Raw genomic sequence first — 108,430 nt, forward strand, 5'->3', positions numbered from 1 at the left:
TGGCTGCGTGTAAGCGTTTGATGGGTCTTTTCCTTCAAATGCACTTTATGTACAGCGAATTTCGACGCATGTACAACTACACACGCGCGCCTGTAACCATGTGTAGCTGCGGTGCACTCGTATCGCGCGATAACGCGGCTGGAATGTGGCAGTCCTGTATAAGCGACCAAAGTTAACACATGATATAGAAGTGATGACACGACAACAGCCCAGTAGCGCTGTGATTAAATGAAGTGATAAGGTTTCGAGGGCCCGGTTTCGCCTCACCATTGCGCTCACTTCGCGCTGCACAACGTTTACAGCGTCATGTGAGCCTCTGACGATGTGTCAGCATAACCGCATAACAATGGCAAGTGAGAAGATCACATGAGAAACAGCCTTTCGTGTGAAGCAATCACACAAGTAATGTGCACAGGGCGTCGCAGAAAACAAATAAAATGGTCGCTCTAAAACCACAGAAAAAAATTCACGCCGGAACTACTCTGGAAGTTGTTTAAGTATGCGTAAGCATTGTGCCACTTGCTCATCTCTACGCCGCCCGGTGTCATTATCAATGTCGTGGGACTTGATTCGGCCAGTACAAACGACAGCGCTGCGCGGACACGAACTGGTGCGGACGGTGGCGCAAAGTGCATTGATGACGCAAGTAAAGTACTGCAGGTGGCCGCGACAGGTGCGCTGATGATGTTCCGATCATTATAAGCCGTTATCGCTCATTAGCGCCTTATCCATCCGCGTCGAACCATTATAAACCGTGACCAAACGTACTTCGGCGGGCACTGCATATGGCACGGCTGCGCGGACCGTATCTCGAAAGCGATCTGCGATGCCGACAGAGAGTGCGGACTGCTGATAGCTTCGCGCGCCGTATTTTCGCCGCTTATGTAGCATTGAAAAGAGACGCGCGGGCCCGTATCTTGAAAGCGATGCGCGAAAGGCGCAGTGTGCGGAGAGCTCCGTGAGCGCTGTGTTCTCGCCGCTTCGTTGGCGCTGAAGCGAAAGGCAGCACGAAGGTGAATTTGCTCGCTGCTGCGGGTGCACCGTCTTGAAAGCGATCATCTTACGGTATGGATGGTCTTTCTAGTGGGGTAAGCACAGCAATGCTTACGCATTTAAAAACGTCGATAAATGCCTCACGTTTCTGTATTCGTCGCTTTGTGCTGACCGGTTTGCATTTGAGGAAGCTCCTTTATTTGTGCAGCTTTGGCGGGAACGTTGGTATACCGGGCTGATCCCGGAGTTGGTCATGAAAAATGGGCCGATGGAAACACTGTAATGCGCGGTAGTGTGGTTCATTAAGGTCACGTGAAGGGGACAAGTGGGACGAGGCTTTCTCATCTTGTTGATTTGCTGGACAGGCACGTAATCACTATGCTGACCAAACGCGTTACAGGAGGTGCACAGTTTCGTAGCATCTAAACAGCCGCTTCACAAAAACTTCGTTTCACATAGGTTTCGAAAATGTGCGTTGGATATGCAAAATTCCTAAAGCAAACAGCTTTCTTCTTCGCCCATTTTCGTTGTTGGCGATCGGTAGTCGTGGGAATTTATGTTCGGTGGTCACACTTTCACCATCGATACAAAGCCGCCGATGCAAAGGGCGCGTGCTCTTGCGCAACTGAGTTGAAGTGGCATTGATTCAGGCTAGTTGGTATGTCACACTGGAAACCTCAATAGGGACAAAAAGGCAGGGAACGACATTGAAACGAGAACACACGAGCGTCGTGTGTTGTTTTCATGCGCGTCCTTCCCTTTTTAAGAGCAAGCTTTAGCTAGGGTGCTTCTATCTAAATACATGTAACAGGGGAATATAATTTTTCTCGGTAACTACAGCACCAATATTGGCGACTCTTGTTGCGTTTAAAAGAAAACATTAAAATCTAGTGTCTGTTGGTTTCGAATGTTCGATTTAGGTCCATTTTTATTAAAAAGTGGCAAAAATCTAAAATTTTTGGAAAACGAAACTATCAAGTTTACAACTCTGTAACTCAGTAATGAGTAATGATATCCCCATTATGTGAATTGCATCTAATAGTAGATCTAAAGCGGACAAAATTTATATGCTACACATGAGTCTCAAAAAATTTAGTAACGTCGAAATATAGCTTTTGAAGAACCCTTGTACACAACGTAACAAATTCACGCAAGATATAAACTGGCATCAAATTGGTGCGCATCTAGTGGATGCCGTTTACAGAACCGCGATATCTGTTTTTGATGCAGAGCTATTAATTTGTAGACTTCGTGCTTCTATATTTTCAAACAGTCAAATATTTGAAAATCTTCTTAACAAAATTTAGGCCCTAAATCCAAATTCCGTTTCCAACAGTGACCATAATTTAACTTTCTCTCTCAAGTGCACGAAATTTCATTAAAATCGGTCCACACGTTATCTCAGAAAAACGTTTTTGCGTTTTACATGTATTTGAATAGGCCGCGTCGGCGTTTGTCCCTAGCTAAAAATTCCTCTTAACAGCGGAGCTGTTCTAAGTCGCGCCTTCGCCATCCGGTGTCACGCAGGGGGGCAGGGAGCAGAGCGCGCGCCGGGAGAGGGTCAGTAGAGGGGTATAGGAGCAGGAGTTTCGCCGGCGCGCACCCTTTCGCCCCATGGATTCCGTTCGGCACGAACAGCAGCGAGAGCTCGCACGACAGCGGCAGCGCCGACGTCGCGCAAATCCCGAGCTTCGAGAGCGAGAAGCGGAGGCAAAGCGCCAGCGGAGGGAAGCCGCTACCGCCGAGGATCGAGAACGGGAAGCGCAAGCCAGGCGTCGGTGGAGGCAAGCCAACCCCCCCCCCCTCCTCCCTTTTCAAGAGATGGCAACCCAAACCAAGCGCCAGCACAGGCAACCCCCAATTTCGAGAGTAGGAGGCCGAACAGAAACATCGACAGGTTCCTCCCACGGAGGGCGCCGATGAACTGTGGGCCTGCAGATTTGTCAAGTTGTCGAAGTTACAGCTTTTTCCGCACGCCCCCTCGGATCATTACACTGTACTGGTGCGAAAATAAGCGTCATTGTCATTAGAAAGATTTCGAATAGAGGTCCCAATAGTTTGGGGCCCCAAAGAGGTTTTCGGATGTTAACGTTGGGGCAATCAGGAGCACGGTGTAAGAAGTAGCCGTACCCAGAAGTGAAGAGCTTTAGAATAGGGCTTTGCGTTTGCGGATAGCGTCTTGCGCTGACAGCGCCACTACGGCGTCAAAGAAATGCTATTAGAAATAATTAAATGTCCCATTTTAGGATAGAATAGTAATTTCCACTTCTGTATTTTCGCGTTTAATTACAATATAGAGGCTATTCTGTAAGCAGCGAACAATTACTTGTGCTTAGTTTTGAGTAATTAACTTTACGTGCCTTCACCAGCCAAGCTAAGCCGTGTTAGGCCTACGAGCCATAATATCCACAATCGAATTCGGAATCAGCGGCGTCTAATGAATCAATCTTCATAACACACGCTAACTGAGAGAAAGCGATAACCGCAGTCACTTCTCCTAGCTTGCGAACTTCACGCGTTGCCACGAATCGAACCCAGTTTGGTGCTAGGTTAGAGCCGTCGCTTCGATGGGTGCCGCCACGTTTGTTTACGCAAATCTTTTGGGACAGCTTTTGTAATCACCGAAATTGCGTGCCCGACGCAAAACCCAAACGCAGTTTGCGTCTCGCGCATGCGCAGTGGCTTCGACGCTATTTCTTTGTGGCCCCAAAATGTTTGGGGCCCTATTCTAAAACTTTCTATTGTCGTTGTCAAGAGAGAATTCCTCGACCGTGAGTGAGGCCACAGCTGCAAGGTGTGTGATAGACTGTGGTCTCATCACAACCTCATGCAAACTAACAGTGTGCAAAATCCGGAACCGAAGCTCGAATCTAGCAAAACGACGACGAGACAACGAGATGAAAATCGCGCTAAACAGGAGTTCCAACTTGCGAAAACAACCACCAGCTTCGCTGTTTTGACAGCTTTCACTGCGTGCAACTGAATTTACTATTTTTATCCATGTTAATGTTACCAGTATCAGTTACAGGGCGCGCTTGTCTTTGAACGCCAATAACAGACGTACATGCCGGCGGGGCGGTAGCTTCGTGTTGTGTGAAACTGTGAATGTTTAGATACTGTAGTTAAGCGCTCGGGGGAAGGACAGAGGCACTATGTGTCTATACAACAGACGTTGACCCGTCGCTCAATGCGCAGTCAAAACCAACTGTGATAAAACTCGTTTGCGCTGATCACAGTTGCATTCACCTTATACAAAAACAAAAGACGGACGAAGGGTCGGACGGATGGAAGTTGAGGGTGGAAAAGTTGCCACACGTTTGATTTGTCGGCGAGAAGCATCGCACTGCGTTAAATCCCCGAGAACATGGGTGGTTCGCGTAAAATCTGAGAAAGACAAATGCTGCTGTATATATAAATTTGGAAAGATGTCGTATGCAGTTGCAAGGGACGCGAGGGTCCGCGCTTATGTAGGCAATATTTTCGTCCAAGCGACGGTGCCATGACTACTGCTTATGCCAGTTAAACAAGCAGCAGCGTCTACTTAACTTCCGCACATTATTTGTTATCGATGTTACTAGCTCCACTGCAAAAATGAAATAAAATAAACTCTGTTCTTTTGCTTGGAATTTGAAGTTACACCTTGAATTTGACTGGATGGAGTTATGTCTGTAAGAGAGACACGTACATCACCATAATGTCTTACAACAATTTAAAATTATGGTCATTAATAAACGTATTGTGTCCCTTTGTTCTTTTTATTTTCAGTAAATGTCACTAAAAGTTCTGTTAAATTTGTTTTTGTAGTACTCTTATTTTTACGGGCCTATTACCTTTACGAAAGATGGTTGGCAGCAGATGGCCACCGTCAATATTCCAATAAAAGCAGCCGATACATTTTTCTTGTGCTCGCGTTTTTTTTTTTTTTTTTTTTTGAGATCGCATTAAAACGCTCCGAGAAGTTTTATAAAATCTCACCCTAATTTTCTTCGCAAGATGAGTTGTCATGGCCTCAGTCAAGTACTATCGATGCTCCGTGATATTAAAAACTCGTAACGGAAACTCTCATGTATGCATCATATGAATATAAATTATCATCGTAAGATTATTTTTATGTCCACAGCACGACGAAGGCCTCTCCCAGCGATTTACAATTACCCCTGCCTTGCTCTAGCTCAATCCTAATTGTGCCTGCACGTTTTCTGATTTCCTCCCAGCACCTAATTATCGGCTGTCCTCGATTGCGCTTCCTTTCCCTAGGCACCCATTCTGTAACTAATAATATCTGCCCTGCGCAATACATGGACTGGCCAGCTCCATTTCTTTTTCTTCTAATGTCAACTAGAACATGGCGTATACACTGCTACCTTCCTGTTATATCGTTAGGTCAAACGTTTTTTTCCAACGCTCTTGCACGGTCCTTAAGTCCTTGTCAAGCTTCTTTCTCAACCTGCAAGTTTCTGTCCCATATGCTAGTACCGGTACAATAAAATCGTTGTACATTTCCTTTTCAACGATAGGGGCAAGCTATCGTTGACGGCTATCGGTCATTATGTGACAATACCTTCCGCATGCACTCGAACCCATTTTTATTCTGCAGACATTCTTACGATCAGGATCCCCTATGTGTAATTGACCTAGATAAACGTGTTCTTGCACAAATTTTAGAGGCTGACTGCTAATCACGAATTCTTGTTCTGTGGCCAGGCTATTGAATAGCTTTGTCTTCTGTATATCAATCTTTAGTCCTACTGTTACACTTTCTCAGATAAGCAACTGTGCACGTAAGACAAAGCATCCTAAAATTTCCAGTGGTTATTATAAGCGCTTGTTCAGTCACTTTTTTTTTTCATTAAATTTGCTTAAAGAAGCAAAATCGAGAAACTGTCTACCTAAGGTTACCACCAGGGTCATCTGTCGGAAGTGAAAATAACCAACCCAGTGCAGGCATAGCTTCCGAGATTGACAGCGCAGTGCTGTGTCGAGAATCTTCGAGGGCACATCATTCGTTAGAGGGTTTGGTGCGGAGGCCGCGTTCCATTACCGCATGCCGCCACCGCTCCTCCGCTGCATATTGATCGGAAAGAGAGATTCATTTGCTTCATCGTGTGTGAATTATTACGGCTATTTTAATTGTAATGCTCACGCAATCGGTCGTAAAACCGCGTACGGTTCTTCGCAGGCAGGTCCGTGCGGTCAGAGAAATCTGGGGACCTTTTCTTGAGGTGTCTCGTTTCTAAATGCAACTTTTCCTGACCTATGGGGACTTTGTCCTGGGGAATCTTGCTCCTAAATGGCTCTTTGGCTAAATACTACGGAAAATGACGTGCTTTGCTCCATTTAACTACCACTTACACTTCCGCCAAAACGGAATCATCGCGGTTGTTACAGAGTTCGTAATGGCGAAGCGTAAATTTTTTGCCGTCCGCGGCCGGCCCACGTCCCTGGGGCGCTCGTAAAGTAAGGTGTGCTGCTTCGCAATGCCAGGGCCGTCAGCCACGGGAGGAGTATACGTGTATGGATGGATAGGGAGCACGTGTCACAAGGCACGCTTTGTGTATGAGCCGCCCTGCCATGAACAAGAACTGCAGTAGAACCTGAAAAGGAATATGTTACACTAAAACGAATTCGTTCTATCAATGTGTCAGTATTCATTGGTCTGCGGCCGCTAGAGCGGCATCTACCTAAGCCCCTACCCCCGTTCAGAATTCGTACAGAAAGTTCAGAATTATGTACCAACTAGGCCCAAATGAAGTTTTACTGAAATTCCCTACCTCCGTGCTTCGCGCCGGGTTGCTTCGCTCCCCTTCGCAGCAACCCTCCGTGTGTCAGGCCTGGTGGTGAAGCATAGGTAAAGAATTACTGCAGAAGTGTATATATATATATATATATATATATATATATATATATATATATATATATATATATATATATATATATATATATATATATATATATACAAGAAAAAAACTGTTCAACACGCGATTTGAACTAAGGGCCTCCCAATTACGATGCGCAGTAATATGACTGCTTCGCCATAGTGTACTTTTCCTTATTACAAGGAGAAGATAAGACGTAGAGGCAAGAGAAGAGAGAGCTTATCCCGTAGTATTTATCCGCGGTCGTGTACTTCAGCTTGGCTAGGGACAAACGGGGCGGGCACTGCGCCTCCTCGTCCATATTACTGTATTACCTACGCAAAAGCATTAGAAGCAAGATTCTCCGGCAGAAAAGTCCCCCAATTTCTCTGATCGTACGGACGTCCCTGCAAAGAACCAATCCGCTTAAGACCAGGGGACTGGGCGATAAAGCATGCACATAACGGCTCAAACTACGTCGACTGCGCTGTATCGTAAAGTTGCAGATATATTCAAAAGCACAAAGTGAAATGCAAACAAGCAAGACAAGTTACTTATTGCACAATCACTGGAAAAAGAAATATCAGAGGGCGCATGGTGGCCAACAAGACGCTCTTCTGGTCAACATCCGTACGTTCTTTTGTTGCCTCTCGTTCTTTTTTTCGTTTGTTTTTTTCACATTCAGCTACCTGTTTCTCTGTGCAGGTCACATTTAGGATCTCACCAGCGGCTTTATCTGTAGGAAAGCGTGTGGGAGGCAAGAGTATAACCATTTTGTCGCGCGGTATACCGATTTTAGTAATTATCTGTATGCAGGTGACGGTCAAACGGCATTAAACCATCTGAAGGTAGCGCTACTTGTTATCGGCTCTTCTTCTTCACTTTGTTTCATCTGCGGTCACTACAATAGCATAATGAACGATACCTTGGCAGGCTTTCCAGCTATGCGAGTGTGTATTTAAAAAAAGTAGATATGAGCATGCCCGGCCTTCCCACCAGGCGTCATAGAGCGTGGGATGACCGACAGGCGCATATGATGTACCAAAATCATCCTGATAGCAACTGATTCTCTAAAACATTGAGTACAGCTTTGCCGGAATCGTACTGGAATGCAATGCATTGAAACTGGATTTGAAGAATGGTATAGTGCACACATTCGTTAACGAGTAATGGAATTAATCGTTCACTTGTTGAATACTTGCCTTCGTGCCTTGCGTTTGTATGTCAAACTCGTGTTGCGTAGCCCTGTCCAGCAAGTTTCTAACGCAACTCCAGCGACGTAACGAGAGAAGACGAGCACTTGTTTGATTTAACACAACTGAAGAATGAATCACGACACCATCAATAGCAAAATGTCTTTCTTTTTAGCAAACATTCCTGTATACGGTTCCAACCGATATGTCTCGCTTTGTGACCCAGAACGTTGCAATTAAGGCACATGAAAATGCTTAAGGCTATTTTGTACCTATGGTACTCTAAGCTAAGTGAGGCACATTACTACAGATGCATACCGCTCTGGCACAGGCAGGGACAGTGCATACAAATGCCACGCGCGTAATTACAATTACCGTCGAAATACTCTAACTCAAATCGCTGCATTGGCAGAAATGAATGAAGGCAACTGATATGATGGACTTAAACAGTCTCTGGTTTCACGCGCTCTACTGCGCGCACAAACTACTGGTTGAGGGAAGAGAAGTCCGTAGTCTGTGTTCGCTGTGCACGATATGTGTAAACATGTCACACAATATATAATAGCCTGCCAGCAGACTCTTGTGGTGGTTTCAGTGGTATCTTCAGTGTGCACATACGACGTACACATATAACTTATTTGGCTTACCTCACACGCGAAGTGTGACATCAAGCAGACAGCCTTAAAGCAACACTCGCAGAAAAGACATGTTGGGCTCGTAGCACCACAGAATACCGGGTGTTCTCCGACTTGCAAGTAGCACGAGCGGCGTTAGCTACTTATATCACAAGGCACAACACAAGACTGTGCAGACAAGGCACGCGAGCACACGATACCGCCCTAACGGTGTTTCCTCTCATGGTGGCAAGGCCGGCATTTCTCTGCACAATTGAATGACCAGTCAACAGCTTTTGTCGAGAAGGCCCCGCTGGATTGGGCTCTAGAATAATTTGTCATGGATGCTCAAAAGCAAGCCACGAGTAAATGGCACATAAGTTACAAGCAGGCGCAGTGCGCAGCCCAGAAACGGATCTGAGACGTTTCTGCTGAACCAAACAGCCTCGAGGCTGTACGGAGCCGCACGCTGGACACAACACACAAGGCCAATGCTCGCTGCCACCGTTGGCCTGGGCAGTTCGTCCGAGTAGAGCTCCACTGGTCCCATTCACTGGCAAATGTGTGCGCGTCCCGACATCACCGAATACATCCTTGATTATGGCACGAGATAGTTATTTAGCACACCGACGTTTGCTCTTTTGATTCCTGCTTACAGCCCCCGCACGATGTCTGACGGTCTTCCGCACTCAGGAGGTCTTCGTCCTCCTTTTCTCCACTCCCTGCTTCCGCTTCTTCACCTTTCGTTCCACTCTTTGTCTTCTGCAACTCGACTAGAGCCGCACCCTCGGAACCGTCCACGACCACTGCGGGAATTTTATCTCGCCGCGAAGCCGGAACAGCCGCGTCCGAGTAGAAGCCGGACATGCGGCCGCTGTGGTACACGAGGCCCACCTCGAAGACGACAGCAACGAGCAATATGGCGACTGACAAGAAGTGGTAGGCGTAGCGCAGCCGGTCCGTGTCGTAGAGCCAGCAGACACCCGGCGCGCCGCACTTGTCCTCCCACACGAGGCAGGCAGAGTCGAAGACAGCCCCGTAGAGTATCGGGTACGGAATATAAGCTGCAAGGAGGTTACGGGAAAGTGGCGTTGGCGTTGCAGGAAAGCCAAGACATGCCGGTAACGCCGCGCATTTCACCACCTTAATAAGCCCACCTAATCGCTTCCACTAGGATTCTTTCTGTTAAAGCTAAACCAGCTACTATTTATCTTTACTTCGTTTTTAAGAGCAAGACACTGTCCACGAGGTTGGCTCGCATGATTTTGACTTATAGAACAATCACGAGTGTTAAATGGTAAATCGTTTTCCGTCTTTACAAAAAAAATATCGAAATCATTGCTTTTATTCTAAAGGCAGCATGTCACGCGATTACCCTCTTTCTTTAAAACTCGAAACATTTCTATTCGTAGGACGTAAAACGGCACCTGTGTGCGTAGCACGCCTACCGCATTGCCCTTGGTCATGATGCACGGTTGAGCGCGCGCAGCGGGTCACGAAAGATGTGTGTCACCGACCAAGCTTCATGCATAATTCATGCTTTGTCAAACGTTTAAGAACTATTAGCTACCACTGTCGCGCTGCTATTAACTGTCTTTAAAGTTACAGGGATCTCGTCAAGCTCACTCGTTTCTCATGTACGAAATACAGATATAAAAATTAATTGAAATGAAAAAGAAAATTATTCTTATGTACACTGCAGTGAAATTATTCTGAGACTGTCAACTAACAACGCAATGTGAAGCCTATTTCAATTATTTGTAACTGTCTGCTAACACTAAAAAGCTACTGGCAAGAAAATGGAGCTGTTCTCATTGCAGGACATTCAGCTTTACGTGGGGCGTTTGTGTCACTGACTCGAAGTGAATCAGGACAAAACAAGGAATTGCCTCTCTTGATCTATAAATTAAGCATCACCACTGCGCCAGGAACAGAATTCTCGAGCACAGATAACGGGCGTGACACTTACTAAAGATGCTGCTCAAGCCTTCTTGGACGCCCAGCGCCATGGCCTTCTCCTCGCGAGAAATACACCTGCAACGGTAATACATGTGCATCGATCCTATAGGTAGGCACGTCGAAAGCAGCGACGCCAACAACATTCTCGCCAGGTCACAGCCCAAAACAGTCCATTTGCTTCATTATGTAAGGGTGAAAACGATCAATTGCTCGGGTTTTGTCGTTTTTTTACGTTTTGGTTATTCCTAAACGTCGTCCTCATTATTTTTTAACTATAGCTTTCATCTACCACCTGCGATGATGAGTCAACGGTCAGAATGAGAAAAGGGAAAACAACGTTCTGACACAGTACCAAAATTCAACATTGTGCATTGCCTAGAATACAACCTTGATGGACCCAGATGGCTCGTTGATAAGCTCTTCGGTATGTCTTTAAATAAGTAGCGGCAAATGATCGCCCTTGTAGTAAAACGTGTGCGAGGCATTAGACTTGGCGAAAATCATTTCAGTAAGTTTACCAGGATAATTTGCTGGTCATATTGGGTATCTACGTCACTGAAACGACATTAATATGTAGTTCACGCTCCAATAGGGCAAACTTTTCTTTAAATTCCCTAAAATCTCGCAATATTTACAGACTTTCCCACTAGGCTACAAACATCGCTCTCTGCTGCCAGTCGTCCCGTTTGTCCGACCGTGAGGTTTTCGCCTGGTCTGTCCGTCCAACCCGACGACACTCGCTTGTCGTCTAAAGACAGAATTGCTACGTAGACATGTTCCTTGTCTCCCTTAAGCCTAAAGATGCAGAGCGGCAGATGCACAACGTTGTGTTCAACATACACAGTGTGTTGGGGTTATTAGCAAAAAATGCGTTAGGCGCAGACGGCATGCACTGACAGACTTCCCAGCCACGGCAGTTCGAAAGGCATGCTGCCCAAAGTACGAGCAGAGTCAAATTTTGCCGCGAGACTTTCTTCGCTGACACAGAATCGCTATGTGGAGGTAAGAACGAAGCCGCGGTCTCTCAACTTTGCTGGACGAACCATGCACGCGAAGACGCAAAGTGTTCTCTCGAACGGCGAGGACAAAGACATGCGATCTAGCAGCAAAATTCGAGCGATAAAGAAGCGTACAGTAAGCGTGAATTCTGCTTTTCCTGGTAATGTCATCTTAAAAAGTGCAGGTTAGAGAATAACGTACACGCTACATGTCTCGTGTACCCGCTTACCTGAGCCCGACAATCGTGTGTCCCACGGTTGTAGTGCGGACGATGAAGCCGACAACAGACGACAACGCAATGAACGTCAGCACATTGCCGCACGTGTCACCGGTGCACAATCCCAAGTACGGCGTCCAATGGTCTGCTTCCTGGTGTTCCTGCTGTAAAGGTGGCCTTGGAAAGCACGAGCATTCGTTGAGGGTCACCTCACCTGGCTCCTGTGGAAAAAGAGCGATAAGGAGTCACTGGAAAACTGCAGTCTCGATCAGCCTGTTCTGCTTTCTCAATGCAACACCTGTTCAACAATTGAAACTTGGAAGGAACTGTTGCTGTTGCGTAGGCGTAAAGTATGGGATGTTGAGCCAATACGTCTATCCTAAAATTATTATCTAGCAGAAAGTAGAAGGGAAAAAATTAAACAAGTCATAAACAGTAGAAAAAAAGATGATAAAACACCACTAAGTCTGCCGACTAACACAGAGCCTGACAAAAAGAAATTAACAGTAGCGTGTGTAGGCGTACAAATGGAAAACACATTACCCGTGCTTTGCCCAAATGATTAAAAGAGCGCAACAATTCTTAGATTTCAGTAACTCGCTAATTCCCTCAGTTCAAGTTTTGCGAACAGCAGTAATGAGCACCCGACTCCTGGATGCTTTTGGAGACTCCCACGTGATATTGAAAAGGACCCCACCGCTCTTTCTGGTACTACTAGAAAACATCAACAGAACTGTAGCGGCCCCCGAAAAAATTGTGCAAGCCCTTTGACAACCTTTAAATGCTGTACACCCCGTACGGCTTATTTTATCCCAAAATAACGCATATGCCACACAATGTTCAGACAGGAACTACACGACAATTCTCAAACTAAAGCTTACAGCTTCGTACCAGTTTATAACGAAACTTAAGCCGCCGGGCAAAAGCCACCTGTAACCGAAGGCTGGGCAACACATACGAATCAGTTCGCTGATTACAGCTTCCACTGCTTGAAACGCAGCACGCGGGAGGAGTACACAGATTCGACACTCACTGCTGCATATATCTTGGTGCAGCCTGCGTGGCAAGGCGAGAAGAAAACCTTTTGATTGACAGGGTCGCATACAGGCTGGAAGTGCCTGGTGACGCAACTGCAGTTCTGGCTACAAGCCGTCTGTATCGACGACCTGAAAGAAGGAAAAACAAAGACAGGCATCTTAACAGCCAGCGCTACAGTGAGTGAATGAACGGGTGCATTGGCGCTGGCACCGCAAAAAATATTCGCGCGACGATTACGCATGTGTAACGCAAATGTTTAAGCGTTAGCTGTGATGTGGGCACGGTGTAGGTGTGGGCTAAGCGTTTTCCCTTCCGATCTCGAACTCGGCAAATCGCTTGGGGGTCTGAAGGCCCTGCTTCCTCCATGGCAATCAGTCGTAAAGAATGTTTCATAGGGTTCTGGTTTTAATTATACGTTCCTCTCCAATGCTCGAGTGCTCACTGGCTTTCTAATTATTTATTACTTGATTATTTCTAATAATTATTTTTAAAGCGTCTTTTCTCAGCTCGTTCTTCAGTTTCGGGCCGTCCATTGCCGTCCGCAGTGCAGGCTTTGGCAGCGTGCCAGACGGTGTTTCCTTTGGTGGAAGCGCACGCGGCTGAAGAACGCTTAGGAACGGCACTTTAAAAAAATAAATATTTTCGCTGATGCATGACAATCTGAGAACTGATACATCAAAGAGCGAAGCTGTATTTGTGAGTTCTGACAGCCTTCGGAAGTACTATACTAGAGTACAATTTTCTGCGGCAATGAAGAAAATTAGCTACGGGGGCTAAATGCGTACAGGTGATCGCGCTCTTAAAAAAACGTCCCATGTTACCATCCATATAAGCTTAAGATGGAGAAGAGAAAGCGTTACCATTTCATTTACAAAAGCAATAGAAGACAATATCCATTACTGAGTGTTAAATGTGACTTATTTCCTGTTTTTCTCTTCCGGCGTTTGGGTAAACGCGAAGCCGACGCACGTAGAAGCTACGCCGATTTCAATATTTCCTCCTGGAAACAAAAAGCATTGTTAGACGACTCCGGACTACTTGGAACAGTAACACATGTAAGGAAACTCCACCCCTCTAGCTTTCCGTGAGTACAGGGGGTCACTGTTCTTATTCATTCAGGCCACACCGCACACGCTAGCTGAGTTAATTGTTCTCACAATACGCCGTCTTCCGTCACCGCTGCAGCCATACACACTGCTGGGTGACCTCCAATGTGGAACCGGTGAAACGCGACATGAGAAGCAAATATTAAAGACTGATGTTTTAGAAAACTGCCCAAAGAAGTTGTTTTCTGTCGCGTGCGATGAGGCGCAAGTTAACATTTATAAGTATTCATTGTTATGTTTCAAGACAAAGAAGCGCTTGTTTTTGTCTTCCCTTCATGTGTGCGTTGCCTTTTTGTTGCGCTAGTCTTCCTCATCAGGAAAGCAACACTTTGGGACTCCGACGCAGGTTGCGTTGCTGGCTGTTTGATACCTAGCCCGCCGCCGCACCCTGGCCTTCAACGCCACACAAAATCTGGGGCACTTCCCCTTAACAACTTCGCTCTAAATATCTCCTCTTCCTGCACTACATCCTACTCTTGCTGGAGACAAATTAGGCATACCTTAAGCGACGGATATACCTGCGAAAACAGTGCTCTTCTATTTTACGCGTTACAGCCCACTTCCTAGATGCGTCAGAGAACCCAGTAAAACACACTTTCTAAAGTGACGAACTAATGTTCCAGAGGTGTGGCATAGTCATCCGCTTCCACTGCAGCAGCCTGCCAGGCCGTCTCCATCGAGTCACGTACGGTGTTTAATGTATTACATTCAGCTCAGGGAGTAGTGGAATTATCATAGCCACTATCCCATACTAGTATAACTCATCTGGATGCCGCAAACGAACACAACCCGTTTGCAATTTGCACTACTGTCCTGCTGCACCACCAATTCGTCGAACTGTCTAAAGGAAGTATACGTAAGCGTACATATACTTGAATTAACTCAAGGCGTTCTAGGCGAGGACAAACTGTTTTGAAGTAGATGGTTTCCAACTGTGTGGGCATCTATAGACGAAGTTACCAGGGCGACGATAAGTTCTGCTTCTCGAAAAAAAATGTGGCTTCGCTGACATTTCTGTCCACGTGGTTTGGTAAGTGTGTAGCTTAGCGAAGGCGTAGTCGGCGTTGTGAATGACCTCGGTCGACGCCGATCCGCGTCCTTTGAAACATGCTGAACATCTAGGAATGACAGGTCCAACCCAGTAGCGCGAACAACATTAATTTCATCTCAATTCGGTCCTCTCGGGCGCCTGTCATTGTTCCGTGCGGAATAGCGCTGTTTACCGTTTTTCATTACCCGTGGCCGGAGACGGTGCTGACGGTGCCAGCAAGCCGGATGGCTTCGCAGCCTATGAAGGCGCAGGCTACGAGACAGGCCAGCTTGACCACGTCGCAGAGCGTCGTGTACAGCGTCACAAGACGAGGCCTGGGCCTGAAGGCGTGCAGCGCCAAGCCGCCCATGCCCAGTCCCAGCACGTTGGTTACCATAAGTACGGGACCTGCACAACACCCCGGAAAGCTGCGATAAGGGACAGTGGAAGAACACTGCGAGCACGATGGTTGCAGCCAATGATATGACCGATACTCACGTATATGAAGCACTATACTTGCTGTACTCTATCGCTGATATACCCAGCCAAGCGGTGTCGCCCCGTAGGGACACTACTGCCTGTCCAGTGTTAGCAAAGGTTCCTGAAGGCAACTGGTTCTAACACTATCTGGCAGCAATGTGCGTAAATACTGAGCGCTTCAACATTATTTCATTTTTTACCAGCGCGTGCTTTCCACAGTAGAATTTTACTGATATCACAACCCATCGTCTATTTGTGCCATCTAGCACAGAAATATAAGCGTAATTCACTACTATGTTGGAAGCTTCAATCTCCCAGGTTTTCAAGATGTTCCCTTACTTTTTATGAAAATTGCCCCGCACTCTTCAAGACCACCCTAGACCGACTGCACTACAGCAGAATATTTTCTGAAACAAACTTTCTTGGGCCTTGGCCACATCCGTCGATGACGCAGAAAGCTCTACAGGCGGTACTGCTGTTCTTGAGGAACACCGGCCTCAATGACCGATTGTAGTATGCTACTGTGTGTCCTGCTGTGTGCGCGCAGTGCTCAGTCTCTCTTCCTCTTTTCCTCTTTCTATTCTGCATTTCCCTTAACCCCAGGGCATCATAGAAAACCGCATGCTCGTCTTGTTGACCTATCTGCCTTGCCTCTCTGTTTTTTATTTCTCTCTCTCCCTCACAGTCCACGACATTCAACGTTCGGGCGCCAGGAAAAAAATTGTGGCTTATAGCTTGCCAAGTTACTGTGCCATGATAATTTCAACAGCTTCTATTAGTAAACTATAAGTCAGCCGAAATGCACTGTCATATTTTATTGAATCATGTTTGTCATGATGTTCCAACCACCCAGCCAGGCTCATACACCTGAAACCAGTAAACTACATCATTATTGGCAGATTGTGAAGGTTCAGTTGAAAACATCGCTTCCTTCTGGCATACAACTAGCTTCTCCAGAAACACTGTAAGTGCCAATTTCCTTGATTCAAAGCAACTGGAGTGAAAATCCTTTTTTTCTCCTGAATTTTCTAGAACAGACATATTCCCTGAAAATTAGTTTCCCCTGACGTTAGACACCCTGTTATTTCCACAAGCCAACCAACCAATACGACTCCGGACGTAGCGGTCAGGTGTGTACGAGCGCTTGGGCAGGTAACACTGGTATGCAGGCGGACATACATACGATGTAGCACGGCGACTTGTGCCTATCTTAAGTAGCGCGTGTAGTATGTATGACAGATGTGCCACATATAAAGAAGCAGAAGTGACTTTTGAAACTAAATGTTAAAAAGGGCTGGTTTTCCGCCCGCGTGTTCACCTTTCGTCTGGGCTTCTGTGCAACGCATCTTATCCAACAGGAAGCCTGCATGCTTTGAGCAGCGACTGAGGTAGCAAGCCTGACAGCACGAAGTACATTTCATTGAATCGACTTTCTAAAGTTTGTTTATCAAGTGGGAGCTCCACCTCACTAAACTACAATATTTACAAAGCGTAGACGTCACCTTATCCAAGGGATATTAGCATAACCCTCACAGGTAAGACTGCTTAGGTGGTACTACAACACAACGTCAAGCTTCGAACAAGAACAGGTAACTCACTTCCACTATAATGCCTTGCATATTCACAGTGCAAGCAGGTAATATTTCCGTCCACTTCCTTTTCGTTCCAACCTCTGTCAAAACGCACCTCCGTATGAGGATAGGAAGAAAAATGCTCGCCGAAGTTAGCTATATCGTCTAAAACTAATCTTTTCCCAGTCAGTCAAAAGTAAAATCTACGCGCAGCCTTCAGATATGGTATAAGTTTAAAGCCAAACGCTGTGCACACCTCTGCGGCCGGAGCATCAGTTCAGTGGGTGATCAGCTTACCGATGAGAAAGCTTGCCTGGGAGGCGGACGTCCTGAATTGGACCTCGACGTACTTGGAGCTCATCATGGAGTGGCCCAGGGTCGCGTTGCTCGCCAGTAGCCAGTACACGAGCCGGAACACGTAGGCCGGGTTCCTGAACAACGACCTCAGCGACCGCCAGAAGCTACTCGCTCCTACGGAATCCGCACGTATGAGCACAGGCACAGGTGATTCATTCAAACGATGTTCTACACGAACAGTATGCAGGTCGGCAGCTGCTACAAGCCGATTGATTGATTGATTGATTGATTGATTGATTGATTGATTGATTGATTGATTGATTGATTGATTGATTGATTGATTGATTGATTGATTGATTGATTGATTGATTGATTGATTGATTGATTGATCCCTTCCTTAGTTCATTCTTACGAATTCATTTACTCATGCACTCATTCACTGAAGGATTGATCTTAACGACCCAAAAGTACAATTGATATTATAGCGACGATGTGTACAAGGCTCGCAATTAATTTTAGCCCGATGAGGTTCTCTAATTCGGGAAGCTATCTTCTCAGCTGTGCATGTATCCCGGTGCGGTATACACAATCACCGTCGCCTTAACGTCATAGTGGCAGTTACGACAATGTCAGTGTAGCACAGACTGAGCCTGTCTTTATGTGCCCTTTTCATTAGAAGAAACGCTTGTCCTGTGTTGATGTCCCTCCCCTCTGGCTAAATTCAATATCATCAGACTGGTATAGCTCGTCGTACAGCGACTGACCATTGGCCTTTTTTGTGGGTTCTTCTCTTGTAGCAGTAGCCGTAGGTGAAGCCGGCGGCGACAAGTAGCGGGGGAAGAAGAGCGCGGGGAGGGCGGTGGCCGCCAGACAAACACCCAGCACCACGTATCCCATCCACCAGGCACCAACCCAGCGGGGATCGGTCCGCTCTAGCACCGGGTCCACTGCGAAAGCGCATGCAAGGCACAACGATGAGGCTCCGCTGCATGTGCGTACGTACGTACACCTTAACAGATTCACTACGACACAAAAAGTGAGATCGGTAAACGGTGAGTGCCACTAAGAACTTCTTTCCTATTTTTTATTACGATAGCAATTATATGGACACTCCAGGCACATTTCTGCCGTCACCGTCGCCGTCGCCGTGAGGTTCCGTATGAGTGAAAGCATGTGAGGGTGAGCCGGCGAACGCGGTTCAATCTCGCGTGCGCGAGCGAGGAACGCTGCACACATGCGTGCCCTCTCCTGTGGCGCGCGAGGCAGGGGGCTCAGGCGAGGGAGGAGGACAGTTTCCGCTGTCATCGAGCGAGATGTGTTCATGTTTACCGGCGCGCGAGACACCATGCTGGTTAATTTAGTTAAAACACGCTGACGGGCTAGTTGGTTTGAATCCATGATGGAATGCGTAAGTGCGACTGAACAAGGGCGTAGAAAGAAACAGACACACAAAGACAGCGCTGTCTCCGTGTGCCTGCTTCTTTCTACGTCTTCGTTGAGTCACACTTTCATATTCCATCATTGTTAATTTAGTTAGTAATCGAGTGTTTACAAGTTTACACGGCCGATAAAGCTGCTGTCCTTACTTCGTGCAGCTATCTACTAATTTGCTTTCGTAATCGGTGCTCCGCCTTTCCGGCGGAACTAGGAATTTTTTTCTTTCTTTTTTTTCCTTTTTTTTAAAGTCTAACCGGAGATAATGGGAGGCTATTTTGAGTGGTCTGACCAAGATTTTTCTGAATGTTTCCATCGTAATTGCGGGAATGCGTCAAAGATCATGTTCCTTTTTTATGTTATGCAACTTATTTTAAAGGCTGCCCTATTCGGCATCTGTATACGTATGGTTCCCGCGCACGTTATGCGTGTTATGCACCCTAATGATTTATGAATCGGGGCATCACTCCTGGGCATGAGGGAGCGCTGTGACAGCACTCACCACACAGATATACGTCAACAGTTTTAATGCGAGGAACTGGTTTAACAAAGAACCGTTTGCAGTAGAGGGCGAGAAACACAGCGCCGTTCGCAAGACGTCTTTCTATATTTCGAACGCTGTTTACAGCTCGCAGTTCGAGTCATCTGTGTTGGTCTCCCCTCCGTGTTCTCCAACTGACCGAAACCCCTCGCACATATAGTCGAGGAGCAGAGAAGGGTGAGCTGCGAAATGCAGCGTTGAAACCCGATCCCTCGGACGTCTGGCGCGTCACGGTGGCGCCAGGCGGGTCTGAGTGCTTGGCCCTGCAGACGGCGAGGTCCGTTGCTTGTTAGCGAGACGTGCGAGCGCCTTCGTTTCAGCGGTGTAGGGAGCGATGCACGGCAATACATCCTAAATGCTGCTGACCGCTGTTTCTGCTGCGTTCGAAATGCGCACGTTTCTGCCACTTTGAAACAATGGCCGTGCAGCGCGGAAAACACAGTTCGGCAGATATAAAGCAAACGGGAACATCATACGTGCTGTCGCTCTCAGCTGGAGCTACAACACGACAGCGCATGGCAAAGCCGTCGCGCGAGGTAGCTTATGCCGAGCGCGATAGCTCACCGTCCGTCGGTGCAGCCCTTCAAAGTATAATGCAATATACATCCAACCACGCACCGCACTCGCCGCTGCGGCTGCAGTGAAGACGTGAGCGCAGTTACAGTTATTCAAAAGCATGAAAGTATCCGAAATCCTCGTTCGTTCTGAGGTCCGCAGTTTTCCATATCAAAGTGAAAAATAGTTGTGCCCATATTACGTAATGTCTTTCGACACTGCAACATGGCCAGTGTAGCTCCACACAGACAGTGACTATACAGGGTGTTTTTTCTTTCTTTATCTCATTGCTTTTTTTTTTTTTTTGCTGGACCAAACTTTAAAAATTGCTTGTGGCAGATAGCATAATTCTAACCCTTGATTTAAAGTACTCGACGAGGCGGCGCCTTTACTTTTACGAAAAGACCAAAACGCTTATTTGAATAACTAAGAAAACTACGCTAATTAGGGTTTTTAATTAATTAATTTACTGCACGTATTGAAATCTACGAATGTAGCTATAGTGAGCATGGAAGGCATATGGACTTTGAACAGGTTCTCAAGACAACGTCAGTTTCGAGTAATTCATTTTCAAAGTGTACACCCAATTGCATTGTCGTCCCATTTATTATTGTGCTTCAATGTACGCAACAGCGTTTTCTTTAAAAAGAAGTAAGTGGGACAAATGTGCATTTCGACTGCAAGTTTGACGGTGCACATCTCGAAACCGGTGCCATGTCTCGAGAATTCTTTCTAAGCCGATATGCCTTGCATGCTCAGCAGCTACAATTCGTAGATTTAGATGTACCGTAATGAACTTAAAGAACGGTAATCAACGCAATTATGTTAAATTATTGAATTCGGAATCTTTGTTTCTCGTAGGACTAACGGCCGCCTCACTAAGTAATTTAGTTAAAGGCTTATAATTGTTATATCCCCCACAGGCAATTCTTTTAAACATTGGTGCAGCTAAAAAGACAATAAAAAACGCCTAGTATATACGAGCTACAAGCATTCGTGTTGCGAGGATGACCGGATGCCTGGCTGTGTTATGACGCCCAAACAAAAAAACATCCGTCATTTCATCAGTAACGGCAAGACTGTTTACGTGCGCGTGTTGTCCGTTATGATATTATATTCGTCGCGCAAAGCGATAGTCGGCGGAAGACCCAGTGACTCGGCGCCAGGATGTTGACAATAACATCACGCTGTGGTATATTTCCCGCTTCCTGTGATATTAGCCGTCGCTCCGCCGTATACAGGAGTGAAGGAAGGGCGTTCGACGCGTTGATCTGGGGTCCTATAAGAGAAAACTATTCCAATATGTTTTTATTCCAATCTCCTCACGTCAAACTTGCGCAACCACCGACGCAAGCATCGGCCGCTTAACCGCAGGGTTGTCTGAAGAGACCAATCAAACGCTGTCCTAATTTATAGGAGGTCACTTTTGTTTGCTTCAAAAACGAATAACATTGCCTACACTGAGCGGCTTGTCTTATCTAACTGGCTGACAAAAAGCGACGAGCATGCTCGAGTGGACAGGGTTTCGATGGGGCCGAACCAGTGCAATAAAAATCGATAACCGAATGAAGAGGGTGGTGCCAGCGTCTGCGATTGGTCCGCTTTCCCTTACTGAGCTTGCGGTGGCTGGTCGAAAATCGCGGCGGCATGCAACGCAAGGTTCAGAATGGTGCTAAAACGGATCCTCAGCAAAGAAGAGTTGGCAGAGCGAGGTCGTAAACGTGCCGAAAGTACTCGAAAACGTTACGCGGCCACGCAAAAAGTTTTATTGTGTGCAAATAAACCCATGCTCTCAGGTAAGTGCGAGTATAGCCAGTGCCTGAGCGATCGGCAGCGACCATCTTTTATTCCTTTCGGAACGAGGCAGCCTGCGACTATTCAGAAAAAAATTCAGTTGTGTTCGGCATATTAATGCTTCTTTAACACGTAAGTGTCACTTTGACGCGGCGAGTTTTCACGGTTTTGTGACGTCGCGTGACAGGCAAGTGAAGTGTGTGCGGCCCTAAATCTTTTGACCAATAGCCGAGGTCTAATGGCGGAAGGCGTCGAATTAGAAAGAACTATTTCACTTTTGTTCGGTCCAACCATGCATAATCGGTGTATACACGTCATATCAGATGGGGCGCTACCGCGGTTTTGGTGACGTCGGGTCACAGAGAGGCGACGTGCGGGTGGTCCAAAAAAGAAAAGTTTTTGACCAATCGCGGAGGGCTTATTGCAGAATTGGAATAGAAAAGTTCGCAATAGCTTTACGTTATAGCGCCCCTGTTTCTGTCAGCGAAGTACAGAGCGGAAAGCTTAGCTGCTTTCCGATTTGCATCTTGTATACTTTCCGGAACTCAAAGTTAAAAATAGTTTTTTTTTTTTTTTCGCTCAGTGTTTAGACTGTTATGGAGGCTGCTTTGCAAGGGAAGAGTCTAGAGCGAAGGCAACAAGTGCTCGTAGATATGTGACGCTGCATCGCGAAGACACGCACCGCTTCATAGCGCCCACTTATAGTCGTCATGAGGCAATTTTTCGTTTTATGCAACTGTGCATAGCCGCAGGCTGCCCCGTTCCGAAAGGAATAAAAGATGGCTGCCGCCGAACGCTCAGACGTGGCTACTCGCACCTGCCGGTAAGCATGAGTGTATTTGCGTATAATAAACCTTCTTGCGTGGCCGTGTAACGTTTTCGTGCACTTTCGGCACGTTTACCCCCTCATTCTGCCAACTCTTCTTTGCTGAGGGTCCGTTTTAGCGTCATTCTTGAGCTTCCGTTGCATACCACCGCGATTTTCGACCAGCGACCGCAAGCTAAGGAAGGGAAAGCCGACCAATCGTAGACGCCGGCACCACCCTCTTCATCCGGTTATCGACTTTCAGTGCAGTGGCTCGGCCCCATAGAATCCCTCTCCACTTGAGCGTTCTCCTCGCCTCTTGTCAGCCGATTAGATACGACAAGCCGCTCAGTGTAGGCAATGTTATTCGTTTTTCAAGCAAACAAAAGTGACCTCCTATGAACGAGGAGAGCGTTTCGTTGGTCTGTTCAGACAACCCTGCGGGTGACCGCCCGGTGCTTGCGTTGGTGATTACGCAAATTTGACGTCAGGAGATTGGAATAGAAACATATTGGAATAGTTTTACGTTATAGGGCCCCAGTTTTCACGGTTTTCTTAAAATAACTGCGTAACTGACGAAGCGTATATTTTACTCAAATGTGGCGAATAATATGGAAAATATACAGGCAAAAATGAAAGTTGCTAAACCCGCGTATTCTGGCCGTTTAGAGGCGTTATATGAAACACTTTAAAAGTTTTTCCGCTTGCCTCACAGGACCAAAAACGGCAGATAATTCACATTTTCAGGAAATCAGGGCCACTCTATGGTTGACGTGTATACCGAAAGCTTGAAGTGTGTAGGTTGATTATGTGCTTCGGAAACAAGTACTGAATGCTCCTCCTCGCCCAAATTTTATGCATTGTGCAAGGCATATAGTTGCTTTTTATTATCTTTTCTGTCTGCTCTACTAACTATGCAAGGCACGATGTTCACATTTCGTTGAAATAGGAGGCACATTATGAGTGACGAACGATGAATGTTTCATCTGTGTAGGCTATTTGTAGCCTTTCTAGAAAGTTACTGACTCAGGCATTCCGCAGTGTCACACTGACGTTATCCGCGATGTTTTTCCGGGGCCATAACATAATTGCACAAGACACCAACTTCAGATTGATTCACTATAGGGGGGATGTTATGTGGGACGAATTTTCATGTTTCTTGCTCGAACAGGAACTTGGGCAATACTTACAGAACCCAACTTCTTTCTCTATTTCCACCGTGATCCGAGGATTGTACTTGGTGTTTCCGGTGTTTTCGATGAACGATGCAAGCCCCCTTGTTTATATTTGGTTAAATTAGTGGGCTGACTATAGCGGCTCGAAGTCCTTGGACTCGGGCTGCATCTTCGGCTTGCGGACGGCCCAGAGCGGGTGTGCCAACCAGGCACGTACCCAGGATTCTTTTTCGGGGGGGGCCCACCACCTCCATCATCATCATCACCATCAGCCTGTTTTATGTCCACTGCAGGATGAAGGCCTCTCCCTGCGATCTCCAATTACCCCTGTCCTGCGCCAACCGATTCCAACTAGCGCCCGCGAATTTCCTAATTTCATCGCTCCACCTAGTGTTTTGTGGTCCTCGATTGCGTTTCCCTTCTCTTGGTACCCATTCTGTAACCCTACTGGTCCAACGGTTATCTAACCGGCGCATTACATGACCTGCCCAGCTACATTTTTTCCTCTTGATGTCAATTAGAATATCGTCTATACCCGTTCGCTCTCTGATCCAAACCGCTCTCTTTCTCTCTCAACGTTATGCCTAGCAATCTTCGTTCGATCGCTCTTTGCGCGGTCCTTAACTTGCTCTGAAGTCTCTGCCCCATATGTCAGCACTGGCAAAATGCACTGATTGCACACCTTACTTTTCAATAATAATGGTAAGCTTCCAGTCAGGAGCTGGTAATGTCTGCCGTATGCGATCCAACCTCTCTCTAGTCTTCTGTGAATTTCCTTCTCATGATCAGGGTTCCCTGTGATTAATTGACCTAGGTAAACGTACTCCTTCACAGTCTCTAGTGGCCGACTGGCGATCCTGATCTCTTGTTCTATGCCCGGCTATTTATCATTATCTTAATCTTCTGCATATTAATATTCAACCCCATTCTTACACTCTCTTTGTTAAGGTCGCCAATCATTTGTTGTAACTCGTCTGCATTGTTGTTGAATAGAACAATGTCATCGGCAAACCGAAGGTTGCTGAGATATTTGCCGTCGATCTTTACTCCTAAGCCTTCCCAGTTTAATAGCTTGAATTCTAAGCACGCAGTGAATAGCTTTGGAGAAATTGTGTCTCCCTGTCTGACCCCTTTCTCTATAGGTATCTCCCTGCTTTTCTTGTGTAGAATTAAGGTAGCTGTAGAACCTCTGTAGATATTCTTACGCGAAGGACGAGTCAGTAAGACGAGAAACTATTTACAGGTTAAATTTACAACAACGGTTGCAGCGCTGACCGGTTAGATTCACAGCGCGGGCCCAGTTCGTTCTTCCTCCTCTTTTCTGGAGTGATGGCGCCTACGTGCCTCGTTCAAACAAACAAATACCACACGCATGTAGCAATGTTTTCCAAGCTTTTTACGTAAGCGTTCTGTACTCCTTGATTACGTAGTGCCTCTACGATTGCTGGTATCTCTACTGAATCAAATGCCTTTTCGTAATCTATATAAGCCACATAGAGAGGCTTATTGTACTCTGCAGATTTCGCGATAACCTGATTGATGACATGGATGTGATCTATTGTAAAGTATCTCTTCCTGAAGCCAGCCTGTTCCCTTGGTTCACAAAATCCAGTGTTGCCCTTATTCTATTGGAGATTATTTTGGTAAATATTTTATATAATACTGGGAGCAAGCTAATGGTCCCATAATTTTTCAATTCTTTAACGTCTCCTTTTTTGTAGATTAATAGAATGTCTGCATTCTTCCAGTTTTCTGGGACCCTTGCAGTCGATAGACACTTCGTATAAAGAGTCGCCAGTTTTCCAAGCATTATGTCTCCTCCATCTTTGATTAAATCGACTGTTATTCCGCCTTCTCCTCCCGCTCTTCATCGTTTCATGTCTTGCAGGGCCCTTCTGACCTCATCGCTAGTTATAGGAAAGTTTCTGTATCCTGTTCATTACTGTGTCTAAGTGAGGTATCGTGACTCCTCTGGGTACTGTATACAGGTCAGCTTAGAATTTTTCCGCTGCTTTTACTATATCTTCGAGATTGCTGATGATACTATCCTTCTGATCTTTCAGTGCATATATCATGGTTTGTCCTATGCCAGGTTTCTTTTTTTACTGATTTCAGGCTGCGTTCATTTTTTACGGCTTCTTCAGTCTTTCTCATGTTATAGTTTCGAATATGAGTTATTTTCGCCTTGTTGATCAGTTTTGACAGTTCCGCGAATTGCGTAACGCTGTGCGGCCGCCAGTCCCATACAACCGCGTAGAGCGCAGGACTCTGCGATTCTAGACGTACTGCGCTCACCGCGAAAGGTTAGAAAAACACCCACATAAGCACAGCAGAGAAGCGGCTACGTGAGGCGGTTCGACCGATAACTGTAGAAGCGTCATTCAAAACAAATAATTGTTCTCCACTTCCGGCGGCGTTTTCTCTATTTCCTTTTTAAATAAAAAGATGTTGATCCATAAATATTCTCATAAACAACGGTTAACTTTTTTATTATTCGCTTTTGCTCGCAGTTTAGTTGTTGCCTTGGCTCTCTCCCTCAGTAGATCGCTTAATTTCTCAACTCCTTGCGATTTTTGTTTCCAGTTGCCAATTTTGCACGAAAAGTGCTATACAATTAGGGAAAAACAGACGAGGTAACGGGCGACAGTCATCTTGCTTATGGGTTTAAGGGTTATTGCAGGGTTTCATGATGGACGCTCTTTCACATTATTTTATTTCCCACCTTATCTAACCCATATCACGTGTATATGGTTCCGGGCAGCGCTTGCGGTGCATCTGCCAGCGTCGCGGCGAGCCGTAACTCAAGGAAATAATGAAGCAAAGGGATAAGTTAAACGCAACTGGCGTTTTCTCCGGCCGCAACTCGTTCCATGAGAGTACAGACCAGCTGAGTAACAGCCGCATCCCGCTCCTGGTCCCAGGATCAGCCTAAACAAAGAAGGTTGAACTAACAAAAGCAACAGCTATGCGCGTGACGGTTGAATAGATGGTGACAACTGAACGCATATCGAGTTATTTGCGCGGGTGCGGAATCTATCAGAAAACCGTCCTTCACATTACAAGAGATGCCGATAACTACCGCCATCTAAAAGGAGTGAAAAAGGCAGCATAATGCTGACAAGTCTCAACATTGATCTGGCGGCGCTTTAGGAATGTGTGAGGAGTGGTGGCGTGGGTGGGGGGGGGGGGGGGGGGTACGTCACTTAATTTCGGGGGGGGGGGGGGGGGGGCCCGGGCCCCCCCGGGGCCCCCCCTTGGGTACGTGCCTGGTGCCAACTCTGAACTTTTGAGAGCCACCTCCCAGTGGCGGTGGCGCCGATGTAGAAGGTCCCCGGCGCCTCTCGCAACCGGGGCGGCATCGGGAAGAAGCGAGCTCGAGGCGGCCGCGATTATGGACGCGTCGCGAAAGGAGTGCAGTTGTTGCCTGCACATTCCCAGAGCATGTGTCTCAGCGTTGCTCTCAGTCCGCAAGCTTTAAACGCATCTGTTGCATATAAATCCGGGTAGGTGTGATGTAAGACGGCGGGGTTAGGGCAGGTGTGTGTTTGGAGCAAGCGTAAAGTTGCGGCCTCGTTCCTGTTTAATTTATCGTGCGGTGGCGGGAATGTGCGTATTTCGAGCCTGTATTGGGCGGGGTCTCTGAACGTGGTTAGGCGATCGCCCCACGCCCACTGTGACTCTTGTTGCTGCATTTCTGTCGTAGTGTCCCGATCCGGCAGATCCGATGTACCGCTCTCGGGGGCGGAGGCGGCGGCTCATAATTTGCCGCGGCTCGGCGTGTGAGACCTCGAGCCGTAGCGTGGGCCGCCTCGTTGGCCACGAGCGGGACATCGGTGTGCGCCGGGGCCCAGAGGAGGAAGACCGTAGAATTTTGGGGTTGCCAGGGCGATCACGAGACACCGTCGTCACAAGTTTGGAGTATGCGGGCCGCTTCCTGCGAGACGCGACCGCGCGCGAAGCCGCGGATTGCCGCCCGCGAGTCGCTGATCACGATCGCAGCGTTCGGCACCGCGACCACGTGACCGCGGCGAGTGCTAGGGATGTCGCGGCTTCTTCAGCTGCCTCCGTGTGTCCCGCGCTCACTGTGGCGCTCGCGAGGCACTTACCCTAAAGCCCCTACTTTAACTTACCCGTGCGGTCTACAACCGCGATCGCGTGTGCGCTTCTCCCACCTGCATACCGCGACGCGTTTGCGTACACCGCCTCGTTGCTGTTGCCAAAACTTCTTCTGAAGGTCGCTTGCTAATTTGTCGCGTCTACCGGCGTGGTGCGTCGGGTGCATGTTCTTGGGAAGCGGCGGGATGATCAGGCAGTCGCGGACCGAGGCCGGAACCGCCGTGTTTTCTCCACGCTGAGTGTGGTACGTGATGCCGAGCGACTCGAAGATGCATCGACCTGTCTTTGACTTCGGTAATCGTTCGTATTGCGTAACGTCGCGCACCTCGATTAACTCGTCAAGCGAGTTGTGGAGTCCGAGCTCTAGAATCTTGTCGGTGCTCGCGTTGAGTGGAACGCCGACCGCCCTCGTGAAAGCCTTTCATATCATGCATTCGACCTTGTTTTTTTTTTTTCGGACCCTATCCACTTCAGGTAGTTGGCAACATAACGTTATGCGGCTTATCGCATACGCCTGCACGAGACGGATCGAGCAGTGTTCGCGCATACAATTGCGTCTATTCGTGATGCGACGCACGAGCAGGATCCTGTCGTCTACCGAACGACGAAGTCTTCGCACCGTCTTTCCGTTATGGCCCCTTGCCTGCAGGTGTAACCCCAGGATTCTAATTTTGTCTACGTGCGGTACGGGAGTACCATCTGCCAATATAATGCGTATTTTTTGGAGTATCCCCGTTCCTCGTCGAGCAGGGTTTTACGACTTCCGCTCGTGGGTTTGTAGATTAAGAGTTCGGACTTGGTAGCCTACTTTAACTTTTTTTACCAGAAAGTCCATGGCCAAATTGGACGATGCAGATTCACTGCGGGCGCAAGACCTGTCACATGGCTCAGTTTATTCACCAGATTCAACTGATCACGGCTGTACGAAAGGACAAGCGTATTGGTGCAGTGACTCTCAGCAAACCACTCCGGAAGCAGGGCGGCGCAAGGTCCACGTCAATATGTAGGTTTTTATCGGGGAAGCGTTTCCTGTTTATAAGTACCAGCAAGTACATGACCCTTCTCAGAGAACGCGTGGCTTCCTCTATCTGCCCATAATTCCGTCTGTTCGTAATACCAGCTGAGTCGCATCGAGCGTCCGCACATGCGCGTGCCAGTGTACACACCAGTATTGCACAGACAGTGCTCACGCTGTCATGACTTCAGGATCTCAAAACGTGGAGCACCTCCACCGAGAAATACAGAGACGAAAGGCGTTGACCAGACGCTAAGGGCATATGCGAAAACGAAGTCATTAGCAAAGTGTAGAAGTGGTACAAGCGAAGACAAAATGAAGTAATGCTTTCTAGCATTCGGACCGTCTTATCTCAAGTACCCATCGGCGATTTTTGTTGCCATTCGCCGGTAGATGAGACGCATTCAAGGATGATGAATTGCTTCAAAGGAGGCAGTCACCGGGGTCGCCTTGGAGGGGTGTCTTTTGTCGTCCGAGGGCTCCCCTTTCGGAAGTTTTCCTTCCATCTTATAGCAGGCGAATGCTACAGGTTGCTGTGGCCACACCATATATACCAGGGGGGGGGGGGGGGATATTCTATAAGAGTCCAGCTAGTGGATTGTCGATTTCGGCCGCTGCTTATTGGCTAGGGCCGCTCGTCTTCTCCGCTCTCGTAGAGCTGCATCCAATCAGCAGTGGCCGAAATGGACAGTCCACTAGGTGGACTCTTACAGAATACCCCCCGCTCCCCGGGTCCCTGGACTGTGCCCCCAATTATAGGCAAAACATATAAAGTGCCACACCGCAAACCAGAAAATACAAGTTTTTTTTTCAAGTAGATGCTAAATTATAATAGACAAATAGTGATATACCTTGCGGACACAACAACCAACTTCCTCTTTATTAGATGATGGATCACAACAGTGCCTCTTTGCCAACAAACTGTCGCTCCGCATCGTAACGCCTATGCCTGTTCACCGGTCACACGTGCACCTAAAGCACGGAACACAACGGAATGCGACCGCAGCGGTCACGAATCGAGCCGGCGACCTCTTACTTAGCAAGAGAACGCCGCGGCTACTGAATCAACACAGGTGGTAGTAACCAGTCACAGGCGACTACAAGTGGTATAGCTTGCGTTTACGGTTTTCTAACCGCAAGGCAGCGGTGGCTGAAGTACTTGGCGATTATAACGAACAAATTCCACGTACATCGACTCACATCGAGGGTCCTCGTAGTAGCGCAAGCACAGGGAGCCCAGTGCGTAGCCAAGCGTCGGTCCGGCCAGCTTCAGTATGGCAACAGTGGCTGCGAGAATGAAACGGCAAATTAATGTTCTCAAGTGAGGAGGGAATAATTCTACAAATGCACAATATTCCAAAAGAATTGTCCCGATTGAAGAGCTATGCTTCCAGTAACAGGACGAGGCATCCACCAAGTGTTACGAAATAAATGCCGGGCATGCGCTGTACCATGCAGCACACACTCGTTTCAATATTATCACATTTATCATATAGTATACATGTGAAACGTGAATATATAAGTATGCTATCTATGTATGCTATATCATATTTAGAGATTTAGCTGTGCTATGTTCTGGCATACATTTTTTTTTCTAGCACTCTATCTATACTTCCTTAGTAGCTAGAAAAAAAAAGAAGAAACATCAGCGCAGTGCCAGAATGTATAGTATATGTTCCACAAAACAAAGTGCAAACGAAAATATTTCTGCGCCGTGCCAACGACATGTGGCGAGGTAAAAATTAATCACGCTGTTTTCGCCGTTAGCTATGACTGCCAAAGTTCGTCAGCATTGCATTGACTAAATTAGCAATAATACCACTCATCGGGGTTCACGTACGTATTTTTTAGAACGGAGAATAATAAACAGTTTATAGGCCCCAGTGGGATGGAGCTCTGACTGTCATGCCGCATGCGACATATATATAGATATAGATTTATGACGCATCTGCTCGCTTGTTCAGTCCAGTGCCTTCAGTCCAGTCTCTTTAGTTTTTTTTAAGAAAGCAAAGTCCACTCGTCGAAGAGGCACTGCCAGAAACTCTAGTCTGTCAGCGCAACGTTCCAAATAGCCTGCAACGTTATTTAGCCGACTGCAGAACGGGAAGCGCCGCCGGAAAGAGCTTGCGCAGAACAGCGTCGCCTTGCTCCCTTCGATGTAATCAGACGCTCGACGGAAGGAAGCCCTCGATCGCACGCCCGGCCACGCGACGCACGAGGGCGTCAGTCAGCTCGCCAATCATGCGCAATAGAGGTTGAGCTGCTTACTCACAAATTGTTTTGAGAGCGATGCATAACAGTGCCTGGTTATTTCAGAGGACGCGAATAATAAGCTCTAGTGTGCCGGTGAAGTTAGACACCCACAAGAGCAGCCAAGCGAGTGAGAAAAATATTACGTGGTGATGTAGGGGTAAATGCGGCAGAAATGTGGGAATCAACGATTTAAACAGCGTTCACCACATTTCAAATTGTTGTTCAGGGGCTTACTAGACACACGTCCTCGGCCTCTTTGAGGAGTAATGTGCAACTGACAGTAGTCCGGAGCAGCCCACCACCACTCGCACTATATATATATATATATATATATACTTCACACACATAGACCTTTTCCCACTTAGACACACCTAATGCCAAGGCATTTTAAAACAAAGCAAGAAGGAGGGGAAGTGGTGTATAGTGAATGGGCATGCTGCATTAATACAAAGAAATGCAAGAAAACAGAAGAAGCGGACAGATAAATTGACGTAAGGTGACCCAACAGCCAAGTGACCCTGCTATCAAGGCACTTCACATACCCGTAAAAGCCCGACTGCGAAGTGCAGTTATCTCCACAGCTGTCTCTTGTGACATAACTGTTTGCCCTCTTCGCGCACGCAGCCCGCACGAAGTATTTGTTCCGCGAACGCGATGGCTACCTCGGAGCTCAACGCAACAGGCGCCCTCTTCCTTCTGTACTTGACACATATTGCCCGCTAACTACCAACTGGAAAGAGCAGAGAGACATTGAAATATGGCAATAGAATAGTAAGAGTTACCAACCTTGCTGATGTATCTGCGCTTACGGAAAATGAGTTTTCACCTATGCAGTCCAATAAAAGCATTTGGGCTTTGATGGTAGACAAAGCATCGGTGGTAGTAGGGTAGTATGTTATATTTCTAATAGTGCGTATAAATGGGGCCAGTGGAAAAAGTTTATAACATAGTTGAATCGAATAAGGAAAAGCGCCGTTTTCCTATGAATGGCGACGACTTGACAAACCGCGGCAAGTTTTTGGCAAGCATCTGGCATGTCATGGCAACACTTCGACAACCACTGGCAGTATTTGTCAGGTATCTGGCACGTAATTGAAAACGAGACAACAGAACTTCTTACACGCACCCCATCGGCAACCAAAGTTTCTTTAATCCGAAAACGACTTGCAAGTTATCGAATTGCTGCCTCAAACGTTAGTAGACAGCTCGCGAGTTTCGCCGCTAATCATGCAACACGTTTTGCATCTACTTCCCGTTGTCACAGTTTATAGTAATACCGTATCCATCGCCATGCAATTCGTTTGCATCATTGCTTCGTTGTCCCTCTCCTCTTAACATCGTAAAAGTAAATAGTGGTCGTTAGGGCAAATACGGAGGTTGCGGATGAGAGCCTTCTCTTTTCTCTACAGTCTCCGACGCCGAGATTACGACGATTTGTAATAGCTGGCTACGCTAACAAAACGAAACAAACAAGGCGGCGCGAATATCGATCCTCGGCTGAAAGCGCTATACCGTGGGGTATCGCAACAGCCACGTTGGAAAGCCAGAAGACGGACTAGAGATAAGAAAATAATCGGTTTGTATTTTTCCAGCTCTTCCACGCCAGCCTGAAAAAAAGCAACCGGACATTCATCGCTAAAGCTTAAGCAGTGACCCCGACAGGTAACAGATTTTTGAGTCTCCTCTGATCGTTTTCGGGTCGGCGTGTCTTGTCAACTTGAGCTGTAAGTCACACGCAGCCGTGATACTGTTGTCAGTGGTTGGTTACGTAAAGTGGCCGACCTAAAGCGACCCTCCATCACTTTGTCCTATACATTTCTTGCACAGTTTCTCTTCTTTCCCGCTTTTGCCTAATTTTATGTGAGCCTTCGAAAACGCACCAACTATTCCAATTGTCTTCGTCGACTGACCATGGTTGGCTCAGCGAATTTCCGCATGCTTTGCTTATGCGCACCCAAGGAACAAACAGAGCTGAAGCGCTGAAACCGACTCCATCAGTTTCAGTCATTCCCGTTCGCACCTTAGGATGTTTGCAGAACGACGGTAACTTGCCAAAGATTGTACCTGTCCGTAATACAAAGCTCAGAGAGCGTCACGGAGGCAAGTTTTTCGTGGCGTCTGTTCAGACAATGGCACCCTTCTACAGCGCTAATAAGTGGCGGTCGCTCCGCCGTATTTATCCCTCCTTCGCAATTCAGGTAATTTTACGCAGATATTCCAGCCTACGAAATTGCCTCGCTAGAGATGTCGTTCTTTATTACCAGAAATATTCCCAAGCACCTGAGTTGCTCAGTGATAAGCACTAACTTAGCGATATGAAGTGGCCAGGAAATTAAGAGTAACGATAATTTTCTTCATTCTTTACTTCGCCATCTGCGAAATGAAGATAAGCTTGCGCTCCTGAAACGATATATTCCCTCGCGGCAAAACAACATGATCGATATTTGTATGGCCTGTGCGCACAGTCATCGAATTTTATATGCCCAGCCATACGGTTTCAATGTATTTTTTGCATCATAGCCTTCTAAAATGGCTTCCAACATACTTATCTTGCGCTAGAGTGGCAAAAGCTTTCAATACACATCCATGAGTTCTCAGTGAATAGTCGGACGTGAATGTAAATGCAGGAGGTTTGACTCGAAAACAAAATAAGACAGAAATATACTTACGAGAATCTCCGAGACACACCTAGTGCCTCATCTATGGACAGTCCTCAACGACGCTGACACTAGCCTTGACTTCTAGCCGTAGCAAACATCAGAGAGATAGCAGCGATTGAGGGAAATAATGCCCACACGGTCTGGCCTGTGAGCCGTAAATGCTGGAGCTACGCCGAAATTACAGGGTCATGAGTGCACGCGTACGTGCGTGTGCGTGTGTAAACGTTTTGACAACCATGATTCTTCGTTTTCGGTAATGCAGTCGAAGTACAATTAGTGGCTTTGTTAACTAAGTTAATAGGCAGTTTTAGTTAACGTAAGCGCAATAGCGGGGCTAAGGGAAATAACGTTAGCGTTCCTTAAACGAACTTTGCAGAAACCGAGCTTTAGTATAGCGTGACAGCGTAGTTTACGACGCTATTCGATTACACTTTAAGTTTCGCATGCACATTAAGTGATTCGATCGGTTCGCCAAGCATTGCGTGAGCGTCCGAAAAATACGAGAGGCAGCGCAATGGAAGCCGAGAGCACATTGTATATGTGCTTTCCATGTTTGTCGATCAGCGGCGAAATCAGCACAAGCAGTAAAAGCTGTTGACCATAGACTCCAAGATCATCCGATCTCAGAGGCCATATGCCGTCGTGCATATGCCCCGACTTTGTCGCTGCCATCTCGGAAATTTGTTAGGCTTCGACGCGTTGGAAACGAGAAGCGATCTAGAAAACTCCACAAATTATCCATAATACACTGCCGTCGAAATGGCCTGATACTAAGCGAAAGCCGTTTGCAGAGTCATTTTTTACGAACGGAGCTCAACAAAAGCAACGCCACATTAAGTTCGAAGCGAGCGGCCGGGACCGCCGCCACGTTTTATGTAAACTACGTAAACCACGCAAACACAGTGACACTAAATCTGAGAAATACTGGGCGTACCTAAACATGATGGGTCGCCTAGCGTTCTGCGCATGTGCATTTCGATCCCGCTAAAGCCCGCTGTTACACTAAACACGCTAAACTCAAACTGTCTAATAAAGCTCCTGATGACGCAACTTTGAACTGAAGGACAGCCGCCTCCCAATTCCTGCAGATGTATGCATGTGGCTTTCTTGTGGGAACCGCGTTCCTATGTGTGTTTCTCGTAGAAGCCCAACTGCGGCTAATCTCCAGCTGGATCTGGGAGGAACAGTTATCAGCCACGCGAGCTTCCCAGCGGCAGCACCAGTGCTATAGCACTGTTGCAACATGGCCTAGCGACATCCTGTCACCCGCAAAGCAGCTTCGCAACAACCTGGTGAGGACAGCGTTTTTCGCAACACTGCGCGCACGTGGGCACTCGGAGCGCTCGGAAGGCGCCACGCGGCTCGAGTGACAAAACGAGTCTGACGCAAACCTTCACCGTTTTTGGCAGCCACAGCATATATTGCACGCAACCCCTCCGTACAAGCATAGCAGTCAGGAAAAAAAAAATTAATGAGGAAAGCTGCTTGATGAATCGCAGCCGGAACTGCAGATAAAAAGATCTTGCCAGGAAAATGTAACAGTAAAGGAATAAACTTACTTTCTTCCCCTAAATACATTTTCTGCATTTCATATACTGTGATTGTCGTCCAATGTCAAATACATGCCCGTTTGGTTATACTTCACACGGCAGTGTAAGCACGAACTGTAAAGCTTAGACGGCTGGACACAGTAAGCGCTATATAACGGCAAGACTGTTGTCGCAGCATTAAGAATGCACTACTGATGAGCAAATTAAGCAGCCGTGAGAACCCAGTGAAATGAGCAGCTGTAGGTTATATGGAACGTGCGTGCAAAACATCGCTGAAAATCTTCGATTGTTACCACTCTTGAACTTTGTTTGTGCCTTGTTTTCCTTTATGTTAGTATTAATTTCCTATTGTCGTCTAATAGCGTTGTGTGTGCAATGTGCCATTTGGAATATCCAGATGCAGCCCCGCTGTTTCGAGCTTCGCTTCAAAAGTGACGCGGCATCTGGAATCCATTTCCCTGGGTTCTCAGCTCTCACACGATATAAGAGTTCGCAAGTGCTTGGTCAAACGATATGTACCGAGATAGCGTGAAGTGCCCATTTGCACGCTGTTGACGCAATTCGATGCACAGCTTGAAATGCCGGTGTTGTTAAGAAGGAGCGTGACTCTGCTACACTATTGAGAGTGAGATAGGTGATACGCTAAAATACTTACTCGCCGCAATGGCCGGGTGCAGACGGGTGAGAAGTCGTAGCTCAACAGTCTACGGAGAGGTTCTTGCATTGCGAATAAAATGGTCGGCCTGTTGGCGCACCGAGACTATTGATCCGCGGACACCATTTCTGCACTACTTATGTTTCTTTGTATAACGACTCTCCTCATACTTTGCCACGCAGCCTACGAACTGCGATACGCGTACGAGCGTCAGCCTGTCGGTGCGTGTATAGATAGGATGCCGCTGCGCGATACCGGCCGATATGGGACACGTAGTACGGCTCAGCCCAGCCACCCCAATAATAGCCTGACCCGTGCAACTAAGCAGCTAAAGCTGCCGCTCATTCCTAGACCATCAGCATCCCGTTAGCAAACGCTAACCATCGAAGGCTATCAGTAGCGGAAGCCCATATTCCCATGCACTCTCCGTGTCGTACTTTGAGGAGACGGGCGTCGTACGCGAATTGCGTTGTCCTTACCAACAACACCCTCACACCTAGTCAATGACTCATTATGATAGTCAAGCTAGCGGCGATTAATAAAATGAATAAAACCACTTAAGCTACACCTTATTTCGGCTCTAGAAATAGAGGAGTTTTTATTACTTTATAATATAAAAGGGGAAAAGAAAGTATTTCCAGTGAGATAGTGTTGAAATTTCTCCTAAAACAACAGTACCCGCGAAAACGTTCTTGTTCGATTTCTCATTTCCTTGAGCCTGATCTGAACAACTTAGAATAAAGTATTACCGCTCTTCATACTTTTAACCTTTCGGCCTATTCCACGCAGCATCAGCGCAAACGCGGCGCGGATTAGCGTAGCCCCAGCGAAGCTTATTGAAAACAAATCGTCCAATGATAACCGCCGAGCTGCCGAGCGATAACGCCGCGCCAAAGCGCCCTCAGTCCACCGGCCTAATTAAGCCCACTGATGGACAAAGCCGCGGGAAAACTCGGCACTTATCGAATTCCAGCACACACCTATCCATTAATTATCCGTCGGAGCCTACTACTCCTCACTCTGTGCGATTATCCGCGGCATTCAATTGCACTTCCCTACCCTTGGTGATCAACCTGCCGCGCTGGGCAGACAGTTATAGCCTTGACAATAATTGTTTTGTTCCAACGAACAGCGCGTTCTGGCTATGCCCCAGATGGCCTCTTCATTTCCGGTTAGATTTCTTCATTTTTCCTCGAGCCCCTTCTGTTTGACCTTTCAAGCCTCTCGAACGCTGCTTCTGATACTTGAACAAACTGACTGACACTGATAACGAAAGGCTCAAACACAGCGGGCTCGCGTTCTGTGCCATATCTCGGAGGCAAAAGGTTTAGAGTTCTCGTACACTAAGCAGGCCTTTATCTCTAAACGCGACGTTTTGGACGACAGCCAGCGCACCTGTATCCATTGTGGAGCGCTCTGACCTCCGCGCGCGTTATCGGCGTGAGTGCACTTGGCTAAGCACTCGCTCTGCAGGAGAAGCAAAGCTGACATGCAACTGCCTTCTTGTCTTTGGTAGGAAACTTGATAGCCAAGTAAAACAAGACAGCCAAAGCCACTCAGTGTGAAGAAAATCTAGAGTAAATCCAATGCCTCTTAGTACACCTCTCGATTCCCTTAAGATACCCGTACATGCGTTACAGGATTTGGAGCCAAAAACTAGAAGGCCCTTTTTTTTTTTTTTTTTTTTTTTTTTAATGCACGCCCAGATGAGAGCATGCATTACTGCACCTCGTCCTACTTATGTTGCAGGCTGACCACAATGGCCACAATTGCTTCAGAATACCTACCGTAGATTGTTCTTTAACAATGGTTGTACCAAAAGGATTTCAGAATCTGAGTTCTTGTACTAGCTACCAAGTTTACTGCACTATATTAGAACGGCAAAAGCCACCAATTTTGTGTATACGAACCATCGCTGCGAATGCAGCCGCGCTGTCGCCGCTGCATCCCAAGCTAAACCCGCGTGCAGCAACCGCAGAGAAGCAGACAACATACACACAATATCCCAACAGTACTTCACCCAGGGCTAATCTTAAGAAAAGGGATTTACGCAACTACGTTCTTTCTACATAATGCCAACTACATATATTGTATTCGATGTATTGTACCACTTTTATTCTGTAAGCACTAAATGCTTAGCATGTACATGCGTCATATTGCACTGTTTGTTTTCACTTTCCGATAATTTTTATGTATGAAGCCTTGTCTATTGCGACATCAATTATATGGACATTCCAGGTGCATTTCCCCCGCGGTCATCGCTGTCAGCGCCACCGTGATGTTCCGTATAATGTCCAAGCGCGATAACATCGTGGCCGCACGCCGTACGCTGCATGTGCGAGTGAAAGCGTGTGAAGGTGAGCCGGCGATGGTGGCTCGACCTAGCGCGCGCAAAGCACCAGGGACGACGAGGGGGGCGTTCTACTATGGTGGCGGATGCGTATGGCGCGGCCGCGCAGGCCCTCTCTTGAATGCGATCTCCGATGGAGACAGAGTGCGCCGAGTGCCGATAGCTGCGTGTGCGCTGTGATCTCGACGCTTAGTTCGCGTTGAAGCGAGAGGCAGTCCGAAGGCCAATTCGCTCGCTGCTGCTGCGTTGGAGATGTGAACACATCTCAATCGCATCGATTGAGATGTGACCATGTTTGCTCGTGCGCGCGTGGCACCACGCTTCTCAATTCAGTGAGTAAGCGAGTATTTAAATTTATACAGCCGATAAAACTACTATCCTTAATTCGTACAGCTGACTAATAGTTTGCTATCGCAATCGATGCTGCACCTTTCGGGCGACATTGCGACTTTTTTCTTTTTTCTTTCAAGATGCATATTATGTTACGATGTACATTATATATATATATATATATATATATATTGAAAGGGGGTTTATTGCAGCTCGTACGAGGGATCGCAAGTAGCTCTTGATCACGAGTCCTAGCCGTTCGCATCAGCAGCCCGAGCTCGGGTCTCGCGCCGCAGCGGTGGCAGTCCGCACAGCGCCACATGCATGTTACCCACTACAATATATATATATATATATATATGCATGTATGTTTGTGAATGCCACTAACATGTAAAGGTCTCGGCTTTCCTCAACCTGATGCAACAGCATTTTGCACAGATGTATCTCCGGTTAATTGTTCTGGTAAATAAAATTGATTGATTGATTGATTGATTGATTGATTGATTGATTCGTAATAACCGCAGTCATTGAACTAGCCTCAGCGGTATGCACTTGCAATGACTCTGAAACGGGGCTCTCACAGTGCTTCTGCATTAATCCTGACTACTTTGCAGGTACAAAACAGCATTCTTTATAAAAAGCGAATAAAGTTTTTTTTTTCAAGAGAAGTCTTGGATATCTATCAGCTCACGTTGCTCGTGCAAGGAGAAAGTTGAAAGCCGAAGTGACGTATGTCCTATTATGACTGCTTGAACACTACGTTTCTCTGTGTGCTTACAGGCATTTCTGGAGGAACCACTATTGACTACTAATCAACTTTCTCCTTTGCCGTTTTGAGTTTCATAACAGAAGAGCAGCTGGCACTCAGATTACCTTTTTTTTCTTACTTTTTTTTAATACTCGCTCAACTCGCTATTTCACAAGACCGTTGTGTGTTCTAACGATCGTATTTCTGAGATTTAAAAGCTTTTCCTTTGCTATAAGAAGGCGCAAATCAACTGCACAGCCAGAACGATTTCTGATGTGTTACAATTTTTCACTGAACTGTCATAACTATACATCGCGCTCTGAATCGCCTCGCGTTTGTGCAGATATACAATACGCGTCTCAGCGTGTTGGCAAGCTGTCGCCGAGCCCCTTGAGATGTTGGCAGGTACTAATAATAAAAGAAAGGAAGAAGTAGAGTACTTTTTCTCAGTAGCCGTACCGGCGGCGTGCGGAATCGTCGTGTGGGAGCAGTGCTGATTTGGTGTGCATACTACACGATTTTTAGAGCAAATCTGTTTCGAGTACACAAAAAACAGTGTACCCCAAGTCCGCGCATTTTTTTTTAATTGAACAATGAGGAAGCGAAGGGCAGCTTTCGTGTCACACGCAAGCTTAGGCAAAGTCACCGTCAATGACACCTAGTGAACGCGAAAAACCTCGGACAAGGCAGCTGATAAGCTGCAGAGATAAGGCGGTCAGTGACCGTGAAACAGCGAGAAGGTCACTAGTCAACGTGTTCGTCTATCTGCATAAGCACGCGCCCCAGATGGACGATGGAAGCACAAACCCCGCAAAGTGCTCTTGCTCCGTTTCTTTTCGTTTTGTTGACGGTTGGTGCGCCGCTTACTAAATAATAATGTCATAGCAATCCTTCCAAGCTGCTACTTCTCCAAGGGACTATTATATTATGAAGTTTAACGTCCCTAAACTGCCCAGTAAGTTATGACAGGTGTTGTAGTGCAAGGCTTTGATGAAATTTCGAGCACCTGAGGTTGTTTGACTTGTATCCAAAGTACCGGTACACGAGCATTCATGCACTCCGCCGCGAACGTGCGGAATGCGGCCACTAGGATCGGGTATCGAATCCGCGACCTCGTCCTACTGAGTGCAAGAGATCGTATCCACAAAGCTTTTCGTTCGTATAAGGACTCCTTGTGATCGGCTGGCCGCTTTCTCTAATGAGACACACAGCTTCAGCATTGGCTGGCATTCACTCTTACGAACAATTTTAGCGTAAGAAGTGTATCTGAATACGGGCCTACACCTTTTGGATAGGGTTCCAAGAAACTGCCGAAAGTGCGATCGTGAAGCACCTAATCTCCGTAATTGAATTTAGCGAAGGCGTCTCGTTCAGGCTGAGTTCTGGTAATGGTGATTCGTGTTGTGAAGGCACCTGGGACTTTCTAGGACAATGAGCAGAGTTTGTAACAGTTCCTTGCAAGGACAAGCGGTGGCGCTCTCTTGTTACAGAAAGTCACCTGAGGCTTCTAGTGCTGAGATGCGGTCTCTGGCATAGCATTCAGACGTCGTCGCTTGGAGATCTTGTATTTTGAACCAAATAAGGTTTTTATTATTATTATTATTATTATTATTATTATTATTATTATTATTATTATTTAAGAAATGCATGGCGAGCATGTTTCCGTGAACACAATATTTCGCCAGGGCAGGACCGCATACGACAACTGTTTATTCAGGTCCCTATAAATTCTGATAGCAAAACCAAGAATATACCTTAATATAGTAACATTTTAGATATATCTCTCTGCCTATAGAAACCGCAGATATATTGCCGTCATCATAGGGTGGTATGTAAGATTTTGTGCAATGTTCTCGGAGGGCATCGCAAACCTAACTTGTCCAGAACACATCGAGTTTTGACCTCCTCAACAACCATCTCATACAACGATTCAGGTACTACTTGTGTCGGCCGGCTTCCCTGTAACTCCGTCCACCGTCTGGAGTGAATTATAGTGGCGGCGTTTTATTCTTCTTCGACTTCACACATTTACTAACAAAGCGTAGGTCTCCGTATGCGCCGTTTTGAAAAGTTCACTGAACAAGTAACCTCAAGGAGAGTGGCATAAGAATATGTATACAAGAAAGACGCGCGTGAAGACGACGCCCAACGCACTGCCCAGACCAAGAGGCCCCAGTAACCAGTGTCTCACCTGTAATAAGCGTCTTTTTATAGACTGCCCAGCGTTTAAGAAAAAATGAATGAATGAATGAATGAATGAATGAATGAATGAATGAATGAATGAATGAATGAATGAATGGTGTTTTGGCGGATGCTAAATATGTTCTAGGCGGTAGATTTTAGGTCTCGTAATAGAGGCAAAGGGCAGGGGCAAGAAAATGTTGATCCCTAAGACCTCACTCAGAAGGGCGCACCACATCCGCTAAGGTCCACGACTTGGTATGTTGCTGATCTCGCTTTATTCATTTTCGACATTTCACATGCGCAGAACAGCAACACACAAAAGCTGTTGACATGGATTTAGCCATTTTTATTAATTGCATGGGATACGTAGGACCGCTGTAAATAAAAGTAGGATAACTGCAAACACGTATGGTAGCTGTAAACACGAGCTACGTCATTTACAGAGGTACGAGCATGCGCGTCACGTGACTAGCGGTTATAAAGAGAAAGTTGTTTCTGTGGTGCCTTCACGATGCAATAGTTGTACTTCGGCTATCTAACACTGGTGGACGCACAGTTCAGCTCCAATAGCTTCGTGCTTTCTTGTGGCAAGGCAGGACTGTTCATAGGGAGACTCTGTCAGACTGTGCCCACAGCCCATGCGAAAGCTGCACAACGGGCAAACGCATATCGCATGCCTGTTGCCGTCTGCAAAAAAATTTATGCATGAAATATCTGGCAATAAAAGCACGTATGACAATTCCATTCGAACCTGGGAGATCTTATTGCTACCCCTCGAGACGCACCCCTCAGACAGGGGCTTTGCGCAAATACTTGTGCAACTTAAGCCTCTCAAATTGTGCACGTCTTCTATGGTTTACTGATATAATTATATGTAGAAGCGCTCAGGACCATAAGCGATAGAGCTACAAGTTGTACCACGGTATTTGCTTTTCTTCTCAGCCCAATTTAGCTGCGTGCATTCGACGAAAAGGTAAGCAATCTGCATAGACATGTGGGACTCAGTACTTTATCTCACATATTACATTCATCCTAATGACTAGATTGACAGACTGTCTCCGGTGAACGACATGAAACGTCGATAGTCGGCAAAATGGTTACGCCTGCTTACGTATATGGGGCACATTTTTTTTCTTGCATTACGTTCATCATAAAAAATGCGGCTGCCTCGGTCGGGAATAAAGCCAGCAAACCTGTGCTCCGTCCCGCTGCGCCTGGTCGCTTAATTAAACATGCACGCCCAGAAACATTTCACAAGCAGCTACACGGCCCATTTCCTTTAGGCAGTGACTCTTCTCCCGGCAGCCGGGACAATGTTTGAAACGAATGTCTCCCAGCACTCACCTCCTATTGGCTCTTGGAAGGGTAGGTTAGGTTAGATTAGGCTGGTTAGGTTGGGGCCCACCTGCAAGCTCTCGGTCACGCCTGCAGACAGTTTTTCCCGGCAGTTTGTCACGTGACTTCCGAGGGCCTATAGAAGGTGAGCGAAACTCGTTTCGGAAATTCTCCCGTCTGCCGGGAGAATAGACACTGCCTTCCTTTTACACAGAAACTCTTGCATAGACAAACTTAGCACCTTGCTTCGGTCTCTGAAAACTATCAGCACGTGTATACATCTAGATACCGCGCCCGCTTCTTATTGTTGTTGTGCAGCGACTGCAAGCATTCTCACCGAAATGCAAAGGAGAGTTTTTCTTCTTCACGCTGTCATCCACGTACGTGCTCCCAGAGATGAACAGCACGCTGTACGCGGAGCCGTAGAAGCAGTTGGCCGCGAACAGCACGGCCGTCACGACGACGGACTCCGGCATGCCGCGGCCCTCGCAACCGGGCTGCGGGAGCGGCTGCACGGCGTCTGCCGCCTGGCAGGTGTCCAGGGCGTCTCGAGAGGCAGCGTCGACGACACCCAAGGCGAGCCCAGGCCCGTACAGGAAGAATGGCAGAGCACTAACCGCGCAACTGACAACGAGGGCCACGATGGCACCGAAGATTAGCAGCGGCTTGGACACGGTCCGCGAGTAGTGTCCCACCAAGAAGCTCACAAAGAAAGGGCTCGCGCTGTCGGCAAAGAGGATCACCGTGATCGACCAGCTGGAGAGGCCGTACCGTCGCTGCAGCGTCGACATGATGGCGAAGAAGTAGTAGAAGTGCGCACTTTGCAGGATGCTGACGGCACTGTACAACAACGTGAACAGCTGCGGACGCGCGAACACCTGAAGCGCCCGCGGCCTGAAACGGCCCACGCCGCACAGCCGGCTGGCGTCGTCGGCGTCGACGGCACCAGCGTCACGTACTTGTGCGGTGCACATGGTTCTTCTTGCTGGTGCTCGCGCGCGGAGCGCTGCCTCCGCGAACCCGCGCGATAAACGGAGAACACGCGGACGGCAGAATCACACTGTTGCTGCTACGGTGGTGGCTGCGGCGCTGCGCTACATGGAAAACAGCAGCAGAAGGAGCAGCAAGCACGACGTCACTTAAGAGAGACCGACTGTATGCTCTCTGGCGAAAGAGCAGGATCGCCGCGCACTTCTCCGCATGCCGTTCAACGCCGACGCACTCACTCCGACTTACGGGCTCTCCAGGCGCGGAATTGGATGGCTGCCCGCGCGCGCTTGTCCTGCTGGGCTGCTTTCTCTCTTACTCTTTTGCTTTCAGCGGCGATAGCGGAACCGCAGCGACAATCAGCGGGACGAAAGCCCCATTTGCGGCACTCCTCGCCGCACTGTTATCAAACTTTTGTAACGGTGGCGTTGTCCGTATGATGGTAGACACGAGGCGTGTCAGCGAAGGACGGCGTCGTCTGCTGCGACCGCGTTCTCCAGCGCGCGAACGCCTCTCCAGTCTCGTGATCACGTGTCAGGCAGCGTTGCTGGATGGGAGCGGCGCAGCCGCGCGGCTGCGGCGCAACAACAGTTTCCCAACTAGCGCGCTCGCCCTTTCTTTATTGCTTCTGTTTCGTTTTTAGTTTTTTTCGGCGCCGCGCCGCCAACGAGTGCTCCGTTTGCGTTTGTTTCGGTGATTCAGCGCCGGCTGCGTTTCGAAGGCGACCTCAGCGTCCGCTCAATACGTCCGCTAGGGGCTTTACGTCCGCTAGCGCTCGCGCGCCACCCTGCGCGGTGGCGCAAACGAGCGCAACGGCCGCGCAACCTCCGTTCTGGCTTAGTCATATACCCGACGGCGTTTCGTCGGGTATACATACGGCCGGAAAGCATTGTTTTGGTTCTCCCGTTGAGGAAGGAAGGTTCAGTCGCGTGACGGTTACGTGTGGCCGGCAGCCGTCGGTCGATCAGGAAATGTCGCTATGGGAAGCTTCACTTGTTCGTACGGAGCAGGAAGGGGATGATCTGCCTGCCATTTGCACGTGACACGCGTATTTAATCTTGTTTGACTGGAACATTCGTAGCATATTAGGCCACCGCGTGAATCGTAAAATTGTTTCGTTCTGTGAGCGGGCGTGAAGGGTTCTGGCGACTGTGTTCACCGCGTCTCGATGATTAAGAAAGACCGTCTACCTCGATACCACGTAAGCTGTGTTCTAGGGAAGTCCCATTTAATTCTATTGCTTATATACCTATCTGAAGTGTAGTCCAAGAAAAAGGAAGTTAGCGCGCACACATAAATGCGCGTCACACCGCTATAGCACGACGGTGCGTTGTCAAACAAATTAAATGAGTGCCCATATGCGCGCTGCCTGACCAAGAGGGAGAACATGAACTCTGAACAGCTCTTTTTAAAGTTGGCAAAGTATCCCGTGTCACTCAACAAAGAAGACGCAGTAAATGAAGAAAGAGCACCGATATTGCAGATTCCTTCAATAACCTGCAGGGCGTCTCAGCGAACACTCAAAAATTTTTGAAACTTGCCTGTGGCAGATAGCACAATTCTAGTCCATAAGCTGCTCGACTAATTACCAAAACATCACTAATTATTTTTTTACTAATTACCTTATGGCAAATTTCGCAACTTTCAAATTCTAGCGGGTGAGACTGCAAGGCACGTCCACTTGAAAATAATTGTGTGGATGACACCATCTACGAGACATGGGCCGTCAGACTTGCGGTAAAAATGCGCTGTCGCTCCACTGACTCTTAACGAAACGTCGTTTTATGCATTGGAGCACAAAAGTACCTGGAACGCTAATGCATTTCTCCACAAAGTTCGGGAATAAATATCTCGAAACTGGTGTCATCCTGAGAATTCGTTCGAAGTGAATCCGCCTCGCGAACTACTCGGCTAGAATTTGTAAATTGCAATATGTACCATAAGGTAATTAGTTAAGAACGTAATTATGAAATTTATGTTAATTAGTCGATTATCCATTTAAATTATTTGTGCAAGTAATGTCCGTCTCTTCGAGTAGACCAGCTCATGGACTAGAATTGTGCTTTCTGCTACAGGCAATCTTGAAACATTCTTGAAAATGTTTGCGGAAACACCCGGTATTCATCTAGAACACGTGCACAAGCATCTTACGTTCTGTGCATTGAGCAGTTATGGTAGCTGCTCATATTGAAGTTGACGTGTTGTTGTGTACGTTTTTTTTTTTAAACAAACGGGATACAAAAAGGACATACGTTAGTACAAATGATAATCATGCTTCATGGAACGCGCGTGTAAAAAGGACCTTTATGAGACTGGGCCAAGAGGACATCACGGAAGGAACAATAGCACCAAGAATGCACATTGTGTTGGACAAGGAAACGCATTTTCGAAGCACTCTCGTGACAGCCTTCCTCTAGAGGGTCTTGGCCGTACCTCTTGCTATCGTTTGTACTTACTAGAGCGCCTTGCATATGCTATACTTTTCTGTCATCGTCGCCTGTGCAATTTTAGAAAACAACTCACGTACAGCAACATGATCGCTTTGCTTAGGCTGCTTTCTGAAAACACACAGTACCCAGGGGCGTACCAACTATTCTGTTTTTCGAGTGGGGCTGGGCAAACCACCTCTCTCCTTCTCTCTCTCTCTCTCTCTCTCTCTCTCTCTCTCTCTCTATATATATATATATATATATATATATATATATATATATATATATATATATATATATATATATATATATATCTCAAAGTGATCTTCGCAGTACGTGCCACCTGGGATCGCTCTGCCACCGCTACTCTGTGCGCACTGACGCCCCACGCCAACAATGGCAGCTGCATTACCCTGCATATAATTTCCGGTTTGACTTCTGCAGTGCGTGTCCGTTTTTCGTATGCTTTACCACAAAGACCGACACAACAGAGGGTTCCTTCCAAGGGGAGCGGTGGTTAGGTTACGTTAACCTAAGCTCCCTCCCACCCGGCTCTTTTCGGGTGGAAAGGAGGTTGCTTTAGCGGCCACAGACCAATAAACGATGACACGTTCTTTTATATAACGTGTTAATCACATGCTGATTTGTTGGAACATATTCATTCGAGATTATACAAACGTTCACGTTCACGACTGGGCGGAGAACGCATACTCAGAGAGGGCCTAGGTGACACGTATACTGTAAAGTTCGCCTCCCTTGAGATTACCCGATTGGCATTGCAATAAAAAAGGCTGAAAATGCGTCTTCGTCATCGACAGATCAAGCTTTCAATCGTACATTATGAACCATTACAGTCTAGTGTTGACAACATTTTAGGAAGCGTGTCACTGAAGTGAGACAAAAAAAGGCGCTAAAACTCTATCTATAACTGTGGATTTTAAAGATATAGGCAATTTGAAACACTCTAATTTAAGCTGTCGTGAAGTAAATAATTTACCCAAAGTTGTCATGTTGGTCTGATGTTTGTGCAGCAGAAGGAAAACAGCGAATTTACCAACAGAGAATAGAGAGCTTTAGATTTAGTAATGTATTTACACATTTACATCATTTAGTATTAGTAAATACATTACTTAAGCTAAAGCCCTCTATAGGCGGACAGGCGAATATTGAAGTTTAGAATATGAATAGTTGGTGTGTAACATTTTATTCGCTTTCGAAAATCTATTCGGCATTTTCGAATATCAAAACTACCCAAAGATTTCGAAACAAGCGACTGTTCAAATCGGGCTACTTTTCTCCACCTGCTGAACAAAGTATCATAAACTATAATTATCAGAAGTAAAACAGCGACAAGGTTTTTCACGTAATGCATGAACCTGATCGGTATTACAAGCTTTGTTTCCGGTTTTGCGAGACCCGCCGCGGTTACGTAGCTTGTATGGTAGTGGGCTGCTAAGCACGAGGTCGCGGGATCGACTCCCAGCCACGGTGGCCGCATTTCGATGGGGGCGAAAACACCCGTGTACTTAGATTTAGGTGCTCGTTAAACAACCCGAGGTGGTACAGATTTTTTGAGCCCCGCACACTACGGTGTGCCTCCTAATCAGACCTTGGTTTTGGCACGTAAAACCCAATAATCTAATTTCTTTTTTCTTGCGGTGGAAGTTTTGCGCTGGTTAACACTCCTTGGGTTAGATCTTGTATACTTCGTAAATACCCAAGACTGCATGTGCCCTCGGGGCCTAGTTTCTCTGGACCAAAATAAAGTTCTTGCCATGCCATGCCATGCATGGACATGGGAACTGCCGTCGTCGCCTTAGCACACCTTGTGGTGCAATTACTGAAGGATTATTGCCCAACAGAAAGGACACGGACGTAAGAGAAGCACACAAAGTTTGCGTTTCGTGTGTTCTTCTCTTACTTCGGTGTCTTTTCTGTTGCGCAATGATACTTCAGTAATGGGTTACCAACTCGTCCGGAACACTGCACTCGTTGTAGTGCAACAGGCGCCTAATGCAGAGGTTATGGATTCGGCTATCACCGTCAGCAAGCTGAGTTTTCCTCCATTCCCATTAGCCTCTCATTTTTGCACTTCAATTAGAAATTACAAATAATTTATCCTATGCCTTCCGTTTTTTTATTATCTCTTGTTTTAATATTGTTCTGACTGAGAAATATGTGCGAGCGTTCTTACAGCACCGGGCCCCTCGGTTCCCCTTCTTCTCGTCCAATACTTTACGATCGGCTATGCTGTGCTTATGGCCCACCAATTAGTCATTCTTGCACCCTAGCCATGTAGGAGTTTTATCTCTTACGTTACAGCCAGTGATGTTTCTTTCTTGTAAAAGGCTCTGCATTATTTCTAGAGCACACAAATAGCTCCTTAGCGTTTTATTTTCCTTTTTCATAACTTCTTATATTTTTTGAACACCTATTTTTACGTGTTTTGAAAAGTTGGTCAGTTTCAAATGCATGACGTTCTTGGAAAGCTTGTTTGCCACCAGGCTTAAAGGTGTCAGCCGGCTATTCGTGTAGTTCTTTTCGTGACTGTTACGATATTAACGATATTAATTGTGCGTGATAGTTGACTGTCTGTGCTGTGCAAGCGTGTTCCTAATTATACTGAAACAAATATTCCTGCTGTAAATGTGTGCGTCTGCGTTTGTCTATTAGATATTCGCTACTTACTATTCGTATTCGATTCGTATTTGAAAAAGTTGATATTCGATTGTGTACCTCTAATGTTTACATACTGGATTATGACATCTTACATTTTTTATTATCTTTAAATTGGAAAGGCTACAAATACAGCACTATTCAAAAGAATACAAGAAACCTAGTTTTCCTAGCAGGAAAATGACCCACTTTGCTCCCGCCCCCCCAGTCCTGAAATGGAGGCAAGTGCCCCCCCTTGCCTCCCCCCTCCCCCGGTATATACGCCTATGACAGTATCTGTATCAGCCACCACCATTACTTTCTAGCTTGGCAATTGTTACGATAAAGTCTACATAGTCTACAACAACATGGTAAACCGTCGGGCAACTTGATAATCGACACGAATTTAGGAGCTCTGTCATATATATATATAGTCTCAAAAAAGTACGGCGAAAGCTTAGATATAAAAAAATAGTACTAAAAAGGTAAGGCTAACAAAGGCTTACGATGCCAATAGTGTATTTCTTAGATAGTATAAGAGCAATATGTCTAGACAAAATTGTTGTAGACGGCAGTAATATCTACCCAGCGTATTGCTTTAAAGCACTATATTATACTTTCGGCTTTTGCTTGCCAGCGCCCCGAGTTGGTAGACGCACTACTTATACCCCGGCAGACAAAAATCCCCCGTACCGAAATACCGCACACAGTGAACGGTCTTTTCCACAAGGCAATTTTATCTTATCCGACCTAGGAATACGAGCAGCGCGCTAGCTTCGCTAAGGAACGGTAATAATAACTTCTAGATGAACTGTTCTATCACGAGGGAATCGACGATGTGAGATCGTGTCGTAATCCCGCTCTAAAATTTACTGTGAATGAATCATACCAGTGCTAGCACGCAGGTGGCTAATGTAGAAAAAAAAAAAAAAACGCCATTACTGAGTCGTTTTCGCTCGCTCGCGTTTCCACGCGGCGTGATATAGCTGGTTCAACGGCCGCTGCGCGCCTTTCGCAAGTGTTGTTTGCGTCTCGCGTCTACGTCTTTGAAGCCGGAAACCCACGGCCGTGACTTGGGTATTTTGGCGTCGAGGCCGCCACGTTTTCACGGCGCACTCGAAGGGCAAGACTGTGACTGCTGCGTTGTAGCTAATCGTTTAATAGCACGCAGATAAGCTTTTATACTTCAGTCATCGACAAAAAAAAAAAAAAACGTGTCGCCAACGAATAACGTGTGCGAACACCCCGGAGCAAGAAATGTCATGGCGCTCACACATTTTAAACAAGCACATAGTAAAGCTGAAGTTAGATTGGCATCCAAAAATTTCAAGTATGAGTTTCATGAACAAATTTTTTTTTATACAACTTGGAGACGACGGGGTGCTGCCTGAACCCCATCTTGCTGTTTATTGCAGAAAGTCCGCCGCAATACTTACCCCGCGGATAAATTAAATCTATAAGCTAATCGCAGTTCCAGTTTATCGTCGCACGTACATTCGTCTCTGGTAACATTAACGGGCCTGTTGGAAAAATAGCAATCACTTCTAAGCCGATTTGTAGTTGCACATCAGTTCGTTCACCAAGTCTGTCCTGTAACGACGGCTGTCCGCAACTTCTTCCTGCCAGAGGATGTCCGTCGGGGAAAGTGGCCACATTGTTGGAGTCAATTCTGCGTACAAAATAACAAAATGTACACCTTCTACAAGGTCCCCAAACATTAAAGCAATTACCTACATGGCCCCGCTAAAAGAAAAGAAAAGCTGCGGGAAAGTAAGCTAGCGAGAAGCAGTTTATCTGAAGTCTCTCGAAACTTTTCTCAACAGCTTCTAGTAGTCACCTATGCCATGAAGTAATTAATCATTTACTGAAAAGTCCTAGATTATTTGTTGCACGCGCAGAATGAAATAAAAATATTGACTAATTCAGTCGGTGGCAGTCTAAGTATTACAAACATACTCGTCCCACAAAAATGCAATATACCTGCAACTCGAGTTTACTGCCAGTTTAAGAACATTGCTCTGATAACGTAAATGCTAACTTATTCAAAAATAAAAGTGTTTTGTCCGCGATCGCGTTGGCTGGCACATATATTCAAATTATGTCTGAGTTTGACAGCGTATATATAACCTATTTATTCTTAGAGAAAACACCAGGAAGGCGGGAGGTGGAAGTTCAAGGCGATGAGCAAACCGAGAACAAGGTGAAAGCAGGAGCCAACGTTTCGACAAGGGGACTTGTCGAAACGTTGGCTCCTGCTTTCACCTTGTTCTCGTTTTGCTCATCGTCTATTTATTCTTAGGTTGTCACCGACTAAAGTCGGTACAAACTGGCAGCAACAGACAGTTCGATTCGAGGAGCGACTTCCTCCGTTTCCCGTTTTTCTTTCTGTCTTATCGTTCTGCTCTCGAATTCAGTAATGGCCGTTAATCAACGCTTGCACTGGAGTTTCTTCATATTATGCACATTCACTTTTGTCGAGCAATGAACGGGGCTCCTTGGCGGACGTTCGTGATTGTATTGCACTTGGTGTCACCCTGACGGAAGAAATAATGGACGAACATAAAGGGAACAATTAAAACGCGGACGTACGTGGCGCAATTACGGTACGCACGTCCACGTCTTTTCTTTTTTTTCTTTATGAACAGTCACGAATAATACAATCACGAACCACCATCGCTGCTTGCACTAAACGACTTAAATTTTGAACCGCGCGCTCACGTTGACGACGGCGTTCACGGGGTGCTTGAGTGTGTCCTTGAGCTTGAGCGGTGCCTTCTTAACGGGGTTGTTGCTTGGCGTGTGCAGTGCGAAGCAGCGGATCGCGAGCAGCGTCAGCCACGACGATCCCAGGATGACGAAGGCCGCCTTGAACGGGTGATGCTGCAAAACCACGCGCGCGCTCTTCCGTTCGCAAAAGAGGTACAGCGCGTACCACTTCTACAGCGACAATAAAAGCGCGCATTTTTGACATGTAAAGGTAGAAGCCAAGTTGCCCCCTTAAGTAGCCGTAACAGCCGCCAATAGTTTTGACCTATTGGTTGTTTCCAATCGGGTCTATAAGGGGAATGTCTCGGAGAATAGCATTTACAGGAGCAATTATTAGGCAAAAAAAGGGCGTCAAGGACATTCCACGTTGCCGAAAGACGTGAGTAATCAAATTTACCAAAAACGAGTAGCCAAGCCGCTTTGCATGGAGTGAGATGAAGTTGTGGGCGCGTTCTTCAGGCGCCTGCTAACACACCACCGACCTGCCTTGCCATATCCACACAAAAAAAAAGAAAGGACGCAGATTAAAAAAAAACTGTTAAAGCTGTTTTTGAGTGGCCGACGTGCTGATTCTGAGTCGCCGGGACGCAGTAGTCATTAATATCTACTTCGCTATCACGACATTGCTGATCGCCTGTCGCTGCAGGAAAGTGTCAGAGCTGCTTCGTGAATTCTGCGCCGTCTCTTTCTTTATGTGTCCATTAGATGGCCCAGATCAGTAATCCTCTGTAGTCCTTTGCAATCTTCTGTGTCTTTGCTTCAAAGTCATACATTTAATTATTTGTTTAAATTCTGGAGTTTCACATGCCGAAACCACGATGCCGTAGTGAGTGAATCGCGAATTATTTTTTTACCACTGGGGGTTCTTCACGGTGCACCTAAATCAAAAAGCACAGGCAGCGTTCTTTTTCTGACGCCGAATCGAAGTGCGGCTGCATCGGCCGGGAAGCGAGCCCGCATGTCAGTCATTAATTTCGTAACAAATTTGTAATTGATTGAATAATCAACTACTATCACCTTTGACACCCTCTTCTCACACCTAGTCCCTTCAGTCACGACTTAGAAAGTATTGCACAATAAATGTGTGAAAGAAAAATGATTTTATTCCAACGCGCTGAATACTCTCCAATGCCAGAAAGTCAAGGGAGTGTAGGATTATGCTTTGAGCATTTTACGAGTTCTCGTGATTTCCGAGTAAATAAATGTCTATCTATTGTGCCGTCAGCGCCATCTTGCATTTTCCCCCCTTAAGAACACTTTACTTTCCCGTTCGAAGCACATGCACAGCTTAATTATTGGCTGTAACTACTACAAGAAAAAAAAGAAAACCTATTCCTTCAATGTACTGCTGACGAGAATCCGCACGTCGTAAACCTCGTCAGACATGCTAGCGCCTTCAACAAACTGGTCGTCCGTAGCAATACGCAGCACACAGAAGTTGAATTCTACGCACGATTCGCCTGAAGCTCAACGTCCGTAGGCTTTTCTTTTTTTCTTTAACATCGCACGGAAAAAACCGTTAACACAGGTGGCGCATAGACAAATGCCTGCGCTGTGACTGAAGAAGCTAAGCTGTGAGAGATCGCATTTGAGCGCTACCATTTCAACGACCACGGAGCTTTTCTTTTTTTTTTTTTGGTCGCGCACAAACACGTGAGTGCGCGGCCACTATAGAGCTTCCCTCTCAGCCCTCTATGGTCTCCCAAGTCTATCCGATATATACAGCATGCAATGCAGGGCACTTGTAAGTTTAACAAAGTTGGTTTCTTTTTTCTTTTTTAGAAATTGCCTGCGCAGCGACGTTGTGCAAACAGGCGAGAATGACCTTAGCGAAAAATTTCATTGATCAATGAACTAACAATAAATCAAAAATAAAGTCCTTATTAATTAATTTTAAAGCGTATACATTTAAGTGCTCAAGCCCGTCATTATCCATGCCGCTCCGACTGGTAAATTTCTTTTCCCTTTAGTTGCGATGACTAGCAAAAAATATATTTCGCCAAAAATAAAATGCTCCCCGTCAGCACCACCCGTCCGCAAGAGCAAAATTGCTAGTTCAATTATAGTCGACTATCTCAATACCTGTTTAGGCTAAAAAAAAAAAAAAGGTGACCAAGCGTATCAGACGACCAAGTGGCGTGTCACTGGGCCATACAGAGCCCAGTGACACGCTACTGCAGAACAGGTTCCTGTGGCAGCATATATCTTACCGCGATGAACTCGTACAGAACGGCAAAGGGTTCGCCGCCGAAGAGGAAGCCGCTCAGGCTCGTTATGAAGCCGCTCGGGTTGATGGGACGGCACTTGTGGAACACATCGCAGTAGCCGCGCAGCCCGTTGCAAGGGGAACCCGGCTGAAGCTTGACGCCGCAGTGGCTCGCCATCGCTGGAAATGCGCAGGCCAGTTTGCAGCTCCGCGAGCCTGCAACGACAGACACTTCGTGTGCTCATCTTCATTGTTTGCAATGGAATAAATATGAGAAGAATAATACAAAAAAAAAAGGGGGGGGGGAAGAAACGCATTTCTTGTAGCAGCGTCTGCTTCACACACACTTTGATATTAAGAGATCGAGATCGCACGTTCAGGAAGGAGACGCAGGAGGTAGAGTAATGAGAGGAGAATATACTGACGAAAAAGCTTCAGTAAAAAATTGCAACAAATAACAAAACAAAAAAAGACTGCGCACTACGTAGTGAGCTTCGTTTATGTTCTGAATCATCACTTACCACTAGGCCAACAACAAGTTCTCCAGAAGACTTCGAAAACAGACAACGCTTTAAAGAGGCCCTAAAAAGAAACAAGCTATATCGACTGACTATTTTTGACGCATTTAAGTATAGGTCCGTCTAACGGTCAGTGGAGGCTTGCGAATACAAGGCGATAGGCAAAAGTGAAAAGTGTATGACAATGCCGCAGTGAAATTCTCACACACACACACACACACATATATATATATATATATATATACCCTTTTGTCACTTATCTTGGCAGCGTCTGCTCAGCTCTAGTTAATCTATTGTAAATATAAAAACGCATTCCATCGCATTAGCAAATTAGTAATGACTCAATCAGGCAACGTTTGTGGGAGTTTACAGGACGAAAAATGTTGCAATAGAAGAGAACACCATAAAAGCTGCGCCGTAAGACTGACTCGCCGGTGAACGGATACATGTAAGGGGCACTAAAGAGAAAAAAACTATGCGGATCCCACGCACGGTGGGAATCGATCTAAGCAAAGCTTTGCATGCTGTTTACATTCATTGACGATAATCAGCGGTGATGTTGGCGGCGAATGTGTGATATCGCCAGCGTTTAGTCCAATACGAGAGTGGTGAATTCGACTTAAACGTCACCTTCCGTGCACCACTGCTGCTTGTCTGCGTATTCCACATAGCACACAGGTAGACGTGTCTACTTGAGGCGTTATTGCGTGTCATCGTTCGTAATCTGAGAGGAATGAGCATTATCATTGCCTCACATGGTACATCGCATCGTGGCAGAAGTGTTCAACTTCAACTGGATTATGGAACTGTACATACTTCAATGAGTCATTTGAGCGAAGCTGTTTATGGCTAGGATTCGTGAAATTTTCATGTGTGCGAGCAAAAACTATCATCATCAGCAATGGCTTGTGTCACCGCTCGCAGGTTAGTCGTCTTCCACAGCTGGCTCGTTGGCCCCCTCGGCGTAACCGCACGTACGCGCTCGTGTCACAACTCGCGCCTTCGCCATCGTCTTCAACAGCTAGCTCCGTTGCCACTCATCAGTCCAGCGTTCCCATACTGCCCCTCCCTCTGCAAAGGCGCCGACGGTACTGGCCCACTGTCACTCAATGCGCTGATATCTGTCTCAAATTCTTTGACTCAATATAGCACGAAATGAAAACACGAATGTATATAACGAATGTGCATAACGAACGTGCATAACCAATGTATAACACGAATGAACGCGAAAGTATAAAAATAAATGTGTGCGTACTTTTCGTCACGATGTCCTCCACATAGTGGAATCGCTCATGATTAGAGTTCTTTTTCTTTAGAATTATGTATACATTTATATATACAAGGTGTCCCAGTTAAGTTGGACCAAGATTTTAAAAAATACCCTAGAGCTCTAGAGAAATCGTACCGACTGCATAGTAGCCATCGTCGTATGTACTTATGGCCAGTATTTTTTTCAACACGAATTATTAATTAATTACTTTCAATTGGTGAACTTCTTAATTATTGCTTGAATCGCGAACATATCAATTACAAAGTTGGAGGGCACCTTAAATAACCTCCGAATCAAGCATTCCGTGCTGAAGTGGTCCTGGTTGTTTTTTCCTAGAAAAAACAAAAGCCCGCGAAGTACGTGATATACGAAATAGATGCGAACTCGCACGCCGCTACTCAAGCGCCTACAAGCAACCATCGAAGATATACGGCTGCATTCTCTTATCGCCACATCGCACAAGGCTCCGCTGCGCTTATCAATGCGTCAGCGGCGTGTTCTCTTGATGCCGCGACCGTCACATATCGTGAAGCCCTGTATCGAGCTGCCGCCGCTAGTAAAGCCGTGTATCCGTGGCTATTCGCTTGGGAGCGCTCGAGTAGCGGCGCGCGAGCGCGTATCTGTTTCGTATTTTGGATGTTTCGCGTGCTTTTGTTTTTTCTCGGAAATACCAACGAGACAAAGCTGAGCACTAAACAAATGCTTGATTCGGAGGTTATTTGAGGTGCCCTACAACTTTGTAATTAATATGTTTGCGACTCAAGCAATAATTAAAAAGTTCACTAATTAAAAGGTATTAGTTAAATAATACTTCGTGAGGGAAAAAAAATCTGGCCGTAAGTACATATGACTACGGCTACTATGCAGTCAGTACGATTTCTCTAGAGCTCTTGGGTATTTTAATATCTTGGTTAAAGTTAACTGGGACACCCTGTATATTCGAGGGCTGCACTACATCTCGCTGCGTAGCGAAGACGCTCCTGTTCCGCGCGACGCTTTTTTCGGGCGTGGGAGCCCTCGACGCTGAGTGCACGCTTTGGAGCCATTGTGCTGGCGCGTGTTACGTGCTTCTTCTGCATACGTAACGAGCACGCCGTTGAGAGGCCAGCTCCAAGCGTTCTCTTCAGACTAAGGACGATTGTAATGTTTACACTATCATAGCCCAACACGCGGCCACCACAACCCAGAGCCTGCATTTTTGTCGCATAGGAAAGCAAGCGCAGCACGTGCAATACGCACAAATTGTGAAACGCTCCCGCGGCGGCGCCGGCCGGGATGCGTAAACACCATGAATAAAACTAAAGGTAACGACCTTCCTCATCACCCAGCCTCTCCTTCTCCTGGCCTCCTCGCGGCTCGCTCTTTCTCTCGCCGCTCGCCCTCGCAGTTTGGTCGTTCGCTCCGGGGCCGCCCATGGCTCCGGGCCGAGCAAGGCCGGGGCCAAGGCTTGCTTACTGTGTGCTGTACTAGGAGCGATGAAGGAATGCTATGAAACTGGCAGAAGCAGATGCTTTTTGTGCCTTTTTGGCACAGTAACTGCACACTTATTTTGCCGCTTTGGGTTGGCTGCCTGCTTCCAGTTAGAAGTCCTTTGAGGCTAGTTTCGTGGACAAATTCCTTCTAGTGTCGAGTTCTAGCACAAAAATCAGAGCTCTTTGTCTCACCAATAATGTATGAGTAATGCACGCGATGTTTATATACATGCCAGAGCTTTGAATGTTATGTCATCCACGGCCATGCATTGTAGTCGCAGGCAAAAACACTGTCGCGGCTTGAACAGATCAAGCCGCTTCGCAATTTATTTGTATTGCATCGATCAGAATCTTTATTTGGCTTTCTTAAGACACTTTCCCGACGTGGAAGGGCTGCGATGAAGTCAATTATGGTTTCGCTGGTACACGCGAAAGGTAACGACCTCAATCCTCAACGTTTGCGTGTGAGCAGCACTAGGTAGCATCTACTGATTCAACAACTCGTATGTGTTTGTGCTGTTCGAAGTGCGTACGTGTGTACTTGCGTGTACCCAAGTGACAGCCGGGTGTCGAGTTTGTGCAGTTTCATAATTTAATCACCTTAGCACCACTATGACCGAACGTAAGGCGCGCGACATGCTCGCCTGAATAACGCGAGCGTCACGTAGAAACGTGCACGATCAACGCTGAGCACCTCAACTATTCTCGTCATTTTGTCAAGGCGTTGGCACCTCAGTGAAAACAGTTTTACGCCTTTATGACAAACTGGTGCCACTCGCTCTCAAGCGCAAACAACAAACATCACAGTGGAACCTGTACTTCGTTTGCAAGCAAAGCGTATGCAAGGACGAAAGTTACGCATAGAATTGGTTCCTATCAATAAGCACCTTCCCCCTTTTCTTTGCGCAGTTTCCCAGTCAATATGAGCCAACAAACTCGTGCAACCACTTTATTCTGCCGAGATGGCGAAGGGAAGAAAGCCTACTCACAATAGTTAAAATCATCTACACTTGGTAATGAGCAGTTTGTCCTCGCAAAATATATTTGCAGCGCCTAACAAAGGCATGGAAGGACAAAGCGACGCATTCTCAGTAGCACAACAATAACGCGTGTTACATTTTCAGCACGACATATTACAGCACACAGCCTACGCACTCCATAGCTTCGTACACTTGATGATAGCGCAATCAGGCAAAAAATATCTAAAGCGAGCACCGGGAATAGCACTCGTGCATAAGCTTGCCCTGAACTCCGTAACCTGCCACGAAAGAAAAATTCTCAGTTCGTACACTTTTTCTCCTTCAGTACCCTTAAATTCAATCCTTAACGTAAAACAAAGCAAAAACAGAGTACTTCAATGACACGGGTAGCCACGAAACTTAGCCAGAACATGCGAAATCCTTTGTCAATGCCGCGCAGCGGCAACTCGACGGCCAACTGTCATGGTGGCGAGTGCACCGATAAGCAGAAACGAAGAAAAAGAGAAAAGGTACGAAAAATACCACGTGACGGCGTTCAACCAATTGGGAGCCGCTGACTTTCTCTCCTGCCTCCTCTCGTGCTCCTCGCCGCAGCTGCGGCGGCAAGATAGAACTATATCGCTACCTGTCGCTTTGGTCAAGGGGTTTAGGGATGATTAAAGCCCCTTGATAACTGGAAAGTACCGCCACTCTTTGATCACTGCCGCCGCCGCGCAACCTCCTCGCCCCTTGAGCGCCCCCCCCCCCCCCGTGGGAATCAGTTTTGCTCCCGTTTTTTTTTTTTTTTTTGCACAACTATTGGTCTCATTGCCGTTGCCCTTGGAAACGCGTGGATCTTGCGTTTTGGTTTCGTTTTTCATTATCGTTGGCGCCATTTTTCTCCTTAGCTCGGCTGGCTCGGCGGAGTGAACGTTGCACGCCGTGTTTCCTGCAGTGTTGTGCAAGCGCTATGCTATGCTGTAGCGCATATAACTGCAGCAAGAAGCCTGAAGATGGTTATGCAGTTTTTATGGTACCGCAAGGAAAGCGCGACGGCTTGCGCAAGAAGCAGTGGCTGCCCAACATTGGCCAAAATAACTTTGTTGCAACAAAGAATAATGTTCTTCGCGAGGTAAGGCGTCTTTCTTATTGCTCGTACCAAAGCATCCCCTAATGCTTCTTTTTATTATTCTTCCGGCCTGCTCATCGGCGTTTTACTGCGCAAATGTGTACGTTACATAAAAATGGGGATGTCCTTAGATGCTGAATATTCTGCTGGGACTCATCACCTCGTACGTGGTCAACTGTTATTCAGTCGAAAATGCAGCCCTATAGGTTCTGCTTTCCGGTCTGAACGATTATGTGCCAGGATACGTCCTCTCGATCGCACTTTTCGTGGTTGTTAGGATCCGTTCCCTGTCTGACTGAAAATCGAAATATCGGCTTGTAGAGGAGTTTTTTTCCCTAGCTTACTTCGATGTGTGCGTCAGTCACTTAGATACAATGAATGCAGGCCACGAAAAAGAATAATGCCGAGCATACCCGTAACATTGTGGGTGATGAACGCCAGCTAGTCTACATTGCGGTTTTAATGCGGAAGTTTTCTTTGGCGAGCACACCGGCCGCAGCACGCGAAAAGCGGAATGCCTTGTATCTGCACAAAATTGCGTAATTTGCACAGTTAAGGCATTTAATCGTTTTGATAATGCAAATATATATGATTGGTAGCTTCATCAGCGATAAGGAACAATTTACAACCCCCCCCCCCCCCCCCCAAAGGAAAGAAAGATACAAAGGGACGCATATAAATACATAGGCCTCCTTGGAAAATGAATGGGGAAGCTTATAGTAAGGGTGCGTCAACTTGAAATTTGTAGCTGCGTCAACTTGAAATCTGGAGCTGGGCCATCTGAAATTTGTGGGTCGGCCAAATAGAAATTTGGACGGGGTTCAACTTAAATTTGGGCGTGGGCGAACTCAAAATTTAGGGTGGGCCAATCGAAGCTCGAGGTTGGGCCAACTTGAAATTTCAGTGTTGGCCAGCTTAAGCTATGGGTTAAGCCAAGTTGAAATCTGGGGGTGGGCCAGCTTAAATGTGGAGGGGGCCCAACTTAAATTTGGGGTTGGTCAACTTGAAATTTGGAAGTGGGCCAAATGAAATTTGTAGTCGGGCAAACTTGAAATTTCGGGGTGGGCCAGTTTATATTTAGGAATAAGCTATGTTGAAATGCGGACGTGGGCTAACTTGAAATTTGTACGCAGTCCAGCTTAAATTTGGGGGTGGGCTAACTGAAATTCGGGGGTATTCGTTCACGTACTCAGACAACTCCAGTACAGTTTCTGCATTATTTTGCAGTTCTTGAATTTGCTTTGAGTTGGGCTGCCAAGCGCGCATGAGTGGGTTACGATAATTGCTTGGTTTGCTCACAGAAACAGGCAATGTGCAGGGGGTATACACATGATCGCGCACGCTTTCTCGAATGAAATTGCGCAACCGTCCTATTTAGTTTAGAGACCACAGTGCAAAAGCTACTTTCACACTGAGATGACAAACACATGGACGGACGATGCACTAGCGACTAATTCATAAAGAAGCACCTGCAGGGCACATTCACGCACATACAAGAAAAAACAAGTCAAACGCAGAAGGATGTGCCACAAGCAATCCTACATCAGATGCACAAGGTAATGCATCTTATCCTGTGTCAGAAAAAATGTCTGGAATATAGAACTTGTCTCAAACCTCCGTTTACATCAGTATGCCCGTTTCATACGGCTTTAAGAAGAAACCTACCTCCTCATAAAAGTTACCTTTAGCATTCTCGATGCTGTAATCACCATATTTAAAATTTTTCTACGCGAATGGGGTGCGCAACTAGCCCAACACCATGTTCCTCCATCGAATATAGCAGCCAGTCCGCGAGAACCAAGCAGAAAGAGCGTGCCATGAGCAGCGCGCGCAGCTGGCGCTCGAGGAGAATCGACGAGGAAAGCGCCGAAGGGAGGAGAGTGTCGCTACTTTCGGATAATCAAGGGGTTTTAGGCATGCGTAAAGCTCCTTAAACTTCGTAAAGTAGCGACACTCTCCTCGTCTGCTTTCACTCCTCCTCGTTTCTCCTCTCTTTCACGCTCCCTCCTCGACCGTGGTGCCGCCTACATTGCTCGAGCGTAGCAACGGCGCCAACATGCACTCCTCGCCACTCCGTAGACGCTTCTCGAGCAAAAGTGGTGCTGATGAACGGCGCGAAGGCACACGTGATGCTATTAGGCCAATAGCGACGCGGCGCCGGCCTCTGCCAGAGCGTGCGAGGAGGAGGCGGCATTCTTCAAAGCGTCCCGCTACTTTGCGAAGTTTAAGGGGCTTTAGGGATGCGTGGAGGGCAGTGCCATCTGGTAGGGTTGCGAGAAACCCAGCAGCGCGCATGGATTCATGGATATTATGAGCGTCCCCTTTGGAATGGGCTGGTGGGTTGTGCCATTAAGCTCTTGTTATTATACCGCCCAATAGCCCACCTATGATAAAGAAGAAAAGAAAAATCACGATGAATTCCCATAACCAAACTTTCTGAACCCTATTGTGACCTTTGTTTTTGTATACGCCTCCGTTGTTTGTCGTTTCCCTACATTCCTTCCACCAATATTCCAATCACCACTTACTAATCTCTACTGCGGACATATTTACTCTGCTCTTGCTGAACCCAAGGGGTTCAAGGAGGCCAGTGAATCCTAGATGGACCGTTGGACAGATATCTTCGCATCCTAATGCAACATGCTCCACCGTTTCCCTAGCATTACTGCAGGAAGCACATGCTTATTCCTTATTATATCTCGCTTTATAAGTGCGTGTTCCAAGGCATCCTGATCTCCTTCGAAACGTAATGAGCTTCCCTTTGAGTTATCATAAATTGTTTCTTTCCTGATTTCATTTTTTCCTCTTAATTAGATACGCATGGCAGGTTTCTTTTCCATTGCGGCCACCCATGAGGTTATCTCAGCCTCACTGACTTTCCGCTTGACGTTCTTTGTTGCTGTGCAGCTCACCATACAGGACGCATACTTGCTGGTAAGCTTCCTAGTTCTTTTTCTCCACTATGAATCAATGTTATTCCTGTACAAATACCTGAACACTCTCCCAGCCCATTTAGTTCCTTGCATGCTCCTCAGTCTTTCAGTTTTTTCAGTCTCATTTTTTTTTACTGTAAGCCCGTACCTCGTTCCTGGCACGTTAGCAAACACTGCTCGTCGACGCTGAGCCCAGCCCCGCTGCGGTAGCACTCGACCAGGCCGTACTTCTCGCAGATGGAACCCGAGCATTCGCCGGCGATGCACACCTGCGTGTTCTTGTTGCAGGCAGTCATGTTGGCCTTGGCCGCTGCCTTGGGACACGCCGCGTTCCGCCCGGTGCCCGCACGGTTAGAAGTCAAGGGGTCATCGCGAAGACATACAGAAAGACATTCAGCAGGAGTGGACACTCCCGTTATATAGCCCAGCGGGTCCAGCTGCCGAAACGACTGTAGCGCACTAAGCTGCCGGCATTAATACCTGAACCACACCTCCGATTTCAGTTTCGGGCGCGCGCGTTTTGAACGCGAGCTGGTACGCGTCACGACGGCTGCATTGCTCGGCGCGGCATTTTTCTTATCCGCTTCTGCTGCTCAACCGCGCGCTGTCTGTGCGGAATCGTTTCATTATTTAGTAAAAATGATTGCGAACGATCTTTACAAGCCTCCGTCGAATCTGTGTAACGTGCAATTTCATGAATTGGGCGCAAGACGCCTTTTGAAATTAGGAAATGTTATTTTCTGTATGTAAATGCTCGTTCCGGGCTTTTGGTGCACTCATCCACTGTTGTAGCACCAGGAGAGCAGCAGCAGTTGCCGTACGAAGTTCCACCGGATGGCATCAGCTGAAAAAAGTGACTTACAAACATGTCACTTTGGTATTAAGACCGTATAGGAAGACTACGTGTAAAGGCGAAACGTTCGAAAGTGGTGATCAGGCGGCATTAAAAAAAGCAATTCCCTTTTACATACATGCTTTAATATACTTACTTAATATATTTTACTTTAATATATGAAGAAAACATCTGATTTCCATGCATTCTCCCGATCTCGGGCATTATTTCCTGCACTTTATATAAGAGCACAAATATGCGGGCTACTGCGGCTTTCCGACACACCTTGGTCTCCGCTGACGCGATGGTACACTACGTACACAGAATTCCTCACTATAAATGCGTGGGTTGTTATGTTCGATCTGCGGGGGCTGGCGATCTTCGGGGAAGCGACCATCGAAACCTGCCCGGCCAGCTGCGGCGACTCGCTTTGTAACGACGACAATGCGCCGCGTCCCCAACCGAACGGCGCCGGGATGTCTAGACCAGTCGGCGGACAAAGTATTGTTAGTGGATTCGCCGTCATTGTCACGGTTTGTTTGGAGGGGGGGAACTCCTGGAAGGAGATGTTTTGCGGCGCCGTCTCACGGGCCTTAGAAGTCGTCATTCAATGGACAGACGCGGCGGCCACTGTCTGCGGGGTCAACTCTGGGATCTCCTTCATGATTTGGGAGATGGAAAGTACGCTCAATTCTGCAGCCCATATGGGAGCACGGCGCAGCGTAATGGGGATGGCGGCGGGGGATAAAAGATGAGGGGATAGAGGGGGAAAGGGAGAGTAGGTTTCAGGCAGCATACGTGAGCATCATCCAGGGGCGATGGCCGGCGCGAGAGGCAGAGGCCCATGGGAGGCCGAAGTCTAGTGGCGACCTAGGAGCCCGTTTGAGTACACATATTCAAGCAGGCTTGCCAGTGCTGGAAGGTGATAGAGGGCCGGGAAGAGTAGGCGTGTTTCTGAGGTAGCCGGGAGTCCATACCGCCGGTAGGTGGCAGTGACTGGAGCACGCTCCTGCGCTATTGCAGGACAGGTGCAGAGTAGGTGCTCGAGGGTCTCGGCGTCACCGCACCTTCTGCAGGCCGGCGAGGCGATGCGTCCCTTGGCATGAATCCTAGCTGCCGTCCACACGGAGCCCGTGCGCAGACGAAGGAATGTGGAACGGTCCCGTCGCGAGAGACCGTTCTCAGGGAGGAGTTTTGGGGCTAGGTTGGCAGCTACCCTGTTATCCGGATGGCTGGAAGTGAGCAGCTGTTTTAGTCGCTGCCTGGAGATGTCAGATGCTGCGACTGCTCTGGTGAGTGGAACGGTTGGGTGGTCGGCGGCCTTAGCAAGGACATCCGCCTCCTCGTTTCCGGCGATCCCTACGTGGGAAGGCAGCCAGTGGAAGAAGATGGCTACCCCCACTGCAGAGAGGGCCGAGATTTTTGCTCTCAATTCTCTGGGATCAAGAGGCGCCTGCTCAGGGCAAGACCCGTGTCTGCAAAAACCCTCTCACTTCGGTGTGGTCAGTGAAACCTGTGCGAAAGTGAGTGTGTAAACCCTTCCTCTCAAAGGCGGATCGGCTACGATGTCTTTGGACGCTCCGTTTGGTCGAACGGCCGTTTTCCCCTCACCTAGGGATCTAGGGAAGACAGTGTTTATAAGGAGCCCTTTGTCGGCTCTTCAGTGTGAATTTTCTTTCAGTCATGCTAAACTGATGAACTGTAACGTTCTCATGTAGATACTGTATACTTCATATTTTTGTAACAAAAACTATGTTTTTGCTCCACAATTGTTATTTGTACCACCCCCCTCACGCAATACTCCTTCTGGAGCCTGTGATGTATATGAAATAAATAAACATAAATAAATAAAGAAATCTCATATTCCTCGTTTTCGATGACAAGTCTCTCCCTTCAACAACGTCCTCAGTGTGGATGAGTTGAACGACAGCATGGACCAGCTACCATATATTTCATGCCCGACCCCAATCCTTACAGGGTGCAAAGCCTGTCTTCAGTCATTCAGAAGACAAAATATCTGAGTTAAAAGTCCCTGGCGTTTAGGTCCGTGGCGTTATCTTTTGCACGTTCTTCCGGCGCAAGCAACACACTCCCGTGTTATCTCTCTTGGCAATTGCGCGTCGCGTTTTGGACAAGCGTGAGTACCGAAAGAAGGCTTAAATTGTTGCGGGGCCATAAAAATTATCACAAGCTTGTAGCAGTAAGATTCAGTACGCGCCAAACTATGTCATCATGGCCGAGCTGCTTTTCGCTGCGTCACGACAAGCGCGGCGAGCGTGCCTCATAATTAACAAAAAAAGTACCGAAAATAATTTTCGACAACGTTGGGTGTCAGAAAAAGCGCCACGAACTTGTCAGTGCATTAAAGCGCGAAATTTAACTGCGCACCACGGCCGAGATGTTTTTCGCTAAGCGCGTCACAGCGCCAGGCGCCCACTGCGCTTGAAAAGTACCCCAAAAAGTAACTAAATTAGTTACAATAATGTTGGGGGTCAGAGAGAGCGCCAAAACTTGTCGCAGTAAGACGCTGTACACGCGAACCTACGTCACAGCGACCTGTGCGATTAGAGTGCTCAAAAACTACCTAAATAAGTTAAAATAAGATTGGGGCTTATAGAAAGCGTCGCAAACATCTCCCAGTACGATTCATTAATTTAAATTAATGGCGCCACGACGGCCGCGCTGTTTTTCGTTAACTGCATCACAAGTCTAGCCTATGTAGGTGCCGTGCCGTAAGCATATAATTGTTTGAAATGCGTCGCAGACTGTCGAACAATATTTCTCACCTTGCCGTAGTCCAATAGTGCAGTGGTGCCACGTCGAAGGTCAGAAGGAACGCAAGAATTCGCCAAGAGCCCACCAAACCAGGCGAAATCCAAAAATAGCAAAACAGGCTGACGGGTCGCCGAACAGGCCAACGCTCAGATGCGCAGCCGGTCTCGCCATAGAGAAAGGAATACAATTCTATCCCTTTCTCTATGGTCTCGCTCGCTTCGGCGGCGTGTCTGACGAATGACGCATGTATCTGGCTCGTCCTTCGCCGATTCGCCTGTCGCTATGCAACGGAAATAAGCCGTAAAGTTTAATTTATACGCAGATATACTTCTGCCGGGAAAAAATAAAAAAATGAAACAATTTCTGTTGACCACATTTCACATTCTCTTCTTTTTTTCGATGATCGTTTCAGCAAACGGTCAGCGTTAATACTAGCGTGACGTATTTCCTGTTGCCAGTTTTTGCCCCGAGTGTCTCCTCTTGTTTAATTTCTTTCTCTATGATTTCGTGCTTAAAACTCCAGCAGATCGACAGACAGCGCGTCAAGGTGCCATCACGCAGCGAGCCAGCGCGCAGCCGTGACAGTGGAGCCCCCCGCTCACGCCGCACGCGAGAAGGCGCCACTCAAACACTTCGGGACCAATAGTAGCATTACAGCTCGAAACACATAGCGATGCATCAAAGGATATTCGCAGTATGAGGCTTCCGTGCATTCGGTTTCATCGCTGCACACTTTTCCCTCGGCGGCCATTTTGCAGTCAACGGAACAGCAAACACCTGCAGAAGGACTGTGAAATAATTTTTTAATGGACTTGTTTGTTTTTGTTTTGTTACCTTTTGCATTAATATCGAAGAGCCTATTTCAACTTTCTAAACAGAGGCCTTATAAAGCTTCCCGAGCTGGTAAATTTTGTCCTTAAACAAAAGTTTCAATAAAATTCGTCAAGGACTTGAAAACACAACGTCTTAAAAGCGCAAACTTAACTCACTGCTTATCTTTTTTTTTTTCCTCGTTTCGTAAATTTCATTTTATAGCAAATGAATATAAATATAAAATTTTATTCCACTAATAGCAGAGAGGTCGGCCTAATTTTTTGTGTTCTGGGGATTGCAGCTCTGCATGGGTGAAAAAGGGACGTGATATTAAGAATAGGTGACATGAAATCAACAGGGTGTTTTCAGAGTTCCTTAATTGTTTTAACATTGTTCATTGATCTGAATATTGATAAGATCGAACACGTACAGTACAGACAGGGAAAAATTTTGTAAATCGTTCATTACTTCAATATCGAAACCAAGGGCCCAAGGAAACACTAAAGAAGCTTTTAAAAGATACGAAATAATACGAGTCACCAGTAAAGAAAACATACAGATAATAGGAACGGCGCAAGAAATATTGTGAGTGATTTCATCTCTACCGAACTAAAATACTAACAGAAAAACAAGAAAAATGTGACGGAAGAATAACAGCGGCCTCCACTTATGATCACCTTGTGAAATCGCCAAACTTTACTCAGATTTAGAGGACAGCTTAAATCATTCCATGATACAGCCTTGCTCTCGCATGCACTAATTCCAAAAACAGAGAACGAAGAGGGGAAAGAAAGCAAGAGCAATACAATATTTAATTTTGCAAAAATGTACGGTAACGTATTTAAAGCTTAACACGCGAACAACACTAAATTTAAATGAATCACCGAAGCCTTATTTCCGTTTTACTCCCAGAAGGACAACACTCCTTATAATTGAGTAGCGCGACATTCACACGATTTTTTTTTTTTCTGGTTTCTGACGGTGCAATAGCTGATGCGCTATCTGACAATCTAGTGTTCGCCTCTGGTTTCATTACTGTGCTGGTCAGACTTCGCGTACTGGCTCGCAATCAGTTATCGCTGCCGGGATAACGCTTTTATTATTCACACACAAGTGCTTCTAACACTGCGACTATCCACTGCAAGCAATGAGTGAAGAAGGCTTGGCCCCCACGACATCTTCTTGGGGACAAGACAGCTTGGATGCACATAATTTATCAAGCAACATATACGCACGGCCTCACGCGTACACAAGTACACACGCTAAAATGGTCTCTCAAAAGCGTGCATAAGAGCCAGGTACAACGTTAAACGCATTAAAGAATGAACACCTAAAAAAAGAACTAATTCCATGTTTAGTACAATAGCCAGGAGTAATCCGGCACAACCTAGTGACGCGCCTACTCTAAATGCGAGTGTGCTTTTATAGCTGGGACAACATGAAATACATCCTTTAAGCGCAATAATATTTACAAAGCTTCAGATATTTAGGTCTCATAGGTAATCAGCGGTCTTAAGCTTAAACAACCGTGACGCACAACTGAGTCTGGGTCATACATATCGATAGTTTCTGACACACTGAAAGGTGACTTCACTCGGAGCAATATTTACACACAAAAAGAAATAAGTATACCGCGGCGCCACGCATCGCACTAGATATTCTGAAACATGACATATGGCGATGCATTTAGGTGCATGCAGTACGTGCAAGCTTTAATAGTATCTACCTTCCGACCTCAGAACGAAAAATCGAAAAATTCGCCGTTAAGAGTGGAACGCGACAGCATTCAAAGATCCCCGACTGCTTCTCACGCTTCCGGGCAACTCCAGCGCATGTAACAATATTGTTTACCGGGAAACGCTCGCGGCGAACGCTATGCAGGAAGGTAGGCGTTCTGGTAGAAACGCGGCCTCTTGCGTGGGCCGCGATATGGCGGATGAGAGCGCCATCTGAAAGGGTTTCATGGAAGCGGATGCGCCGCTCCGTGGACTCCGAAATATTCACCCGCCGGCGCGCGCAAATGGCGGACGCCGGCGCCGGTCTATGAATGATAGAAACGATGGAAAGGGGATTTGTTTGAGCTTTCGCGTATCATAATTATGCTATCTCGTATATTCAAATTACAGTGCGAGAGCTATCATGTCTGTAGGTTGTGTGTAAGTCCTACCTTACGATTTTTCTACGTATTTCAGCTTGAGAAATGCAATTAGTTCAGTAACTTCCTTGCGTCACATGGAGGGCCTGGGCATGCGTGGCTCGAAAATCCTTGCCGAAACGGCGTCCGACCCCGGACGCCGACGCAAGAGTGTTTGCGGAGCGAACAGCACACTTACTTTCTTAGGTTCGCTCGGTCACGTGCGGCGAACTGTGCGAGAAGCAGGTCTACGCGGTCCCGCAGGCTCCGGGCTGAAAAATGCTTTACAAGCACCAGCAGGAGGTTATTTGCGATTACCGCCCACCGCGACACATCCTCGAATGGGTTGATCGCCCTGACTTCACGCAGAACTTGGACGTCCACGTCGGCCGTGAAGTACACACGCGCACTCGGCCTCGCCGGTGCAGTTGGCGCAGCCATTATCTCCGTCTGTCTGGTGAGATGCACATGGAGCGCGGCTCGACTCGGCAGGTCTCGCTTCTCGTAAGTTCTCGTACACCGCGAGAGTCACGTGTGTAACGTGACCTCTTAGGGGCAGCGATGTTTTCGGCCGCTCCCACAACCCAAGGACGCAAGTAGACGTTGCGGTCTGCGCATGCGCAGTAACGTCGCCCCTAGCTCTTGCGTACGCAAGCCGCTTGCGTCCCCAACACTAAAACTCCCTATTGGGCCCTTAACGCTGTCGCGTTAAAACACCCAATACACCGCCGCCCTTTAAGAACGTTCGTTATTCATAAGGTGTAAAAACTGTGTACCTTTACAAACGTTAACGTTTTGAGAGTGTAAGAGGTGGGCACTCACCTGCACGCCGCTGGTCCCTTGAGCCGGCAGCCAAGCGTGCCGTCTTCTCCGTGCCGTGGGTGGCAGCAATTGTCGGTGCACTCGCTCTCGTCCATGCCACAGTCGCACTCCTCGGTGCCCTCCACGATGTTGTTGCCACAGATGGGGCCTCTGTGTCCTTGTGTGTGTCCATTCATCCGACATGGGAGATAACACAAGGAGAGGCTCTTTGTATAGTCAGCGACGACTAGACCACTGAGAAGGATCTCATTAAAATAGAATATGATGCTGTCTCATAAGATTATCTTCCATGCATTATCTTCAAGAGAATTGGCTCTTCGTCGTAGATACAAGATTTGTTATGAAAGCGTTAGAACTTTAGTTTGCTGGGTTAATATGGTTGTAAACATGAAGAGCGCCACGAAGGTTAATAAAAGAGACATTGAGGGAGAACACTACTCCGTTATTCTTCTCGTTATACACTATTCACTCACAGTTTTACAGCGAAGCTGTATGCCTCCTCTACCGTCCAAGGAAATTTTCGTGTCGTAAAGAAAAAACCCCACACGTGGGCCGATCCCGGATAGTGCAATACCGGCCCGACCGGTATTGTATGTATGTATGTATGTATGTATGTATGTATGTATGTATGTATGTATGTATGTATGTATGTATGTATGTATGTATGTAACCGTTTTCCCGCCTTCTTGAGTCACTGCGCAGTCCATGCATGGTTAGCGCATCGAGCTTCTGTGCTAAGGGAACTGGGTTCGAAACCAACAGTCGGACCAACTTGGGTCATTGAGTATGTGGCAGTGTGTACATATGTGTCGCTCTTCACGCACCTCTTTCATGCGGACGTGGGTCATTGTAGATGAGGCACTAGGTAGGTACCGGTGTTAATGAAACTCTGACGCAGACCTGAAGCACTGGGTATGTGCCACTCGGTTTTTACGGATCTTCAAGGAACCTCTATGATACCAATTTAGGTCACTGGGTGTGTGCTAGTAGGTGTGTGCCGCTCTTCAATGAACGCATTTGACGCCAACCTGGTTAACTAAGGTATGTGCCACTAAGAAGGTGAAGCTCTAAAACGTCGAAAAAAGATCCCTTAAATTTATCCGCTGCTGAGCGGACTCAAACGCACGTCACAAGGGTTCCTCAAGGACTTTAACCCAACGCATTAGCAGGCTGCAACACAAATGCGCTGTGTATGTTCCGCTCGAATGGACGTCTTTCACGTCAACGCTTCAGTGGGATGCGCCACCAATGCACTGGGCATGTGCCGATCTTCAATGAACGTCTCGCCAACTTGGGTCACTGAGTGAAGCCAGTGAACCAGTGAACAATTCTCAGGGTTCGCAGGCACCTGCGCGCCACGCTTCTCATATTGGAGGCTACGCGCGAACTTCTCGGCAGGCAGCGCCACTAGACCACGCAGCGGGTCAAGTAAAAAGCGCGAGAGGAGCCCGGTTGCCGCATGAGGCGCTTCTCGGCGTTCGCACGCACCGGCGTGTCATGAATATGGGAGGCCACGCGCAAGCTTCGCGGCGCCACCGCTAGATGGCATCGAATGTTCTTGGTGAGCACCGTAGAGGAGTAGCGCTGCAGTGCGCGCCTCATGCATAACTCGTTTCGGTGGTGACAACACGTTGTGTCACCGTATTGATTCAATGCTAAACGCATTATCGTTGACAGTCATCGTGAAATAGTGATGCGGATATTTTTGCATATATCCTTTTCACACCCTAACCGATGCAGCTGAGCGTCGCCGTAGAATGAAAATATGTTAACGTTGTTCGTCTGTATACACTCACTATGTGGCCCATGTATCGGTCCCTCGCGGAAGGCAACCGTAACAAGAAAGTTGCCCACAGGAGCATGACAGCTTGCAATGCATAACCGTGGTAGAAAGAGGAATGTTGCTGGAGAAAACGTGTGGACAATTAGGGCACTGACGAAGGGAGGTCCCTTTGTGGAAACGTTGGCTTCGGTGCCCTTCCTTGTTCTAACACTGTTAAGCACTTCAAGGAAGGCAAAGCACTTACTCTGGAAGCAGTTTTCGCGGTTCGACTTGCCCACGATGACAGGCACCAGGATGGCGCTGATGTTGTGAATGCTACACGACGAGAATTTGTCGTTGTTTCGCGCAGTTCCCTTGGTTGCAGACTCGTACATGAGGTACTTGCCGTCAGGACCCGACGGGTCGCACACGCTGCCATGATCGTGCTGTTAAAAGTTAAAAAAAGAACACACACGCACACACACCGTATATACCGTTTGATCGGCGAGGAGGAACGCACCCTTGAGCAAGCGCGCCGCACTGCTCTCCTCCTCGTACTTGTACGCGCATACGCGTATAGACCGTTTTTTCGTAGGCGCTGCCATATTGTGAACGCAGTGGCGCCGCCTATGAGCAGCGCCATACTGGCTTGGGTGAAAGCGGTCTTTTGCATGGCAGGTATACACTCGGCGGCTGGTTCTGGCGCTTGTTCTCGCGGTCGTGCGGTTTGTTTAGTATGGCGCGCGTATTCTACGTGGTAAACGGTTCTGTGAGACGTGCTGAAGTGGTTTAAGGCGTCATGGCCGGAATTTCTGCTGGCGTTGAGGTGGACGGAACACGCAGCGCGATGGTGTGCGCGCATATTTGAGCCTACAATCAGCCTCGGAGATCAATTGTGTATTTCTGAATGTTCCAATCATTAATGTGACCTTATTGCAGTATTATCCTCTATTTATAAGCTGCGGTTTAGGAGCCATTAAACATACGCGACGATCGTAACAGCGTGGGTACCGTTCTGCTACGATAGGAGCTGTGATGTTATACTTTGACAAGCGTTCAAACTGTTCGCTGCAGGTTACATTGCGTGGCTACTTGGTTCGATAGATGAGGTTTCCGCCCCTGAATAAAATAGTTTTGGCAAGTAATAGCAGCATACCTTACAGTCTGAATTAAGCTTGTCCAGCAAATGGACTGTTTACGAACTGCGCGAGCGTCCTAAGCAGTGGTAGGTGCTGGATTACATATATATCTTTGTTCTATATACCGCATGGTCCAAGCATACGGCATCAGCAGTTATATATCTATAAACGTTGTGCGGCGTGACTATGCGAGGTCCTATTGCGGCGTTAGCCGGTGTTCTCTTGCTTTTTCGAGAAAGATGATGATAACGTAATTTTTTTTTTCGGTTGTGTTCGTTCCGTTCTCTACGACGAACTCACACGTATTACGGAAATTTTGTCCTCAAAAATAGGCATCGCATTCTTTTCATGCGATCCCTCTCATATGTTATAGCTGTATGCAGGCCAAAAAGGCAATGCCGAAGCGCCCAGCTTACATATGTATCGTGCTGGTTCACCAACCGCAGTGATCGCTGTGTTGAGCAGCGCCATCGGCCTCATGCAGCAAGGCTAGCGTAGACATATGGTAATTTGAAGACTACTAGACTTGAAATGCGCGAGAACGATGCCGGTGCATCACAAATATTTGATAGCGCCGGCCGCTTTGATGTTTCGTGGTTGCCTTAGGTTGGCCGTGCACGAGCATGCGCACTTATGCTTTATGTTTTACTCCCTACGCCAAGCGATTCGATAGTGAGCATATTTACGATTTCATGCTGTTAATACAGAGACACCGGTTTTCTTTGTTGAATTAAAACCGATATAAACAAAATAGTTCACAACACATACACACACCGCGACTGATAATGTGCGTACACCGCGGCTGGTAAAACGCGTCACATTTTTGCGCCCCCAAGAGATATTTCCGCCTACTGTAGTTACCGACGCACCAAAAGGCTTCCCTGACGACCTTATATGAACGGACATGGCGTAAATTTCACAAAGTACGATCTAAAACATTCCGAAATCGTTCCGCATCACGCGACAGCAATACTTTCAAGCAGCGCCGCGCCGGATCGCCCAAGCCAGAGAGGAGGAAAGGCTCTCCGCGCGCCCTTATGTGCGGATCGCCGTTTCCCTCAGCGGCAGCTTGGGACGATAGCGATGTCATTGCGAGTTAGTGCGATTCGAATGTGTTCCGTCTGTGATGGCTGCGATGTCCGATGACTCAAGCTCAACGGGCTTCGACAGTGCTGTATTAGACTGCAAGAAATTACTTTTGGAAGCGAGCGTTCAGTGCACCTTCAGCCGCGGTGATTCCGGGGACTCCGCCGCTGCGATTGCAGACAAGCTTTGGATTTGGATTGGAAGCACAAACAGAAGGCAGTTGACGCCGTGAGCTTCGTTGCGTGTATGTTCAGAAGATTTTGTTTCCAGCGAGCGCACGGCGACGAACTTGGTACACGCGATCAAAGTGGGATGTGAATGAAAGGTGGAGTATTCGATACGGTGAACTAGTGTTAAATTGGCGAATTTAAATAGGTCTTCGCGCACGCTGATTAAAGTTATTCTGTTCAAATGCGTTCTGAGATTATCATGATTGGCTTTCTTCGTTCTGTAACCAAAGCAATGTATACCGTGTGCCCCCCCCCCCCCCTTTGTTCTTATGCTCGCCCGTGCTTCCGAATCTCGCCGGCAGGCTGTACAGCCGACGCCGAGCGTCGCGCGCTGTATTATTGCAGAAAATATAGTTGAGATTGCAGATAACAGTTGTTCGTTTCCTTAGCTCCCTCGAGCCGGCGAGGCACCCTTGCACAAGCACCACTCGAAATCTGAGAGTGCCATATTCTTTCAACGCATCGCGTGCGCCTCGTTGATCGCGGCATATTCGCGGCCACTGTATAACCGCGTCGTTTAATCGAGGGCTCTGCACAATGTCCTACCGGTAGAGTTATATCACAGCCTCTCTATTTTGTAAAGCTTGATGACAGGGTGCCAGCTAAACAAACACGAAAATTTTAGGAGCAGGAAGTCTAGCAAAACATGTTTCCTCGGAGCGCGCATCCCAATCCAGGTAACGATAGTTACATCGACTGAGATGCAGGCTCGTGCGGCAACCGCTTGGCACACGGAGACACCTCTGATTGTTATTATTTAAGTGATACCTTAATGGAGTTTCATGTTAGACATACAATAATAATACGTTTCACGTATGTTACGTATCGACCATACTTAGACTTGACTCGCCTCCTACTTCAATCGCAGGCAGACCTGTGGCAACGCGTGTAGGCCCGTTGTCATACGGTTTTGAGGCCATGTCGAAGTTTAAGGTTTAGTAAACACATGCTAAGAAGTTTACCAATAGCAAAAAATTGTTGAGACCTCTTAATAAAACGCGAAAACTTATCACTTGTCGTCAACAGCACATTCGACGTGCTGTTGACGATCCCACATACCACCATGGCGCCGAACTACACACCGCGCTGTGATCATAAAATGGCGGCGCCCTCAACAAAACGGTCTATAGCTGCCTCGCATATAACGAGGGCAGTTGTGTCTACAGGTATGTGAAAAGGTCACGGGCAGAAATGTTTTACATTTACAACAAGCGAACCTACACCGGCCGCAAGTAGGAAAGCAAGCGCTGACAACTAGTGAATTGTAAAGTCAGCAAACCGGATTTTAGGCAAGGTAGTGGATTGTACTCGTCAAGTCGTGCATAACACATGCCTCATTGGCTTCATTGTCTGTTGGCTTTATATGGTCATGATTAACAAAAATCGAGCCTCTCGGTTTATCTTTTTCTCTCGTTCATTCATAGCGAGGGTATCGAACCTGCAGCATTGGTGTCATTAGGTAGCATGTATACCGTGGTATTTTAGCCATGTGACTGCTCTACTAAATTCACGTGTTGCGTGATGCCATCGGGCGAAAAAAAAAGGATGTTTCGCATTCGCCCGCCACGGCCCTAAGTGACACTGGCTAATACTACCAAGGCTACATCTAGCAAACATGAACACCCAAGATAGCGGCCGGATTTATAGCCGTCGCCGTAGCACAATTGGTAATGCAATGCACACATAACACGCAGGTTGTGGGATCAGCTCCCACTGGCGGCAAACTAAAGCTATCTTTTCGGCGACTTTCATTTTCCTTTTCTTCATTGTGTTCTACATTTTAGTTAGAAACACAGCTGATTCTTCCTATGCTTGCCTTGACTTCATTGTTGAATGGATTTATGTGGTTATTATTAACAGAAATCGAGCCCCTCTATTTTTGTTACACATATATGCCCGCTCCTCTGGAACATGTGGCAACCTTCACTGCACGGCTGCTTTCTGTAGCTGCCATCAAGCGGCGACACAAGTTAAATCTAGCGGTGTCTTATATATATATATATATATATATATATATATATATATATATATATATATATATATATATATATATATATAAGTATTGTACTGCACGTCCTGTATACCGAGCAACATATTGAATAGAACCCGTTGTGTACTAGAAATTTCTAGTTCAATGGGCTCTTTTCCATGTGTCCCTCGGGAACCCGGTCGTACTGTCACCCTCATCGCCTCGGCTGCTCGCATGGCACGTATGCTAAGTTTTTGCATCCGCAACAGTAAGCTTCCCCGCAATATTAAGACGATGTTTGGTGATCAGTACTCGTGTCAGTGTTTTATTTGTTCTTGTGGCCTCATTCTTGATGCGCTACACTTCCTGCCTTTCCTGAACATCTAAAACGAGCCCCACATACCGAGTTGCGCCGGAGCATTCAATTTCCTCGATCGTTTCGGCTAGAAACGTGAAGTGAACGTATAAGTACCCTAAGTCACGTTCAAGCGTGGAGCCCTTCTCACAGGGATACTCTCGTCTGCTGCAAGGCTGTTAATAGTAGCTTTTGCACGTGTAAAGTGTTTGTGGTAATAGCTGGCTGCCTTCACCCAAGTTTTCCCGCGGGTGATAACCAAATTAGGCTAAGACAACACATGAAGAAAAACAATTTTGGGCTCCGAAAATCTAATATAGGCACCAACAACAATATAGTCATTTATACGCGAAATGAAAGGGTGACAAATGTTTCTAGGCGCATATTTTGTAGTTAAATAATAAACTGGCAAGATAAGGACTTGGAAAAAAAAATAGGCATAAAGTTCCAGTTTCCAGTTATCGCCCGGCGCAAGTCGCGCCTGCCGTATCGGATATTTCTTTAATATTGCCGGCGATTTTATAGCCAAATGGTCTCGTATAATCAGATTGCATGTGTCACGGGAATGGTGTTGTGTACGTTCCCGAATGTACGCTGCAGCAACAGAAATTTTTCTGGAACGTTCAGTTACACAGCTATAAAAAGCGGGCGGACTTTAACACCTGAACTGTCAGTTCACGTCCGACGACATTACTCGACAGTACTAGCGTAAGGATTTGAGTGTTGCTGTTTTTCTGAACACAAGAACGAGGCCACGATTTCCCACAACTTGGAACCAGCTAGAGCAAGGCAGCGGTAATTGGAGATCAGTACGAAAGGCCTTCACCCTACAGCGAACATAAAAATATGTTGTTGTTGTTGACGATGGTGATGATGAAGAAGTTAGATTCTTGACAGACAGTGATTCTTCATCGTCACCACAATGTGACGATATAAACTTGCGCATGGCAACAAAAACAGCTGCCCACGCGGTGGCACCATGCTTTCACTCTTGCAGGTACAGTTAGTTACAACGCAAAAATGAGTTTTCTCGTCCTACTCTAATGCAGGTATATTGTTTTTCGCCGCGCCAGTAATTAACTTCACCAGTCGATCAAGCTGAACATATTCCCAGGGGTGGGCAGCGCAACCTCTTCAACCTACTGATCTGCTGCCAATCAAGCTGACCTATTTCAATCTCGTGCCGCTGAACAATTCCAGTATAAATGCCTATATCGTTAAGCAGTTTAGACATGATGACCCGTTATCTTCTGGAATAAGCACTGAGAGAGTAAATTCTGAGATACCAACGTTTCAACAATTTGTGCCACTGGTTTTCTGATTGTGTATTTTTGCCTAGATTATATACGCATTTATTATTTATATATGCATTCATTATTTTGCCTAGATATTATATGCATGCTCATCCAGTGACTCACGGGTGCACCGAAGCTGTGTCCGATCTCATGGGCGAGCGTAAGTGACGCCACGTGTATGCCCACGTAGTGGTTGTAGTTGAACAGGGTAGTGATTCCGGTGTTCAAACTGAGCTTGGTCTGTATGTACCTGTCGTCGAGAGGGTCCAGTTCGATGGCTGTACGGTAGCGCTCGCAGAATCCACCGGTACCCACTGCGAAGCATCAACAGACGCCCACTTATAGCCTTAAAACGCCTCTCACAAATTAATTAATTAATTGATTAATTAATTAATTGTAGTATTTAACAAGTCAAACCAACACTGGGGCTAATAAAGATGCAGTGTTGGAGGGCTCTAAGTTTATTTTGACCACATGGGGTACGTTAATGTACACCCAAATTGGAGTACGCCAGGCTTTTTGGATTTTGTCCTATCGTGATTCGGCCTCCCCAGTCGGTAACCGAACTAGCGGCCTCGTGCTCAGTAGCAAGACGTCATAGCCATTGAAGGACCGCAGCGGTGAGAGCTTTCAGAAATGCTCCGGTACTTTTGCTAATGGTCAGAAAAACACCGAAATCGCGGCATCAGGTAGGAATACATCGTTTCACCAAAGAGTTGAGCCGGTACGTAGCTGCTGCTAATGGAGCATTCGAGTGGTTCCTACTGGTTCCTACCACGCTCCGACTTATTTTAGAACGATGCGGGGACTTCTCGAGATCGAAACCAGAAAAGAAACTTCCCGGAGCAGAACGTTCAGCTGCTCCTAGAGCAATCGGAGGTGCCGCGAGACCGGAATTCAGCATAAAGCCTCGGTCGCACACCCGGCCATGCCACCTTTATAGCACAAGACCATGTGAGCTCTGTTTTATGACGTCATGCTACTGGTCCGAAATTTCCACTGCCAAGCCTGGCGTGAGGAACGTCGTGACATGGGCGGCTGAAGTCTTTACCACCTTTACCAGCTTCCAAGTTGCTGTGAAGGGCCCCCTGAATGAAAACAGCTCAGCTTCTCCTCGTGACTGGACTGTTCCGCGCCAGACTCTGGCCAAGCACAACGGGATGCCTGTAGCATTCTCCCTCATAATTGAAATGCAGTGATGCCTTGAACAGTACATTGTTTGGGAGTCATTAAGTTTTCCACCGTAAAGAAATTTGGAAAACAGCCGAATGAACAAATGAAAAAACGAGCATCACTAAGTCTTTCACAGCGCAACTACGGGACATGATTGCCAGAAGCTCATTCACAACGTTCTTTATGTATTCCGATGTGCTCAATGATTCTGCGAGCATTGTCATAATTCAGCCTGCCTGCTTTACGCATTATTCCCACGTAATGTGTGCGGAATTGACACGAGGCAAGTATTCAGGTTGTTCTACGAATAATAATATTGCTTACAATTATTATTATTATTACCTTCAGAATATATTCTGCGAGCTATGCGGTTCAGCAGTCCTGGGACATCTTCAGCACTACTCGTATTGTCCCGGCAGTGGATCAATAATCTTATAGGCAAGTCACTATATTCGGTCGTTCTCGCACGTCGTTGGTCGTATTCGTGAGTGTCCGGGCCATTGCTTCAGTTCATTCTATGTGCGTCAAAACACAGAAAGAAAATATCAATAACGTCAACGTACGCTTACTAGGCGCACCAGGGGTAGGGCAGCGCAATGAAACAAGATGCTACTAGCGAGTAAGCTAGAAAACACCCCAAAAAGACTGCGGCGGAAAGCAAGAACAAACGTTGGACGAAGCAACAGGCAGCGCGCCGTTAGAACACCGCCTCTTCTACGCATAGGGCGCCCTGACGGACGCGTCACTGGCGGCGGCCTCGCTAAGTGCACTCTTGAAAGGAAAGAGCCGTCCGCCGTAGCTTCCTGCGTCGTTCTCTAACCGCCATGGTGGCTTAGCGGCTATGGTGTTGCGCTGCTAAGCACGAAGTAGCGGGATCAAATCCCTGCCGCGACGGCTGCATTTTGATGAGGGCAAAATGCAAGAACGCCGTGTTCCGTGCATTGGGAGCACGTTAAAGAACCCCAGGTGATGAAAACTAATCCGAATGCCCACTATGGCGGGCCTCCTAATCAAGTCGTGGTTTTGGCACCTTAAAACCTGAGAATTCGTCATCATTCATCATGCTTCTCTGTTTGATTGACGTTTTCGGAGAGAAATAACCAACACCCGTCGCACGCACGTCTGTGGTGGGCAAAGATTGAAGGCATGTCCGAGAACAATTGTTGCGCAGTTTGGTGCTAAAATACATGCACAAAATTCCCGGCGACACGGTTCTAATCATTCCTTGCGAGGCCTCATGGACGGGAGAAACGGCAGCAATTAATCGCCGCCGTTGGGCGGGAAGTTTCTTGTTGTCAAACTTTCTCGCTTTCAGAGGCATTCACTTAGGTTCTGAATGTCGCTTTCCACCTGTGCCGTTTGCCGCTTCTTTGGCGTGTTGCTCTTGCTAGGTTGCACGACTGTGCGATTGTATCGTGTGGCGCGTTAAAGCTGCTGAGGCTTGCAAGGACTGATTTTGTTGGTTTTACGCACCCCGTTAAATCGTCGCATCAGCTGTCGCGCAGTTCATGCTCTTGGATATGTTACAGCGAAGCTGTCAGCCTCTAATTAGTCGACATTTTTCGTGTCCCTGTCCGTCAGCAAAAATGTGGGCCGATCCCGGCGTCATTGCAGGGCCAGGAGCAGTGGCTTGTACCCCCATGAGGCAGAGGCGTCAAGCACTCAGCAAAGTGAAGCAAACGGTGCGTATATTCTTTGGAATCTCGCATACAATACGTTTAAAAAAAAACAAGCTTACAACAATAATCCGAACCATATAATTGATAATAGGCTCTCCTAATAACAATGCCAAGCACGTAGCGCTCCCCGCATAAGTTTCCTGGTAAAAAAAAAATTACTGGTGCGCAAGCTGCCGCGCCGACGGCAGCTTGCGACGTGGGGCGTGACGTCACTACCCTTTCATACATAAGAGAACCAGCCGCTAGCAACTGATTTCAATGTTGCTGCAGCACCGCTATGGGCGGCAGCATGCTGTCAAAGTTACCATTACTTTAAATTACCATTACTACCATTACTCTAAAGCAATAAAGTATTCCATACCCCCCTCAACAGTTGGGATGCTTTTCAACAGCTTCGCTGGACATCCATTTTCGCAGGGCCGGGATGGCGAGTCAATGATTTTTTTTTATGCGTAGCATCGAGCATGTAGAACTGTTGTTAGTTGCTTCATTTAGAACTGCTGTTAATTTTGCTAAAATGCGAGGTTTTCCCCTCGCCTCGTTTTTAAGGGGCTTAAATTATTAAATTATTTCAGGCAAGTACTACTTTAACAGCCTTATTCATTTCGCCGGAAGACATCCTCGATATTGTATTTGCTTGAGAAATGTGCAAGCGGTAGCTCAGGGCGAGGATAGCTGTTCGGGCGGCTGCATATGGTATGACTGTTTCATTTTCGTTGAAATATTTGAGTTATGTTTGCGGATTCATGACACCTTGATGCTGTCTGAGCAGACTTACCACGCAGAGTGCCTTTTGGCATGTGCATTTTGTACTCAAATGAAATCTTATCATTTTTTGCGGCGTCGGAGCGCAATGCCTACGCCGTAGAGAACTAAATCCACTTTTTCTGTCAGCACATATCTACCTTGGCCGGCGCTGCTTCGCCTTTAAGTATATCGTGACTTCTTTCTTCCATAACATCAAAAAGAATATGTACTCAAAAGGTGGTAAGACTTCGGCTTTGTACGTTTCCAAGAAAGGGACTAAGGGAATTTTATATTGCAAGAACTGCAACAGGAAGGGTTGTTTGTCGGCGTACGCAGCGGAATTGCATCAGCGGTGGAGCGCAACTTGTGCTTTTATTAACCCGTTCATTTTGACTTCGTTGATTAGTTTGTGTACGTATTTCTATTAACAAATTCGTAATTACTTGTCTTGAGGTGACTTTCACTGCCCTTATTCGGCGATGTCACGCGCATTCATCGGTAGCAAGATCGCTACAATGTGTGCCGCCATTGCGCTGTGCGGAGTCGTTTCAGATATAGCTGCACCATGCAATGATGTGTGCCCATTACTGAAGTACAGAAACAGCAATCAGGCGGCACAAAGCAGCAAGTTTTCGGGACACTGAAAAAACCGCAGGAATTTCGTATTTCATGGTGACGTGTTAAAGATTATGCGCCAATTCGTGGGAATACAGTATCATCACTGGTTTAACATTCTTTTCCAATGATTGACCTTCTTCACTGCTTCTATTTCTTTCTTTTTTCACATTTTTCAACAATGCGCCCGAAACTGCGCTAAAAACCAAACAAGGAAAGCCGGCTTCTTCATCTTCAAAATCTGTTAATGAAAGCTTTCCCATACCTTATGACAGCACGATTTTTTGAGGACGGATTCAAGGAACATATATAGTAGCAATCACACGTTTCACAGTCTTGGAGTGTGTCGACTCATGCGACCCCAATTCTTTGCGGGCACGGGGCCGATACATCAAGCAGGCACCTTCGTCAGTAAGGATTATGTCAGTATCAAACAATTGCAAGCTGTTATTCTGGACTAGTACAAAAGTCAAATGTAAACCTTTGCCTTGCTGTTTAAAATCAGATAAAATGCCCTGCATGGTATGTGAGTAAGTCATGGGGGGTCGGCTCGTCCGTAAAATTAAGAAATTATCTACATACCTAAAAACCTTAAACACGTTGCCTTTCCGTCAAACACTTTGGATAACGCTCTGTCGATGCCCGCAAGGAAAATGTTGCAAAGTATGGGGGCCACGCACGAGCCAATACAGATTCCTTTCTTTTGACCATACAACTGGCCTTGAAAAGAAACAGCTGTTGAGCAGAAATGAAACTGCTGGAGTGCAATAAAGTTATCCTGTGCAATGAAGTTCGCCTAAACGTAGCTCAGCACGGCAGCTAACAATTATTTTTGCGGAATAGAGTAGAAAAAACCAACAACATCTGGGGAAAACGTGCATCCTAGCGACTTGAACTCGCCTAGAAAAGCTATGATAAACGGGTCACCTACTACCAAGGTGTTAAGCTGTTTTAGAAGGTAACGGCTAACGTTGTTGTGCCAGGAACCTCTTTCACTTACAATACATCTGAACGGTACATCATCTTTGTGCGTATTTGCTGTAAATAATACATGTAAACTATTATCCCTACATTTTTAACACCATTAGCGAGCTTCTGTAGACCAAGATCTTCACAGAAAGAGATGGCATGGCTCTTTTCCTTTCCTGGGTTGTTTCGTTAACTTGAAATTCTTCTAGATGGCTTGCAGAGCTTTTTCATTCAACATTACCGACGGCATGGCTACAAACCCTCCTTCCTTGTCGGGTTACAAAAGTCGAAGGTCATTGTCTTTCAAAAAAATTCGCGATACGCTTTGTTGGGGTTTTTGGGCGGGTTCCTTTGTTAGACACCGTTCTGGCCAGGCTGTCAACTCCGTCCAGCAGATACCTCTCCTTGTCCTCTGAGGCGGCTTTGTTGGAAATTCTTCTATTCAAGGAAAGAAGCTTATGTTCCGGGATCCTCGGCTCGGTGGCCTTCCTTGAGGACGTCAGCGATGTCTTCCGGTAGGAAGGCTCCCCCAAGAACCTGCAGCCCCGTACTGCTGGCTTTGTTTGTCTCGCCTCCTTTGGGAAGAGTGGGAAGGTCCTTATGCCATAAAAATTGCGTGATCTGAGCTGCAAGCTTCTGAAGGGAGTGCAGCTTAATACTTGGAATGATCACTGGTTCCAGCGAAAAGCATAACAGGTGAAGCCAATCGTAGAACAGGCGAACCTGTCGCCATATCTCCGAAGGTAGAATCCGGCACAATCTTTCCATGCACATGGCCACCAGACGATCTAACGACACTGAACAATGCGGTGAATTCTGTCGAAAGAAGTCCTTTCCTAATGCAGTATTCGAGGGTTCTCACTCGGCAGGTCACAAGAGCGATATGGCAAGACCATGGGCCCTATAACGTAAAACTATTCTAATATGTTTTTATTCCAATCTTCTGACGTCAAGTTTGCGTAACCGCCGACGCAAGCATCGGACGGGTGTGTTCCGACAACCCTGTGGGTTGTATGAACACACCAATCAAACGCTCTCCTAGATCATAGGATGTCACTTTTGTTTGCTTGAAAAACGAATAACATTGCCTACATTGAGCGGCTTGTCGTATCTTATTGGCTGAAAAGAGGCGAGCAGCACACTCAAGTGGAGAGGCATTCGATGGGGCCGAGCCACTGCAATGAAAATCAATAAGCGGATGAAGAGGGCGGTGCTGGCGTCTGCGATTAATCCGCTTTCCCTCACTTAGCTTGCGGTGGCAAGTCGAAAATCGCGGTGGCATGCAACGGAAGTTGAAGAATGACACTACAATGGATCCTCAACAAAGAAGCGTTGGTAGAACGAGGCCGTAAACGTGCCGAAAGTGCTCGAAAACGTTACACGACCACGCAGAAAGCTTTATTATGCGCAAATAAGCCAATGCTCTCCGGCAGGTGCGAGTAGCCAGTGCCTGAGTGATTGGCGGCAGCCATCTTTTATTCCTTTCAGAACGGGGCAGCCTGGGGTTATTCAGAAGAATATTCAGTTTTGTTCGGCATATTAATGCATCTTTAATGCGTACACGTCACTTTGACGCGGTGAGTTTCCGCGGTTTTGTGACGTCGCGTGACAGGCAGATGAAGTGGGTGCAGCCCGAAAACTCTTGACCAATAGCCGAGGGCTAATGTTGAAAAGGCGTCGAATCAGAAATAACAATTTTTCTTTTGTTCGGTCAAATCAGGCATAATCAGTGTGTACACGCCATATCAGATGGGGAGCTATCGCGGTTTTCGTGACGTCGCGTGACAGACAGGCGAAGTGGGGGTGGTCCAAAAAAGTTTTCGACCAATCACGTAGTGCTGTTTGCAGAATCGGAATAGAAAAGTTTGGAGTAGCTTTACGTTATAGCACCCCATAACCGGAAACAGCGTGTACAGGTCCATTCTGATAGAAGCCTGCACCTTTCCTGCAGCTATCACCGCTGAAGTAGCGGTCTGGCACCTGGACAAAGGGAAATTCGCAGCTGCGAACTTCAGCGATTTTTACTGCAAAGTGTTGGTGTTGTCGTCTGCTGCTACAACCCTAGCCTACTTTCGAAAGCACCCGCTCGGTGGCCATCAGTGCACCTCAAAGGCGGGGCCATATGCGCATATATATATCGAAAGTGGTGCGTGATTTAAACCCTGACGACACGAGGGAGGCATCACAGAGCATACATTTCAATGGGTTCCACACATCACGTCACGTGCTGGCGCGCGTGGGCCTCCAACCTTTTAGGAAATTTTGGTCAATACGTGGCCGGGCCCTGTTAACGGCCACACTGGAATAGTTTTCCGGTGACTCTACAATGCCAGTGAATATGTAGAAAACTAGACCTTTAGTTTTAGAATGCGTTTTGCTCACAAAACGCATCCTGAATATTCCGCTCCTGTAAAGCAGCTTTCCTGGAATCGTCCTGGATCGGATTGGTGTAAGAATCGCCAGAAAGGAAGGAACACAAAACAAGAAACGCGTCAGCGTACGATCATGTAGAGTTAGCCGAGCGTTAGAAGAAACCATGAGGACTTTATTTTCACAGTAAAACATTTGTAGCAGCACCCATGTATCTAGACTTTGGTGTGTTTTTCTTAACAAAAGCAGTTTTGTTTTCCTGTCTTCAGGTGCATCCGTTGTCCGTCTATAGGTGATTACGCTAAGGTGTACGCCGTACAATCTATCCAAACTATTCACTCTGTTGTAATCGGGCAGCAGCTGCTCTGCGCTCCAAGTAGCTGACACTTCGAGCAGCGAACTCGTGAAATGATTCTCAATCGCGATTACACAGAATGGTCATCGTTAACATTACATAGACGTGCCATACTTATTGCTCCGTTATTGCAGAAACACATAAGTTGGAGGCGGTCCTTGCGACAGGCAGTTCCCGGAACAACGTTAAGTTCTTATGTTGATGCCAGTGACATAAGTAACGGAACTGCGAAGCACTTTATAGACACTCACTTTGTGAAAGGTCATACAGTGCTTCTTATCCTGAAAAGCCATAGAAGCTCCTATTACTCGTTAATGTAACTGAAAGTGTCAGCTTGAGCATTCATGGAGCCTCCCGTAGAAGGTCATGGCAAGCTAACACGATAATTCTATTCATGCGAGACTTTCAGAAACAGTTCGGATGACTATGTACTAACTCCGCAGACCGATACGCGAGCAGGTCAGGTGTTATCTCGTTGGAAATCAGCTCACTGCTTTCCACACTGTTCACTATTGTATTGAAGCACCCTACCTTCTTCACCGGCAATCCAGGCGAGTCCTAGTGTGCCATCCATGAAGTCTCTGTAGTTGAGTCTGTACGAGAGGCAGTAGTCGTCTCGGGGCTCAAGAGACACGAGAAAAAGTGCGTATGCAGCGTCCAGGGCCTTGGTGCAGAAAGGGTTCTTTTTGAAGCCCACGCATTCGTCCGGCTCACCTATCTGCGCGACACCAGTGAGGCATTGGTGGACGCTGTTTTACGTGCAGGAGTATGCAGTCAAATGCAGCAGCTGTCACACATAATATAGGATGTCACATGCGCTCGCATTTCTGTGCTCGCAACGGGCTCTCTGACCGAAATATATGCAGCCGAGGTACGGCCATCGTTTTGATGCCGAATTTCGACGGCCTTGTTATTCGCCATGCCAGGGATTGACACCAGGCGAGAACAACATTATAATGCCATGGTCGCTCCATATAAAAAAGCGCGTTGAAGTATTGGAATCTGACAACTCGATCTTAATTCGTTCACACCGTATTTCCTCAATTTCCTACGCAGTGGATGCTAGTGGGTATTGACTGTTCCTGAGACCCTATGCGGAAAGACCCGAACGAGTCCGGCACCAATCGATGCAGGCGTTCGCTCATTTCTTTTCCACTTCGTAATCTTGCACATTGTACGGCGGAACTTATGCGCCCATTTTGTTTAAATTATGAAATCTCAACTGAACACGCCACTCATACGCGAAATTACGTATGCGCGCCAGTATACACTGCTCAACAACGCCTCGAATGAACTCACCAGGACGTGCTGAACTAGGAAATGGAGGTCTTCAACGCCGCCGAAGTTCGTGCTCCCGTAAATACTGTTCACTTTCTCGACCATGAAGGCGACGGCGGCGATCAGCTTCTGTCGCGTAGAAGGGAGCGAATTATCATCCTTGTAGATTCGCTCGAACAGCGTGTGGTCCACGGTGATCTCGAGGTTGCACACGCGACGCGACGCTGAGGCCGCACGACCACGACGACGGTGGTGGCGTCCCACCTTGTTTGCCGGCGTGCCACTTTCCTCGGCGTCGTCGACGTCGTCGTACCGCGTGTCCCGGTGGTCGTCGTCGTCTTCGTATTCGAGTTCTCCCTTGTAGCCAACACCGCGTTTGGCCACGTCATGGTCGGCATCGCTGCCGGCGACTATTTGGGGCTCGTTGTAGTTTTTTTCCTCCCTACTTGCTTCGGCTACGGCCTGCAGCTTGCGTCCGACGTGACCGTGCTTGTGGCTCTGTCTCTGCGAACGTTCAAGGGGCTCATCAGCATCATTATCGCCATCGTCATCCTCGTCGTCACACTAAACAAGTCAACTGCGTGTAGACAAAGTCTCCAGGTACAGCGAAAAAAAATAAAATATGTCAAAGCTCTCTCACCTCCGTGCGCGACCCGCGCCGGAACCTGCGAAGCACGTCTTTCATCCACTTTTCGGTGCTGCCATGCAGACCGCACCAGGGGCCTCCGCTGCGAGAAACGGGAATCTCGACATCGTCGGCCGAGTAGAGTACTGAGTGGAACGGCTGACTGCTGTTGAAGAACTTCTCCGACCGCTCTACGTAAAGGCTGTCACCTGAGCCGGTGTTGATGCTGCCTTCAAAGATTCCGCCGTGCAGTGAGCCGAACACGCGGCTACGAGGTTGGCCTGCAGATAGGACAGGTTGCTGACGAGGCGATGCTATTTTTCGCCCTTCCCTGTGAGGCGCTTAACGGTTTGCCTTAATAGGCAAACTCATTTATTTATTTATTTATTTATTTATTTATTTATTTATTTATTTATTTATTTATTTATTTAAAAAGTCGCAGTTACACCCGAAACGCGAAGCATCGATAGCGATAGTAAAGCATTACACAAGTGTGCGAAGTAAGTAGCCGTATAATTACAGCAAACATTCGGTTGCTAATAAAAAGCAAGCACAATGTCACGCACGCACAAGCGAACATGAACCAACCTCACTCCATGACCTCGAATATGCGCTGTCGCTACGTTGGCATGAAGAAGAGCACAAACCGAGACGACCGAACGCTTCCGCTGCCTCCCCCTTCAACGCATCTTCTGAACTTACTGAAATTACGCGACCTCCACCATTAGGCGCGCGCAGACAACGTACATGCAGCCAGCCACCAGACATCTCGGCTCACGTGGCTCACGCAGCCTTGGCGCACGGCCGGGTTAGAGGATTCGACGCGCGCTCACCTAACCCTCCCCCTACACTTCCCTACCCTCCCCCTTGAGGCACGCTAATGACGGTACCGCGCGCTCCCTACCATTGCGGCCGCGAGAACATGGCGGGCATCAACCACCATTCTTCTCGGCTCACCCTTGCACGCCTCCCCTCACACCGACAGCATGTGGCGTGTGGGGCGCGATAGGATTTTTCGCACTCGGAGTTTAAACGAAATATCATGGCGATGCCGACGATGGCAGGCAAAAAGTCGCCTGGAGAGTCCACATAATCGCTATCGCAAGAAAAAAGAAACAATGGGCACGGAACCTTGATGACGCATTAAGTAAAGAGGACTTAATATAAGCAAAAATAATACCAACATAATACAAACGAAAGTAAAACGATGACATAAAATGCACTTATAGCGGGTGTCCTAGTTAAATTGGACCATGAATAAAAAAAAAAAAAAAAAACCTCAGGAACTCTAGAGAAATCGTAGCGACTGCATAGTAGCAGCAGTCATGTGCCAGTAATTTCTTCATCGCAAAGTATTAATTAATTAATTGCTTTTAATTAGTGAACGTTTTATTATTGCTTGAATCGCAAGCATGTCAATTACAAGCATGTCAATTACAACCTCCGAATCGAGCATTTATTTCGTGCTGAATTGTTCCTGGTTATTTCTTCTAAGAAAAAAAAAAGCCCGCGAAATACGCAAGATATGAGATAGATGCCCTCAAAATGAAATAGATGCGATAGAGATAGATCTATCTTGCAAATATGAGATAGATGCGCCTCAAAGCAGCCTTTGAAAGATCTGCGGCTGCATTCGTTTATCGCTGCATCGTACAAGGTTTCGTCATGTAGGTCGGCTCGAGAGGTTTTGCGACCTAACTAGCGTGGTGCCATAAGCGTCAGCACCTGCGGACGCAAGAATGTTGTGCTCGATCATGAGACACTAGGGATAGCTTTAATCTTCGCGTATCATGAAACAAAGCTACAAAAGAAATTCAACCAAGCTTAAAAAGAACAGTGCGCAAAAGAGCACCAAAAAGAAGAAAGAGGCATCGCAGCGTCTCATTCCGACCATTCCGACGCTCTCGAGAACCCAAAGCGGTCTCTTCCGCAGTTGAAGGGTCGCTCCGGGACGTGGCACGACTTCTAGCCGCATCTTCGCTACGACGTTTCTCGAGTCGTGCGGCGCGTTCTTCTGGTGTCTCTTGAGCGCGTTGTCTCTTCCTCGCTCCGTTCTGTCGTCGTTGCGTCTCTTTTGCGCTCTCCATAAAGACTAAATACACTGAGGCGAAGCGCATATATATATATATATATATATATATATATATATATATATATATATATATATATATATATATATATATATATATATATATACCCCCGCGAGGCGACACCTCCTCTCCCTCTACCCCAGCTGAGCACATGTGGTGGAGCGAGCGGCGACGGTAGCGGCGTCGACGGCGGCGCCACCTGTTGGAGCGCGGCTGCGGCGTAGCTAGACAACGGCGGTAGGGTGGCTAGAAGCCACCCTAACGGCGGCTCAAGGTCGTTCGTCGGCCACAGCATATGGCATGCGGCATACGGAGCGACGAGCCGAAATGGCGCGCTGGCTGGCGTAGTAAAGCTTTCGCTTTAAAAATAAACCGAAAGCGCGTAAGGCATCTCAGCCACCCATAAAGAAACATCCAAAGCTGCAACTGGATTAGCCATTTACCCTATCTGTCTCTTGAACTCCGGAAAAGAAACAAAAGAAAACAGTCTTTTACCTATTTCTATCTTTGTCGCAAGATTTCTTTATGTAAGAATAGGGTGACATCATGAAGGTGCGTTAAACAGTCACGTTTTACACCAATTTCGATCGGTTGTTTTCCGCTGCCACTTGTAGCACGTGATCAAACTGGTGACCATCTGAAGCAATACAGTACTTGCTTCTTTCCTGCGCATGATGGCCTTAGTTGCCTATGTGCCATAAAACACAACACTTGCTTCTTTCCAGCACTTTTGCTGTTCCATCTTTGACCAACGACGTTGGAATCTCGCGGCAGGCTCGGCTTATTTTTTACTTTAGGGCGTCCGGTGTAGCTCCGCCTCCTCCTTATAGAACTTGTCGAGGGATCAGATACATGAATAATAACTGCATTGTCATTGCCAAAGATGCTGCGAACGCATTCTTGAACGCTACGCACTGTCAACACAAGTAAAGTATGTATTTTTTCATAAAAGAATATACTCGTACGTCCCAAAAATTGTGCCCGAAATAACTGATATCAATGCTTCGACGTTTTTGTCTATTTAATAATTAAATAAAATATCACACCAACTTTAGTAATATATCAGTTCGTAACCAGCAAAGCAGTGCCCGTCACTGATATGAAAAAAAAAGAAAATGTAAAGGCCATGAAATGAATAAATTCAGGACAAATATGTTAATGAAACTTTGTCAGTCAAGAATCTTGTTTACGCTTTTGTACTTATGCAAAGGCCAGGGAAAAATCTTAATGACGCTGTCATTTGTTCTAATGTATTGCGCAGGAGCAGTTGTCACCGGTCGTGCGTTGTAATGGCACTGAAATTATAGTCGCAACAGAGAGTACACATAAAAAGCAGGAGTTCCGCATAATATACGAGGGCGAGTCAAACGAAAGTGAGCCAATGCGAATATATTACAAACGGAGTACTTTATTAAAAAGTAGTCTTCATGAGAATTTAGACATTTTCCCCATTGACTAACGAGTCGCGTGATTCCCGTCTCATGAAACTCCTTAGGTTGCTGCTTCAAAAAGTATGTAACTGATTCTTTCACGTCATCGTCCGGCGCGAATCTAGTTCCGTTTAGTTGTTTTTCGGTTGCCTCAAAATGTGGAAGTCGCAAGGGGACAGGTCCCAGCTGTATGACGGATGTTGCAGGGTTTCCCACTTGAACTTTGCCAGTTTTGTATTAACCACATCAGTTACGCGGGGACGGGCATTGTCGTGGAACAAGATGACCCCATTGGTCAATTTTCTACGTCGTTTGTTACCGATTGCTACACACAGCCGATCCGGCATTTCACAATATCGGAAATGATTGATAGTCTCTCTAGGTTTAGCAAATTCGATCAGTAATGGCCCCTGACGATCTAAAAAAAAAGTCAACACCTTTCCGGTGGAAATAACGGCTTTTGCATTCTTCGGGGGTGGTCAATTCGAATGTTTCCACTGTAAGCTTCGCCGTCATGTTTCAGGCTCGTAGTAGTGGCACCACGATTCGTCCCTGGTCGCAAGTGCAGACAAGAAGTCGTCACCCTCATTGTGACACGGGATCAGATGAGTCAAGGCAGCGCCGTACCTCTCCGTCTTCTTGCAGCTGTTCAATATCTTCGGCAACCATTGCCCACACATGAGCCGGTAACCGAGATGTTCACGAATTATGTTGTGAACCAAACCGTGACTGATGTTCACGCGCCCTGCCTGTTCATCGATGAATATCCTCTGTTCACGTTTAATCAGCTCATCAACTTTGCAATTATGTTGGGGGTGATTGCAAGGTGGCTTTAACCGGGTCTTGGATCGTGTTTGCAACTATCACTTTCTTCTTTGAGCCGTTTCCTCCAACGCTTCACTGTGACCAATGGAATGCAATGTTCAACGTACACGACATCCTTACGGCAACTAATTTCATTTTTGGAAACCCCTTCAGCTGTCAAATTGCCACGACACCACGCTTTTCTACTTTTGGAGCGTCCACTACGTCACGCAACCATATTCAACCCAGTGTATGATAGTATTAACGAACATTTATTCTCACACCTGCGTGTTACTTTCGTAAATGATAGATGCCTGTGTGCTACCCGCATGCCTCATGGATAACCATTATTGAGCGGCGTTGGTGGGCTCATTTTCATTTGACTCGCCCTCGTACATTAGAAATGCAAAGATACAATGGGATATACAAATGCGAAGATACAGCTTGGTAAAGGGCAAAAAAGTACCACTGGAAACAAAGTTCGCTGCACGTATACACAATACCTCGCAAGAAGATATTTAAATATAAGTGTAAGTCTCCAATAAATCTACGTATCTAAGAAAAAGTCACTGTATATAATGTGCCCAACAAGGCAAATAAACATGTTGCGCAATCACAGATTCAGAGATCACAAAATCCTAATGTCCGCCACCCCTCCCTCCATTCCCCTTGATGTATCACACGCGATGGAAGGCGGCGCGCTTCCTCTCCGCTTTCCTCCCTTGCGCACACAATACTGAACCACCACCATCGGCTCACCCATGCCTTCTCCCCCACCATGTTTTCATTCGCACATACAGCATGCGGCGCGCGGTCACAAGGTTATGGCCCTTGGACTTTATACGGAACATGAGGGCGACGGCGACGGCAGGAATGCGCCTGCAGTGGTCATATGATTGCTATCGCAAATAATATAATACGAGTATCCGGCAAATGAAGCGTCCCGGAGCCCATTGCTTTCCGCAAATGAACAACCAACAAACTCGAACTTTTACCATACGACAATGCTTTTGCTGCGCTGCAACGTCTTTTCTTTTTCTTTTGTGCGGCGGGAAAACCGAAATGAAGAAACGCAAGGGAAAGCATGTTGGCCACAATAGAATGCCTACTTTGGGCACTTAATGTGGCTACCCAAGGAATATCGAAGAAAACGTGAAACACTTGGTCCACAGAAAACCATACGCATGTTGCTCGGTATCCTACACTGGCGAGACAAGACTTTCCGGAGAGGTTGCGCTCAAGCGAACGCGTTGCAATCCGTCGAGTCCCCACAGTGATGGCGGCGAGTGACTATCATTTCTTTTTCTTGTCTGCTAGCCAGAAAGCGTCCAAAACTCTGCCAGGCTAAAATACACTTGGCTAGAGAAAAACGAACGAGCATCGAACGTGCCGCGCGGTGGTCGGGGCAACACGAGAAAAACGCATGCACTTTGGCTGGCGCCGGCAGCCCGCGGGTAGCGAGAACAAGAAAATTGAAGAGGCTCAAGGTGTCGTCGCAAATAAAAGTCAAAGTTGAAGAAAATAGATAAGAACTTTGTTACCTTTGCTGGCTTTAGTGCCGTCACATTGATGCTTTGGCGGAGGTGAATGAAAATGTTGATAGCCTTTCTGTGACATAACGGCACAAATGAATCGCCACAACGCTTCGTCTCATTTGGAGCTCGTTGCGTGCTTTGTCAACTTGTCTGACAGTGTGTTGATTTGACATGTCTCATTTTATGTTCCGATGTACTTTAGAAAAGTCAACACACCTTTGGCGTCAAATGTTTATAACAACATTAAACGCACAGAGTCCCGTGATTGAAAATCTAAAGCACGACTTTGTTTAATCAGCTCATCAACCTTTGCAATTATGCACAAAGATGGCAATTATGTCAGTGCATCTTTCGCATCAAAAATTTATGAGAACTTTATACCCAAGAAGTCTGAGAATTTAAATTCATGCGCTCCGTAGATTCCGCGGCCTCAACGAGATGCCGCGACGAGCCCGCTCGCCATCAAAATGCCCTCGAAACTTTGTGCTCCGATGGAGCTCCTAGAGTTATGTGAATCCGGTGCATGGACGTGGCCTTGAAATCCAGCCCGAGTTCGCAGTGTGCGTGCTGAAATGTCTTTTTGAGCGTGAGAAACACATTCTAGACGAAATCTAGAATGATTTCTGGCGCCGGGGATTGTTTTGATCGGCGGTGCATGGACAGCACGAAAATATATCGGGGGGGGGGGGGCTGAAGCCCCATAAGCCTCCCCCCCCCCCCCGGCTACGTCCCTGCTAGCGTGGTACCATTAATATCTCCAGTTATTGGCTACGCATTGACACGTCAAGCAAAAATGATTTACGTAATCGACAACAGCATATGCTGGCCGTACAGATCCGCCAAAACGCGTTAGAGGGACATATAGACTGCACAAGGTTTGTTTATATTGCTAAAGGAAACCAAAGGATCATACATTCCGGGTGCGCCTATCTACAGAACAAGATGATTGCGCAGAATTACAGCCCAAAGTGCGCCGTCACGGTTTCCCAGCTTCGGTCTCCCCCCCCCCCTCCCCCTCTACTGCTCCGCTCCGCTAATCAGTGCGCCAGCGGCGTGTTCTCATGATGCCACGACCATCACATAGCGTGAAGCTCTGTATCGAGCTGCCGCCGATAGTGAAGCCGTGTATCCGTGGCTATTCGCTTGGGAGCACTTGAGTAGCGGCGCGCGAGCGCTTATCTATTTCGTATTTTGTATGTTTCGCGCGCTTTTGTTTTTTCTCGGAAAAACCAACGAGGCAAAGCTGAGCACGAAACATTCTTGATTCGGAGGTTATTTGAGGTGCCCTAGAACTTTGTAATTTATATGTTTGCGATTCAAACAATAATTTAAAAGTTTGCTTCACTAATTAAAAGCAATTAATTAATACTTCATGATGAAGAATACTGGCTTAAGTACACACGACTACGGCTACAGTGAAGTCGGTACGATTTCTCTGGAGCTCTTGGTTTTCTTTTATTTAAATTTGGGGTGCAAGTTAACCGGGACACCCAGTAGATAAACGAAAATTGAAACCGTGGGAACAAACCAGAAGCAAAACCAGCAAGAAATAAAACACAAAAATCATATAAGTATATAGGTGCTAGGTAACCAAGAAAATGCAAGAGTATAATGTAAAGAAAGCGCAAATAAATAAGCGAAAATTGAACCCTTCAATGAACTTGAACATAAGATGGAAGGCTGATTTTTTGCATGAGAACGACAAAATGCTTTAGGCATTTACTGAAATGACACTTATCTTGACCCTGAATAGATTGCAATAGCCGTACGCAAACGAACGTATTCCTGGGGCTTTAGTTTGGCAGCCTGCCGCAGACAAAGCAACATAGTAGTATAATTACATCATTGTACACATCGGCGCCAGCATAGCGTGCAGCTACCAGTAACATAGGGCCCATCGTCGTGTTTACTAGATGTTCCACGTTGAGAATGCACACATCTGATAAAGAACAATGGATCATTATCTAGCACGCATAAAGGTGGCCTACAAGCCGCAAGGGTACACGCTACCGCATTTATCATAGTGTGTTCTCAGTCACGGCGCGGACAGCGTAAATCCATTCTCAATTTCCTTGTGCAGTATGGCAGCCATCCAGCATGTACTATGTTCTTTCTGAAGAAATTACCACGTCACTATTCCCTAACGTTCGTTTGCGACCGTCCCAATGTTACTTGCTATAGAAATGGAGCAAGTTCTGTGAATTATTGAACTGATCTTCTTAAGGCTTTGCTTGACAATCTTCTTAGAACAGGGTAGTTCTTCGCACTTAGCCTGCCATGACCACTGTCGGCACTCAGAAATTTAGCACACTGCATTCAGTTAAACATACACATTTTTTTTTTTTTTTTTTTTTTTTTTGCTGTGCAAAAATCTCACCAAGTGCACTCTACACTTTTTGTTGCTTGTATTGTAACTTTTACATTTTTCCCTCGTATACAACCGCCCAATTCGTGGTAACGGCGCAAGGAAATATAGTAATGTTGGGATATTCAATCTGATGCATTCCTAAGAATGTCGCACTGGATGCTGTTTGACGAGTCCATCAATCACAAGGCGCAAATTCATTCTAAGAAGGAGTTATTACACCTGCGACTCCACGTAAAACGTACTTCTGGTGCATCATCGGCGCATTATCGGTGTTGTATTGCCTGGCGTCAGCACGCTCTTATTTCGACGCACGATGCACGGCCACATTGTTATCAAGTACGTAGCGCCCACCGTGGAAAGTCACCGTAGATCAGCTAACTGCATGGAACCGGTTTAGTTGGACGCGCTAAAGCGTATTGATCGCGGAACGTGAAATAAATGCAATAACGCCTGCAGATACCAGGCCGGAAATACGACGGAAGTACGTCCAAATTAGTTTCCGCTTAACAAATTCGACCGCGAATCCTGTCAATGAGCAGCGACACCAGGCAGCTCACTGACGGGGTCCTGCAACACATCCTTAAGGCCACAATATTCGCTCGAAGAAGTACGAGTCCATATTAATTATGAGATTTATTGCTCACAAACCCAAGTTTTTGGTGGCAGAAACGTCAATATGAAAGCAAAATGAGAATTTGGCTAATTTGGGTGCTACATGTGACTCTCCCATGACGTAGAACTGCGCTACAAGAAGGCAGCAGGTCATTGGTGTCACGCAGCAGAATTTCGTGCGCCTCCTCAATTCGTTGATGGCCATGCTTCTATCGTTACAACTAAAGCTCCTCTATGACCGTTTTCCGCCCAGAAAGATAGCTTGGAAGAGCGCCTATCAAGGGGCTTTAGTTACAACAGCTTCCGCGTGGCAGTCGTTAGAGTTAGGCGATAGTCAAAATTTCTGTAAAACGTAATGTCTTTGTTTTCTTTGCTGTTGTTGTTTCGTCAGTAATCGCAAATACGCGTGAACGAAAATTGCATATTAGCTTTTTATCCAATGATGATATGGTGCCGCACATCGACGTCACCGCTTTCGCACAAAGTGCGAAAAATCAACGCATCGTGATGCTGCTATTGGTATACCGCCGAACGAAGTTTCTCGGGCGAGTTTCACGGCGTCCTTTAAGTTGCCTTGGCCGCGCCGCCACAGACAAGACGTACTTTTAACGCTACTTCTCGCAAGAATCATCATGGCGCAATACTGTAAAACAATGTTCTGACTATAGAGACGGGCGTTGTCCTCAACGTGTTGCAGTAAAAGAACAACTCGGAGTCGAAACGCATATGTATTTTTTTTTAAATCCCCTTGAGTTTTTTCCCCCGTATAATGCACGAATAACTAGCGTTATCAAGTGTATACGCACCGACAACGGATCCGCTGTAAATATGGCTCGTATCGACCTGGACCACTCCTTCCGTGGACGACTCTATGACCAAGTCTTTGTGGAAGACGGAACTATCAGGAGTGAGCCGGAGATTCAGCGCCCTGCAGGTTAGCAGTGGGGAATTAGTTTACTCTAGAAATGTAGGTGTCGTATATGCATTCGACCGGTGAGCTGGTAAGCACCAGAACTCAGATGTTTCGGAACGGCTGCTCAATCGTTCCCGAACTACCTTGTTCGTTGATTAAAAGTGTCACTCCACGTCGTCCTTCGCTTCTATCGCTTACAGGGCATGTTTTTTACACGACCACTACCATGTTTTTTTTATTTGCAAATGTTAGTAGCACATCACACGAATAGAGTGAATGCCTAAATATCGAACCACTTAGATAATTTATAGGTAAAGCTGTATGAAAAATAAGATCTCCATCACGCAAGTCGAAATGTGTATCTTTATCGCGTTTTAAGTTGGCTTACACTGTATACTAATAGACTACTCATCTAACACACACAAACACACACACTCACGCAAGAAAAAAGCTGCAGTTTAGCCCGAAAGGTGAAGCATTGATTGCGATAGCAAATTAGTACACGGCTATACGAAGTGAGGATAGTAGTTTTATAGGCCGTAGAAACTAGGGAACATTCGCTTACTAAATGAATTAACAAGCATGGCGTCAGCCATGCTTGTTAATGCTCGTCGTTCCGTAGTTCTTTTCATAGCTCAGCGTGCAGTACGAAGAAGCGCAAGGTGGCAAGACGAGACCAGGTGGGGAGTAGCGACGCGGTCAATCGAGTTTGTGAGGAAAGCGGGGCGCCAGGACGCAAATTGGCAGGAGACCGTAACGTCTTGGGGGAGCTGATAGTGAGTCAGCCCTTTTTTTGTTTCTCGGCAGCCAGAGTAGCTTTCAAACCGCGACCACCTCGGGTACGACTCAAAGTATGAGTCAGACGTAAGCGTTTGGAAAGGGAGGCCGAGAGCCCATCCGTAGAAATGAAGTGTGTTGTTTTTTATTTTGAGCATCGGAAAGTTTTCGCGATTTGAGACTAGGATTTCTTTCAATATGTAAGGTTTGAGCTTTGTTTGTGTTTTCGTTTGAGAAGCTCGGAGATTTGAAAGATGAGGTTTGTGTAAACATGTAGTCTCGCGAGTGTTAGTTAATGAGTAAATAGGCTTTCTTTTTGTGTGTGTGAGTAACCTGACTGTCAAGGTTATTGTTGAGAGGCCTATCGTAACGCGCGTGTGTTTTAGTTAACCTGCTTTTTTTTATAAGCGTTTTTTTATTTTCTAAGGTTAACCGCGTAGGTTTTCAGTAAGTGCATCAATTGCATTGAGAAGCGTTCTTAGTTCCTTTAGCGCGTGTCCTGTGTGGACGGAAGGAAGCAGATTTATGACTGGGTTGCTCGTGTGTGTTGAGGGCAGCCGTATTCTGACTTCTCTGATAAGTATGCGTGGAACGAGTTACTAAAAGACGCATTATTTTAAGGGTTCTACGGAGTGTGTAAGTCCCGCAAGTTTAATTGTTCGTTTAAGTCACGTGTCCTAGAGGGACTAATGGAAGAAACGTGAGTAAGCGTAATGAAGAGTTTGCCTACGACACAAGTATGCGTTCTGAATAGTGACCACAAGGCTAGCGCGCTTGTGATTACGTGCTTGTGAGGTTGACCAGTTTGTTCAGTGGCACCGGCATGTGAGATAAGTACGCCACTGCGGTAGGGTTGGAAACATGCTGTTCGTGTAGTTAAGCCACTTAAGGTATGTTCGGCTGTTTTCATTTGTTGTTTGCAACGTCAACGACCCTTTTGTTTTGCAACAACAATAGTACTCTGGTCTTGTCGGCATTCGGGGAGAAATGGATAGCGGTTTGGAAGGGTGGTTGGAACTGTTTAGTCAAAATTGGGGAAATAAAAGATCAGGGTTCATTTTGACTCAGTAATAGCCTGGCGAGTCAGGGGTGAAGAGCCTGCGCTTACGCGTGGTGCAGCGCTGTGTTGTTTTGTTTGTTTGACGTATGTTCTCCAGGGCCCAGGATCCCGAAGTTCGTCAAACGAGGCTCGACACCAATACCCTGCAAGTTCTTTCAGCGTTCCTCATGGCCAGCGAATTGAGTTCACCGGCCATTCAGAACAACCGGGGCGAGGACGAGCTGTTAGATATGGAGCTGTTTCCTGCGCCTACTTCGAGTTCCCCCGGACCACATCGAATCGCAGCACATTCCAGAGGATCGCTCGAGCCAACAAGTTCACGTGCCAACAAGTTCGTACGCCGCCGGTAGCTATTCAATGCTTGAATTTTCCAGAAAACGAAGGGATAGCCCGGCATTGTTGCAAGGAAAGTGGGTCCCGAAACAAGACTGCTGCGATGTACCGGGAAGGCCCAAGCGTCCCCCTTCTTCGCCTTTGAAGAAGGCATTTGCCACCACAGCGGGGCCGTACCACCGGGAGCAGGTGAGCCCTCGGACAATGGAGCCCAATCGTCCCCCTTCTCCGCCTTTGAAGAGAGCATTGCACCACAGCAAGGCAAGACCGCGGGGAGCCGCCGGGTGTGACATCACCGCACGGGTGCCTACCATTGGCCGAAGGTGGCGTCATCGGAGCGGGCCCTCCCATTGGCCGAACATGATGCGACTTCCATTCTTCGAAGGGTTTAAAAGAAGCATTCCAGAGAGACCCGAGCATTCCCGGATTCACCTCTCTCGAACTTCTTGCCGCGGGCCGCAGCGTCCGAGTTGCTGCCGGCCCGTAATGACTGTACGACTGTTACTTGACTCTCACCTCTCTGTATATAATGTAAAATAAACCTCCCAAGTTTGTGTTTCATCCCGAAATCCGTCCTCAACCCCTACATCCTCTATAAAAGCCGCGCTGTTTCTCAATAAAAATTCCATGGCAAGTACCGCCCTGTGCTGTCGTTTGTTTCCCTCCGTCCCGTGTCTGTAGCAGTTTTATTCACAATGTCTCACCAACTGGCCTACAATTTTACCCTGCTAAACCACGCGCAGACTTCGGCCAGGCGTCAAGAGCTTCTGATGGAGCGGCGTAAAACAAGTTATCGCTCCCTTACCACTACCATGATCACATCTAACGGTAACAAGTGTTGCCTGAAACGAGTACCTACCGCTTACTGGTTCGGAGTTGCACATTGACATGCCCGCTTCTGACAGCGCCGACCGAGCGCTTAGCCCGAGCGTGACCTCCAGCCATCCGTTCGGGTCGGTAATAGAGAGGCTCGTAGCGCCGCACGAACAAGTTTAGCCGCTGCCCTGAGTACAAGATAAACAAACATACGGACCATGTATTTGTTCTTCGTTGAGGACAATCCACGCGTACTATACGATTCCCTCGAGTGACTAACCTTTTCTCAATGCTTGATGCATATTTAGAGGAAGGTATACCGTGCCTCCAGTTTACACGCGTGGAAGACGCAAAGCTCCAATCTCTGTGATCTCCTGTCCGATTGCACACACATCGCATAAGGCATGTAAGTGCAGCAATGCGTACAAGGCTAAGCTGGCCCTGCAAAGATGACCGTGCCCATTTCCCTGAGCACACGCTCACTCGCGTCCAGCGTAGTTCAGCGAACGCGTTTGTCGGGGTGGTGCTAAACTCCGCATCAACTTCGAACTTTCCAAAAAAGCAGTGCTTACCTTGGTCGTCTGCAAGGACACAAGTCAGGAAAAATACGGCCAAAGGAATCCACATGCTTAGACTTCACAGCGATGTCTGCGATGTTTTTTTCGTTCTAAGCAATGGCGTTCCTAAGCAATGGCGCTTACCCACTGCAGGGGTTTGGGTAGACAGCTGGGTCTGTTGATGTGGAACGAGAGTCTATAGATAGGTACTCAGCTTTCGTGATACGGTTCCTCGAAGCCTAATGGACTCTCAGGGACCGTATCACTTGAGCAGGTTGCTCCTACGACGGCAAGCGAAAGTATAGCAATTAAAGCTGCCTTGCGGAAATCTAAATATTCTTCTGCGCAACCGGTAGCGATAATATCAGACTGTAAGGCAGCCCTCCAGGCACTTTGTCGATGATTTTCGCAGGACATTTGCCTACGGTTGTCCTTAGCTAGCGCCAAGTATCTACGCCGTTTGGGATTTCACGTGGTCTTTCAGTGGCTTCCACGGTACATCGACGTGTCCGGAAAAAGCTAAGATGCACATGGTCATGCGCGCCAAGCCCTAACGTACAGACCGACGGTAAGAGTACCACAAGACATCCAACTAGCGTCAAAGACGGCAGTTGTGAACCACTTCAACTCCTTGAGGTCCCAACCGTATGAGTCTTGCGTAACCAAGGGACTTGGCCGATCAGAAGACTTTTCATTACACCACATTCGCTGCGGAATAAAAACTACGACGAAAACTACGGAAGTTACTCTGCGAATTCGACTAACTGCGTGAGAATCTTTCAGGTGGTGTAGCCGCGCAAACAGGATCCTCGTAGAAACGATGCTCACTTGTTGGAGTTCGATTCATGACTGAATGTTTATTTTGCTAGAGACATAGGGTGGCGGTAAGTACACGTTTACAAAAGAAAGAGAAATGAAAACACAAAATGCAAATTGTCTGTTTGCCGCACCAACGCTTTCGTATTTCTCGGAGACGCCGGCAATTTACACTCAACAGGCGGCAATGAGACAGCTTGCCCAAAACACGGCCGTATACGGATCAAGTTGGGGGTCGAGGCGCAGGCCGGGATCCCAGCTGCTGGCCCAGCGGGGCTTCTTTCGTGCGTTCCTCTTGTTCTCTGTGCGGTACGTCGTCGGGCGTCTAACCAAGGGTGCAACAAAACGATGGCCGCTTGCAATCCTCCACATTCGCACCCGGTCAGCGAGAACACCGGTGTGGCGACACAAAATAAGACTATTGCCCTCACCAAAGTGTTCGTTCTGCTACGCCCATGGTGATATAAAACGCTACTTGCTAGAATACCCTGAATTTGTAGAACAGCACAGGACTCTATACTCGACGAACTGAAGCATGAAGTTTATCCGAGCGCTATCGCGGAGGAATTGATCCTCCCGCAAGGACACAGTGTTTAGGGTAGATGTGTTTCGCCACTGCCACCGCCTCAAGTTTTTCAAAGGCACTGCCCTATTCAAAAAGTGGCGAAGTTTAGCAAGTAATGCTAAACTTTACCATTCGCTTATGAAGTTGATAGCTCCCTATGATACGGAGTGAACTGTGTACGATACGAAAAACTGCCTTTTCATGGGCATCTTTATCCTCGCACGGTAAAAGGAAATGCTCCGACGGAGCAGGCATGTCGTTGCAAGGCTAGATCCGCCTGTAGCTTGCGCCATCCTCCTCCTCCTCCTCCTCCACAAGCAGTTTATAATAAGTTTTTGGTGAATAATACTTTAACTAGACTAAAACTTATGTTGTATATGTATTGGTGAGCCCAGGTTATAATTATATTTCTTTAAAAACGCGCATATTCAAAAAGATTTTGAGGAATGATAATTTAGAAGACAAGAAAAAGTACGTGGGACATTTTCGAAAATTTACCATTATAGTCGTTTTGTGTCACGCATTAATTAGGTATAGATATTGTCAAGGATTGATGGTGGGGTAATTCGCACTCTCCGAACCGGAGGGGATGGGGCGACAACAAACCCACCCCGCGTGCGTTTAGTGAGGGTTCGACCGCTGACCGGCGATAAGGTCCACGCCTGATCGACCGTGAACCAGAGGCATGAGACGGGGGGCGACGTACCACTAACACATTCAATTTAATAAAATAAAATCATGCGCGAGACATGCTCGAAAAAAGAACATACAAATTACCAGCAGGGGGGCCTAGTTCGCGGAAGGCGTGCGGGTCACACAACGAACGCCCTGACGCCACTCGCACGACACTAAGCCCACCACGTGGGAGCTATTAACACTCGCGAAATAACAAACAAAATACGCGACAAAAATGAAAAATACACGCGACAATAAATAGGGCCAACACTACACTAACAGAACATACAAAAATAAACACGCGATGGATAAATAAATGAAAGATTAAACGCGATTAAAAAAATACAGTCCGGCGGAAAGTTCTGAGAGCGGGCTGGAACACGAGGCTTAACTGTGGCGTGCTTGCCGAGATCCCGGTCTGAAGAGCGTCGGGCTGCTGGTACCTCGCTGCCGAAGATCCTGACGGACTTGCACCGTCTGTCGGTCGAACGGCGAAGACTTCGGCCTGGAGGTTTCAGCCTGCCGACCACATCTTCAGCTGTCTCCCGGTGCACGACCACCCTCCTCCGTCTTCCAAGCCACTCTGCCGCTCGCCGAGCCGCCTCGTCCCTCCGCCGCGCTCAGGCGACACACGTGATCAACCCGTCGGGCGGGTTCAGGGACAATGGGGAGCGCTCTCCCTCATCGCCGTGCAAGCAGCGTTGCGGCTGCGGTGGCAATGTCGGCTCACTCGAGAGGGGCGCGGGCATGCAACTCTGTGACACCACCCCGACGACAAGAATGTTATTCTAACATTCAAACTAACACAGAGTCATGTACGCGCACCTGAAGGAGACCGCACTCCCCACGCACTCGAAGGTCACGCGCACAATCACGTCGTCGTGTGGGTCACGGCACTTCGCACAAGGCACCTGTCCGCGCACATCGCCGCCTCGCTCTCGGCCAGTCAGTGCAGTCCACAGCCCAACTCAAACGCAAAAAGGAGAACAGAAAACTAATGATAAAATAATGCTCCCGAGAATCCACAGATTCAAAATACATGCGACAAGGTATTGTCCCCTTGGACCCTGTGAGTGGCGCAAACCACGGCAGAGCCGGTACGCGCACTCTACAGGCAACACACATCACACACACAAAAGAAAACACAAACAAAAAAACAGATCGGTGAATTGAAGGGCAGAAAAATTAATTCGTTAACAAATGCAATCAAACATAAAAAAGTTACGTGGCACTATCAACAAATCTAAACTGTCAACCCAGTGCCGGCTGCCCTGCTCAATACCCCCTGCTCTTCAAACGGACTCGCTGCGGTCGCATTCCTGCCGTCCCCCGAGCTTTCCCGACGCAGAGGTGGCGAGACGCGCTACCCGCTCCACAGTGATATGTCACCTCGCGCCCCGGTTGCCTGCTTTTGGCTCGGTGATTGGGGTACACCGAACCTTGCCCGGTCCTCACCCACGGGCAGCGCCTGCCCAACCGGGTGCCACGAAGTGCGCGGCTTGGCGGCACCTGCCGCAGCGAATGTATCGCTCGCGCTCTCTTTCGCGGCGACGAGCAACGCTCCGCGACCGCCGAGCTCCGTCGACGCCTCCGTGACCTCTGCGCCCTTTCGCGCGGCCTCTTCCTCACCCTCTGCAATCTGCTAGCGGTCCGTACCTCGTACCTCCGCGGTGTGCGGTAACCCGCCAGCCTCCGCCGCGCCACACACTTCGCCGCCTCTCTCGGCCTGCGATGGCACAATTTGCCTGCGCGGCGGCTGACGTTTTTCGTGGTCGGCTTCTGACCATCGTTACCCGCCACACCGCCTGATTCTCGGAGCACCGGCCTCACGTTCGCTTCGAAGGCCCCGGCGCCCAAGGGCTGAGGCACGAGGTAGGATTCGGGCTGGGCACGAACCTGCGCAAGGCTCACTCCAGAGGGATGAGGTTGGTCAGCGGCGACGGTCGAGCCCGGCAGGCACTCTGTGTTCCGAATGCTCTCGTCACGGTCCCCCCTCGCGCGCAACAGCGCAATTTCCCTCTCTAACTCGAGGACGCGCTGGGAAGACCGTGCCGCATCGCACTCCTCCGCCTCGCGTTGTCGCAGCTCTCGCGCTTTCCTGCGCTCGCGACTATCCGCCTCTTCTTTGGAGCGCATGTCGCGCACAAACTCCCGGAGCGCTGGCCCCTCAAGGCCCATCTGCCTCCCGACGGCCACGATGCGCTCCAATTCCTCGAGGAGTCCATCAGCCATATCTCGGCCTTCTCCCGCTCTCGGCGATAAGCGTCTGTTACGCCCGCTATGCCTCGTGGTCACGGAAGATCGTGGTCAGCAAGTCCTGTCGTGCGGACGCCAGTTGTCAAGGATTGATGGTGGGGTAATTCGCACTCTCCGAACCGGAGGGGATGGGGCGACAACAAACCCACCCCGCGTGCGTTTAGTGAGGGTTCGACCGCTGACCGGCGATAAGGTCCACGCCTGATCGACCGTGAACCAGAGGCATGAGACGGGGGGCGACGTACCACTAACACATTCAATTTAATAAAATAAAATCATGCGCGAGACATGCTCGAAAAAAGAACATACAAATTACCAGCAGGGGGGCCTAGTTCGCGGAAGGCGTGCGGGTCACACAACGAACGCCCTGACGCCACTCGCACGACACTAAGCCCACCACGTGGGAGCTATTAACACTCGCGAAATAACAAACAAAATACGCGACAAAAATGAAAAATACACGCGACAATAAATAGGGCCAACACTACACTAACAGAACATACAAAAATAAACACGCGATGGATAAATAAATGAAAGATTAAACGCGATTAAAAAAATACAGTCCGGCGGAAAGTTCTGAGAGCGGGCTGGAACACGAGGCTTAACTGTGGCGTGCTTGCCGAGATCCCGGTCTGAAGAGCGTCGGGCTGCTGGTACCTCGCTGCCGAAGATCCTGACGGACTTGCACCGTCTGTCGGTCGAACGGCGAAGACTTCGGCCTGGAGGTTTCAGCCTGCCGACCACATCTTCAGCTGTCTCCCGGTGCACGACCACCCTCCTCCGTCTTCCAAGCCACTCTGCCGCTCGCCGAGCCGCCTCGTCCCTCCGCCGCGCTCAGGCGACACACGTGATCAACCCGTCGGGCGGGTTCAGGGACAATGGGGAGCGCTCTCCCTCATCGCCGTGCAAGCAGCGTTGCGGCTGCGGTGGCAATGTCGGCTCACTCGAGAGGGGCGCGGGCATGCAACTCTGTGACAGATATATAAGCGCTCATGCGGCTGAAGACCGGCAAAGACGCCCTAAAGGAGAGAATGACCGGCAATCTTATGGAGAGCTCCCTCCGCCCTTCCCCCTTCCCCCGCTAAGCTGGCGGCACAAAAATAAACATTTCCTTTTTGTTAGAAATTCTATAAATTCAAATGAATTAGGCTTATTACGGAAATTACAAATGGAAAACACCACTCGTAAGAGATTTATTGTTAACCTTCTTTTCTATTTACTTCCGGGCTCGCCAAGCTCGTGGAAGTGATCCCTTCTTTCAGAGCGACCGCTTCTATACGGGCGCCCTGGCTGCATCACGACCTCTGAGTAAATATGACGGCTTTGTGAGCTATGGGCAGTTGAGCAACAACGAAGAGCCCCTTTGACTTCCTGAACTTCAATGTATCTCCAACATGCTGCAGTTATAGCAAATAGTTGCTTATACAGCTTACTTGCAAAGCAGGCTCAAAAAAGAGCAATATTTCTGGTCGGAACATTCTCTCACTCTGCGTTTTTAGCAAGGGCAAAGATTACAGCGTAGCAATCGTCCATGAGAGAGGAGGAGAGAAGGGAGGAAGGAAAGGCAGGGAGGTTAACCAGATTGAGTCCACTTTGCTACCCTACACGTGAGGAGGGGGATGGAGTGTGAAAGAGAGAGAGAGTCGATGAAGGTGTGGTTGCAATTGGCGCGTCGGTAAATGAGACGATCCATAAATTAAGTTGCGCCGACATGTAAACAGGCAAGTAATGGCAGCGGCCAACAGTGAAAGGCCTAATAGAGACAGTAAAATCCACCCTGCTCGTATCCCGCATTGTTACATTCTGTCTACAACTGCTACCTTGCCGAAGAGTTTAGAAGTGCCATGTGAAAAAGTGAAGAATGGACAACCTGTCACTGCCCCCGATGTGTACTTCGCGAAAAACAGCGACATTACACCACATCCTCCCTCATTATCAAATAATCCGTGCGCCACATGTTCAATACTGTCTTGCCTTCAGCAGTATCGACAAATTCGCGTTGATCCGCACGCTTATACGGAGAAAGCGGATAAATATGTGGACAAAAGTATACAGTGCAACCGAAATCGCTTCGTTCGCCGTAGGCGTGCGCCAAGCGAATGTCTAGAGAAGGTACGTCCCTATAGGCACCGGCCGACTGTCGCTGGCCGCCAGCGGTACGCCAGCGATGGACACGTGGATGGATGCTATGAGCGTCCCCTTTGGAACTGGGTGGTTGGTTGCGCCACCAAGCACTTCTTATTACATTGCATAATATTCTACCTATGTTAAAAAAATAAAAAAGGAAAAATGAAAACTTCCACGAAGAATTCCCATGACCAAACATTCTGGATCCCTATTGGGAACTTTGTTCTTGTACGCCTCCGTTGTTTGTCGTTTCCCAACTTTTCTTCCACCAATCTTCCAATTAATCTCCATTGCTGGCATGTTAACCTTGCCCCTGCTCTCGCTAAGCTCAAGGGCTTCAAGGAGGCCAGAGATACAGCTGGACAGGTATCTTCACATTCTAATAACGCATGCTCCATCGTTTCCTTAGATTTACCGCAGCAAGCACATGCTTCTTCTTCCTTGTTGTACGTCGCTTTATATGTTCATTTTATAAGACATCCTGTTCTCGCATCGAAAAGTAATGAGCTTCCCTTTGAGTTATCATAAGCCCTTTCTTTCCTGATTTCCTCTTTTTCCTATTCAGTAGTTACTTATAGCAGAGTTCGTTGCCATTGCCGCCACCCATGACATTATCTCTGCCTCTGTTACTTTCCGCTTGACGTTATTTTTCGCCATGTTGCTCTCCATACAGGTCGCATACTTGCTGGTAAGCTTCCTAGTTATTTTCCTCCACTGTGAATCAATGTTTTTCCTGTACAAATATCTGAAAACTCTTTCAGCCCATTTATTTTCTTCCATATTCCTCATTCGTTCGCCATAATCAATTTTACTCTTAACTTCCCCCACTTCAAATCTCGTCCAGCCCCTATCACGCTGCAATACTTCATTTATAGTCTTCTCGAGAGCGCCCAGTGCGAGACGCCTCACCGACCTTTGGCTCCCATCGAGCCCTGATTGTATTCTGACTTCAAGCAAACAACCGCATTTCCAAATGCAAGTCGTGGAACCATTACACTTTTCCATATACCCCGGAGTACCTGGTACGTATTGTATCCCCTTAGCAGTCTGTATTTCATTATGGCCGCATTTATCTTCCCCTTTGCTCTTATCTTTTCTTGTGTTTCCATATATCTATTGCATTCATTTATGCATATACCAAGGTATTTATATTTTTTTTACACAGGGTACTTACTGGCCCAGTACTGACACTGTCTGTTCACTGTTTTCATTGACTACCATAATACTTGATTGTTTTAACATTAAATTTCAGACCTGCATTCTCGCCTTCATGTCCACAGATATTAGCAACATGTTACCTATCACTTTGCTTATTAGCTAACAACAAAACGTCGTCCGCAAAAAACAAACATGGAAGCTGCTGCTTTGCTACTACAACCGCCTGTTTGTATGAGAGATTAAACCCGATATCGCTTCCCAATAGCGCCCTTTCCATCCTTACCATGTACATTATAAATAGCGGTAAGGATAGAAGGTCCCCCTGTCTCAGTCCCTTGT

At 47.2% G+C, this 108,430-nt stretch overlaps 2 protein-coding genes across 2 annotated transcripts; both read right to left on the reverse strand.

Annotated features, from left to right (window-relative positions):
* Positions 1-8,191: 8,191 nt before the first annotated feature.
* Positions 8,192-44,421, reverse strand: LOC126541544 (solute carrier organic anion transporter family member 74D-like). Its single transcript, XM_050188348.3, has 9 exons — positions 43,190-44,421; positions 29,988-30,074; positions 18,117-18,299; positions 17,353-17,526; positions 15,211-15,412; positions 12,864-12,996; positions 11,843-12,051; positions 10,625-10,689; positions 8,192-9,719 (listed from the first exon to the last, which is right to left on the reverse strand). The coding sequence occupies exons 1-9, from the start codon at positions 43,824-43,826 to the stop codon at positions 9,274-9,276; spliced, it is 2,136 nt and encodes a 711-aa protein (XP_050044305.1). The 5' UTR covers positions 43,827-44,421; the 3' UTR covers positions 8,192-9,273.
* A 6,830-nt stretch (positions 44,422-51,251) lies between these two features.
* On the reverse strand, positions 51,252-104,782 carry LOC140215834 (disintegrin and metalloproteinase domain-containing protein 10-like). The gene is made up of 12 exons (XM_072286143.1): positions 104,296-104,782; positions 100,510-100,518; positions 87,215-87,480; positions 86,596-87,078; positions 85,828-86,014; positions 77,512-77,702; positions 71,580-71,760; positions 69,553-69,709; positions 66,439-66,571; positions 62,325-62,640; positions 53,900-54,111; positions 51,252-51,803 (listed from the first exon to the last, which is right to left on the reverse strand). The coding sequence occupies exons 1-12, from the start codon at positions 104,780-104,782 to the stop codon at positions 51,618-51,620; spliced, it is 2,808 nt and encodes a 935-aa protein (XP_072142244.1). The 3' UTR covers positions 51,252-51,617.
* Between the last annotated feature and the right edge of the window lie 3,648 nt (positions 104,783-108,430).

The sequence above is a fragment of the Dermacentor andersoni genome, chromosome 2 (assembly GCF_023375885.2).
Source record: "Dermacentor andersoni chromosome 2, qqDerAnde1_hic_scaffold, whole genome shotgun sequence".
NCBI lineage: Eukaryota > Metazoa > Arthropoda > Arachnida > Ixodida > Ixodidae > Dermacentor > Dermacentor andersoni.

Coding starts and splice junctions, on each gene's coding strand:
- LOC126541544 (XM_050188348.3), bottom strand. CDS start 43,826: ATGTGCACCGCACAAGTACGTGACGCTGGTGCCGTCGACGCCGACGAC. Junction 18,300..29,987: donor CTACTACGAGGACCCTCGAT/GTGAGTCGATGT, acceptor GCGCTTTCGCAG/TGGACCCGGTGCTAGAGCGG. Junction 17,527..18,116: donor ACCCACAAAAAAGGCCAATG/GTCAGTCGCTGT, acceptor CGGATTCCGTAG/GAGCGAGTAGCTTCTGGCGG.
- LOC140215834 (XM_072286143.1), bottom strand. CDS start 104,782: ATGGCTGATGGACTCCTCGAGGAATTGGAGCGCATCGTGGCCGTCGGG. Junction 62,641..66,438: donor ATCGCTATGTGTTTCGAGCT/GTAATGCTACTA, acceptor TAATGCCGGCAG/CTTAGTGCGCTACAGTCGTT. Junction 51,804..53,899: donor TTCTGTACGAGTTCATCGCG/GTAAGATATATG, acceptor GTGGTTTTGCAG/CATCACCCGTTCAAGGCGGC.